General features: G+C 40.7%; 1 long non-coding RNA gene across 2 annotated transcripts; it reads left to right on the top strand.

Moving 5' to 3' along the window:
* Nucleotides 1–58,575: 58,575 nt before the first annotated feature.
* Nucleotides 58,576–135,601, top strand: LOC138741942 (uncharacterized). 2 transcript variants are annotated; one of them, XR_011343909.1, is made up of 4 exons: nucleotides 58,576–58,663; nucleotides 64,645–64,715; nucleotides 90,529–90,590; nucleotides 135,408–135,601. It is a non-coding gene; the product is annotated as an uncharacterized lncRNA (long non-coding RNA). The 2 variants fall into 2 exon arrangements; XR_011343908.1 differs by lacking the exon at nucleotides 135,408–135,601 and having other exon boundaries at nucleotides 90,529–90,636.
* The last annotated feature ends 8,578 nt before the right edge of the window (nucleotides 135,602–144,179 follow it).

Below are 144,179 nucleotides of genomic sequence, written 5' to 3'. Positions count from 1 at the left end.
AAATTTTAAAACAAAGATAGGAGAAGGACTATTGTAAGGTAAAACATCATGAGATGGGAATGTGTAAGGAGTTACCCTGTGCAGGGCTGTAACAAGAAGGGGAGGTGTCCTTGTACTCCTGTTAGGTAAAACATCATGAGATGGGAATGTGCAGGGCTGTAACAAGATGTGAATGCATCCTTGTACTTACAAGATAAGAGAGACATTGATGGATTGAGAGGCAGGAAGCTAGCAGGGAAAGGATAGCAACAGTTTTAGTCATTGGACAAGTAATGATATGATGATGTTCTAAGCACATATCCAAGGGTATAAAAAATCACCAATTTGCTGATAACGGCAGAATGCATTCTCCGACTAACATGTTTAGTCGCAAGTGTTACAATCCGGTAATAAAGAACAAAGAACCCTGATTTCGACTCAGTCTGGTGTTTGTCTCACTCATTCATGAACAAAGCAGACCTAACACTATGCATTCCAGCACTTCAAACCCAAGCTCTAACGGCATGCCTGACAATAAGATTATCAATTGATTTATTTAAAAAGAAGGGAAGTGAAGATCTAAGTGCTGGATTGGAAATTCTTTTTTTGCTGAATTCAATTCCATTGCTACCCTTGCTGCACTGTCCAGTCGATTATGAAAATGTAACAAAAACATAAAGTTTTATATGTTGACCGCCCTGTAATAAAATCCAAGGTTTAATATCCATTCTTTATTATAAGATTGTGGGATTGAGACATCCCCTTTTAGTTAAAATAAAAAATGCCTGGGAACAGAATTTAAACTTTATATCCTCAGACGAAGTTTGGGATATAATTTTTAAGATGGTTAATTCTACATCCTTGTGTTCCCATCATTGCTTATTACAATTTAAAGTTGGTCAAGGTCAATGATCTTGTATCTATTCAGATGTAAATCCTTAAATGTAAGAGAAGAGGCTGCTTTAATTCATATGTTCTGGACAAGTCATCAGAAGCTCAGTGGATGACATGCCATGTTCAAGTAGTGAATCTCGGTAACTCAACAGAGCCACTGTCTTGTGCTTTCTTGAACAACTGTTTAAATCTGTGAACTCCTTTCTCTGCTTTACCATTTGACTGGGGATGCAAAAGGCTTGAAGTCACATGTCAAAAATCATACTCTTCCACAAAGTTCAGGAATTCTCTACAACTGTAGCATAGTCCATTGTCACTGTAGACAATTTGAGGAATTCCACATCTTGCCAAGATTGATTTCATATGTTTGATCATTCAGGTAGCAAACAGTACCATCTCAGGATAGTTTGATCGATAGTCAATAACCAACAGGTCATTCTTTCCACCCAGGTGGAAAAGATCAGTCCCAACTTTCTGCCATGGCTTCTATGGTAATTCATTTATGATCATAGGTTCCTTTGGCTGCTTTGCTTGATGTTTCAGACAGGTCTCACAGCTTGAGACAATTCTGTCAATGTCAACATTTATCCCTGGCCAATAAACCACATTTTCCACCCTCCTCTTGCATTTTTCCATTCCAAGATGTCCCTCATTCTAACTTTTCAGCATCTCTTGTTGCAGTGATTGAATAATGATATTTCTGCTCTGAGTAGAATCCCATTGACAACACTCAGCTCTGCTCTAATGTAGCATCTAATTTACCTCTAGGCCATCCTTCATTCAGATTCTTGATAACTTGTAGAACTATGTCCTTTTATGTTTCAGCTGCCTTCTGCTTGGATTTCATGTCAGATACGGGAAGAGATTCAGTGATCAGGTTCGCAAGAAGATTCACATCTGACTCTGTGGAACTCTCACTGTGTGCTTCACTCTGCGCTGTTGCCTTGGACTATATATCAGCTAGCACAATAAGTTGCCCTGGTGTGTACACCAATTCAAAGTCTTAATGTTCTAGCTTCATCATTATTCTTTGAATTCACAGCGACATCTCACTGAGATTTTTATTGATTAAGGCTTGTAGCCTGTTCTGCCACAAATGTTCGTAGACCATACAAAGAGCTGTGGAATTTCTCAAGTCCATAGACCAGACATAGGCACTCTTTCTTGATCTGTGCAAATCAACATTCAAATTTGATCATCATCCTTGATGCTTCTGAAGCTGGCCTCCAAGCTTCTCCCACAGTCTAAAGTAGTATGGCACCTATAACATCTTTTGAAGCATATTTACATATTTCTGTCCTTCTGGATGGGCCAAAGAACATCAAAAGCACTGGTTCTGCAGTTAGAATGGTCTTCAGTTATCCCCATTCTTCCTCTTGGTTGTCCGTCCACTTGAATTCACACTTGTCCTGTCACAACTTTCTCAGGTACATTGTTTTGGAAGACAGGTTTAGTATTATTTACCAATGAAATTGATCATTCCCAAAACTCTTATATGCCCTTTCTGCCAGTGGGTTTAGGCATCTCTAGAACTGCTTTCACCTTCCTCTTGTCTGGCTCCACACCTGCCTCTGACAGTTTATCTTCCAGAAAGGTGATTTTCGTCACACCAAATTAACATTTTGCTCTGTTTAAACACCTCTTCTGGATGTGTTGTAGGACTTTGATGAGCTCATTGTGTTGCTCCTGTGTGCATCCCCTTTGGTTCATGCCCTCCATGGTCAGACATATGCCTTTTTATGATGAGCTCCATTGTGCTGTGCAACATTTCAGGAATTGAAGAAATTCCAAAAGCCATTCTTAAATGGGGCTTCTGGCAATTAAAACTGCATGAAGATAGCACAAAATGCTGTACATTTAATTCACCATTTAGCCGATACTCCTTCCAATGTACATGAAAATCAACGGTGGACTCAGCAACTGGCACACCAGTTATCATTGCTTCCAGTCTGACAAACAACTCTTCACCACATCTTACTGCTGAGCCATTGTGTATCATTAAATACACAGCAATTACCTTTTTTGTGTTATACTTTGTAATGTATTCTCCAAATCAACCACAGCCAACTCATCTTTCATTCCTTTCTTTAGCTTCAGAACCTAAGTTTCAGTTTGAACTATAACACTTTCAAATTACTTTATGGTTGCACTTTCCCAAAAGCTCTATACCAACAAGAATAGAAATCAACCTTTTACATTACAAAAAAAAATACTCAAATTAACCTTTCTTTTAGTTGACTCTCCAATAAATCGATTGAGTGAACTATCCATATATTTATTTTCTTTCACAAATTTAATGGTTAAAGCCATACATCAGTACTACATTTCTCTGTTACATGTACCTCCGATTTCTTGATTCATAATTGGTCCAATATTACCAATATTCTTTGCTGGCCTATAAATAATTCCTATCAATGTTTTCTGCCATTTGCTCTTTATTCGCTTGACACAAAATCATTTCTCATCATTTTCCTTGTTCTCTGGAATATTTAGTTCCCAGCATTTGTTACAGGCGCCATTGAAATTTTAGCAAAAGAAGCACTGCTGCTGGTGTCGACGTGTAGAGAGTGAGGAGAGGAGACACAGTGCGCCTAGGGTTCTACCACCCAGTCCAACTCCTGATGGCTCTGTACACACTTTAAATGACCTGTTAAAGGAGCCAACAGCATTTTAAAATCCTGTGACCACAGCGTCTGAGTCCAAGACGGCAGACTTGTTTAGCAGTGGCCATGAGGGGATGCAAACTTTAGAGAAGCAGAGGACTGGTGCAGGGGACTAGAAGACTGGGAGACAACCTCCCGCTTGAGAAGAAGAAACAGGGGAGATGACCCCACATGACAATGACCACAATGGCTGACCAGTGAGGGTTCTGTGGCTGAAGACCACATTGGCTTTCGGCAACTCAAAGTGATTAACTCACATTTTCAGAGTTTTGGAGCTGGAGCTCAGGTTGCCGATGATTTGGACTGAAGTCTGTATGATTAGAGGCTGCGAGAGCGTGGGAGGCAAAGTCATTGATATTCAGTGACCTCGGGGGCATGCTCTTTTGCTTCTATTTCTCCTTGTTTCTCTTTCTCTGGCTGTAAGGAGCTCTGGGCAATTTTTGGCTGACAACGAATCTTTGCCTTATGATAGACTAAAGGAAATTTTGTGTAATGTTACATTTTCTGTTTTATTGCATGACAATAAAACAATCTTGAATCATGAAACATGAATTATTGAGAGTGTTTCCAGGAGTCAAACTGAAAATCAAAGAGATTTGAACAAAGGGTAAGCAGTAATTAAAAATGGAAGTGAGTGGAATTTCAATAGTGCAGACAGGTCCTTTGTGGTTCCAGAGTAGTTTATTATTAGGGTAGTGAATGGAGATCTACTCACTCCACAGCACCTGAAATTTTATGCAGCTAAATGATTCATTTAATAGATAAAATTAGATGGGGTAAGTCTGGAGATATAGATGAAGACGATAGGTATGCAGTGGTATGGAATCAAGAATAATTGATTTGGTCACCCATGCATCAGTCATCAATGAACTGATTTTGCTGTGAAAATGAGCCGTGAAAAAGTTGCAGATAAATGCAGATCAGAAACAACAAAAAAAAACAGAATTTACTCAAAACTTCTCCGCAGCTCAGGAAACATTTGTAGGAAGAGAAATAGAGTTGATATTTCAGGTCAAAATTCCTTTGTTTAAACCATTGTCACATTCATTGCCAGTGACTAAGAATCCCCAAAAATGCAATTTTGTTTATTTTTTCCATATAGTCCACACTTCAGAATGAACATAGAATTTAATTTCACTCCAGGGAAACAATGTCCTACTAATTCTTCACGACATACACTTTAATCATTCATTGCAGGATCATAATGAGAGAAAAGACTCAAAATAGGTTCTTGTCCCTGTTAAATAAAAATTTACCAAGACACAACGGTATCTTCAAAAAAACATAATTGTTATTAATAACTTAATAACATAACATTTCTTACTTAACTCTAATCTTAACTCGTGTGTGTGTGTGTGTGTGTGTGTGTGTGTGTGTGTGTGTGTTTAAGGCAGGTCCCAAGTCATTACATTTCAGGCACAATTCTGAAATGTCAATTCTTAAAGTTCAGTCTTAGAAATCTTTTGTGTTGAAATTCAGATTCTTTAAACTGTTGTTCAGATGCTCTCAAAATTCATGAATTCTTGTAGAGTTGCATTCAGAGAAACATTTCTTCATACAAATGACCTTTATTTACAATTCCTCTCTCTTGCATGGAGGTTACAGAACTTGTGATTTCCACTATGATTTCACAAGCTCAGGCAAGGGTTAAATGAAGTGATCATTACATGGTAGATCTGCCCTCTCTTGACAAAGAGTCAGTTGAAGTGGCCCTTTTCTTCAAAGCCACTGATTCTGGGTTTCTTCCTTGTCAAAGGAAGGTTATTGCACTTCTGACTTCAGATGAAAACTGGTTCACAATATTAAAGGTGCCTTCTCACATGACATGACATATCACATGACATCACTGCTAGCTCTTAACTTTCATGTTCTTCGGAAAGATAAGTCAACGAACAAACGGTCTTCTGTTTACACAGGTGCTTCTCCTTAGCAAACATTAATTGTCTTAAGTTTTCAATGGAGAACAATCATATGACTTTAATTACTGTTCACAGCTTTAAACTGAAGAACAATAAATTTCTTCATCTCGCTCTTGAAGGAGCTTTAGTGTCTGCTTTAAAATTATGTAATGTTCTCTGTGTGTGTTTTCCCCAGTTTCCAAGCACACAAAGTCCCTTTACTATTAAAAGACATATTTTCACCTAAAGATTATCATAACATAATTCTGTAGCATAGCTGAAATAGTAACAATTTTTTTTCTATTTCCTGGCTATCCTGCCAAATGTTCCCAGCATTTTTTTTCCCCAGTAGTGTAACCACTCTATTACTCCTGATGACAGGGAGGAGTATTTTAAGGGTAAGAACTTGGCATGCCCCACTGTACGCTTAGTCAGTGAAGGCCAGAAAATTTGGGGCCTCAGGTCCCATCCACCTGACATCAGCTGTGTACATCCCCTGTAAAACTAACCTCATCCTTGTTTAAGTTGAACTCTTTTGTTTAGGCATTGCAAGGGTACCACCTTCATAATTAATTGTCAGTTGCAGAAGGAACCTAACAGTTTTGAACAAAGTTGCCTGCTAAGAAAATGAGCTTCATAAACATCAGCTGCCAGAAAGATCCATGGTTTTGGATTTGTTCGTTAAATCAGCCCTTTAATTGGAGGTCAATTGTTAAGTGATGACATCTGACATCTCTGGTATTTAACTGCTTAAATGCAACATCCTGTGGTCAATTCAGTCTCTTTCTATTTATTATGTTCATGAAACAAGCAAATTAAACTCATATGTGTCATGAATCATTAACGGGGCTCTGTATCCTGCAGTGAAATTAAATTCAACTATCATTTTGAATTGTAGATTACAATAAAAAATACCATCTTGGTGAAACTCTGCAAAAAAATAAACAGATTTACTTAACTTGTTCTTTAAGTTCCTGAAAAGATCTCTTTGAACTAGATTTATATTCTACAATGGCAAATTTTCATGTAACTGACAAAAATTTCCAAGAATAATGGGCAATTTTGTTAAATGCGCAAACACTGCATTTTATTTCAAGTGTTTGGCAAAATAAGTGTTTTTATGTTTTTATAGAAGGACACTGCAATTGTCAGCTGATAAACAGCAATATTTTCTTGGTACATTCGTTCCTTCATGTGACAATGAGTAGAGCCAAAGAGCAGCATGGTCAGCAAAGCAGTTCATGCGACACTGTAACACCGCCAGTGACTCGGTTCTAATCCCCCGTTACCTGTAGGGAGTTTGTAGATTCTCCCCATATCTGCATGGGTTTTTTCCAGGTGCTCCAGTTTATTCCACCATTCAAAGCATACCGGGGTGTAGGTCAATTTGGTGTAATTGGGTGGCACAGGGTCTTGCTGAATGTCTAAAATATAAATTTATAAAAATAATTCATTTCATATATTTTTGCTGTATTTTTATTTTATTGCTGTTTAGCTTTATCACATGCAATGAAAAAACATAGTTATTTAAAAGTGTAAGGAGATGATTCAGTACAGATACTCCCCATATTATGACCTATGCAACTTACGTCCATCCGCACATTTGACGGTATGGTTCTTCCAAGTCCATTCAATCTGGTATCTAAAAGGAGCATGTGGAAGCAAGAGAGATCACAGGGACCTGTGGTCCAGTTCCACATCCTCAGAAATTTTGATGATGAATAGTTGAGTCACTTTTATATGTCAAGGAAAACTTTTGACTTTGTGCTGGAACTCACTGAGCCTTACACCTGAGGCACAAGACAACAAAGTGTCAACAGCCTCTGGAATCACAACTTAGTTTGGCCATCGCTTTGTGGTGGCATGCGAATATCGAATCATCAGTTGTATTTTTGGTGTTGGTATCGCCACAGTGTGTGTATTGGTGCAACCAGGGTACTGGAGCATTGAGGAGGGCCCTTTCTAAACGTTTTGTCAACCTGCCTAGTGGTGTACGTCTTCAGGAGACAATTGACAGATTCACAGAACGGGAATATTGTTGTGAGGGAGGAAACAGGTTTGAAGAGTCTCAAAGGCAAGGACTCTGGACAGGCAATTTTGGAAGCAAAGCATTCTATTTACTGAAGGAAAAACATGGGAGAATGATAACAGATGCAGAACACACACACACACACACACACACACACACACACACACACACACACACACACACACACACACACACACACGCACATGCACATGCACACATGCACACATATGCATGCACGCACACATACACTCATGCACACACAGATGCACACATGAATGCACTCACACACATGTGCACGCACACACATGCACACATACGCATGCATGCACGATTGCATGCACACACACACATGCACACATGCAGATGAACACATGCACACACATGAATACACTCATGCACACATACATGCACACACACACACACATGCACACGCACATGCACACACACACATGCGCTCTCTCATTTTAAGATGAAGGTCCACTTTTAAGGAAACGATGTATTACAAATGACATTGCACCCACTCAGTGTCCCAGGCTTGCTAAATGCAAGTTCAGTCAGTCAAATGCAATGCAGGCAAATTTCTGGTACTTGAAACTGAGGTGAGAAATGATCTTTTCTAATAATGAATGGAGTAGTTAACCAGAGGACTTTAACCATCATTCAAGTAGCAAGTTATTGACTATGTTTTTATGCTTGAAAAGACAACGCAAGTAGATTCAGTAGTAATGTTAAAAGAAAATGAGGTGAGTATTTCAAGGGGCAACAAGCTATCAATAGGGTGATAAACTTCCTCTGTAAATCAAAATAAAATTTCAGCCATGAATAAATATTTTAACAAATACTTTCACAAATATCTTAAATCTAATTTAGTGCTGGGTTCATTTTCAGATTACTTAAAATTTTGTTTGATTTTTAAACATAAACATTCTTTACAGTATTTTCTTTACTGCTTTCTCTCCAAGGAATTAACACCTTCCTGCCGTCTGTCTATCCCATGTCAATTCCTTCCATTGTTTGTTCCTGCTCTTAACTCACTGAGCTCACGTCCTTGCTCCCAGACTCCATTCTTTCCCCTCTTGTCTCATCGCTTCCCACCTATATTTGTGATGCCTCATATGCTCTCCATCTTTTACAGAAGGTCTGATACCCCTGATCCCATCGCTTTATTTTTTTTATCATGGATGGGGAGACTCTAGACACATCTATTCCCCGTTGTGAAGACCTCGGAACATTTTGTTTTTCTTCTGGAACACAGATCAATTTGTTTTCTTTATCCAACCCTCCCCTCCATTGGGCGGAATGTGTTCTCACCCTCAACAATTTCTCCTTTGTGCGTTCTCCCTTTATGTCCACCCCTCCACAGATGCTATCGAACTCACTGAAACTCTCCAGCACCCTACGTTGGCTCAAGATTCTCGCGTCAGCAATTTCTTTGTTTAACCCAGGTCAAATTTCTGTGGATTTCATCAGAATTGAAGCAATTTACCATCATGAAAAGATACAGTAGGGAAACAGACCCTTTGGCCCATCGAGACTGTGCTGACTGTTAAACACCCACTTTTATGATAATCCTAACCTAATCCATTTTGTTTTCCCCACATTCTCATAAACTCCCCCCACACTTTTAAATATTCTACAATTCATCCACATGCTCGGGACAATTTAAAGTTCCCAATTAACATTTTTGGGGGTTCAGGTGACCCCCCCACCCCAGTTATAATTTTGTAAGGCAACTGGGAACTCAGCCTTTGGTTATCTCACCACTCATCACATGAGTCATGGTGTTTATTAAGGAAGCAAAGAATTACTCATTAAGTGGTGTAATTTAAAATGACCTTCTAAAATAACATGCAAGCATGTTAAAGAGCTGTTTACTTCTATCATCTAATCCAATCATTTGCCTGAATCATCTTGCAATCATGTTTATTTAGAAGTATGGGTCCAAGACTAATTAATTTCAAGCCGTATTCCATGTGGAGATGTGACAGTGATTTATAATGAAGAGTGTTCTGTCCAATTGTCATTTCTACCTCAGTGTTACAGCCCAATGATATTAATGTCTGTTCCTTTCAGATCAGAAACATAATTTTATAATCCTAACACACACACTGTTACCATCCCCAATTAAATAGCTGGGGAAATATTCCCTGTTTTTGACAATGCTTTCCGCCATCCTGGAACTGACCCCTCAAGGATTTCAAGCAATAACAGAGAAACATTGAAAAGATCCAGTGGTCCATCGAGTTTATCAACTGGATGAAGCCTGGCCCACTTGCAGCTGTGGAATGTCTTTGGAAGATGTGAAAAGATTAAAGAGTTAAGCTAAAGGAAAGCAAAAAAGTGAAAAAATCCTCCAACTACAATTTTGATACGAAAAGAATTCTGATTAACATTGATATTGATTAATATTACAGGCCACTTATCTCTTGTGCAATCTAAATTCCTCCCACACAAAAGCAGGTACGACTCTTACTTGAAAAAATCAATGCTCAAAGTTCAGATTTATTGTCAGAGAACATACATAACATCACATACGACCCTGAGATTCTTTTTTTCCCTGCGGGTCAGGCAGAATTTCTACTTATTGCTAGTGGGGAAAAAACTACACTCAAGAAAAGATACAGTTACAAAAGAGAGAAGTGTAAACAAGCTATTTAATAAATAATGTGCAAAGTCAGAAATTAGTCTCTGATTGAGTCTGTTATTTATTGCATGATTTCCTCAACTTGTAGGCAAATTTTCAATGGACTCACCAGGCCACTGCTTCCATTGTGAGAGCTGATGCCACACTAGGATGACATTCTGGGGCCTCATGTAGCAAGCTTCAGCCTTGTGACTGCATCCGTGTAAGTTGTACAGTCCCTAATGATAGGGAATCCTTTAGGCCCATGGCGGGAGAGGAGCACCGATCTCTTGAGCTCATCCGTTGAGTAAACTATTTGTGTGGCCAACAGGTACATTTGGAAGCACTCCAACCAATACTCGAACTCTTCTGGAGCCTCTGGGGACAGGGGGTCGATTAGGAGCATCATGGGCTTCATCAGGGCCTCCATCCTTTACCTTACTGAAGAACATTGTAGCGTGAATGAGAGCACTTAAGATCAGAGAGAGTACAACACGCTTTTATTCAGTAAGAATAGCACACATGGTCTTTGGACTGAACTGCGGTTTTGGTGGGGATCCAGGGTTTATATCAGGATATGTGGCGGTGAGTCGGGGTAAGAGCCAGTCCTTAGAACATCACACCAGTGGTGAATTCACTGTTTACTATACAGAGCTGTTCTGCCAAGCAGTAGGAAGATAGAAGTGTAGATGGAAGTCTAGTAGTGTGAGAGTCAGAGGAAGTTGGCGAGAGGCCTGTTCCAACTGGCTAGGAATTGCAGTTCAGTTGCCATGTGAGTGGAAGAGTGGTGGTAATGTGAGATGGGTGCTGTTTGTTCAAAAAAATAGTTGCTCATAACCTGGGAGTTTAATTTTTATGTATTTTTTTACATTTTGAAGATACAGCACGGTAACAGGCTCTTCTGTCCCTCGAGGCCGCACTGCCCAAATACAACCATGTGACCAATTACAGTAGCCTAGTGGAAGGAAAGCAGAGCACTCAGAGGAAACGAATGTAGACAGCGCTGGTCTCCAACACGGATCAATAGCATTGAGCTAACTGCTGCACTATTCATGCCGTAAGGTTGAACAAGAAGATATGTAGGTGCTGTGGTCTAGAGCAATATATAAAAATGCTGGCAAAACTCAAAAGGTCCTGTAACATCCTTGGAGAATAAAATGTGATAAAAGTCCTTGAATGATGTCATTTTGTTATAACATTATTTTACTGCGATATGAATTTGGTTTTGTTTAACGTTACTTCATTTAAAGTGGCACTTTCCAAGAATGTATCAACAACTTTAAGTGAGGACCTGCTATATGAGGAATAAGGGCTCAGGGCCAAAAGATCATCTGCCTTTTAGTTTTACTAGATGCTGTATGACCTGCTGAGCTTCTCAAGTACTCCAGTACATAAGGGATTGAATTCAATGGTTGTCAAGAGCTGCGTGGAATGACCCATTCTGGTCATTCTGACTATTTAGATTCTCACGTAAAAGAGAACTCTGATATTTCAACAGAACCATATGATTCACGGGGCGACTCAAGAAACTTCCTCCTTTCCTGCAAATCCACTTTGCACCATATGGTGGCGGTCTGCTTGCAAAGCCATGGATCTAAATTTCCGAGATTTCTGACCCACTCAGTAGGAAAGAGACGGGTTTGAGTGCCACTTGTTCAAAATTTGCTTAGTGATGCTTTGGGTGGGTGTATGGACATTTCAGATTTAGGCTGGCAAAGTAGGAAATTAGTTAGAATGATGTGCACTTTTTATAGATCGATGAAAGATGTTGAATTAAGCAAAGAAAAATGAAATGCTCTCCAGTTAGATTGATAACGTGACCCAAATTAAATGATCATTCTTTATTTTTCAATATTTTTATTAACATTGAAATTTCACATCCAAAAATACAGAGTACATATGTTAGAATTCAAAAACATCCATCACACTTAAATCATATTATGTCATCCAAGGTACCCCACATTTTAATGAAACAGATTATACTGTATTGATATATTATTTTATAATAAATGAAGGAAAATCTAAGAAAGAAGCTATTTGGCCAAAAAAAAGGATGAGGAAGACAGAATTCTAGTTAACATTCCTACCTTCATAACAATTCAAGTGTTTGAAAATTTACTTTCAAATTGGAAATTGAGCATCTAATCTTCTCTAAACTTAAACATGACATGACGTCATGTAGCCATTGATCATTCTTTAAATAAAGTAAGGAACAGATGGTATAAATGCAAGTGGGCTTTATAAACAGACATTAAAACCTTCAAGCATGAGGATTGCATTATTTTTTAAACCAGGGAATTTGATTGATGTATAGAACAAACAGTCAACATTCAAGGTTCTTTTATTGTCATGTAATAATTTTTAAAATATATAATATACATGATATATATCAAATTTTGCCTGGCATAAAGGTAACCAAAGAGTCACCAATAGCGTTGCCCAGCAAAGAGCGTCCCTTCATAAAAAAATGAATGTCCTTGGATTTACCTCCAGGATCTGCAGCCTCATAGACTCCTGTTCAATTGATTGGAATCCAAGCTCCAGATCCAAGCTTCTGGTATGATTAGGAAGCTTTCTTCGCCTGATGCCCTTCCAGAGCCCTCTTGCCTCAGTACACTCTCAAATCCCAGTCCCATTACCTCGTTCCCATGAGTCATTCAGTTCACTTAAAAAACAAATAGCCTTTTCATCGAGTTGATTGTATTGATGACAGATATTGAAATTGCCTCCTTGTATATGTGTTAAATTCTGTGAACGTTTTCCATATGTTGCAGAATCATTTGCTGTTGCTTTATATCCAAAGCAAAGTTTTAAAAAAACATGATATTGGTTAATATTTTTTTATTCTCCCCCTTTGAGGATCCAGGGAGAAGCACTGTTCTTGAGTCAAATTGTAAGTGATTGGCAATAGATGGGGGGAGAGTTGATTTTGTTTCCTCCAAAACAGGCAAGGAGGAAGGTGTCAAATGGAAAAGGTGAAATGTTACTCTTGTGGTTGTAGAGTCACTTGCATTAGGTGCTGTCAGAGTTATTGGGAAGAGAATGAATGTGTGGGTGGCAGGGAGGGGTACCAATGAGAAGCAGATCAAGCAATCGGGGTGAGATGTGGGGAGAGGATGTAAGTAGATGAGAGACTGTGGTTGGAAGAGGGAGATGACTAATTCTTTTTTCTTTCTTCTTTCTTTGGCTTGGCTTCACGGACAAAGATTTATGGAGGGGTATGTCCACGTCTGCTGAAGGCTCGTTGGTGACTGACAAGTCCGATGCAGGATAGGCAGGCACGGTTGCAGCGGTTGCAAGGGAAAATTGGTGGGTTGGGGTTGGGTGTTGGGTTTTTCCTCCTTTGTCTTTTGTCAGTGAGGTGGGCTCTGTGGTCTTCTTCAAAGGAGGTTGCTGCCCGCCGAACTGTGAGGAGCCAAGATGCACGGTTGGAGGCGATATCAGCCCACTGGTGGTGGTCAATGTGGCAGGCACCAAGAGATTTCTTTAAGCAGTCCTTGTACCTCTTCTTTGGTGCACCTCTGTCTTGGTGGCCAGTGGAGAGCTCACCATAGAACACGATCTTGGGAAGGCAATGGTCCTCCATTCTGGAGACGTGACCTACCCAGCACAGTTGGGTCTTCAGCAGCATGGATTCGATGCTTGCGGACTCTGCCAGCTCGAGTACTTCGATGTTGGGGATGAAGTCATTCAATGAATGTTGAGGATGGAGTGGAGACAGCACTGATGGAAGCATTCTAGGAGCCATAGGTGATGCCGGTAGAGGACCCATGATTCGGAGCCAAACAGGAGCGTGGGTATGACAATGGCTCTGTACACGCTGATCTTTGTGTGGTTCTTCAGGTGGTTGTTTTTTCAGACTCTTTTGTGTAGTCTTCTAAAGGCGCTATTTGCCTTGGCGAGTCTGTTGTCTATCTCTTTGTCGATCCTTGCATCAGATGAAATGGTGCAGCCGAGGTAGGTAAACTGGTTGACCGTTTTGAGTTCTGTGTGCCCGATGGAGACTAATTAGCGTGGAGTTAAATGGCAGGTTGACAATGTCAAGATGGTTGGAAGGAGGAGGATAATTGTGGAAAGAGGACAATCAGCTGAAGAGGATGTGACTGGTGTTGGGAGGATGTCGAGGAATGCTTGACCAGGAAAGAGAGTGAATGACAGAGGAGAACTGGAAACCTAATCATCAGGAAAAGCTCTCCCACATTTCGTGTCAGTCTGATGACTTTTTTTTTGAATATTTTATTTACAATTTTAAAACTACAATGCATAAGAAAATACATGTGGTATATAAACTTAAGTCCATCTTCCCTCCCCACCACCACCACCCCCCCCCCCTCCAAAGTACCTCTAAAGAAAGAAAGAGATTATCAAATAGGTGTATTAATTCATTTCAACTGCCGAGTGTGATGACTCTATAGACAACATGCAGGGCCAGCATTACCATTAGGCCAACTAGGCACCCGCCTAGGGCGCAGATCTCAGTGGGGCGGTGTCAGGGTTGTCATCTGTCCGATGCCACCTCAGGTCAGATATTAATTGGTCCATTTGGGGTGTAGAGGCAGAATGGGCAAGAGAGAGAGTTAAATGAGGCATCCCAGGTCTGTAGGCTGGGCGCAGCCATGTTTCTTCTTACGCTCATGTGTGAGTGGCAGCTGGTGCATCCATGATGGATTGGGGTACCATGACCAGCCACCGCATGTGTGGTTACTGGGGCAGGGTGGTGCATGCATGATGGCCCGCAGACAGGGGATCATTTAGCACAGGTCCATAGTTCGAACATGCTTCAGTTAGGCTGTCAACGTCAAATGGAGTAGTGTGAAGGAGGGCGAGTGAATAGTCATTTCTTTCAGTTCTTCATTTATACTGAATGAATACATGTATTGAATGGCCTATTTTCTGTGCTGTAGTATTCTATGGTTCTAGGGAGTTGTTTTCTAGGGACTCAGATTGTGGGAGATAAATACAATGGCTTATTAAAATAAATGACCTTCCTTGGCTCAGTAACTCAAACGAAAAGCATATAAAGCAAAGCAAGAGGGGTATTTTCTGAAATACTTTGGTACACAGGAAGCAAATCAAGAACAGAATATAATTGTACTCTTGTTGAAACCATCACTGGGGGAACTTAATATGCTGTTCTACCTACAAATGATGTAGACTTTAAGGCAGAAGTTTCACAAACTGGTGATATTTCTGGAAAACACACGGATGAAAAAGCAGATGTCAAGAAAATTGAGAGTACTGTCAAAACTGCAAAAGAAGATGGTACTGTGCATGACTTGAATTACAATGACCCTGTCAACTTGCCCTGCTATTGCAGTGATCACTTGAGACAACATGGACCACAACAGGTTGGATCACATGATTTTCCCAAAGGCTTAAACAACAGATTTCCTCCTATATACTACAAGAGGCCAGCAAATGGCAAAGAAGTGTGCCATCAATGGTTGATATATTCTCCCTCAAAAGATGAGGTGTTTTGTTTTTTCTGTAAGTTGTTCAGCAAAAAAAAAACTACGTCATCCCCTACAAGAAACAGGTTCAAAAGATTGGAAGAACATTGGAGAATTCTTTCTTCACATGAGAGGAATACTGACCATTTAGAAAACTATCAGACCTGGCATGAACTTGAATTGCACTTATCTAAAGGACCAACAATTGCTGCTATTAACCAGTAGAAAATTAGGCAAGGATTGGGAAGCATCTCAACAGGTTCTTCCGGGTCTCACCTGCCCAGTATATGGCAAACAGTGCCTATTAAGGATCAGCCTGTACAACCACTCCAGGATGCACATATCAAATGCCACAACCTGACTGACAGGTACCATCATTATCCTACGGGATAGACAGCCAGAAGAAGAAAGACGAAGAGGCAAAAAGAACAATAATGGTGACAAATCTTGCAAGGCTTGATGGTTTTGGTTGGAGATCTTGGCATGCAAAACTGGTACAAATGAAAAGTTGTACAGTGCTAGCAATGGAAAGTTTTTAAATTTGAACAATATCTGGCCCTTTTTGATCCCATCGTGGATGAACATTTGTGCAGGGTCAAGAAACAATGGTTCACTACTTAGGAAAAGATACCCAAAATTAGTTTATACAGCTTCTAGCAGGTATTATAAAGCAGCAAATTTTAACACATGCAAACTCAGCCAAATACTATCCAATTATTCTGGACTGCACACCTGATGTTAGTCATATTGAACAAATGACATTGATTGTAGGTTTTGTTGATATAATCAAATCATTATATAATGAGATATCTGACCACTAAAGGAGACTGCAGTTGCCTTAATGTCTGAAACTCTTCTTGGACAGCTTGAGCAAATGGGATTACCAATTGAGGATCTGCGCGGTCAAGGCTATAATAGGAGTCACATGAAAGGCAAAGAAAATGTACAAAATTATAAGAAGGAAATCAATAAGGTAGAGAGAATGCAGAGAAGATTTACTAAAATGCTGCCTGGATTTCAGAATTTAGATTACAAAGAAGGATTGAGTAGGTTAGGTCTTTATTCATTGGAGTGAAGAAGGTTGAGGGGGGATTAGAGGTATTTAAAATTATTAGGAGGGATCGACAGAGTAGATGTGAATAGGCTCTTTCCCTTGAGGGTAGGGGAGATTCAAACAAGAGGTTACGAGTTGAGAGTTAGGAGGCAAAGTTTAGAAGTAACTTCTACACTCAGAGAGTACGAGTGGAATTATCTTATGGAAGAAGTGGTTGCAGCAAAGTTAATCTTGTCCTTTAAGGAAAAGTTCAGTAGGTATGTGAATGAGAGAGGATTGGAGGGTTATGGGCAAAGCCCAGGTAGGTGGGATTAGAGGAGATCACTTCGATCGGTACGGACTAGAGAGGCCAAGATGGCCTGTTTCTGTACTGGAATTGTTATATGGTTGAAAGAGAGTCCAGGACATAAACCCATGTGCCTTTTTTTGGGTCCTGCAATGCAAAAAGATGCTACTCGGTGCTGTCTGGAAGCAATTAGTTTCTTCAGTTTGGTTCAACAGATCTATAATTATTTCTCTGCATTGACTCAGAATTGGCAAATTCTAACTAGCCATATATCAGCCAGGCATAACTGTTGAGCCATTGAGTGAAGCAATATGAGAGAGTTGTATCGATGCTTTGAGACTACTGAGATACCATCTTGTTAATATATATGATGCTTGAATTGAGATTTTTCATGACACGAGCCGAAAAAGTTCACCTGGAACTACTTTCCAAATTGAAGCTAAGGCCCTTGTGGATGCAATTTGTAAGTTCAAGTTTGTGTTATCCCTTTATTACATGGTATATTGTCCCGCATCGGACTTGTCAGCCACAAACGAGCCTGCAGCTGACGTGGACTTTTTACCCCCTCCATAAATCTTCGTCCGCGAAGCCAAGCCAAAGAAGAAGACATGGTATAACATCCTTTTTGAAGTCAATCTTACAAGTCAACTACTGCAAAATAAGGAAGCTGATTTAAATTCAGCTGCTAAAACAATTGCAAGTGGAAAACCAAGCTTCAGATTCATAATTATGATCTTCAGAATGTCTTGGGGGGGTGTAGGCCAATTGGGTGTAATTGGGTGGCATGGGTTCATGGGCTGTTACCATGTTGTATGCCTAAATTTTAAAATAAATCAGTTTATCTGTCTTGGCATTTTGTGGTGATGTAATTTATACTACTGTACTTGATGTATTTTACATATATATAACCATATAACCATATAACCACTTACAGCACAGAACAGGCCAGTTTGGCCCTACTAGTCCATGCCGTAGCAAATCCCCACCCTCCTAGTCCCTCTGACCAGCACCCGGTCCATACCCCTCTAGTCCCCTCCTATCCATGTAACGATCCAGTCTTTCCTTAAATGTAACCAATGATCCCGCCTCGACCACGTCTGCCGGAAGCTCATTCCACATCCCCACCACCCTCTGCGTCAAGAAATTTCCCCTCATGTTCCCCTTATAATTTTCCCCCTTCAATCTTAAACCATGTCCTCTAGTTTGAATCTCCCCCACTCTTAATTGAAAAAGCCTATCCACGTTTACTCTGTCTGTCCCTTTTAAAATCTCCATCAAGTCCCCTCTCAAATCTTCTAGGCTCCAGAGAAAAAAGCTCCAGTCTGCACAACCTTTCCCTGTAACTCAGATCCTGAAATCCTGTCAACATTCTCGTGAATATATGTTTGGCTAGAGCAAGAATTTAGTACTTGACAATAAATTGCGATCATTATCATTTTGAAAAATGCATCTCACAAAAGGCTAGAGCGTTTACAGCAGGGAACTATCGGGTTAATCTATTTTTTTTTCATTTTGTCTCATCACTTCTTATGACAGCATTGTTCTGTCTGCACAAATATCTGCTAAAAACAACACTCACAGTTCAGTAAATTTCTCACCGTATATTTTTTGTGTGCAAGCTGTTTTATTTTCTGGCACCATACAACCGTGAGACAGAATTGTTAACGGTATGATCCGTGTATTTATTAAGTCGATCATGTCACCAGGGCTGGTGCCAGACTATTTTGCGCCCTAGGCAAGGCCAATTTCTTGCCCCAAAAATTGCCAGCTTCGATTTTCAACAATTGATGTTTTGTAGAAAAATTGAAAAGCACAAAACTGCTAAATTTATTTTAAATTACAAGAGTAAGTAATACATCAATCTTTGATTATCTTTCTCAAAAAGAAAATATTTTGGCACGCAAATCATTTTGAGCTAAAAGGTACTTGGTAGAATGCAGACCTTCACCAAGGGCAACACAACATTAAAACCTTTTGCTTCACACACCTTTAGATTTATGTACCTTTTAAGGTTACTTGGTGTAACCAACCCCTCCTCATAGGACAATATTATAGAGGTCTGTGCAGTTGCAGAGGCTGGAGGAACACGGGAGATGAATCCATGGACTTTCTCTTCAATTTCTCTTACTGTAAGGGCAATACTAATGGCAACGCTTTGTCTGCCTTACGTCAGGCAAAAGAAAATTTTGTGTAGTATTACATTTTCTGTATTATACATGACCATAAAGGAATCTTGAATGGATTAATGATAAATAAACAGTTACATTTAGGATAAGAAATAAAAATGAAATTTCAGTGGTGTGGACTCAGTGGTTCTCAACCTTTTTTGCCATCCACTCACATTCCACATTAAGTAATCCCTATGCCATCGGTGCTCTGGGATTAGTAAGGGATTGCTTAAGGTGATATGTGAGTGGGAAGGTTGAGAATCACTGCTCTCGACCCGGTTGTTACTGAAATATTTTACTTGAGAAAAATTGAAATTGGTGCATTTCCTTTGGAGTTCTGAAACCCTGCACATAACGAGTCAACAAGGTACGATCAAAACAGTGGTTTTCAAACTTTTTCTTTCCACCCACATCCCACCTTAAGCAATCCCTTACTAATCACAGAGCACCAATGGCATAGGGATTACTTAAAGCGGGATGTGAGTGGAAAGAAAATGGTTGAGAACCACTGTAGACAAATCTTTTTGTGGTTCCAGAGTAGTTTGTATATGATTGGGGTTAAAGTAGAATGGGGAGGTTCAAAAGTCTGATGGCCATTGGATGAAAAATCTGTTCTGGAGAAGGCAATTCTGTGTCATATTACTTATTCTGTTCTTTCATATGGCAATATAGGAATCTTGAATCCTGAAATGCTGGGCATCGCACTACTGCACCTTCTGTGTACAAGTTGCAGTGCAGAGAGATTCTGATCAGGATGATGGGGATCCTTTATTTCACATGGATGTTTTCTCACTTTGTAGCAGTGGAACAACAGGCTTGATTGATACAAAGTTAGGTTCAATTTTTTTATGCCCGTATCAGCTGGGTGGATGCACATTACAAGTCTAAATGATGCAATTGTGCTTTCAGATTGTTTCAATGGCCCAGCTGAATTATGGGCTGAATGTGTGGGATGAAAATTCACTTTTTTCATTGCAAGTGATATGGAAAAAAATCCAATCCAAAGGTTTAACTGACAAGTTGATAAACCTTTGTTTGTCCTGACCAAACCAGGTGACAGGGTGAAAAATTAAAGAACTGATTAAACTCTTTGAAACAGCAAGTGTATCAGCCCCAGGGAAGTGCACTGTTAACAGACAGACTCAGCACAAAATGAAACTCTTGTCTCTTGTGTCTCCAGGTATATGTTCCAACAAGCATGCTTCCAGATGTACCTGGTAGCAATTGTGAATGAATATACAGAACTATTGATAAGTTCATTGGCAGGGTTGGTTGGGTTAATTGGAATCTGTAAATTGTCCCCAGTGTGTGTCGGTAATTTGGCATAATCTTGGGGTGGGGGAGTTGGTTACAACATGGGGAACATAAAAGGGATTAGGGTAGAATGCAGTTAGTCAAGGGCTTGTTTCTATGTGGTACATCACAGACTCCATGTAAGAGGTCAAAGCTGGAGACCGGTGGGAGGGTAGAAGAGAAAAAAAGCCAAGAAATGATAGGGAAGAAGGTAGCATTTTGCTAGGAAAGGGAAGGGAATGAGGAATTGGGGGCAAGGAGACAGATGGATAAGAGAGAGACTTGGGGAAGGGGTAAACTGGAAACAGTACCATTCAGCGACAATACAGACTGATTAGAGAATGTGCTGATGGAATATATGGTGTGGTTCGTCCAGTTCGCAGGTAGCCTCAGTTTGGCAGAATAAATGTTGCTACAGTATGTTTCAAATGATCTGAAAATTAGTTAACCGAAAAGCTCACTTATCTGAAATTGTTTTCGGTGACGAAATGATGTCCCAAGCTGAATTTATTTTTCACCGAATGTGCTCATATCAGGCCTGATGTTCTGTTGGCAGCAGTTTGATGACAACAGTGCTCAGAATCAGCTGGGAAAAGAGACACTGAATGGCTGGATGTCAGGTCAGAGAAGGATCGGCAGTGGCGGTGGGGAGGTATCGGGAATCAGCGTCGGGGATCAGTGATAGCAGTGGGGAAGTGTCGGCAATTGGCGGCGGGCGTTTGGAGATGTCGGGGATCAGTGGCAGTGGTGGGGAGGTGTCGGAGATGGGCGATAGCGGTGGGGAGGTATCAGGAATCAGCGAAGCGGTGGGGAGGTGTCGGGAATCAGCGGCGATGGTGGGGAGGTGTCAGGGATCTGCATTTATTTTATAAGCAGAGATTACATTTTTTTTGTAAGAATTAAACATTAATTAATGCTTGAAAAGCCTTCTGTTGTTTTTTTTTGTTGTTTAACCACTGATACAAGTATCCTTGCTGATACCTACTGGGTTGATTAAAGCCATTATTCAGTTATTCGAAAAATCTAGTTAACCGAAAAACATCTGGTCCCAAACTTTTTGGATAACTGGAAACGTACAGTATTTACTGATTATCTTTCACAACAAACTGAGCTGCATTATTCACAATGAACAGGAAACTAATGAGAGGTTTAAATTGCAAATGCAAAAATAATAAACAGAAGATGCTTCAAATGCTCTGGTAGTCTTCAACCTCCGTACTTTACTTTTCCAATCTTTTTATTATTATTATAATTTATAAACACATACAGTTCAAAGAGATATGAAAAATACATAGTAAATAACGAATTAATACAGAGATATTAAACAATAATATTGCAGAATAAAAATATATCATAAAAAAAATTAGATCAGTTTAGAGTATGAACTATCTCTAAAAAAAATGATAAAATTCATAAAAATATATAAAAAAGAGAGAAAAAAAAACCCCAAAAAGGAAGAAAAAACAAATCTGAATTAAAAACTTTAAAAAAAATACCTACCGATATAGCTAAACCATGCCGATCACTCCGATCTCATCTAACAGCCCAATTATCATACATAATCATAAAAAGAAAACAAAGCCAGATCAACTCACCACAAATGAAAATATTGAATAAATGGTCGCCAGGTTAACTCAAACTTAGAAGGGGATTCATAGACAGAGTTTCAAATTTTCTCTAAATTTAAACATAGTATAGTTTGGGTAAACCATTGGAAAACAGTGGGAGGATTAACCTCTTTCCAATTCAATAGTATAGATCTTCTAGCCATTAGTGTAAGAAAAGCAATCATACGATCCGCAGGAAGAGATAAATAAGTCAAATCTCGTCAACATCCGTAGAAAGAGAGTCAAAGTTAACATTCCCAGAGTTAGTTCAGATTTCTAGATTCTGACAGTTTTTTGGTGAACATTTAATGCTGGTATTAAGTTTAGTTGCAGCATTACGGTTTTATTGAAGAGGTTTTATGTATTAAGTTTACATACACATGAAAGGGGAAAGAGACGATGAAATCCTCGAGGGAAAAGACTTCTTTAAGAGATGCTGCAATTGCCTTGTATCCACATCCATCTGGTGACTGGATGAAGGCCAGGGATGAAAAGTTGCTGGACTCTGAGTTTAGTTCAATATTCCCAGAAACAGAACAGTGTAATGATAGTCAGATTGAAAACTTGTATATTCCGTGGTGGACAGAATATGCTGGCAATGGCCAGCTGGACAACCAATGTCCAGACGGGGAAATTTCAGATCAACAAAGTGGTTAGCGTGACGATCGTAGAACGGTGGTGACCCAGGTTCAAATCTGGTGCTGACCCAAAGAAGTTTGTACATTCTCCCCGTGACATGCCTGGGTTTTCCCCTAGGTGCTCCAGTTTACCCCCACCCTACAAAACATGGGAATAATTGGACAGGATGGGTCTCAATTGCCAGAATCAGCTTCTATCAGGTTATAAATAAAATTGAAATTTAACATGAATAGTTTCTCTTAACACATCTATCTTATTCTCATATTCTTACAAAAATAGAGGCAATTTGGCCCACTGAGTCAACAATGGGTGTCAGAGCATTCCCATGGATGGCACCACCCACTTGCTCATCAACACTCCTTTGATTTTCCTACTACGTGCCCACAATGGGGCAATTTACTTCAGTTAATTAACCTGTAAACCCACCTTGATGTCTCTATTATATTCAGTTCTGTTTGCTTTGTGTCTGAAATTTCATTCCTATTGATGGCTTGATTTGAATATTGAATTTCTGATTAACTTCATTTTATTGACTGACTGCATTTTATTGATATCAGTAACTTGGTTTATTCTCATACTGGTTTGGTAGTTATCATCCTTTTATTGATGAGTGTCACAGGGAGATTCCATTGATGGGTGAATTTTCTTTTTAATTATAGTGTAATTAAAGGGAAAATAATTACTGTAGCATTAGCCTGTATGTGCAGTTAATTAAGCAATTAAAAATTAATGAGTGGGACACATATGTAATTGTCATGTGTACTCCAGGCAACTTCAAATTCATTCTTCAAGGAATGTTACATCAGATGAACCATTTGGTTTTAACCCCTGGGTTGATTAAGAGCGAGGCTTGTAAGATTTGAGAGAGAGTTGGATTTGCTATGTAAATTACATCGTCTATACTTTGACATCACAGAGTTGAATTCGCAACAGACATACAGAACACTGTTTTCTGCAATTCTCCCTCCATTCCACTCACCATCCTGAGTTAGAAATATATTACCATTCCTTCGCCGCTGGGTCCAAATTCTGGGACTCACTGCTCAGCAGTTCTGTGGGAGAGCCTTTATCAGAAATACTGCAGCAGTTCAAAAAGGCATCTCCGCACCAACTTCCCAGAGGTAATGATGGATGGGCATGGGGTCGTGGAGTTATACAGCACAGAAACAGGTCATGTTCCCCACCAAGTCCACAACAACCATCAGGTACCCATTTACACTAACTTGTTCTTCAAGTATGGGCTCACCAATGCGTTTTTACAGCTTTAACATGACATTCTAACTCCTGCTCTCAATACTGTGGTTGAGGGAAGCCAAGCATTCTTCACTAGCCTGTGCACCTGTGTCTTTGAACAGCATTTTTAAAGTGTCTTCCTGGTATCAAATAGAGGACTACAGCTACACAACTCCCAAATCTCTGACCTGTATTTAACATCCCTTTGTCAGGTATCTCTCTCTCCAATTTCCATCATTAATTCATCCTTCACACTGTTTCACCATCAATAGCTTAACACCATTGCAATCTTTGTTTCACTTTGTTAGATATATTATTCACTTTGTCCATTCCTCCTCCAGCCTCTCTGCAGTTTAAAACTAACTTTTGACCTTCTAATGAAGGGTCTATGACCTGAAATGTTAACTCATTCCACAGATAAAGCCTGACCTGCTAAGTATATCCAGAATTTTCTGTTGTTTTATCACTAACCTTCGGTTCACCACAGGGAAGGCCATAACAATTCCATAAACTGTTAAAAGCAAAATTCTGATATTTCCAAAAGCATTTGGAGTCAGAGGAAGTTTGTAAAATTGCTTCATTTTTTAGATTTGCCAGCTTTTAATCTCTTGGGGTCAATGTGTCTGTTCCTCTTTGGATCCTATTGGGTTTACAGGAAAGTTGTGAGCTGTCACATTGCCAAGCCACAGTACATCATTTGGCTCACTTTGAAGTCCCAGCCCAGTATTATTTCTGGCTCTAAATATTATAAGCTTATAAATAAATGGCACGAGAAGCAGCAGGTGGGCATCCCTAATCAGACCAACTGACAGATTCTAAATACATTTATATTTATATTGCTGATGAGACATGGTGTTAAATTGTACTTTCAGATTATCCAGGGCAATTTTATGGGAGTTGGGATTTGTTTCCAATTTCCATATCTGAATAAATTATGCAAATTTATGGTTGAACAATCATGTGTTTTGAAGCTTAATTTTTTTTTTCTGAGGCAAGCAATGTGAAGATTGTCTTGTTCAAACCTGCTCTTTGAGTGAAAGACAGAGAGCTTTTCAACATGTCTGAGGCATTTCTCCAAACTGCTAACTTTATTAAATATTTGCTTAAATACTCCTGAATCGTAGGCAACTTTGCTCACGAGAACATGGGAAAGAGAAACAGAAATAGGTAATTTGGGCCTTTGAGTCAGCCCAATCGCCATATGGGCTTTATTCCTTCAATAGCCTATAATCTGCTGAGATCATTTTTCAATGAAGACTGATCTACTGTTCTTAGAGTAGATTTTCCAAGTCAAACACAATCTTCTGGGGGAATTTAATGGCTCAAGCAGCATCAGGGGAGTAAAAAAATGGTTTGCATTTCAAGCCAATACCTTTAATCGAGATGGGCAAGTTTTGACAAAGGGTCTTGGCTCGAAATGTCAACCATTCTTCCAGCAGATTGTGTTTGGCTTCAGATTCCAGCAAATGCTGTCTCCTGTGTGCCAGCAAAGATTCACCAGTCTCTAAGTGAAGAAAGTGGCCTTGTATCAATCCAAAATGGCCTATGTCTGTTACCCCAGTCCCCATAGCTCAGGGAAGCATGCCTCCCCTTTATATGTATTCTGTCAAAGTTTACACATGTTGCTAAGATCACCTCTCTTTCTTTCAAACTTTTAAGAATGAAGGCCACACTGAAACCATGCTTCATTATTGACTGATCCACATTCCTATGGACCACTCTGGTGGAATATTACTACAGTCATACTGTAGCAAGAGTATCATTTTCTTTTAGATGACTCCTTTGTCTAAGTCTTCACGTGCATCCAGACTCGAAAAGTGTCAGTGTCCCTGCCTCTGCATCCTCCTTTCATTTTTTTTTTCAATTCATCTGTCCCTTTTCTTCTTTGAAATGGTATCTCAAGTGAAAACGAACATTTATAATTGGTCATTCTCAGGATCAGTACTAGTTTTAATAAATAGTTTGGTGAAGCCGAGTACCTTAAGGAATGGTTGGGTAGATGTCTTCTGCCTCCTTCAGCTCAAAAAGTGCAAGTACACATTTTGTTAGGTGAAAGAATTACTTCTGATCTACAATACTAATACAGAAACTCGGAGCTTGCCGAATAATTGGACCACCAAGGGAATATCACTAACCAATGAGTGGCCTAGAATAGATTAATTCAATGTCATCAATACAGGAAGGGAATAGCAGCAGGTATGGAGTTGGATTAAACGAGTGTTAAGAGAAATATAATCTCTCTGAACAATTCAGCAATCATGGTAATTTGAGCTGGAGCTTTGAGGGGTCATCGAGTTACATGTCATTGAAAGGGTATTTATGTTATTAATTAGAGCATTTAGAATTTCACTCGCTGAATGGCTATTTAATTGGTAAGTCCTGCAACAATGTGAAAATAATTGAAGACAAGGTTAAGGGTGAAAAGCTCTTTTTGCAAAGCTAATATCCAATTGCAAAAATTATCCATCAACTTGTGGAAATTAAGAACTTGTGGTTCTCTCCTCCTTACCTCGGGTGAGAGCATGTTTCCAGCAAGAATAACATGCTGTATTTTTTTCACAGATTTTTCCCAGTTAATTAAGGTCTTTTGTTGTTAACACATTGAGATGTGGACATAAAACAGCTATTTAGGTAGCTACTTAGAGTGCATGCAGATCAACAATGTTCAGTACTGATGTTTCACTGTCTCCTTGATCAGTTGATTGCATATGATCAAAAGACCGAATGAATCACTGTATCAGGACCCCACTGTGCAGCCGAAGGAAGGATAGGCCCCACGATGTTGTTCTGAGATAATGATGTGGTTGCGAGCAGAGAGCTCCTCATACGCTACACACTCCGAGGCTGAGATATCCGTCTCCATGAGGATGATGGAATGTTAAATCAGGGAAGAGAATCAACTCAGACTAAATGCAAGATATCCAAGTAAAAACAAAAATGAAAGTTGGCCTGCACATCATCCACATTTTGGGAATAATATATAGTATATTCATGCTTTTTTTAATTGTGCCCTTTATCTTTTTTTCTTTTCTACCCATGAAATTTTCTGTTTGAAGATTAAAATGACAGACTTTAAAATGTATATAAGAAATTCAAATCCACTTTGACATTGATTTGTTTTCTTCTGCTCCCATGAAAGATTTCAAATCTGCTCTTTTGACACTTGAAGCATGATCTCTGGGCTGAAACCTCAGTACGATAAACAGAAAGTGGGTTTGGTTTCTATTGGCAGAGTGCGTTACTTTTCCAGCCTGCAAATTACCCCCATTTCTATATACAGGACATGATGCTACACATTTAAGCTTGTTGAGGCTGAATTTAGTCCCATTCAACCATTAAAAACCAGGCAGCGAAAACTTTCAGTGCTTAAGGTGGTCCAAGCTGGTGATCCTCACCCAGAGTTTCGCTTAGTCCTTTCTAACAACTGTGTGTCACTGGGGTACAGTCCAATGTTAACCAGAGATGGGGGGTGATGGAAAGAAAATCAGCTTCCAGCTAAATGACCAACCAATTAAGATGATCAAGAAAAGACATCATTTTTTTTCTTAACTATAACGATAGAGTCAGAAGAAACAATAATGCTTCTCAGGACATTACAAATATATTGACTCTCTCTTGCTATAAAACAGCAACACTGGATCCTGCTGTCATTACGTGTACAAAGATCCTGTGATTATCTACTGCTCTCCACCCTAAAATTTGATTTCTTTGGAAATGGGTGATTGGGAAGACGTATTGTTCTGAGCTAAAGCCTAAACTCTGGATCAGATGATTTTTGATGGGTGATAAAAATGTGCAAGAATCTGTATGTAATAAATAGAGAGAAAGGTGCTGGAAGCTGTATAAATATACTTGCGGTTATTAAATTCTCGAGTCCAAATAGATCAAGCAGAACAGAAGTGCGATTTATTCAGCAAAAGGTTAACAGCACTTCTGCAACAGTGTTAATTGTACTACAGTAGTATCTACTGGCACTCCAAGGTTTAGCAGAAAGTCTACAATGTCCTTGTGTCCGGCTGATTAATTAATTCGTTAATTTCAAAAAACAAAAACAAAAATGCTGGAAGAACTCAGCCAGTCAGGCAACATCTGTGGAAAGAAAAACCAGTGAATGTTTCAGTCAAAGACCCTTACTCAGAACTGAGGAAGAATGAATGCAAGTTAGTCTAATAAGGGGAAAAACTTTGGGCAGAGAGATGGATACCAGCAATAGGGAAATGTGAAATGATGAACAACATGCACAGTTAGAGGTAAAGAAAATGTCTGCAGATCTGGCATCTAGTGCAGTACACAAAAGTGCGGGAGAAACTCGGAAACTCATGTAGCATCCATAGGAACTCAGAAGCAGTCAACGTGCAAAATGCAGTCTTCAGGAATGGACAGTTACGATTACTGGGGTCTCCCTCCCACGCATCCTCCTCCATCTAGGTCACTGAGGACCTCTGCACACAGCATCTTCCAGCTACAGGAGTATCAGAGCCAGAACCACCAGACTAAGAAATAGTTTCTTCCCATGAGCAGTGAGACTCATGGACTCCTCACACAATCCCTCCGAGAATCTACTATTATTTAACAATATTTATTCATTTTTATATACGTACTGCATACAAATATGAGTACTATGTCTGTGTTAGTGTTTGCATTCTTTTACACTGAGGACTGAAGAAACACTGTTTCATCCAGTTGTTATTTATGATTGTATGATAATAATACCCTTGAATTTGAAATTGATCCTTTGTGTAATATTAAAAAGAAACACAGAACATTTTTATTTCTTAAAAAGAAACACAGAACATAGAACAGTGGAGAACAGGAACAGGCCCTTTGGCCCATGATGTCTGTACTGAATGCAATGCCAAATTAAACTAAATCTCTTTGGCCTGATCATGATCCATACCTCTCTATTCCCTTCGTACTCATGTGTCTATCCAAATCCTGTTAAAAGCTGATATCGTACCTGCTTCCATCACTGACACTGACGGACTGTTCCGGACACACACCACACTGTATAAGTAAAAATCTTGTCTCATACATGGCTCTTAAACTTTTCCCCTCTCCCCTTCATTGCATGTCCTCTAGTATCTGACATTTTTTATCTTGGGGAAAGGATTCTGACATTGACTCGATCAATATCTCTTATCATTCTTCAATCAAGTCTCCCCTGAGTGCCCAAGGCTGTAGAAGCAACAACCATCTTACCCATGCAGCATCCAGTCTAAAGAGTGATATAATCTACACTGATGGATATAAAACAATTTAGAAAGCAAAATATAGGCATCATTTCTCCTTAGCATTGTTTGATTGGTAAAGTTCAAATGGTTTCAGATTCAAAGGTTAAGGATTTGTCTGAGGCCCTTGTTAAATCTAGAACAATGATTCCTGTTTTACCACAGACAGGGGAAAGTTGCACAAAAATTGATGACCGTGCTGGTAAAAATAACTTGCGTGAGCAAGAGTCAAACTGAACTGCCGCCGAGTTCATAAAGAATCTTCATTATAACTTGCCAATGTGTTTCCACACCTCTTGCTGAAAGATTGTTGCTGCAAGAACAACTATGAAGGACTTGACATTAAATCCCTAAGACTTCAGTTCTGTGATTCAATATTGGCTATAAATGAGGAATAAGGTATAATCTTATCATGAAAAGATTCGCTCATTGGTATTTCCATAATATTGAAGAACCAATGCTTATTCACTCCAGGTGAAGGTAACTGATAAACCTTGGTATGAGTTTATGAATAAATGCTCTCAATCTCAGCCAGATACAACTGAATAGAGCAGAAGCTCTTTTGTGTTGACACTGTAACAGAACATCGTGACTGAACCATCTCCTGCATTTGCATCGTTAAATGCATCTCCCCTTGTCGTCGAAGTCAAAACCCCATTGAAACTGGGGCCATAATTCAGCCAGGGTGAAGCAGGCACATTCTAAATTGAAGTGACATCAATATGAGACTGTTTATAAATACACACTTGAACAATTTTACTTCTCTCGAGGTGTGAATTGGAAAATCAATAGCCTCTGGTGCAAATCAACATGCACCCGGTGTTAGCCATCTAATCCTCTAAACCTATGTTGAATTATAATTTACAGGAGGTCTGTTTTTGGCATTGTCACAGTAATATAAATGAAGGCATGACTGAGGTGGTTACACTGAGGAGTCTTGGAAACAAAACAAGCAATTCCTTCAATAGGTGGATGGGCTGCTGCTTTGTTACTGTAATGGATGTGCTGTTATCAAACAAGTTTTCCATGCACATCTCCCAAAATCGTTTTGCAAATGTGTCAATATTAGAGACAAAATGTATATAATATCCATCCAATCAAAATTTTGAAGCTATAATTTATGGATTATATATTACACCAAGAGGGAAAGATCATGCTTTTACCTAATTCAGATAAATGTGTGATAATTTTCCAAAGTGTTTCATGACCAATAAATTATTTGGAAATGTAATTGTTAATGCAGTGGAGAAAACTCTGCAGTTAATAAGTGTGGCTCTCATAGATGAGAAAATATATCAAAAGGAACTGCATATATGGCTAACCATGCATGTGATGTAATAAATAAAGACTTCTTATGGACATTATTAGCATTGCAATGTCCTCTGCATTAAAATAAATAAAGATATACATCTTTCAATTGTTTCCTGATGAGTTGTAGCCCTGGAAGCCTTTCCATGAGATATTTTAATGTGCATGTGTGACGTGCTTAAAATTTCACTTCCACAGTGCAACCAAGGATTATTAACATTTACCTGTGCAATTATTAAAAAGTTCCTTGGACACAGAACACAGATATCTACAGCACAGTACAGGCCCTTCAGCCCACAATAGTGTGCTGATCTAATAACCTACTCGAATAATTGCCCAAAATTACCCAACTGCATAACTCTCCATTTTATCTCAGTTGCATGCACCTGTCTAATAACATCTTTTAATATCTTAAAAAGTGTGGTACCTTCTTCCACCACACTCTGTGTGGAAAAACGTACCCCTGAAATCCCCCTGTACTTACTCCAAAGCACTCATGTTTGCTAATTCAGCCCTGGAAAACAAAAGTCTTTGGCTCTCCACATGATTAAAGCTTCTCATCATCTTATACAACTCTATCAGGTCATTCCCCACCTTCCATCACTCCAAGGAGAAAAGACGAAGTTCCCTCAACCCTCATAATAAGGTATTTATTTAACTGTTTGATGACCAGGCACTCTTGTTGCATACAATTACAAGGAGATATCTTGAAGCAAGGAACTCTTAAACCTGGCCTCTTTCTATCATTTCTCCACAGAGCCAAAAAGTTCATGGCTGTCACTGTTAGATACCGCTAGAGATTGAATCTCTATAATTTGATGGATTATAGATGTTCCATTTGTAGTTATATGTTTCAAGAAGGCTTTGTCTAAAAATTATCATTCTTATAATTCACATGAAAATTATTTGGTACTCTTGGCCCTCCATCAAGATTCTAGTCAAGTCAAATTTATTGTCAACTGATTGTACAAGTACAACCCAACGAAACAGCATTCTCCGGACCTCGATGCAAAACATGCAGATATACAACCAGACATAACACATATACAGACAACAATACATTTGTAGGTCGAGTAAATAATGTTTTCGTGAATATGAGAGCCTCGGATGGCTAGTATGTCGTTCAGCATTTGTACTGCCCATGGGAAGAAGTTGTTTCTTAGACTGGTGGAGCTGAATCTGATACTCCTGCATCTCTTTCCTGATGGGAGGAGGTGAAAGATGCTGCATGCAGGGTGGAAGGTTTCCTGAATGATTTTATGAGCCTTCTTCAGACAACGATTCTGTTAGGTCATGTCAATGGGTGAGAGGGAGATTCCAATAATCCCACTCTTATGGTCCTGTGGATTAACCTCTAATCTTTTCCTTGTGATCATGGGTACGGTCTTTGTTCATCATGGGAATATCTGATTCAAGCAATTATTGGCTATTAAGCCAGGCTTACATGGCCAGCTCAAAGTCAATCCACTCTTTAACTCCTTTCCAGGTGGGAGATCTTAAACTTTCTTCTTGCAGAGTGTAATGAACCTCTGGAACTCTCTTCTCTGGAGTGTTATGGAAACAGAATCACTGGGAATTTACAAAAAGAAAATAGATTCATTTTTTAAATATCTTGGAATTGAGGGCTGTGGGGAACTGGCCCAGAAGAGATCCTGGGGCATGTTAACCACAAGGATATTGAATAACAAGGCAGGCGTTTGGGACTGAATGATCTACTCCTTTTCCTGTTTTTTTTTCTATTTCAATGTTCCTTCATTTGTTCTGGTCTTTTCTTCCCTGTGTTTTAAAGAAGGGTGTTTTGCAATGGAGACAGTTGTCTTGAGTCATCAGGTTGTCTTGAGGAATTATGGGTTTGTGGTGTAAGGAGAGATTTGACTGTGTCTATATTCTTCAAAATTTAGAAGGATAAGGGAGGGGGGAGTGAGGATGGGGGGTCTGCCGGAGCTCATTGAAATGTATAAGCATTTTATGTGCCTCAACCAAGTAAACATAGTTATGACTGTTCCCTTGAGCAGGTGTGTCTTGAGCTAAGGGTCAAAATCCCAAAATAAGAGGCTAGACATTCAGAGGATGAGAAGCTTTCTTACCCAGAGAACGAAATACCTGTGGGATTCTCTAACCAAGCATACTGTAGACTCACAGTCAAGACTGAGGCTGATCAAATCAAATCATATAGAGTTATTTCAAAAATTCAGCCATGCTACTGAATGCCAGAACAAAAATGAGGAGCCAAATTGATACTTGGATACTGAAAAATTAATATCACTATTGAACCAAAATCTTAACATGTGGTAATATTATCCATTACTACCAGTGTAGTGATACTACATCAAACACAGGATCTTTTAAAATAAATGTATTCTTATTCGGATTTGGATATCAAACATTAGGATTGTGCTTCATATTTGCAGGTGTTCCTTGAAGAATCTCCCCAAACTAGAAAGGAATGGCCTGCAGCTCAACCTTAATCCAAACAAAGATCTTCAACAAGTTCTTACCCTAGCCTCAGCTGTAGCAAAAAAAATGTATAGTGTCCACCTGGAAATCAGACGAGAGCCTGAGAGTACAGCAATGGTACATAGAAATGAATAAATGTATTCCATTGGAGAAAATAACATATAATTTAAAAAATAAAGTCACATTATTCGAACAAATTTGGGAGCCGTACATGGAACACAACAGAGAGGGCCTATCACGGACCTCCACCCCCTAAAATGATAGAATGAGAAGAAGATGAAATGAACTGACTCAGTGTGTAAACGTAGATGATGCAATTTTCTTGATTATTTTCATTGTTTAATGGGTTTATTGTATTGTATATGTTGAACGTTGAGTGGGTGGGGAGGGGGATGGGAAGGAGGGAGGGGGGAAAAGGGGAGAAAGTGACACTGTGTATATTCAAGAGGGAAATGTTTGTGTGTATTTTGGTTAATATGGTTCATAGTGTGAAAAATTTTTTAAAAAATTAAAAAAACAAGTTCTTACCCCTTAGCACAGACACCATTGTAATGAATTTTCCCATAGTACACCACAACATCTACGTGAGTGTAGGCTTGCGGTAATTCTCTTTCCATCTTCGTCTAAGATGACCCAGGGGAAGATAACCCATCTGGCAGTGTGGGATATTTTGGTGGCTAGGTGCATGTGTTCAGGTAAACACTTTGTCCTCCAAATTAAATAAATGGAGTAACACTATTTCAAAGAAAGAAGTACAGTATCTTCATCCCTGATTCTGATTCCTAACATGTATTGCATTTAGACCAGAGGATAGAAATGAGGTTCTCATATTTATCCATGGAATTCAGCTGGAAAGCCTGTGTGTATGTGCGAAGTAGTTGAGTGAAGTGGTGGTCAGAGAGCCAAGTGCTCATTGCACAGATTTACGGTAATTCTACTCAAAAAGCAACACTGTGTTACTCTTACTTGTGCTGTTTTAATGTCCTCCTCAACATGAATACACTCACTTTGAATGTCTGTCATTCCTCTGGCCTCTTTAAAGAAGATGCAATTGCATCTTGGTAACGTGATGTTTTGTGCACTCTCTGGGTTGTGAATGAAAATAGTTCTTGTTGTGATACATTTCAGAAGCTGATGACAAGAAGAAAGAAACAAGTTTCATTCAGTTAGTCTCAATTAGGTTTGTTCCGGGTTTTGAGAGTGACAGACAATGATTTAACTTTTAAGTTATCTGACTTATAATAGTTGAAATCTACTATATTTTAGACTGTGTGTTAAAGATAATAAAATGCAAATATATTGTATCTGTTGAAAGAATCTGATTTTTAAAAAAATAATATTGGTGGGTAAGTGAAAAACACACTGCTGGAGAGATTCACCAGGTCAAGGAGTGTCCATTATGTAGCAAAGGCAGAGATACATATCTGACGTTTTGGGTTGAGTCCTTCATCAAACAATGAGAAAATGCCAGTGAGCATCAGAATAAAAGTGTTGGGGGGGGGGGGGGAAGGAGGGAAGGGCAGGAGATGATAGGTGGAGAAAATAGGGAGGGAACATCAGTACTGTGGGGGAGGAGGATGGGTAAAGTTCCTTAACATATAAAGGGAATCTGAGACAAACTTGACCTTATTCTTTTGGGCAGGTTGTGTTTAAATTGGAGTTTTTGTATGAGATGTTAGAAACATTGATGGGAATGACCCAGAGTAAGTAAACTAACGGAAATCATGAGAGACTACTTTGCACCTTCCTTTATTTTGGGGTTCTATAGCTTACAATGGCTGAAATTGGCTTCTAACATGTTGAAAGTAAACAGCATGCAATGTTTTCTTTTGAGGAAAATCTATTGTCCAGCTTATTACCATTCTGTAACCTCAGCTTTCATTTTGGACAGAGTAACAGGCATACTTTTGATGACCATCCATTTGATTCCACTTGGCCAAATAACCTTGAACTTATGAAATAGGAAAATATGAAATGGAACCAAGAGTAAACTATTCAGCTCTTCAAGTCTGCCTTGTTACAAGATTGCAGGTGAAATTTTACATTGTGCCACTTGCATTTCAAGATCAAATTTAAGTTCTTGGAAGTCAATATTTGAACAATCTTTCCTGGACCCAACATGCCAATGGCATTGTGAGGAAAGCAAATATGCGCTTCTACTTCTTCAGGAGATTGTGGAGGTTTGGTATAAATTCAGAAACCCTGGCAAATTTCTGTATATGTGTAGTGGAAAGTGTGCTGACTGCCTATATCACAGTCTGGTATGGAAACACCAACACCCACAAGCATAAAGCCCTCCAAAAGGTAGTGGACACAGCTCAGGACATCACAGTCAGAACCCTCCCCACCATTAGGAGCATCTAGAGGGAATGCTGCAATTTGAGAGCAGCAGCCATCATCAATGATCTACACCACACAGGACAGTACTCATTCTGTTCTCACTGCTGCTATCAGGAAAGAGCATAGAGGTGCCACAGGACTCGCACCACCAGGTTCAGGAACAGCTGCTACCTCTCCACCCATCAGACTCCTCAACGACAAACTTAATCAGGGTCCCGTTTAAGGACTCTTACTTTTGCACTTTGGCTTTTTTTCCTCAGTATTGCACAGTTATTTACGTTACAGTTATTTGTTGAACATTGTGTACAGTTTTCTTTTACACTACCACTAAGTGGTAATTCTGCCTGGTCCACAGGAAAAAACAATCTCAGGGTTTTCTGTGATATAATTTATGTACTCTTAACAATAAATCTGAAATCAGCCATGAACATCAGTATCAGAAGTGAACATAAACCAAATAAAAACATCTCACCAAAGATGGAGCTGATTCTGGAAGATTATTGCTCTAAGAGAATGAATTAACAAATTAAAATATAACTAGTTTTACTTCCCAATAAAGATGATAGATTTGAGACACATTATTTGGCAGATGTCACAATCTAGAGCAGTAACCTCCAGCTTCACGGATGCTGCCTGACGCAAGGGGCTCTTCCCGTAGTTTGTTTTATTTTTTCAAAATTACAAACTCTGTGATGGCTTAAAATTGCAGGTCCATTCATACCAAAGTCTGAAATTGCAAGAGTCCTTGCACATTCTCTACTGGCAATAACCAGTAAGCTACAGCTTAATATTAATTAAAATTGCTTACAATGTTTGATATTTTATATTTTATATTATTTTAACTAAAACTAATAGGCCATTTAAGTGCAATTTTGAATGTTGCATGTTTTATTTTATCCATTAATGTGTGTTATCTCAATGACCAATGTTGTATTTAATTATTTAATATTATTCATTTAAGTAAAACTGGACAATGAAGATTTTGCTTCCTAAACACTTTTGAGTGTAATTTATAGATTTGGGCTGCTCATGATCACCTGAAAATGTTCGTATCACATACCATATTATTAGATATAACCTATTTTTGTGATTTCCTGTTATATTTTAAGTTGTCTTCAAGCGCACAAAGCCATGAAGTTCAACATGTCATTGAAAACTGATTTTCTTCATTTGCCCTTGGACTTCTTCCCCGCAGATCTTGGTGCAGTCAGACACAAAAGGTTTCACCAGGACATTCTTTTCTTCTTTGGCTTGGCTTCGCGGACGAAGATTTATGGAGGGGGTAAAAAGTCCACGTCAGCTGCAGGCTCGTTTGTGGCTGACCAGTCCGATGCGGGACAGGCAGACACGATTGCAGCGGTTGCAAGGGAAAATTGGTTGGTTGGGGTTGGGTGTTGGGTTTTTCCTCCTTTGCCTTTTGTCAGTGAGGTGGGCTCTGCGGTCTTCTTCAAAGGAGGCTGCTGCCCGCCAAACTGTGAGGCGCCAAGATGCACGGTTTGAGGCGTTATCAGCCCACTGGCGGTGGTCAATGTGGCAGGCACCAAGAGATTTCTTTAGGCAGTCCTTGTACCTTTTCTTTGGTGCACCTCTGTCACGGTGGCCAGTGGAGAGCTCGCCATATAATACGATCTTGGGAAGGCGATGGTCCTCCATTCTGGAGATGTGACCCATCCAGCGCAGCTGGATCTTCAGCAGCGTGGACTCGATGCTGTCGACCTCTGCCATCTCGAGTACCTCGACGTTAGGGGTGTGAGCGCTCCAATGGATGTTGAGGATGGAGCGGAGACAACGCTGGTGGAAGCGTTCTAGGAGCCGTAGGTGGTGCCGGTAGAGGACCCATGATTCGGAGCCGAACAGGAGTGTGGGTATGACAACGGCTCTGTATACGCTTATCTTTGTGAGGTTTTTCAGTTGGTTGTTTTTCCAGACTCTTTTGTGTAGTCTTCCAAAGGCGCTATTTGCCTTGGCGAGTCTGTTGTCTATCTCATTGTCGATCCTTGCATCTGATGAAATGGTGCAGCCGAGATAGGTAAACTGGTTGACCGTTTTGAGTTTTGTGTGCCCGATGGAGATGTGGGGGGGCTGGTAGTCATGGTGGGGAGCTGGCTGATGGAGGACCTCAGTTTTCTTCAGGCTGACTTCCAGGCCAAACATTTTGGCAGTTTCCGCAAAGCAGGACGTCAAGCGCTGAAGAGCTGGCTCTGAATGGGCAACTAAAGCGGCATCATCTGCAAAGAGTAGTTCACGGACAAGTTTCTCTTGTGTCTTGGTGTGAGCTTGCAGGCGCCTCAGATTGAAGAGACTGCCATCCGTGCGGTACCAGATGTAAACAGCGTCTTCATTGTTGGGGTCTTTCATGGCTTGGTTCAGCATCATGCTGAAGAAGATTGAAAAGAGGGTTGGTGCGAGAACACAGCCTTGCTTCACGCCATTGTTAATGGAGAAGGGTTCAGAGAGCTCATTGCTGTATCTGACCCGACCTTGTTGGTTTTCGTGCAGTTGGATAATCATGTTGAGGAACTTTGGGGGACATCCGATGCGCTCTAGTATTTGCCAAAGCCCTTTCCTGCTCACGGTGTCGAAGGCTTTGGTGAGGTCAACAAAGGCGATGTAGAGTCCTTTGTTTTGTTCTCTGCACTTTTCTTGGAGCTGTCTGAGGGCAAAGACCATGTCAGTGGTTCCTCTGTTTGCGCGAAAGCCGCACTGTGATTCTGGGAGAATATTCTCAGCGACACTAGGTATTATTCTATTTAGTAGAATCCTAGCGAAGATTTTGCCTGCAATGGAGAGCAACGTGATTCCCCTGTAGTTTGAGCAGTCTGATTTCTCGCCTTTGTTTTTGTACAGGGTGATGATGGTGGCATCACGAAGATCCTGAGGCAGTTTACCTTGGTCCCAACAAAGCTTGAAAAACTCATGCAGTTTGGCATGCAGAGTTTTGCCGCCAGCCTTCCAGACTTCTGGGGGGATTCCATCCATACCTGCTGCTTTGCCACTTTTCAGTTGTTCGATTGCCTTGTATGTCTCATCCAGGGTGGGAACCTCATCCAGCTCTAGCCTTAGGGGCTGTTGAGGGAGCTGGAGCAGGGCGGAATCTTGGACTGAGCGGTTGGTACTGAAAAGAGATTGGAAGTGTTCTGACCATCGGTTGAGGATGGAGATCTTGTCGCTGAGGAGGACTTTGCCGTCTGAGCTGCGCAGCGGGCTTTGGACTTGGGGTGAGGGGCCGTACACAGCCTTTAGAGCCTCGTAGAAACCCCTGAAGTCGCCAATGTCCGCGCTGAGCTGTGTTCGTTTGGCGAGGCTAGTCCACCACTCATTTTGGATCTCCCGGAGTTTGCGCTGAAGATGGCTGCATGCGCGACGGAAGGCTTGTTTCTTCTCTGGACAGGACGGCTTTGTAAGGTGAGCCTGGTGGGCAGCTCGCTTCTTTGCCAGCAGCTCCTGGATTTCCTGGCTGTTTTCGTCAAACCAGTCCTTGTTTTTCCTGGAGGAGAAGCCCAGTACCTCTTCAGTGGATTGCAGTATGGTAGCCTTCAACTGATCCCAGAGGGTTTCAGGGGACGGGTCCGTGAGGCGGGTTGCAACGTCGAGCTTTGCTTTGAGGTTTGCCTGGAAGTTTCCTCTCGCTTCGTCTGACTGCAGTTTTCCAACATTGAACCTCTTTCTGGGGGCTTTATTGTTCCTGGGCTTTGGCTTGAAGTGAAGGTTGAGCTTGCAGCGAACCAGCCGGTGGTCAGTGTGGCATTCCGCGCTAGGCATGACCCTGGTGTGGAGCACATCTTGTTTGTCACTTTCTCGCACCAGGATGTAGTCCAGGAGGTGCCAGTGTTTGGATCGGGGATGCATCCAGGTAGTCTTCAGGCTGTCCCTCTGCTGAAAAAGGGTGTTTGTAATGACAAGCCGCTGTTCTGCGCAGAGCTCCAACAGGAGGCGCCCATTGTCGTTGCACTTGCCGACGCCATGCTTGCCCAGGATTCCTGGCCAGGTTTCTGAGTCTTTGCCGACACGAGCGTTGAAGTCGCCCAGGATGACAACCTTGTCGGCTGTAGGGGTACGTTGGATGAGGTTGCGCAGGTCGGTGTAGAACTTGTTCTTTTCTGCTGGTTCCGCCTGGAGGGTTGGAGCATAGACACTGATGAGGGTGATGTGACGCTTGTTTTGAAGTGGGAGTCGCATGGACATGATTCGGTCCGAGAGGCCTGTCGGAAGGTTTTCGAGTTTGGAGGCAATGAAGCTCTTGACCATGAAGCCTACACCAGATAGGCGTCGTTCATCCGAAGGCTTGCCAGACCAGTAGAGTGTGTAGCCCGCGCCGCGTTCTTGGAGGCTGCCTACATCTGCCAGGCGGACTTCACTGAGAGCGGCTATGTCGATGTCAAGTCTGAGGAGTTCATGTGCAATGAGGGCAGACCGACGTTCAGGTCGGTGGCTGTCAGTCTTGTCTAGCATGGTTCTGATGTTCCAGCATGCTAGCTTGAGTTTGTGAGCATCTTTTGAGGGGGAGGACGTGGAGGGGGAGGACGTGGAGGGGGAGGACGTGGAGGGGGAGGACGTGGAGGGGGAGGACGTGGAGGGGGAGGACGTGGAGGGGGAGGACGTGGAGGGGGAGGACGTGGAGGGGGAGGACGTGGAGGGGGAGGACGTGGAGGGGGAGGACGTGGAGGGGGAGGACGTGGAGGGGGAGGACGTGGAGGGGGAGGACGTGGAGGGGGAGGACGTGGAGGGGGAGGACGTGGACCTGTCCTCGGGCCTGCGCAAAGGAGCTTTTAGGTGGAGTGCAGTGCGCGCAGTACTGGCCCCACCCTTTACACCCATGGTTCGTGTGCCGTGGCCAAGCAAGCTGGGACGTGGCAGCGAGGTCCTTGGGTCGTAGGTTTTATATCGGAGTGGCCTTCTCCTATGCAGGTTTCTTACCCGGGCTGGAGGGGCCTGCCTCCCCTCCTAGGTCGGTCCATACTGCCCGGACCGGGACCGGGGCCGCTGCTGCTCTCCCTGTGCCTGGACTGGGGCCGCCGCCTCCCACTCCCTGTCCGGACCGGGGCCTCCGCCTGCCTCACTCGACCGAGGCCGGGGCCGCCGTCTCCCCCTTGCTCCTGCCCGTATCGGGGCCGCCGCCGTTTACCCTTCGCCCGGACCGGGGCCGGGGCCGCTGCTGCTCTCCCTGTGCCTGGACTGGGGCCGCCGCCTCCCACTCCCTGTCCGGACCGGGGCCTCCGCCTGCCTCACTCGACCGAGGCCGGGGCCGCCGTCTCCCCCTTGCTCCTGCCCGTATCGGGGCCGCCGCCGTCTACCCTTCGCCCGGACCGGGGCCGGGGCCGCTGCTGCTCTCCCTGTGCCCGGACTGGGGCCGCCGTCTCCCCCTTGCTCCTGCCCGTATCGGGGCCGCCGCCGTCTACCCTTCGCCCGGACCGGGGCCGGGGCCGCCAGGACATAAACACCAGGAAAAAGTAGTGTCAGTGCTACTGGAATCCATCAGTGCTGGCCGACCATTGTCGGACACTGACATGAGAGGCATCAGAAGCTGAGTAGAAATGAAAATCAACAGCAAAAAATGTTTTGGTCAGCTGAACTAATGCAATGTGCCAGCTTCATTATGCGATTAATCAATTTAATTTAATGTTTCTCCAACTTCCTACAAGATACAGCAAATCTGAAATTAAATCTGTGTTCATCTTGAAGTTGTCTAACATCATCCACAATTATTTTTTCAGGAGCCAAACCTTTTGGAAAAAAAAATATTGTCCTGTGTATTTCCTGCATTATAGTTTAAGTGGACCCAACTGCGCTGGGTGGGTCACGTCTCCAGAATGGAGGACCATTGCCTTCCCAAGATCGTGTTATATGGTGAGCTCTCCACTGGCCACCAAGACAGAGGTGCACCAAAGAAGAGGTACAAGGACTGCTTAAAGAAATCTCTTGGTGCCTGCCACATTGACCACCGCCAGTGGGCTGATATCGCCTCTAACCATGCATTTAGCCACCTCACAGTTCGGCGGGCAGCAATCTCCTTTGAAGAAGACCGCAGAGCCCACCTCACTGACAAAAGACAAAGGAGGAAAAACCCAACACCCAACCCCAACCAACCAATTTTCCTTTGCAACCGCTGCAAATGTGCCTTCCTGTACTGCAACGGACTTGTCAGTCACCAACGAGCCTGCAGCAGACGTGGACAGACCCCTCCATAAATTTTCATCCATGAAACCAAGCCAAAGAAGTTTAAGTGGCAAATAAGGGAAAGGTAGGAGATGGACTTGGGGAAAAGGATTCAAGAACAATATTGGTCAAAATTCTGTTCGAATAATATGACATTATTTATTAATGTCAGATATAGATTGGTACAATACAATTTTATGCATTAATTATTCCTTACACTGCAAAAATTACACAGTTTAAAATCTGATATTCTGGACTCGTGTTTTAGCTGTGGTAAGGAGGTTGGAACATTTATACATTCAACCTGTCTATGCGTGAAAGTAAGATCCTTTTGGTATGACTTGGCAGAAATTTTGACAAAAATTATAGGTGGATTTTCCATTGGAACCAGAACTATATTTATTCAAAAATCTTAAATTATCAAAATATCTCCTACAGTTCGTGAGGATTGAACTCGCAGTAGCCAGGTTGTGTATCACTGTTACATGGAAGACCAACTCTCCCTCCTACTTATTACTGACTGGAATATAGAAATACAAAGATTTGCCCCCCTCAAAAATATAACATAAATCTAGAAAGAAATATGATGTCTTTGTTAAAATATGTCAACCTTATTTGAATCATACTGGATATCGAGTACAACTTCAATTATCCAAAATCAGATTCTCCGGAATCCTCATTTATCCAAATTTATTTTTTACATTTCGTATAACTGAGGATATCCAAAACAAATCAAAAATCCTCATTTATCTGAAACATTTTCGGAGCCAAACTGACCTCACAGGTTGAAAATAAAATTAACTCGACATGAAATTAGAATGACAATTGTCCTCGTTTCAGGAAACTCCCTCCCCTCTCTCATTCCATTTCTTCTTTGTCTTCCCCTATTGACTTTTCTCTCCAACTCTCCCTCTCACATTGTTGCTATTCTCTCCCAGCCGCAAGCAGTCGGACGAATTCCTTGTCCCGGCATCATCGAGGAGAGTGGTCTCCCGGGCAGGAGCAGGACTTTGGGCTCAGTGGCAATCCCTCCACACCCCTCCCTCCCCTCCTTCCTCAGCACACTGGACACCGACTCTGAACCTTCCCCTCAGCTTACTACCGAACACCTGACTCCCCAGTATGTGTATGCGGTAGGCCTAGGGTAGGATTCAGAGTCTGGACTCCGGCATTGGGATTTCCGGTGTGTGGGGAGATGGGAGCTCACCGACTCATCAGTGAATATTCCACCAGCCAGCGGGGATCAGCGGCAGCAGTGGGTTTATATCAGGGATCAGCAGGTGAAGGTTGGGATGTCTCGGTGAGTGGCAGCCAGCATTTTTTTTTGGTGATAATTAATGCTTAAAGAGCCTTGTTGTTTGCTGTTGTTTAAACACTGTTACAAGTGATTTGCTGTTGCTACTGGGCTGTTTTTAAAAAATGACCAGTTCTCCGAAAAAAAAAGTTTATCTGACATAGGCCCAGTCCCGACTATTTTGGATATTCGGAAATGTTCTGTAATTAAATTCCCTGAAAAGGTTTAAATAATATAGTTAGGTTAATTGCATTGAATTCTTCAATATCAAGATATGGACTCATTAATTAAGGGTTGATCAAACACCCCTATTTTGGACTTGATTTTTTAATGTTAGCAGTTGGGGTGGGGGGGGGGGGTGAGATTTGGGCAATCTTAAGAGAAGCTATAATTTTAAAATACTATTCATATGATGTATTTAATAATGTTCTATGTGAATCTGCGTTGCACCATTTCATCGGATGCAAGGATCGACAACGAGATAGACAACAGACTCGCCAAGCAAATAGTGCCTTTGGAAGACTACACAAAAGAGTCTGGAAAAACAAGCAACTGAAAAACCTCACAAAGATTAGCGTATTCAGAGCCGTTGTCATACCCACACTCCTGTTCGGCTCCGAATCATGGGTCCTCTATCGGATTACCTACAGCTCCTAGGACGCTTCCACCAGTGTTGTCTCCACTCCATCCTCAACATTCATTGGAACGACTTCATCTCCATCATCGAAGTACTCGAGATGGCAGAGGCCGACAGCATCGAATCCATGCTGCTGAAGATCCAACTGCGCTGGGTAGGTCACGTCTCCAGAATGGAGGACCATCTCCTTCCCAAGATCGTGTTCTATGGCGAGCTCTCCACTGGCCACTGAGACAGAGGTGCACCAAAGAAGAGGTACAAGGACTGCCTAAAGAAATCTCTTGGTGCCTGCCCCATTGACCACCGCCAGTGGGCTGATATCGCCTCCAACCGTGCATCTTGGTACCTCACAGTTCAGCGGGCAGCAACCTCCTTTGAAGAAGACCGCCGAGCCCACCTCACTGACAAAAGACAAAGGAGGAAAAACCCAACACCCAACCCCAACCAACCAATTTTCCCCTGCAGCCGCTGCAACCGTGTCTGCCTGTCCCGCATCGGACTTGTCAGCCACAAACGAGCCTGCAGCTGATGTGGACATTACCCCTCCATAAATCTTCGTCCTCGAAGCCAAGCCAAAGAAAAAAGAAAATATGAATCTTTATGTTATTTACCCTGGACAATTTTATGTCCAGACCAGAGTCAGGACTACTGCTGTGAAGGGTTGAAACAGCGCTGGGAAAACTGACAACTTTCAGAAGCACGAGAGTCACATGCTCGAAGCTGGTGGACTCGCTGAGAACGTCGCCGCTGTAGTTAACCTCGCATCATCACTCAGGTGAGCTGAAGGCATGCGCTGGGAAGTTGAAGAGCCCACCAGGCTGAGTTTTGAACTGGCTGATCGGTTAGTCAGTTGGTCGGAGGGCCATCAGTCAGATGGCCGGTCTGTGTGTGGGTGCTCACCCAGCAACTTCAGCAAATAAAAGGCAGAGCTGCTTCATTCACGGGTGCTAGCACTGCCGTTCATAACTCTCTGTCAGTGTACTCACCCAATAGTTTCAGGGGGAGAAAGAAGACTACTTTGTCTGTGGGTGCCAGCACTGTTGTCCTGTCAGCAATTTGTGCCACCCTGATACCCCAGTCCACTTCCAAGAGGAGGATTTTGTGTGAGAGAATCACTTGACAACCAAAGTGTTGAGAGGGGAATACTTGTGTGACAGATGGTCACTTGTTAACCCTAAAGTCGGCCTTGGAGGTGTGAACCTCGTGTAATGGCTAGGAGGCCACTAGATGAAAATTCTCATGTGAAGAAATCAAAGGTGGTTGTTGCAACATTCGAAACTCAAGAAAGTTGTAAATCTACAGTGATTATGTCCATCTGTCTCCATGTCCAACTAAAGACCAGCATGCAACCAAACTAAGAATCCCAAGCCTAGATTTATTAATACCTTTAATAGATGTATTGGAACAAGCGACAGAGGATAACCTTTGTTGCAGAGATGAAAACTGCACTCATGTCACGTGAATCAAGATTTTTTTTTCCTCAGGCAATTATTACTGTTATTCTTAAGAAGGATAGAGATCCTTTGAAAAACTGGATCTTATAGACACATTTCATTGTTAAATGTTGATTAAAAAATTGTAACAAAATTTCTAGCAAATGGATTGGCAAAATAATTGCCAGCTTTGATTCATTTGAACCAAGGTGAGTTTATTAAAAGTCGTTATTCTGCAGATAACTGTAAAATTTTTATCAGGAGGAATCCAACCTGCCAATGGTCATATCATTAGATGCTGAAAAGGCATTCAATAGAGTAGAATGGAGTATTTTTATTTAAAGTATTGGAAAAAATTAAGTTTGGACCAATAATTATTGGTTGGATTAAGGCTTTATATAAAAATCCTATTGCCAGAGATGTGACAAATGAGCAGACATTTTTGCCATTTACGTTGAAAAGATCTACTAGACAAGGCTGCCCTTTGTCACCAGCTCTATTTGCATTAGAACCTTTGGCTCAATTGATAAGGCAAGATAATAATATTAAGTTTTTAAAGTGAAATCTGATGAATTTAACATTAATTTATTTTCAGATGATGTTTTGATATACTCAACAGAACCTCAGAATTCTTGCATGGTTAAATGATAGGTGGGAGCAGAATGAAGAAATATCTCGTTATAAAATTACTTCTTGTCAAAATATTGTTAAATTTAAATGGTCAGACTAAAATAAATATTTAGGTACTAAAGTGATGGCAATTTTAATCATTTTATTGAATTAAATTATTTATCTTTTAAAAAATTGATGGAAAGCTTTACCAATAACATTAATAGGCAGAGCAAATTGTATTAAGATGAATATTTTTCCTTGAATACAATATCTTTTACAATTTCCTCATTTTTTTTTAAAGATTTGAATTCTATTGGAAGGAAGTTTTTATGGAAAGATAAAATGCTATGGCTACCTTTACAAAAATTAACTTGGAAATATGAATTAGGAGGTTTACACCTTCCAAATTTTCAAAATTATTATAAAGCAGCACAATTAACATTTATTAATAGAATATTTGATTTGGAAAAATCAATAGTATGGGCAAATATTGAATTATCTCAGATTGGTGAGAAGATGGATCAATTTATTTATAAATGGAATTCAAAGTTATTAAGTAATTTCAATTTGTCTATTTTGATACATTTAATGAAATTATAAAATATGAAAAATGAAGCAATTAGATACACAATAGAAACGTTCAAGTTGGACACCAGAATATACCAGAATGAACTTTTTCCTTTTACGCTTAATAATCAGTTTTTGAAATTATGGGGCCAAAAGTGAATTAAATCTGTACAAGATTGTTATGAAGTGGTTTATTTTATTTTGTTTTCAAAGAATGAAAGAAAAATATGAAATACCATCAAATACTCTTTTATGTTATTCTCAAGTTAGAGCTTTATTATTGGATAATTTTGGATATACCAAGACAATCTCAATTTGTAATTTTACTTACAGAATGTGGGAAGAAAAGTTTTTTTTTATCTGAAATGTACTCGTTATTACAGAATTAAATCCCTAAATTAGATTTACAAAAATCTAGATTAAAATGGGAAAGAAACTGAGGGATTATAATTAATCAGGATGATTGGAGAAATTTATGTAAAGATAGTAAGTATGACTAAAATTGTTTATGTGAGAAATAGATTAGTTAATAACAATTATATTTCACTCCAGAAAAAATAAAGAGATATAATTTAATTTCTTAAGATTTATATTTCACATGTCAAAAGGAAATAAGTTCTTTTTTACATTCTACTTGGTTATGTGATTATGGTATTTTTGGATGCGACTTAAATAACTTTTTTTAAGGGGGTGGTGCCAAAGGATTGGAGGATATGAATTGAGGATTGGAGGATGGCGCATGTGGTTCATCTGTTTAAGAAAGGGTCCAAATGCAAACCTGGGAATTATAGGCCTGTAAGTCTGACGTCTGTGGTGGGCAAGTTGATGGAAAGTGTTCTGAGGGATGCTATTTATAAATTTTTGGAGGTACAGGGATTGATAGGGAGAATTCAGCATGGTTTTGTCAGGGGTAGATCATGCTTGACAAACCTGATTGCGTTCTTCGAGGGGGTTACAAAAAAGGTTGATGAAGGGAAAGCTGTGGATGTTGTCTATTTGGACTTTAGTAAATCTTTTGACAAAGTTCCCCACAGGAGGTTAGGTAAAAAGGTGGAGGCATTAGGTATAAATAAAGAGGTAGTGAAATGGATTCAGCGGTGGTTGGATGGGAGGTGTCAGAGAGTAGTGGTAGAAAATTGTTTGTCCAATTGGAGGCCGATGACTAGTGGAGTTCCTCAGGGTTCGGTCCTGGGTCCACTATTATTTGTTATAAATATTAACGATCTGGATGTAGGGGTAGAGAATTGGATAAGCAAGTTTGCGGATGACACAAAGATTGGTGGTGTTGTGGACAGTGAGGTAGATTACCGTAGATTAAAAGGTGATTTAGGAAGGCTGGAGGTGTGGGCTGAGAAATGGCTGATGGAATTTAATACAGATAAATGTGAGGTGCTACATTTTGGAAAGGCAAATTTAAATAGGTCATATACTTTGAATGGTAGACAATTGAGGAGTGCAGAGCAACAAAGGGATTTAGGAGTTATGGTAAATAGTACCCTCAAGGCTGATACTCAGGTAGATGGTGTGATGAAGAAGGCATTTGGAATGTTGGCCTTCATAAATCGGAGTATTGAATTCAAGTGTAGGGAGGTTATGATGAAATTGTACAAGGCATTGGTGAGGCCAAATTTGGAGTACTGTGTACAATTTTGGTCACCAAATTATAGGAATTGATATAAACAAAATAGAGAGAGTGCAGAGAAGGTACACAAGAATGTTGACAGGATTTCAGGGTCTGAGTTACAGGGAAAGGTTGTGCAGACTGGGGCTTTTTTCTCTGGAGCGTAGAAGATTGAGAGGGGACTTGATAGAGGTGTTTAAGATTTTAAAAGGGACAGACAGAGTAAATGTGGATAGGCTTTTTTCAATTAAGAAAGTGGGAGATTCAAACTAGAGGACATGGTTTAAGATTGAATGGGGAAAATTATAAGGGGAGCATGAGGGGAAATTTCTTTACGCAGAGGGTGGTGGGGATGTGGAATGAGCTTCCGGCAGACGTGGTCGAGGCGGGATCATTGGTTACATTTAAGGAAAGACTGGATCGTTACATGGATAGGAGGGGACTAGAGGGGTATGGACTGGGTGCTGGTCAGTGAGACTAGGAGGGTGGGGATTTGCTACGGCATGGACTAGTAGGGCCGAACTGGCCTGTTCTGTGCTATAAGTGATTATATGGTTATAAGGTTAAGGTATTTTTAAAGTTAAATTTCCATTGGATCAATCACTATTTTTGTTAGGTAATATTAAAAAGTTGAGATTAACTAGATTTCAAATTGCATTTTTGAGATTGGCATTGGCTGTAGCCAGAAAATGTTTAATGATTACCTGTAAAAATGAGACTGATTTGAGTTTACATATGGAATTGAGATCTTGTATTCCATTGGAAAAAAATAACATATAATTTACGTGATAATTATTTTTTTAATCAGAAAATTTGGAGCCCTTATTTGGACTATATGGGTTTAACATTTTGAATTCTCCATCCATGCTGTAGTGGTGTTACTCTAATCTAATGTAATTAATTATGTTATTGTGATTTATGTCTCCTTTCTTTTGTTTTCTTTTCTCTTGGGTTTAGGTTAGTTGGTTAGGAGGGATTTGGGGGCAAGGTATAGGGGGATAGGCTGGGGGAAGTGTTGGTATGGGAGGAGGGTAGGTAGGAGGGGGGTAGTGTGTTTTTATATCTTTGGCTTGGCTTCGCGGACGAAGATTTATGGAGGGGGTAAAAAAGTCCACGTCAGCTGCAGGCTCGTTTGTGGCTGACCAGTCCGATGCGGGACAGGCAGACACGATTGCAGCGGTTGCAAGGGAAAATTGGTTGGTTGGGGTTGGGTGTTGGGTTTTTCCTCCTTTGCCTTTTGTCAGTGAGGTGGGCTCTGCGGTCTTCTTCAAAGGAGGCTGCTGCCCGCCAAACTGTGAGGCGCCAAGATGCACGGTTTGAGGCGTTATCAGCCCACTGGCGGTGGTCAATGTGGCAGGCACCAAGAGATTTCTTTAGGCAGTCCTTGTACCTTTTCTTTGGTGCACCTCTGTCACGGTGGCCAGTGGAGAGCTCGCCATATAATACGATCTTGGGAAGGCGATGGTCCTCCATTATGGAGACGTGACCCATCCAGCGCAGCTGGATCTTCAGCAGCGTGGACTCGATGCTGTCGACCTCTGCCATCTCGAGTACCTCGACGTTAGGGGTGTGAGCGCTCCAATGGATGTTGAGGATGGAGCGGAGACAACGCTGGTGGAAGCGTTCTAGGAGCCGTAGGTGGTGCCGGTAGAGGACCCATGATTCGGAGCCGAACAGGAGTGTGGGTATGACAACGGCTCTGTATACGCTTATCTTTGTGAGGTTTTTCAGTTGGTTGTTTTTCCAGACTCTTTTGTGTAGTCTTCCAAAGGCGCTATTTGCCTTGGCGAGTCTGTTGTCTATCTCATTGTCGATCCTTGCATCTGATGATGGCACAGGGAGAGCAGCGGCGGCCCCGGCCCCGGTCCGGGCGAAGGGTAGACGGCGGCGGCCCCGATACGGGCAGGAGCAAGGGGGAGGCGGCGGCCCCAGTCCGGGCACAGGGAGAGCAGCGGCGGCCCCGGCCCCGGTCCGGGCGAAGGGTAGACGGCGGCGGCCCCGATACGGGCAGGAGCAAGGGGGAGGCGGCGGCCCCAGTCCGGGCACAGGGAGAGCAGCGGCGGCCCCGGCCCCGGTCCGGGCGAAGGGTAGACGGCGGCGGCCCCGATACGGGCAGGAGCAAGGGGGAGGCGGCGGCCCCGGCCCCGGTCCGGGCGAAGGGTAGACGGCGGCGGCCCCGATACGGGCAGGAGCAAGGGGGAGGCGGCGGCCCCAGTCCGGGCACAGGGAGAGCAGCGGCGGCCCCGGCCCCGGTCCGGGCGAAGGGTAGACGGCGGCGGCCCCGATACGGGCAGGAGCAAGGGGGAGGCGGCGGCCCCAGTCCGGGCACAGGGAGAGCAGCGGCGGCCCCGGCCCCGGTCCGGGCGAAGGGTAGACGGCGGCGGCCCCGATACGGGCAGGAGCAAGGGGGAGGCGGCGGCCCCGGCCTCGGTCGAGTGAGGCAGACGGAGGCCCCGGTCCGGGCAGTATGGACCGACCTAGGAGGGGAGGCAGGCCCCTCCAGCCCGGGTAAGAAACCTGCATAGGAGAAGGCCACTCCGATATAAAACCTACGACCCAAGGACCTCGCTGCCACGTCCCAGCTTGCTTGGCCACGGCACACGTTTTTATATAATATATATAGATATATACACCATATATTTTTCATTAACTATATGTATTATTTGTTTTCTAATTGTATGCATCATGGTTTTAATACTTCAAATAAAATATTCAACAAAAAAAATCCCAAGCCTGGAGAACCAGACTTTGTGACTGACAGACTTGATGTGACTGATGGACTTGACATGACTGAGGGACTTGACGTGACTGATGGACTTGATGTGACTGACTTGTGGTTTTTGTTTTGGGAGTTTTCTTTTGGGGAATTCTGAGCTTGGACTTTTTTTTTCCACAACACTTTATTAATATCCATTGTTAATGCAGAGTTGCCATAAAGAATTATGTTTGGGTGTTAAGTTTATTGAGGTAATTCTATTATTGTTAATTTGTTAATAAATTTTGTGTTAAACTTAACCCATCTGTTTAGGCATCGCTCAATAGCTGCTGGTGAGGCACAACACTTGGAAAAATTAAAATAAAATATTCAAGAAAAAGATAATGGAAATGGACTGCAGTGTTTCAATTTAAGCCGAGACAATTACTACATTGCCAATCACCTTGGCTTCCTCCCACACAACTGGCATGAAATCAATGTTCTGCCAGTCTATATTCAACATTATCTGCATAGCATACTTCTCTGCTATTCTCTTCAGAGTGTATTATTTTATTTCAGAATATGTTTTCTATTATAACTAATAAAACTGAGCTGCTGGGTTAGCAGCAGTCTGTTTAGATTCAGGTCAGCTCTTATTGATTTGACTAATTCTCTTGAGTGGCATGCAAGGCTGAATCTTCCATAGTTTGGCTTGGAGCTCCAGCTGCAGTGAGACCTTATACTGATGTTTTTAATCTGGACCATGTCTGCAAGTTGACTGTTCTGCAGAGTTTGTTAGTAGATGATTCACATCCACTTTTTTGGAATTCTGTAAGCAATGAACTTGAGTATCGATGGAAACAAATATTGAAACAACACCAAATTTGACACCATAGTGTTTTATTCAAGGTGAAAAGCATTGCGAGGTATTAACTTAGAAACACAAGTCTAAATTCTTAGAGAAAGTTGTTTAACCAAATTTCTATGTTTCCTTCTTGATCTGCATCTAAAATCAAAACACAAGGCTATGAACTTCTCAAGGTCATCCTCCTAGAAACCTTGCCCCCACATTCTTGCAGGCTGTTACTGCTGAGAAATGTCGTAAGTGGCACATTTGTCGCCCACCAATGCAAGGCAGAAATTAATAGCTTCACAGAAAAGCTGTCAACCTTGCATTATTGATGTGTGACTTTTGTTTTCACACCTTATGTTGTGTGGGGCAGCCATTTATAGAGGATGCTCGTGCCCCGCCAGCATCTACTGTCTATGCTTTACTCTGGTTTTACATGACCGAATGTACTTATATAATGGTCGCGTTTTGAGGACCAGTTTTTCTGGTAAAATTTGTGGGGGGGTGGTGGGGGGGGGGTTTGACTACTGCACTGATACTATTTTGACTGCAGTAAATAACCATTTTGTTCAAGGTGTTGAAAGCTCAGATGGCCTGGAACGGGTGGTAAGTCTGCATTAATGGGGTGTCGGAAGCTCTGATGGGTGGGACTGGGTGGTAAGTCCATGTTAGGGGCATTAGGAGTTCAGATGAGTGGGCATCCAGGGTCTAAGAAAGAGTCCGTGGCCAGGGCATTTGGACGAGGATCTGCATTTAGGGGGGTCAGGTGCTCTGGTGGGCAGAGGGAGGGGACTGGGCAAGAGACAGCAGTCAGAAGTTTGGATCGGTAGGCGACTGGGGAAAGGGTCCACAGTCCGGGCTTTGGGAGCTCTGTTGGGTGGGCAGCCAAGGCAAGGGTTCACTGTCAGGGCTTCAGGAGCTCAGATGGATGGGTGGCTGGGGAAAGGGTCGACAGTCAGGGCATTGGAAGCTCTGGTGGGTGGGCAGATGAGGCAAGGGCTCACGGTCAGGGCTTCAGGAGGTCAGATGAGTAGGCGGTCAGGATCTGCTTTCAGGGCATCGGATGCTCGATTGATTCATGTGACATGAGTGCAGTTTTCATCTCTGCAACAAAGGTTATTAAGCGTTGCAGTTTGAGGTTATCATGACATGGTCATACCTACCAGCAAAATACCAAACTGATAGGGTGGTAAATGTGTTCAGTGTAACCTCAGACTAGACCCCAATAACTGACTCTTTACATGAGTATAAGATTCACACCTAACCAACTATCTCATTAAAAAACTCTAGTTGAAAATCAATTTATTCATCCAAATCAATATCTGAAGTTCCAAAGTTGAATTTTTAACTGGAAAAAGAACTTCCAAAGTTGAATTTTAAATTGGGACAAAGATAGCATCTTGAAAAGATTGCATTTCTGCTTTGTGACATGCTGTTTACTTTATTTCCCTCAGAGTTAAACACAATGTGTCCTGTAGTGAAGAAAACATTCATCATGAAAAGATTTTCTATTTTACAGCATTGATAGCTCTCTCTGAATGATCTCGGATCATGATCTGTCGAACTTTATTTATTATATCATTTGTCAGATTTAATCTGCCTAATGAATCAAAAATTGAACATGCAACTGTCTATTATTTCTTCCACTTAAATACCTGTAAATCGTGAACAAAACAAGTACAATTATAGCTGCCTCTGTATGAACAGATATAATCTCTGTAAAACAACAGGGATTCAACAGATGTTCAGGTGAAACTTATTTTCCTTCGAATACGATAATTGCCTCTCTCTGGCTCAAGCTGTCTTCACATTTTCTGGCTTTGTTCTTTCATGTATTTTCTCTTCCTCTTTGAATTGTTGGCTCGAGTGGGACTCCTGCATCATGTAACAGCTTGAAGAAATGGAATCATAATGAGGTCTCCAAGGGATGGTTCTTTCACCTCTGCACAGTCTTTCACTTATTCATATTTCCAGTATTCACTTTCCCTTCAATACAGTTCACCCCAATAGAACAATGCAACATGTACCATTAAATATTGGAGCAGAAGTCACCTTGTATTGAAGCAGATGAGCCAATAAGCAGAGCACTGGACTTATTAAGTACCAACATAATCATGAGTGCTGATGAGCTAATGTAGCTTTAAACTCTTTAATGGCCAATAAGTTTTGGGTCAACTTCAATTAAAGATTCTTGCTAAAGAGGTAACCTTGAAGAATAAGACAATTCAATGTGATGTTGGATTGGCAGTAAAATTCCTAAAGTCTGGAATTGGGTCCGTCTAGATTTTGGAATTTTCCAGATTCTCAGGCAGTTCTTCTAAAATTCAGATTTAAGGAAGAATAAAGAAGAGATGAACAGGTGAAGTTTAATAGCTTAGTTGTTTGGAAATACAGAGCATGCTTCATATGATAGTACGGGATACTATCACCCATGTATATATTTGTATACATTTACATATAGTGGGCTGATATCGCCTCAAACCGTGCATCTTGGCGCCTCACAGTTTGGCGGGCAGCAACCTCCTTTGAAGAAGACCGCAGAGCCCACCTCACTGACAAAAGGCAAAGGAGGAAAAACCCAACACCCAACCCCAACCAACCAATTTTCCCCTGCAGCCGGTGCAACCGTGTCTGCCTGTCCCGCATCGGACTTGTCAGCCACAAACGAGCCTGCAGCTGACGTGGACTTTTACCCCCTCCATAAATCTTTGTCCGCGAAGCCAAGCCAAAGAAAGACATATAGTGGTAGTGATTGGCTGAGAGCCATAGCCACACCTACTGGCAGGTCATAAAGGGCTGCACCTAACCAGACCCAGGTCAGTCTGGACTGATTGACCTCAATGTACTCTGCTCCAGCCTTTTGTTAATAAAAGCCTAGGTTTGAGTCAACGTCTTTGAGTCATTCGACGCGGTACACTTTATTTATCAAAGTGAGCAGTTTGTAAAGAAAAACAAAGTCAACACTTGACAAAAATGTGGACATAATATTTTTTCACTACAAAAAAAAAGCATCTACTGCTTGAAATCATGTTTCAAACTGAGCATTGTAAAATAAAAATACAGTATAGAAATTAATTTATATATTTTCTTTGTGATAAGATTACCTGTATTAAGCCTGGCTGCTTGTTGCCGCTGTGTATCATGCAAAAGCCTGCTAAATTAAAAAGTTTGAACGTCCAGATTCTCAGGTGGTCCAGATTTCTGGCGCTCAAATTTTTGGATTTTTACTGTACTGGTCATCAAAGTTGCAGTCACATTTTTATAAGTGCCATGTTTGCCTTCAAATCCAGCTCAGATGCCTACTGCAGATGTTCATGAGTTTCAAGACAGACAGGTGAGGTTGAAATTGCTTCATATCTTCTGAAAAGTCCTGACTGCTTAAATATTTGTTTACAGGGTGTAGAGCTCGTCGAAAGAACCAAAGACTTGTTGATCCAAACCAAGGCTTTTATTAGCAAAAGACCAGAGCTCTTCACAGGTGGCCGACCAGTCCGGAATGATCCGACCTGGCTAGGGACACAACCCTTTAAGGCCCAGACAATAGGTGTGGCTTAGCTCTCAGCCAATCGCCGTAAGCACAGTCTAGATACTGTAACTATATACACTATATACATTGGTGATAGACCTGTACTATCACACAGGGTGATACAATGCATGAATGGGTCAGCCTTAAGAAATATTTTTCAGGGGACAAAGGGATATGATTTTGTCCTAACCAGTCAGGCTGGAAACCTGTAGGATAAAACAACTAGTGTTGTGCCTAAGATAACTGACAATTTCGTTATTCAAAGGAAGGATGATCGACATTTGGATTCAATTTTTTCTGATGGATGGGCTTGGCGGAAATTGCCCTGATAATTTATGCAATTTCTTTTGAGTAGCATTTTGAGGATAATATAGTGTATGGAATCATTAATACAATGCATGTCAAGATGTTAGTTGTGAAATCTTTGGTAATTTAACTCAAATTTTGACTTTGTTTTGATGCTTTTGAGGTCCAAATTCAAATCAAAATGTAATTTATGAAATTAGAGTCAACCCACACTAATATGCTAAGAATTATATGAATAATATTGTAACAGAACTCAGAACTCCATAAAATGACATGTGCCTTATCAATTAAACGTATTTATATTCACTCACTCCTGCATATTACATGTTTCCAAGTATTGGGCACCTGAGACAGCAATAAATCACCCTAGATAGATACATAAAAAAATGAGGGCTTGTTTTCTGTTTAATGTGTTTATGTGTGTAAAAGCCCCAGGAGTCAGGAATTATTTTCCAATCAATTTCCACAGTATGACAAGAAAACAGGTGTTCCACAACAGCTTTGAGGAGGAAGATTTTCAAAGAGTTAAATATCGCTTATGAAGCTGACTGTCATTTATCCATTATTGTGATACATGCTTTATTTGGTTAATTTTCTGTTGTAGGCATTTATCATTTATCTGTAGCATTCCTTGTGTTTCTTTCACCTCCGCATGTTATAGAATCCTTTTACGGCTTCAGTTCTGATAGCTTTCTGAAACTGTAAGGTAACAGATCTGCAGAGTGAGCTCTGATATTTGGGAATATGTGGCATTCAGGTGTGGAGTCTATTGGGTCAATTTCTGTTCTCACTTTTGACTTGCACTTTCCATCCTCTTTTTTTCTTTTAGCAGAAGGATAAACATGAAGTGGGAGTTCACTAGATGGCACCTATATTCAGTCAGGACATACTGGGCAAGAAATTCTTTTGCGCCCAAATGATTTTTGCAATAGCAGATCATTGATCATTCATGTTCTACCATTGGAAGTTTCATGGTCACTGGAGATCCCAGGTGTGTGGGCATCATTGCAAGTACACTTTCCATTTTCTTATCAAATAAGGACCCCCTGCCATGAAGGCTAGTCCATAAAGATCAAGGAGAATGTGGTGGTATTTGGGCAATGATCAGGGTGATGGCAGTGATCAAGTAAGTATCAAGTTGGATGGAAGTGGAAATAGGGCTTCCATTAGTATGCCTTGGCTGATCACCTCAATAGATTGGACACTCGACCAGGAGGTTAAGAATGAGATCTGGCTTTTGAAGGTTTGAGAATGGGATCAATGAGATGAAGATCAAGATGATGGCAGAAGAGTGGGCAGAGAATCAAAATTACCCGACTTGCTTTAATGGGGTTCTGATCCAGCAATCTCATGCCCAGGACAAATTTCCCCAATTTTATCTGCCATGCTTTTGAAGTATACATGGGAAATTATGTCAACCCCTGCACAAATCATGAACACAAGGTGCATCACTCTACATTAAATTTTAGTTGCAATGAAAAAAATAACTGAAAAATGGCCATTCCTGTCCTTTATTCCTCAAAATATCAGTTTCCAATTGCAAAGTACTGACAAAGCAAGAGTTATGTAATTTAATTTCTAGGCCTGTGTAGACACTCCATGATCCATTATTGCATGCTTTCACATTCTTCTGAAAAGCTCTTCCAATGTACCTGTGAATTATTCCTGCTGCCTCTTCCCAATGTTCCAAACAATTTACCTTGCCTTATTCCAAATAATCATATCTTTTTGCAATGGGGAAGACTTACTAATTAAATGAGCATATCCTTCTAGTCAATAGGGCAAACCTAATATAGTTTATTGCCATTCTGTTTCTTGATTGCTACAGTAATGATCCTTAACAGGGCCCTGTGGCATCTGGTGTTCCTGGGCACTCTCCCCTCTAAGATAAGCAGGCTCAGGACTGGTCAGTATTTAGAGGAGAGACTGCCTGGGAGCACCAGGTGCTGTAAGTTTCTGTGAGGGGTGCTGGACAAAGTGACGACTCTCTGTCTGCCTTACAGTAGATAAAAGTTAAAAAGAATTTCATCTATGTCACATTCTAAATGTAGTATTATGTGACAATAATGGAACATTTACCTTTACCAACAGTAAATATTTCCTAAAAATATTCACTTCATTATTATGACTGCAAGTCCATATGAAGTTAGGTTGTATCAGTTCATAGTGATTTTGACTTTGCATCAAAAGACATAGAATCCAACCTGAAATGAAGGATTTGAATACAAAATCTATTCTTGACCTTACTGTGTCTCTTGGGATTGTATGATGTGACATTGTTTAGATGAGATATTGCCATGGTAAAATAATAACTGGCACATTCTTAGTTTATTCTTGTCATTGTTCCTCTTCTATAACCAACTTTATGGGTAATCTTGTAATGTATCTTAAAAACATCTTTCCATCTTAATTACAATTTTTATAATTAATCTGGAAGAAGGGACCAAAGGGATGATGGCTAAATTTGCTGAGGATAAATGGATCATTGGGAAAGTAAATTAGAAAGAAAATATGAAGGTAAGATAAAGATTTCAATGAGTTTAAAAATGGGCAGGTCAGTGAAATTGGAAAAATTTTTTAAAAACTTATCATCTAAATGGGAAGTGGCTGTAGACCACTGAAATGCAGTGAGATCTAAATCTAGATGATTTGCAAAAGGTTTGTATGAAGGGAGAGAAGATCATTAGGGAAATTAACAGACTATTCGGTGATTGAATGCAAAGGGAAGGAAGTCTGCTTCATTTTACATCTTTCTTTCACCGAAGTATCATGAAGCAAATTCTGAGAGTAACCTTTATTTTACTACTGATCCACTTTTTAAGGGAGGAATAACCATATAACCACTTACAGCACAGAAAAGGCCAGTTCGGCCTTACTAGTCCATGCCGTAACAAATCCCCACCCTCCTAGTCCCACTGACCAGCACCCGGTCCATACCCCTCTAGTCCCCTCCTATCCATGTAACGATCCAGTCTTTCCTTAAATGTAACCAATGATCCCGCCTCGACCACGTCTGTCGGAAGCTCATTCCACATCCCCACCACCCTTTGCATCAAGAAATTTCCCCTCATGTTCCCCTTATAATTTTCCCCCTTCAATCTTAAACCATGCCCTCTAGTCTGAATCTCCCCCACTCCTAATTGAAAAAACCTATCCACGTTTACTCTGTCTGTCCCTTTTAAAATGATAATGAGTTTATTGTCCTATATATTGTACAAGATACGTAATCAACACGTATTGAGTTACAGCTGCTGAAAGCAGAAAAAAATACAAATTCAATCATGTACATTAAATTAAAATGAGAAAATATATTCGAAAGTTTGATGCATAATAAATATTCGCTGTTACCATGGTGCAAGATTTTTTTTTAAAAGGTGCAGACAGTCTTTTTAGAGATGCTGGGACAGTCCCTGATTAGTATAACATGGGGAGGTTCAAGAGATTGATAGCCATTGGAAAGAAACTGTTCTTGAACCGAGAAGTGCTGGTCTTCAAGCTTCTCTACCTCTGCCCGGAAATAGCAGTGAAAAGATGCTGCGACCCGGGTGACATTGGCTATTACCTTGGGAAGTCAGAGTCTGTGATGGACTTGACTATGTTTGCTACCTTCAGAGCCCCTCTGCATTGCTAGGCATTCAAATTACCAAAACAGGATGTGATGTAACCAACATACTTTCCATGAAAATTGTGATGCACGCTCACAGAAATATGACCTCATAAATTAAATAATGCAGAGTATAATTTGTGCTACTGAGTATGCAAAACTCTCTTTGACATTGTGCTTTAGTTTTACAATGGACTCTAAATGCATGTCAAGGTAATTATGAAATAAACTAAATTTCTTGTTGATCCAGCAGGATAAGGATTAATTATGGTTTTATGATCAAATAACTATGTAAATCACATTGTAAATCAATTGGAAACAAACATTATCTACATACCTAAATAGTAAAAGCTGTTAACATTGGGGATATATTGAGAAGATAACCGATACCAAAAATCTTAAGAAATCTCAATTTGCAGGGATACTTATCTTCAAAAAAATAAGATTTGGGGGAAAAAATCATTCAAAAGTGTTCTTAAAGAGGACAAATAAAAAGTAAAGCAAAAACTACAGATACTAAAACTCTGAGATGAGAACAGAAAATGCTGGAAACACTCAGCTGGTCAGTCAGCATCTGTGGAAGAGAAACAGAATTAATGTTTCAGGTTGAAGATCCATCAGCAAGTCACTCTGAAACATTAACACTATTCCTCCTTCTACAGATACTGCCTTATATGTTGATGAATTTTGCAATATTTTCTGTTTAAATTATAGACTAATTATTACTGATCCAACACCTTGTCAAAATGTCGGTTTGACTTTATTTGCAGATAGGCATTCATTATGCATTCTCCCAGCACTTTCTAGTCCCTCTTTGAACTGCTGTTAATATTAGGGCCACTAGTCTGAAAGCTTTGCATTATTTTCACAGATTTAATTAACGGTTGTATTTCATCCTAACTCACTATATTTGCTTGGCAGGGGGACACACATCCCACTCCAAACGTACATCACGGATACCAATTCTTCTGTCTGCTCACCCTCCCTTTTAAGAATGTTATGGATTTGATCTGAGATGTGCTTATCCCGGGCATCCAGGAGGCAACATACCATCCAGGAGTCTTGACCTTGGTCACAAATCTCTTGTCAGTCCCTTAGTCTAATGAGTCCCCTATCACAATGGCTCATCTTTTCTCCCTGCTTCCCTTCTTGGCCAGATTCACCACCAGAACACGGCTGTTGGGATTCCTTCTGGTACATCATTCCCCCAAACAGTATTCAAAACAGTATACATTACTGAGGGGGATGGCTATAAGGGGGACCTGCCCTCTCAGGAGACACCCTTTACCTTTTCTGCTGGTCACCTTGTCTTCACCTTTGACAAGACTACCTCACTAAAGCTCTTACCTATGATGCCCTCAGCATCCCAAATGATCCACTGTATTTCCAGGTGAAACTCTGGATCCTTGATCTAGTCAGTCAGCTGCATGCACTTCCCACAGGTATCATCATCGGGGACGTTGGAACATTCCCTGATTTCCTGCATCATACAGGAGGAGAACTGGACTGCCCTGATTGCATCTCATCTGCACCAACGACTGATATGAAAACCAATGGCAAACCTTACTGTATCTTACCTATTGCATCTCTCCAGCCTCTGTCAAGCCTTCTCGAACCAAAATCTCAGAACTGAAACTCAATTGCTTAACAGCTCTGGCAATGCTCATTTCAAGATCTCCTCTCCAATGATCCCATATACATCCCACTTAAATCCAATAAAACAATTTCCAAGATTCTATTGGTCAACATTACATCGTCTTTAAAGGGTTAGCCAGAAGACAATACATCAAATCAACTGTGTGCACAAATTAAAGGTAATGAGAGGGGAATTGTAGTCCTGGGATAAAACACAGGATTCTCTTGACACCATGGCTAAGTGAAAAAAATACATACATGCTGGAGAAACTCGCAGGTCGAACAGGTAAAGATACATCACCAACGTTTCAGGCTTGACCCCTTCATCAAGGGGACATGAGAAATGTCCCAAGAAAAGGGTAGAGGGGGTGGTGAGGGTAGGAGATGATAGGTGGAGGGTGGGGAGAGGACAGCAGGAAGTGGGAGGAGTCTAGGCTAGGTGGACAGAGAAAGAAGGTAGGAATTGCAGTCCTATTCTGTTAAAATCTATGTGTCGGAACAGAGGAACAGAAGAGTTATTGAGAGCTTTCAAACAACATTATTGCAGAGCATGGTCGTAAATGTCTCACCAGGGATATTTAGCATTATTCTCAAGATTGATAACATTACTTTTCAGCACTTTTACATTTTTTTCCCCTTTAAATCAAATGCCCTGGGACATTGTTAAAGTTTTGGAATATAACATGTGGCTCAAATTTATAATGTGTAAAGTTATTTTATTTTTAAAAGGGTTGCTCCGTTTTTGGCAATATATTACTGCTCTGGGAGAAAGACATCTCTGGGGATCTTGCTATAACCATTAGATATCAGTAGATGCCATATTTATATGAAATTTATGGGTTAGTCCTGCTCATCCTTTAAAATGGTTATGGCATGATAGTTTACTTCTTGGCTTGTTGAGTTACACCAAAGTGAGCTGAAATGCTTTATAACACCAAGGCAGATTCAGAATTGCAGTTGATTAATTGTTAATCAAATAATGGTTAACAATAGCCCATCACTAGGCTGGATGTTGACACCATCCATTCTCGTAGACAGATTAATAAAAATGGAGGAACTCAGCAAAATCGAAAGGAGGTTAAGGAGGTAAAAATAAGTCACTGACATTTCAGGCTTGAGCCCTTCTTCAAGGTAAGGGGAAAAAGCTGTCAGTGCCTGAATAAAAGAAATGGCAGAAATGGAGAAACACAGACCAACAGACAAAAGGTGAAAATTGAATATGGAGAAGAGGCCAGCAGAAAGGAAAGGTGAGAATGGATAAGGGGGAACAGGTCTTTATTCATTGGAGTGCGGTAGGTTGAGGAGGGATTTGATAGAGGTATATAAAATTATGAGGGGGATAGATAGAGTAGATGGGAATAGGCTCTTCCCCTTGAGGGTAGAAAAATTGGAATGAGGGGTCATAAATTAAGGGTGAGGGGGTAAAGGTTTAGAAGGAACATGAGAGGGGGCTTTTTCACTCAGAGAGTGGTGGCTGAGTGGAAAAACCTTCCAGAAGAAGTGGTGGCAGCAGTGAAAATCATGTTGTTTCAGAGAAGGAATGGGTGCATGGATGTGAGGGGGTTGGAGTGTTATGGGTTGGGATCAGGTAGGTGGAACTGATGGAGTTCACTGAAATTGGTGCAGACTAGAGGGGCCGAGATGGCCTGTTTCCATACTGTAATTGTTATATGGTTATATATAGGTGGCTCTGTGAATGCAGAGCTGAGGTAGAGGGACAAGGGAAGAGAAACAGAGGCAGAGAAAATGAGATATGGGGGGGTGGGATGTTGTTGGCTAACAAAACTGGAGAGTTCAATGCTAATAGGTTGGAGGGTGCCCAGATAAAGTTTGGAATGTTGTTCCTCCAATTTGCAGGTGGTCTCAGTCTGGCAGTGCATGAGACCATGACCAGACATGTTGAGAGGTAAATGGGGTGGGGAATTGAAGTGGGATGGGCACTGGGAGATCTCCATTACTGTGGCATAGAGAACCGAGGTGCTCAACAAAGCAATTCCCCCAATATGCTTCCAGTCTTCCTAATGTAGAGGAAACCACATCAGGACCAGTAGTAGATAGATGATACCTGCAGATTTACAAGTGAAGTGAAGAGGAAGATGTGTCAGGTGGTGGGATCATATAGCAGGTGCTGGAAATGTTCGATAAGCAGACTGATGGGGTGATAGGTGAGGGCAAGGGAAATCCTGTCCTTGTTACATGTGCAAATGGAGGGGGCAGGGCGGATGTATGGGTAATGGAGGATATACAGGTGAGGGCTAAATTGATGTCGTTAGAGGGGAAGCCAAGTTAATTGAAGAAGGAGGACATTGTTGATGATCTGGCATGGAAGACTTAATCCTCGGAGCAGAGATGGAGGAATTGAGATAAAGGAATGGAATCTTTACAGGGACAGGGTGTGAAGAGGTGAGGTAGAGAGAGCCGTGGGAGTTTGTGGGTTTTGTAGAAGTCTGTCGAGATTTTGTCTCCTGAGATAGAGATAGAGAGAGCAAGAAAAGTGAGAGTGTTACGAGAGATGGACCATGTGAATATAATGTCAGGGTGGAAGTTGGCAGTAAAATTATAAAGTCAATAAGCTTATCATGAGAGCATCAGGCTATATCAAAGTAGTCATCGTTTTAGTGGAGAAAGAGTTGAGGGGCCTTGCCTGTATAGGCTCATAGCGTGGATTGTTCCACGTAGCCAACAAAAGGGCAGACATAGCTTCTTCCCGTGCAGGTACCTATGGCTATCCCTTTGACTTGGAGAAAGTAGATTGAGTCAAAGAAGAAATTATTGATGACCTGGACAAGTTCTGCCAGCCATAGGAGGGTGGTGGGGATGGAGTCTGTTGACAAGAAAGAAATGAAAGACTTTGAGGCCTACGATATGGGGGTGTATAGTAATTGGATATCCTTGGTAAAGATGAACTGGTGATGGAATTGGAAGATGTTGAAGTGATGGAAGTCATGTGAAGTATCACATGTGAAGTATGCCCAGGCATTTAAAGAATGGCTAACATTTTAATTAGAAACCACTGAAAGAATCTAAATATCCAAACCATATAGGTGGCCAACATCAAGACCCACAATAACTTTACATGTACATTTTACTATTTTTTTAAATAAATCTCTTTCCCTCACCCATTTCTCCTTTTATTTTTAATCTTTATTTCCTGTTATCTTTTTTCTGTCCTCCTTGCTCTCTCTTCTTCCCTTTTGCCCCTCTCCTCCCCACTCTCTTCCCCAACCCACCTCAGTCTTTCTTTCACTCCTTCTTCCCCCCCCGCCTCATCCCCGCCACTAATACTTTATTTGACTTTCTGCTAATTAAGAGCTTCATCCTAACTCATGCTTTTGTGCTCCACGTGGGGGACACCAAGATCACATGTCTTTATTCTCTCTCTCTTTAAATAATTTATATTTTTCCTACTTTTGATAGCCTCACGTACCTGTATACCTTGATTTCAACTTTAACTATCGCCCTTTACACCATTTAATCTGTCCTGTCTTCTATCTTATCACCCTTTCACCTTTATTCTTCACTCTTCTTTCCCTTTCTCTAATTAAAACATTTTCTATTTCTAACATTTTCCACATGGCTCAAAACCCTTCAACCTGAAATGCTGACTGCATTTCTATCTTAGGCGATGCCTGATCTGGTAGTTCCATCAAATTCTTTTGATTTTAGAATTTGATAAGTGCAACAAAACAAAATGAGTTGAAAGATGAATGTGGATTTTTTTTTTTGCCTGGACAATAGAGGCACTTGGAGGGATTTATTTTTTCTCATCTGGGACAACATCTGTTTTGATATTATATCCTCCGGGGTCCAGCATCTGTGATCTCTTTTGTCTTTTGTTTTATATTAGTTTTTATTTATCCCTTGTATGCCTTGCAGACTTCCAATGAGTGTCAACCTCTTGAATTCAAACATCTTAAATAACATGGGCTTTAATCAAATCTGCCCGACATTCATCCATGCATGTGTTGGCTGTCATTTTGAAATAGAAATATCTTCTAGACGAGCCCATAAAACAAGTGGTTTAGATTTAGATTTTACACCTCACTGCATCTGTATCTGTTTTCTGATAGAAGTACCAGGTAAATCTACAGCGTCCTCTATAATGTTTGGGACAAATACACTTTCTTTCACTATTTACCCCTCTGCACCACAGATCTAAATTTGTAACCAAACAATTTACATGTAATCAAAATGCACATTCTAGATTTTATTCAAGATTATTTGGATACATTTTAGTTTAACCATGTGGTAATTAAAGAACTTTTTATACATTGTCCCCTAATTTCCAGGCACTCTGATGTTTTTGAACATTTGGCTTCACAGGTGTTTGTCAGTACTCAGGTATGAACTTATTCTGTTCACGAAGTCTTCTTCAGACAGTAGTCATCCACACCCACCTCCTGAACGGTGTTTCATCATTATGAGTGAATTCTTCCATCATCACCAGTGGAAATCCCTTTGTGATTACATTCCTTCTTCTTAACGATGTTCCAAACTGTAGATGTTGGTATTCCTAAGGTTCGGGCGATGTTTCTTACTGTTTTATTCTTGTTTTTCAGCCTCGTAATAGCTTATTTGACATTCGTTGGCACAACTCTGGTCTTTGTTGAAAAAATGGCAGCCTGCAAAGGTAATCAAAAGCTTAGAAATGAGCCTAGCTCTCTTATACCTGTTCCAATGTAACAATTAACAGACCCGAGTATTCACAAACCCCTGTGAAGCCAAATGTTCCCAACATCGCATTGCCCTAAAATGCTGTCATTCCTGCATGGTCAAACCAAAATGTATACAAATAACCTTGAATAGAATCAGGAACAGGCACTTTCTTTGCATGTGAATTGTTCAATTACAAATTTAAAACTATTGTAGCACAGGGACAAATAAAGGAAAAGATGTCTTCGTCCCGAAAATTATGGAGGGCACTGAAATTCCTGATAAACTGGAAAGTCTGCAAATGCTGCCATTGTGGTGTGATACATAAAAGTGCTGTAGAAACTCATCTTGTCAAGCAGCACTCATAGGAAGCCAAGGTAGATAACCAATGGTTCATGTCTGAGCCCTTCGACAATGTATGCCTTCATTAAATCTAATGCCATTTGCAAGATCCAAAAGGCAAATTTCATGACAAATCCAGAGAGGTAAATTTGAAATTGCCGCAAGCTGCACAAAAATGTATAAACTCAGGAGAAGAATAGCTTTACCCTCACGACTTCAAGACTGACAGCACCTGTTGCTTTTCCTGTTCGAATATTTTGCATCTAAACTTGAATATCAGTTGAATTCTATCCAAAAGATCCATCTGCAATAGTGAAATATCACTTATTTTTCCTTGCATTCACTGCAACTATGAATTTTTCTTTATCTATCTTTCGATATTTATTCTCTCACTGTGGCAAGACAAATAGAATATAAGAGCAGGGTTGTGATGTTGAAGTTCTATAAAGGCACTGGTGAGCCCTTACTTGGAGTATCGTGATCAGCTTTATGTTTCTCATTTCAGAAAGGATGTGCTGACCTTGTAGAGGGTTCAAAGGAGTTTCACTAGGATGGATCCAGGAATGAAAGGATTATCATATGAGGGGCATTTGACAGCACTTGGCCTGTATCAATTAGAATTTAGGAGAAAGAGGAGGGATCTCATTGAAACATTTCAAATGTTGAAAGGCATGGACATGGTAGATGAAGAAAGGTTGTTTCCTATGGTGGGAAAGTCTAGGACAAGAGGACAGGACAAGAGGGTGTCCGCTTAGAACAGAGATGCATAGGAATTTCTTCAGCCAAAAGGTGGTAAATCTGTGGAACTTGTTGCCACAGGTGATTGTGGAGGCCTTTTTATTAGCTGTATTTAAGTTAGAGATTGATATGCTCTTGTTTAGTCAGGAAATCAAAAGTTATGTGGAGAAGGCCAGGCAGTGGAGCAGTGGGGCATGTTTCAGGTCATGATTGAATGGCAGGGCAGACTAGGTGGGCTGAATAGCCTAATTCTGCTCCTCTGACATGGTTTTGATTTAAATCAGTGGTTCCCAACCTTTTTATTTCCACTCACATCCCACTTTAAGTTATCCCTATGCCATCGGTGCTCTGTGATTAGTAAGGGATTGCTTAAGGTGGGATGTGAGTGGGAAGGGAAGGTTGAGTATCCCTGAATCACTGCTCTAGACCCAAATGATATTGAAATATTTTGCTTGAGAAAAATGTTCATTTCCCATTTCCTTTGGAGTTATTAAACCATACTCATAACAAGTCAATGAGGTACGATTAAAACGCTGGTTTTCAAACTTTTTCTTTCCACCAACATTTTCTTTGGCTTGGCTTCGCGGACGAAGATTTATGGAGGGGGTAAAAAGTCCACGTCAGCTGCAGGCTCGTTTGTGGCTGACAAGTCCGATGCGGGACAGGCAGACACGATTGCAGCGGTTGCAAGGGAAAATTGGTTGGTTGGGGTTGGGTGTTGGGTTTTTCCTCCTTTGCCTTTTGTCAGTGAGGTGGGCTCTGCGGTCTTCTTCAAAGGAGGTTGCTGCCCGCCAAACTGTGAGGCGCCAAGATGCACGGCTTGAGGCGTTATCAGCCCACTGGCGGTGGTCAATGTGGCAGGCACCAAGAGATTTCTTTAGGCAGTCCTTGTACCTTTTCTTTGGTGCACCTCTGTCACGGTGGCCAGTGGAGAGCTCGCCATATAATACGATCTTGGGAAGGCGATGGTCCTCCATTCTGGAGACGTGACCCATCCAGCGCAGCTGGATCTTCATAAGCGTGGACTCGATGCTGTCGACCTCTGCCATCTCGAGTACTTCGACGTTAGGGGTATAAGCGCTCCAATGGATGTTGAGGATGGAGCGGAGACAACGCTGGTGGAAGCGTTCTAGGAGCCGTAGGTGGTGCCGGTAGAGGACCCATGATTCGGAGCCGAACAGGAGTGTCCACCAACATACCACCTTAAGCACATCCCTCACTAATCATAGAGCACCGATAGCATAGGGAATGCCTAGAGTTGTATGCGAGTGGAAAGAAAAAGGTTGAGACCCACTGATTTAAATTTTACTTTTTTAGTTGGTGTATCTCATACCTGTTTGGCTGCATGAAAGTCATGAGTTTGATTCTGTTGTGCATGATGTTTCTGAAAATAAACTTACATAGAATTTAATAATTGAGTAAATAAAACTACTTCCAAATCTTGAGCTGATTCTGAGATTCATTCCCCTCACAAACAGAATTAGTTCCTTTCCATTTAGTGATGAAAATTAACTTTGTTCCACCATTGCCTTGTTGCGATACTCTCAATCAGAAATTAAATATTATCTTTGGGATGATTCAATCCTTCTTCACTTCACTGTCAGGAAAACAAAAATTATTTCCTTGAGCTCCTGTCAGTCCAAACGAGACTTTGCCTCTTTGTCCATCAACTCTCTAATGCTTCTTGGGCTAAATGCAAGGGTGTCCGAACCATGGTTTGTCAGTCTGATTGCTTTAATCATAACTCTTTGTTGACTTCAGGAAAGGAAATCCAGAGGATAACAATCCAATGATCACTGAGGGATCAGAAGTGGAGTGTGTGAGCACATTTAAGTTCTCGGGAGTCACTATCTCGGAGGATCTTTCCTGGACCCAACACGCCAATGGCATCGAGAAGAAAGCACGTACTTCCATAGGATTTTGTGGAGGTTTGGTATGTCAGCAGAAACCCTGGCAAATTTCTACAGAGGTGTGGTGGAATGCTGACTGGCTGCATCATGGTTTGGAATGAGGACACCAATACCCCTGAGCATAAAGCCCTCCAAAAGGTAGTGGACACAGCCCAGGACATCACAGACAAAACCCTCTCCACTATTAAGAACATCTACAGGGAACGTTGCCATCGGAGAGAAGCAGCAATCATCAAAGACCCACACGACCCAGCACACGCTCTGTACTTGCTGCTGCCATCAGGAAAGAGGTAGAGGTGCCATAAGACTCGCACCACCAGGTTCAGGAACAGCTGCTCCCTCTCCACCATCGGACTCCTCAATGACAAACTCAATCAGGGATTCATTTAAGGACTTTATTGATTTTCTTTTTTATTCTCTCTGTTCTGCAGTCAGTTAGTTTACATACATTATCTGTTTACAGTTCCTTATTTGTTTACATGTATATGCTGTGTATAGTTTTTATTTGCACTACCAATTAGTGGTAATTCTGCCGCACCCACAGGGAAAAGAATCTCAAGGCTGTATGTGATGTCATGTATTTACTCTGACAATAAATCTGAAATCTGAATGATTGCGAGTCTCTAAGCCTGTCCACCATAGCCAACACAATCACAAGGAGCTCCTTCGTGGTCCATGGATACAAATTTGTTCCTGCATTTAACCAGAACAGCTGACACTGCTTCACTCCCCAATTATGCATGATAGACATTTATAATGGCCGCTCTTTGCAGAAAGCCATAAACATTATGAAGGACTCCACACACCCCTCCCACAATCTATTCTCCCTCCTGCCTCTAGGAAGAGGTATCGAAGTGTTTGGGCCCTCACAACAAGATTGCGAAGCATTTTTGTTCCCCCAAACCATGAGGCTTCTGAACTCCGGGGACACAGGGCTAACATAATGTAACATGGTATTTATAAGTGATATGTTCTTTATAAAAAAGTTTCTGATATAATTTAGCCTTGTCAATAACCAGCTCCACAGTCCAGAGAAACGCTATCTCGTTTTCACTGCAATGGTTATGATATGAACGACAAATAAATGCAACTTGACTTGACGACTTGAAATCCACTGCCACAAATTTTACCCAAATCATTGCATAAGGTGCTTGCAGCAACAATGATTCAAGCCGACTCGCAGACCCTATAATTAAATTAAATGCTCCCCTTTTCATGTACGAAAGTCAAAGTAATTGCAAACTGTGCTGGAACATTTAGATAAAATTGTACCAATGTGTGAGCCATTACAATTCACATTGCATAATTAATGTTTAATATGGTTCAGTTGACCCAGAAAGTTTAACAATCATGTGACAGTTATAACAGTAGAGGGATAATCTTAAAACTAAGTGGATCATCTTTAACTACTTAACACGCAATTTCAAGAGATTAATTCTGGGTAATGCAATCTTCAAAGAAATTCACTGTTAACTTCCTTTCTGATGGAGAATATCACATACATTTACCTACAATTAAACAATAATACAGGCTCTATTCCTAAATTTGATATTCTACTCATAAGGTACTATAATTCTGTAATACTTATAGATAATGAATGACTGTGACTGTGAGGATGTTTTCTGATTGACAGAACTGAAATTTCCAGTCAATTTCAGAGTCCATGAAATGCTCTAAATTTCAATTTCATTGATACCCAAATGATCTGTTCTCTGTCGGTCTTGTATGATTGAACACAGTTCATTAATAAACTGTATATTCAGGGTCACTTATTCAGTATTCGCTACCATTCTGTGTTCAGTCACTAACAGTTCTTTGGAGGAATGCAAAGCTTCGTGCTGGTCCCCCCCCTCCCCCCTACCCCAGTGTTGTTTGCAACACTTACCCTGGCTCCCACTGCCTGCCAGATACACAGCAATTTGTTAGTACGTGGAAATCCATGGAATCACCCCCAGATACCCACCTTCCTCAGAAGCTGGGGCACATCCTCTACTCAGTGAAGCATCAGATGTTTCATATATCAAAAGGACCACAGTGATTCAAGACGATGGCTCATAATGGAGGGCAATTCGAGATAGACAATGAATCCTGGGAATATTCTCATCTTGAAAAGTTAAGAAGAATAATATACTCCGTCTCTTTCTCCACAATTCACTGTGAAATCTCCAGGCTTTTATATAATAGGTTGGAGTTAGAAATTAAATGAGTTAGTTATTGATTTTTCTTCCTTTTTCTTTTTTTTAACCGATAACATGGCCCATACGTATCTTGTTTATCATTGTTTACTATCTGTTATCTTAATTTACTGTTACTTGAACATTAAATCATATGTATCTATATATCTAATATAATTTCTTTCCAAAACCAATACAAAGATTGAAAAAGGAAGAAATGTGGTTTAACAAATTAGAACCATAGAACTTTACAGTACAGAAAACAGGCCCTTCTATTCTTTGCCGAATTCTTATTCTGCCCAGTCCCACTAACCTGCAGCTATTCCATATTCCTCCATGCCCCGCCCATCTAAATTTTTCCAGCATGTTAAAAGTGAGTCCACCTTCATTATTTCAGCTGGCATTTCTGAGATATATCTAACAGTCTTAAAAATCTGGAGTATTGCAATTTTTTTTTGGTTCAGAGTTCTCTGTCCTTAGAATGCACAGATAATCCAACATTTCATCATCTTTCTGTTTACCTCAACAGTTCTCAGGATGAATTAGGTCAAGAAAAATTTCACATAAATTTGGAATACTAATCTGAAATTCTTCCAATTAATGTTATATCTTCAATGGTAGCTTTAGCTCAGAGGTTGCTCCTATGATATAGAGCCAAGTGCTTGAACCATTAACATATGGAAAGCTATGGCCCACATGCTGGGAAATGGGATTGGTGGAGGTGCATGTTAGATAGTTGGTTGGTTGGTGATATAGAGAGCTTGTTTCTGTGCTGTTTGACTTAATCATTGAGAAGTATCTGATAATAATTTTACCTCTGATGCCTTTCTGATAGATTAAACCTCTGTAATCTTTAAAACAGGGACCAATAAATGGGCAAATCATTTTATGTCAGGGAATGTAAGCATATGATTTCCTAAAGCCAATTCTACCAAGTGATCTGGGGTAGTTGGTCTAATTGGAAACTGTTCAGCACCTGAAATATTTACGCATGGATCTTACTTTACCTGCTTACCTGGGGCAGGCGCCAGGGACTGATTGATGTGACCCTCGGCTCCTGGGAGTCAGGAAGCTAGGTTATACTAAAGACAGGCCCCATCAGTAGGACACACAACACCTTTCATTGTGACAATAGGTTGGGGTGCTTCCAACCTGAGCCCATGTTTCCAACTAACCTACAAACTCTGTATGTTTTTGGAGAATGGGAGAAACCGGAGCACCAAGAAGAAACCCACACAATCATGGGGAAAATGTGCAAACTCTTTACAAGCAATGCCGGATTCAAATCTGGGTCACTAGAGCTGTTATAGCATGGTGCTTAACCACTACACTAACCGTGGCTCCCTTTCTATTGCTGTTTCTTGCTGTTAGCAACTAACAAAACAAAAAATCAGGCATCCCCATTCGAATGCAATGCACAAATGTGCCCAAGGAACTTATCAGGTCACACAGCAACCATAGGAATTTTTAAAATAACCTATATTTTGGGCCTGGGACCTTCCTCAGGTATCTCCATTGCTGACTGTGTGGAGTTTGCACATTGTACCTGTCGAGTGAGTGGAAAAGCAGGGGAGTGTGGAGGGAAAATAAACAGCGGTTGAGTAGGGTGCATGTGAATAATAATCGGCATGGGCTAAAGGGCCAGCGGAATGGTTCCAGGTCTCTGACCCTGTGCATTCAATACAGCAGGATTGGATCACAGAGGGGATCGGATAGACAGTGGTGCACTAAATCATTGCTGCTACCTTATACCTCCACCTTCCACGTGGAATTTTCATGTTCCCCCATGTCCTCTGGCTTCGTACTTGTCCCAAAGATGGGCTGGTTGGGAGGTTCATTGGCTCTTGCAAACTACCTGTAGGGCTGCTGAGTGGAGTTAATGTGTTTGAGAGAAAGAATGGGTTATAGGCATCTAAGTGGAGGGAAGGGGATTGCACTGACAGCTAACATAGATGGATTGAATGGCCTATGACAATAAATGGATTCCACAGCATGAGAGCGAGAAATCCGGCATCATGGCTCATTCAGGAGTGTACTTGCCGAAGAGTAGTTGAACTCCAGTGACCCCCTTTGGAACAACAGCTCTTACTATTCCATCCTCTAACGTGCACCACATCTGACCAAATACTAAAGACACCTTTGTGAGGGTGTTTGCATGTGATTCAACGAAGTTCGGTGTCAGAATGTCACAAGAGGTGCCTGTTGGTACTGTTCAGATGCCAGCCAACTTTGTGTGCTGTTTCAAAAATAAAATACCTTTGAAAACCTATTGGCTATTTCCTGAGAGAGAACTTGAAAAGTAATGAAACAAAATTAATCAAACAAAACTCAATTGATCTGGAGTCAATCAAAATTTGAGCTCTCTTGAGCTGTGAACAAAACTGTTTAAACCAACCAATGAGATTTCTAAATTGTTCAAACGTCAGATTTATTGTCAGAGTACATACATGACATTACACACAATTCTGAGATTATTTTTCTTGCAGTGAGGCAGAACTAATACTTATTGGTAGACAAAAAGAGTATTCAAAAATATAGGTATATATGTAAACAAATTGACTGTGCAATTCAGAGAGAAAAAAATCAAGGAAGCGCAAAGGTAAGAGTCTTTATATGAGTCCTTGATTGAGCCTGATGGTGGAGTGGACCCAGCTATTTCTGAACCTGGTGCTGAGTCTTCTGGCACCGAAACCCCTTTCCTGATCACAGCAGCGAGAACAGAGCGTGTGATGGGTGGTGTGATCCCCGATAATTGCTGCTGCTCTCCTACGGCAGCATTCCCTGCAAATGTTCTCAATGGTGGGGAGGGTTTTGCCTGTGATATCATGGGCTGTGTCTACTATCTTTTGCAGGGCTTTCTGCTCGAGAGTATTAGTGCCTTCATACCAGACTGTGATGCAGGCGGTCAACATACTTTCCAACACACATTTGTAGCTTGGAGTTTGGTTTCAGGCGAACTTCTTGCAATCTTTCCCTCAGCATATCCCACCTGGATCCTAAAGGGTCAAATTTTCAGCTGAGAATGAACCCACAGTACTGCTTGAGCTCTGGAAATGTGGGAACGAGGTGAGCAATGGCAATTTGAGCCTTGCATATGGGCATGGCATTCAATTGAAACAAAATGCAAAATTGAGCAATGTGCATTGACTGTAATCACCATTCATTGATCATGGGCATTCACAATAGATCTGAATCTGTGTTCAGTCGTGCAGATGGCAAAGCTTTTCAATCCTCATATCGGTCTGTGAATCTGCAAAAGTCACAGCACAGAATTCAGGGAGTGCCAACAATGCAGTCACGCTGCTGTTCAAAATTGTCCATGTGCAGTGACTTTCAAATTGCTGGCATCTTTCATCTGATGTTTTCCAAAGCCTCCTTAGCAGAAAAATAACATTATGCAGGAAGGTGGAATGAATGGAGGGGGGGGGGGGATGTGGGGGGAAGTGGGCGTGCAAAGTGGTGAAGAGTAATTGTAATTACAGCTGGTTTGGAAAGAGACATTAGTTTGGACAAATGCCTGAATTCTATACAATGCAAGATGTGATGCCCTTTTACCCCTGAAAGAGTGTATAATATATTGTTAAAGGAAGCTTGTCATTTTACAGCTTTAAGTAAATATAAGCCTACAAATTCCTTCATGCAAACTCATTCATCAAATGCTGGTAATTAAAGGCACACAAGCCATCTGTTTACCAGTCCAATTCTCTGTACTGCAGAGCCTCATTCAAATGCAAACTCAATGGCTCAGGAGAGCATAAAAATGCATACAGTATAAAGTGATGCTGGAGAAACACATAAAACGCTGGAAGAACTCAGATGGTGAAGCAGTATTCATGGAATAGACAATCAACGCTTTGAACATCATAAGGACTGGGAAGAAAAAGGGTAGAAGTCAGAATAAAAACCCAGGGGGAGAAGGACGAGCTGAAAGGTGATAGACGAATGCAAGAGGGGGGGGGGGTAAAGAACGTCCACTGTCTATTGCCTTCTGCAGATGCAGCCAGACCCCCAAAGTCTTTCAGCATTTTGAGCATTGTTCAAGCCTTCCAGCATCTCCAGTCCCTCTTATTTGCCCCAAAAGTGATGTGCATAGGTCAGACAGCCTTGATTCATCTAAAGCTGCTGTAGAGTGATTTTTTTTTGTGTTCATTCAACTCAAACAAGTGGATCATGCAATTTGAAACCCTGGTGGCTCCGCAATCACGTAGATCTCCCAGTGGCCACCCGCTTCAATTCCCCGCCCTATTCCCTTGGTGACATGTCTGTCCACGGTCTCATGTGCAACCAGACAGAAACCACCTGAAAATTGAAGGTTACAACACCTCATCTTCTGTCTGGTGACCCTCCAACCAAATGGCATTCACATTGACTTCGCCGGTTTCCATTGGAAACCATCCCCCCCCCCCCCAATTATCTTCACCTCTCTCCTTTCCTCTAGCTCTGTATCTCTCCTTCTCCTTCTCTCTCTCTCTCTCTTCCCTTTCCCTCTTTTTCCTTTCGCAGAGCCAAAATTAATTCTCACCTTTCTTCTTATCACAACCTTTTGTCAGTTGGTTTGTCCTCCTAACCCTCCCATTCTTACCCCTTTCTTTCCCTAGCCTTTAATTCAGATGCCTGTTTTTTTTTTTGCTTATCCTTGAGGATAAAATGGCGATAATATATCTTTATTATATTAAGATTGAGATAGTACGGATTCTATCACCAATGTGTATATGTATAGATTGTGGTATAGGACAGTAGTGATTGGCTGAGAGCGTAGCCACACCTACTGGCAGGTCTTAAAGGGTTGCTCCTGGCCAGACCCAGATCATCTAAAGCTGATTCATTCTGAAAATGATCATTCTGGACTACATGTGATATGCTCCAGTCTTCTAGTTAATAAAAGCCTTGATTTGGATCAACAAGCCTTTGATTCTTTCGACATGCACTACAATTTTATTAACTAGAAAATTTTCAAGGGATGGAGCGTATGCTGCGACCGGAACGCCTCAACATCAACCTGCAGTCGGCTACAGCTTCAAATTACTTTAAGCACTGGGTGAGGTGTTTCAAAGCTTACCTACAACTCTCTGACCCTGCCGTGGAGGAGGACAGCCATTGACTACTAGTATTGATGTCTATGGTGTCCGCGAGAGTCTACGAGAGCATCCAGGACACAGCTACTTATGCTGCAGCCATGAAGGTGTTGAAAGGACTCTATGAGCGACCGGTAAACAGGGTCTATGCCTGGTACAAACTAGCGACCAGGAGGCAACTGCCCGGTGAGTTCTGTAGAGCTTATAGCCAAGCACTAAGGGCACTGGGCAGAGCTTGTGCCTGCTCAGACAGAACTGCTGCTGAGACCACCGACAATCACATTTGGGATGCTTACATGGCCGGGGTCCGATCGAATGAGGTGAGGCAGTGCCTGCTAGAGAACGGGGGAGAAAACCTAAACGACGAGATCCGGATCACAGAGTCAATGGTGGATGCGGTCTTAAGTATGGACGCTTACTCTCAGAGCTGGAGCCCACGCTATGAAGTGAGTAGGATGCCCTCCCTCAACACTACTACCCCACAGCCCACCGATGGCCTGTCAGCCACTGCTACACTGCCTGATGCGATCCCGAAGTGCTACTTCTGAGGGAGGGACAAGCACAGCAGGTCCCAGTGTCCGGCTAGGAAAGCCAGGTGCCAGAAGTGCCTTAAAAATGGCCATTTTGCTGTAGTCTGTCACTCCAAAATGGCCACTGTCAAACACAGCACCTCATGTGAGGCCCAACCATCACCCTCCCATTCAAACATCTCTTCTTCAGAGCTCTCATCCAATGAGAGCGTGGGCTCCACCACGCAGCAGCGCCTAACGTCACGGGTCAGGCACCGAGCACGGAAGATATAGCCCACCCTCGCCACGATGACGTTGGCCTGCTTGGACCTCCCACATGGAGCAATGACCACCCAGGCCCAAGTCCCGACTTCAACGACCGCTGCCGCCGCCATCGCCGCTACCGACGTTGCTGACCAGGTATCCACCACTGCGGCTGCCGTTACCGATGCTGCCGCCACCACCGACGCTGCCGACCTGGTACCCACCGCCACTACCGCCAATGACTGACCGGCTGACCACCCCACCACCACCAACTGCAGGCAGCAGCCCCAGCTCCCCGATGCTGACAGCTCTAGCTCGACTGCTTCTGTGATGTCACCATGCACATGTAGTGCACTTCAGGCCCAACACTGCGTGATGTCATCACGTAAAATTCCACTCTTCCCAGCACAGGTCTCTGCATTTGTGACCCTGGACCAGGACTTATCCCATCCCCTTACAAAAGCAATGGAACTGATTAAAGTGCATGGACTCCATACCAATTGCTTATTTGACTCGGGGTCGACCGAGAGTTTTATCCGTCCAGACCTGGCCCACCGTTGTGGACTGGCTATTCTCCCCACTGACCAGAGGATTTGATTGGCGACCAGATCGCACTCAACTGGGGTAAAGGGGTAATGCGTGTTGACCCTGAAAGTCCAGGGCATCACATTTACCAATTTTAAACTGTTAGTCCTTCCCCAACTGTGAGCACCCATATTGCTGGGACTGGATTTTCAGTGCCAGTTCCGAACTGTTTCCCTGCACTATGGGGGACCCCACGTCCCACTCTCTGTCTGTAACAACTCCACCTCGGAGGCCTCCTGCCAGTGACAGCCCACACCACCAACCCCTGTGCTCCGGCGCCACACTTGTAGCCTCTCCACTCTCTGGGTCGCTCCTCCAGCACTCTTCGTAAACCTCACCCCTGGCTGGATGCCAGTGGCCACCAAAAGCCGGCAGTATAGTTACAAAGACAGGAAATTCATCACAAGCGAGGTGCGCAGACTGCTGGAGGAGGGCATTATCGAACCCAGCTCAAGTCCCTGGAGGGTCCAGGTGGTGGTGGTTAATATTGGGGAGAAGTCGTGGATGGTGGTTGACTACAGCCAGACAGTCAACCACTTCACGCTTCTGGATGCATACCCCCTCCCACGGATCATAGATGTGGTGAATCAGATCACCAAATACTGTGTGTTCTCCACCATTGACTTACGTTCGGCCTATCACCAGCTCTCGATCCACCAAGAAGACCGACTTTTCACAGCCTTCGAAGTGAAGGGGTGGCTGTATCAATTCCTTAGGGTACCATTTAGGGTCACGAATGGTGTCACGGTTTTCCAGCGGGAAATGGACCGGATGGTTGACCAGAACGGGCTAACAGGTACTTTCCCATATCTGGACAACGTCACCATCTGCGGCCATGACACACAGGACCATGATGCCATCCTCTAGAAATTTTTTCAGACTGCGATTCTGCTGAACTTAACCTACAATTTCGACAAGTGTCTCTTCTGGACCACTCGGCTCGCAATTCTAGGTTGTGTGGTGGAGAATGGGGTGGAAATGCCAGACCTTGACCGCATGCATCCCCTCATGGACTCGCCCACCCCCACACCCAGAAGGCACTCAGATGCTGCCTGGGCTTTTTCTCCTACTATTGCCAGTGGGTTCCACACTATGCTGACAAGGCACGGCCACTCATCAAGGCCACCTCCATTCCCCTGTCAACTGAAACCAAAGTGGCCTTCGACTGCATCAAATCAGACATCGCCGCTGCAACACTGCATGCCATCGACGAGTCCATTCCATTCCAAGTAGAGAGCGATGCATCCAATTTTGCACTGGCGGCCACTTTGAACCAGGCCAGCCAGCCGGTAGCCTTCTTCTCCAGGACCCTCCAGGGCTCCTCTGTCGAGAGGAGTCCAGGCCATAGTTGAAGCAGTACATTGTTGGAGACACTACCTCACTAGCAGGCACTTTACACTGCTGACCGACCAACGCGCGGTCTCGTTCATGTTTAGCAATACGCAGCGAGGTAAGATCAAGAAAGACAAGATCGCTAGGTGGAGAATCGAACTCTCCACCTTCAATTATGACATACTGTACCGACCTGGTAAACTTAACAACCCACCAGATGTCTCTCCAGGGGGACTTGCACCAACATACAACTGGACAGGTTGCTGAGACTCCACGAGGAGCTCTAGGTTCGCGCACTTTGTTAAGGCATGCAACCTGCCCTGCATGGTCGAGGAGATTTGCTCCATGACCCGAGCATGCCTGGTGTGCACTGAGTGCAAGCACCACTTCTTCCATCCAGAGAACACCCACATCATCAAAGACACTCAGCCCTTTGAACGTCTAAGCATGGACTTCCAGTGGTCTCTAACATCGACCAACTGTAACACCTAGATTTTTACAATGATCGACGAGTACATTCGCTGTGCCCTGCTCAGACATGATCGCCTCTTCAGTCATAGAGGCCCTGCACAGCATCTTCGCCATCTTCGGGTACCCCAGTTACATCCACCGTGACCGGGGGTCCTCGTTTATGAGCACTGAGCAGCGGCGGTATCTTCTGGAGCGTGGTATTGCTTCGAGCAGGACCACCAGCTATAACCCACGCAGTAATGGGCAGGTCAAAAGAGAGAATGCCACCATCTGGAAAGCGGTTATGCTTGCCCTCCAGTCCAAAGGCCTCCCAACCGCTCACTGGCAGGACCTGTTCACTAGCGGCCTACACTCCATCCGCTCCCTCCTTTGCACGGTGACTAATGCCACCCCCATGAAAGGATGTTCTCTTTCCCAAGGAAATCCCAATCGGGAATAACCATGCCGGCGTGGCTCATGGTTCCTGGGCCTGTCCTCATTTGATGCCACGTCCGATACTCAAAGAACAACCCTTTGGTTGACCGAGTGATGCTGCTTCATGTGAACCCACATTATGCATACGTTGAGTACCTGGACGGGCGGGAGGACACAGTCTCGGTAAGTGACCTAGCCCAAGCCGGATCAGACAGTGCGCCTAACCCAACCTCCTCCAGCTCCTTTTCCCCTAGGTTACATGCTCGAACAGAGGGATCAGCACTACCCCACCAACTCAGGCCAGCCTGTCGACAACACCATCGGGGAATTGATGGGAGTCACGTGATGGAGTAGTGGCCGGACGGTGAACTCCAGCCCTCTCCAGAAAAGTCGGGAAAAACAAGAGAAAATACAAAGGCACAGAAATACAAGTTAAAGAAAAGTGAGTATAAAGGTGGAAAGAAGATGGAGACAAAAGGAGAAAAATCAAAATCAACGGAAAGAAGAGAGGAAGAGAAGACAACGGAGGAAAAAGGTGAAGGCCTTACCTGTCCGAAGAGGCCCGCTGTGGAGAGAGGGCCCCACTACCTCAGGTCGGTAGAAAAAGAACTACAACAATGGCTCACAGAGCCGAGTAAAAGTGCGCAACCGCGCATGCGCGAGGAGTCGCGCATGCGCGATGCGCATGCAAAAAAACACACCAACGGGAGGGGGGACCAGCTGGGGAGTCGATCTCCACAGCCGGCAACGACAGCTGCAGAACACCTGCAGCAAGAAGAGACCACAGAAGACAATGGAAACAAGAAAGAAGAGGAGGAAAGGGCAGCAAAGAAACAACAGATGGTCAACCCAGAGGAAGAAGAAGAGGAAGAATACAGTGAAATAGATAAAGGGAAAGGCAAGGTAAAGGATATACTTGCTCTTGTTAGAGGATACATGGAGTCATTTAAAGAATGGCAAACACAGGAATTCAATGATTTAAGAAGAAGAATAAACAACACAGAAAAGAAAATAAATAAAATGGATATGACCTTAACAGAAATGGGGAAAAAAATGGACAAGATGGAAGAACGGGCAATAGCAGCAGAAATGGAGGTAGAAGACTTAAAAAAGAAATTGGAGGAATCTAATAAAAAAACTAAAGAGACACAAGAATTACTAGCCCAAAAAATAGATATAATGGAAAATTATAACAGAAGAAATAACATAAAGATAGTGGGCCTTAAGGAAGATGAAGAAGGCAAGAATATGAGGGAGTTTATAAAAGAATGGATCCCTAAGGCCCTAGGATGTCCAGAACTACAGCAAGAAATGGAAATAGAAAGGGCACATAGAGCATTGGCCCCTAAACCACAACCACAACAAAAACCAAGATCTATTGTAGTAAAATTCCTAAGATATACTACAAGAGAAAAGGTACTGGAGAAGACAATGGAAAAAGTAAGAGAGGGCAACAAACCACTGGAGTATAAAGGGCAAAAAATCTTCATTTATCCAGATATAAGCTTTGAACTCCTAAAGAAGAGAAAAGAGTTCAATACAGCAAAAGCGATTTTATGGAAGAAAGGATATAAATTTACACTGAAGCATCCTGCGGTATTGAAAATATTTATTCCAGGACAACAAAACAGACTATTCTCGGATCCAGAAGAAGCACGAAAATTTGCAGAACAATTATAAAAATAGACTGAGGGATGAAGACGGGTAATGAGAGCAAAAATTATCACGATTGATATGTATGTGGGTAAAGACAAAAATAGACTGAGGGATGAAGAAGGGTAAGGAGGGTAAAAATGACCACGATTGATATGTATGCGGGTAAAGAGGTATAAGAGTGAATAGAGACAATGGGCATATGTGAAAGTATCTGTAATTAGAGGAAAACATAGAGAGTATAGGCAAGAATTAATAAGAGAAGGTAATGGAATAGAGAGAATAAGGAGGGAATTAAAAGAGTGACCTTTGTGACATATAAAAAGCGAAATCTTTTCTGGGGGGGCTGGGTGGGGGAAAAGAGCGGTCACTGCAAAATCAGTTGACGCTTGCGAGTGGATTCGCAAATCCAAATGGAGAGGGGAGATGTGGTTGTCCGACAAGGGATAAAGGGCAACTCAGGAGGGGAAGGGGAGATTGGGGATAAAGAAGATAGAAATAGGAGAATAAGGAAAATGTTGGATGTTGTAGGAATGTTGTCTGGTAAAGAGTTGAAAATAAGAAAACAGAAATGGAAAAGGAGGAAAGGTAATGATGGAAAAACGGAAAGAGAAGATAAACAAAATATAAAATGGCTACGCTGAACTATATGACTCTAAATATTAATGGAATACATAACCAAATTAAAAGGAAGAAACTACTAAATTTACTGAAAAAGGAAAAAATAGATATAGCATTTGTCCAAGAAACACACTTAACTGAATTGGAGCACAAGAAATTAAAGAGAGATTGGGTAGGACATGTAACAGCAGCATCGTATAATTCAAAAGCAAGAGGAGTGGCTATATTAATTAGCAAAAATGTGCCATTTAAAATAGAAGAGGAAATAATAGATCCAGCAGGGAGATATGTTATGATAAAATGTCAGATATATTCAGAGCTTTGGAATCTACTTAATATATATTCACCTAACGAAGAAGATCAAAAGTTTATGCAAGATATCTTTTTGAAGGTAGCTAATACGCAAGGGAACATACTAATAGGAGGGGATTTCAATCTGAATTTGGATCCAAATATGGATAAAACGGGGAAAAAAATTAACAGGAAGAACAAAGTAACCAAATTTATAATTAAATCAATGCAAGAAATGAAACTTGTGGACATATGGAGGAAACAAAACCCAAAAGAAAAGGAATACTCATACTACTCGACTAGACATAAAACATACTCAAGGATAGACCTATTCCTGTTATCAGCCCACATTCAAGGGAGAGTTAGGAAAACGGAATATAAAGCTAGACTATTATCGGACCACTCACCCCTGTTATTGGCAATAGAGCTAGAGGACATCCCTCCAAGAATGTATAGATGGAGATTAAACCCCATGCTACTTAAAAGACAGGATTTTAGAGAATTTATTGAAAAACAATTAAAAATGTACTTTGAAGTAAATACGGAATCAGTGGAAGATAAGTTTATACTATGGGACGCAATGAAAGCATTCATTAGAGGGCAAATAATAAGTTATGCAACCAAGATGAAGAAGGACTATAATCAGGAAACAGAGCAGTTGGAAAGGGAAATAATAAACATAGAAAAAAAATTAGCAATAAAGGAAGATACAACCAAAAGAAGAGAATTGGCGGATAAAAAAATAAAATATGAAACATTACAAACATATAAGGTGGAGAAGAATATAATGAAGACAAAACAGAAATATTATGAACTAGGTGAAAAAACACACAAAATCTTAGCATGGCAGCTTAAGACAGAGCAAACTAAGAAAATGGTATTGGCAACAAGGAAAAAAGACAAACAAATTACATATAATCCAAAAGAAATTAAGGAAAACTTCAGAGAATTCTATGAACAATTATACCGAACCGAAAACGAAGGGAAAGAAGGGAAAATAGATGAATTTTTGACTAAAATTGAACTACCAAAACTACAAATAGAGGAACAAAATAAATTAACAGAACCATTTGGAACAGTAGAAATACAAGAGATAATAAAAAAATTACCAAATAATAAGACACCAGGAGAGGATGGACTCCCAATAGAATTCTACAAAACATTTAAAGACCTAATAATACCGCCCCTCCTGGATGTAATCAACCAGATTGATGAGACACAAAACTTACCAGATTCATGTAAAACAGCAATAATTACAGTGATACTAAAACAAGGGAAAGATCCACTCTCACCAGCGTCATATAGACCAATATCTCTGCTAAACACAGATTATAAGATAATAGCTAAACTATTAGCGAACAGATTAGCAGAACAGGTACCGAAAATGGTAAATTTAGACCAAACTGGATTTATCAAAAAAAGACGCACAACAGACAATATTTGTAAATTTATTAACTTAATTCATGCAGTAGAAGGAAATAAAGCACCGGCAGTAGCAGTTGCTTTAGACGCAGAGAAGGCCTTCGACAGAGTAGAATGGAATTACTTGTTCAAAGTATTGCAAAAATTCAGTTTACCGGAGAAGTATATTAATTGGATTAAAGCATTATATAAGGGACCGTTAGCGAAAGTGACAGTAAATGGACATGTATCAAAGCAATTTAACTTAAGCAGGTCAACGCGGCAGGGATGCCCACTATCACCATTATTGTTTGCGCTAGCTATAGAACCACTAGCAGAATCGATAAGAAGAGATAATAATATAAAAGGAATAAAAATAAAAGACAGGGAATATAAAATCAGTCTGTTTGCGGATGATGTGATAGTGTACTTAACAGAACCAGAACTATCAATAAAAGAACTATATAAGAAATTGAAGGAATATGGAGAAGTGTCGGGATACAAGATAAACGTAAATAAAAGTGAAGCAATGCCTATGAATATCGCGGATTTCTCAAAATTTAAGGAGGAATCCCCATTCAGATGGCAAACGCAGGCAATAAGATACCTAGGTGTGCAAATAAACAAAAATCTAGGCCAATTATATAAACTCAATTACAATCCACTAATGAAAAAATTACAGGACGATTTAGAGCATTGGAAAGAGCTACCACTAACACTGATAGGAAGGATAAACTGTATTAAAATGAACATTTTTCCAAGGATACTATACTTATTTCAGGCATTGCCAATACAACTGACAGAAAAATTCTTCAAAGAGTTAAAGAAAACAATAAGGAGATTTTTATGGAGAGGGGGGAAACCGAGGATAGCACTAGATAAATTAACAGAATGGTATAAACAAGGAGGCTTACAATTGCCAAACTTCAAAAATTATTATAGAGCCGCACAATTAAGGTACCTATCAGATTTTTATCAAACAAGGGAAAAACCAAACTGGACGAGACTAGAATTAGATAAAATAGGGGAAAAGATACCTGAACACATATTATATAAATGGGACGAAAAATTGGTACAACATAGAACTTCTCCAGTATTACACCATCTCCTCAATATATGGAAGAAGATTCATGTAGAAAGAAATAAAATAAATTACCAAATACCAAAACTAATATTGACGCAAAATAAGCTACTCCCCTTTACAATAGACAACCTCGCCTTTAGAAAATGGGAAAAAAAAGGGATTAAAAGAATAGAAAATTGTTTTTCAGGAAGTAGATTCTTATCCTTTGAACAAATGAGAGATAAGTACAATATAACTGGAGATACAGCGCTGGCATATTACCAACTGAGATCCTACTTGAAAGATAAATTAGGAAGCAACTTGAGTTTACCAGAGGGAAGTAACCTTGAATATGTGATTACAGATACAATGTTAATCAAAAGATTTATAAAAAATATGTATATTAAACTGCAAGAAAAGGAGAATGAGGAAACAAATGGTAAAACTAAACAAAAATGGGAACAAGATTTAAATATAAAGATAAAAAAGGAAACATGGGAGAAGTTATGCTCTGGAACGATGAGAAATACAATAAATACGAGGCTGCGTATGATACAATATAATTGGTTACACAGACTATACATTACACCGCAAAAGTTAAATAAATGGGACCCAACAGTATCTGATAGATGTTTTCGATGTAAAAAAGAAAGGGGAACAACAATTCATGCAATCTGGACATGTGAGAGAGTAGAAAAATTTTGGGATGATCTCAATCAGATATTAAATAAAATAACAGAAAACAATATACCAAAGAATCCAGAGATCTTTCTCCTAAGTAACATAAAAAATAAAGAATTTGGAATTGACTTGGAAGATGCACAAAAAAGATTTGTCAAGATAGCCCTAGCCGTAGCAAAAAAATGTATTATGTCAACCTGGAAATTGGAAGATAATTTGAAAATACAACAATGGTATATAGAAATGAATAAATGTATTCCATTAGAAAAAATAACATATAGTTTAAGAAATAATATTGAAATATTCGAACAAGTATGGGAGCCTTACATTAAATACAATAGCGAAAACCTACCGGGAACAAACATTACCTAAGTTGATGGAAGGAGAAGAAAAGAAAAGAATGGACTCAGTAGAATTTCTGGTGTATTTTTGTTGAATGACAACATTGTCTAACTGAATTAATGCAACCTAGATTGTATACCTAAAATGGATGAGAGGGGGGGGGTGGGGGGGTGGCTTGGGAGGAGGGAGGGGGGAGGGAGAAAAAGTCACTGTAAATGTGTGGAAAAGAAAGAGTGTATATCATGGCTATTGTGATTTATGGTGTGAAAAATAAAAAATTTAAAAAAAATTAAAAAAAATTAAAAAAAAACACCATCGGGGAATTGAGCAAAGCAGTGGCCGCACCCAATGAGCCCGCCAGTGACACGACTCCAGCGACCCCAATCCCAGCACCATGGCAGTCGCGCCGAATGGTCAGGCCCCCCGACTGTTACAGCCCCTAACCTCCCACCAGTTCCCCCCCTTTTCTTTTTTGCAGCCCTCCATTCACCCCAGGGTCAGTTCTCAAAGAAGGGGTGAATGTGATAGTACGGATTCTATCACCAACGTGTATATGTATATATTGTGGTATAGGATGGTTGTGATTGGCTGAGAGCATAGCCATGCGTACTGGCAGGTCTTAAATAAAGGGTTGCTCCTAGACAGACCCAGATCATTCTGGACTGGTCGACCTACATGTGATACGCTTCCATCTTCTAGTTAATAAAAGCCTTGGTTTGGATCAACAAGCCTTTGATTCTTTCGACATGCACTATGAAGATATTATATAATATTATATTATATCTGTGACACTGGGGTTCCTGCAACCAGCTGTGAGACCGTCTAGGTTTCTGCCACATTACTGTGTTTTGACATGCAATTTGAAGTTATTTTTGTCAGCCTTCATGTCAATCTTGCACACCATGTGGTACATCATCATCCTAAACCTGTTAAAGCAGTGATGCTCAATGGTTGGAAGCATTAGGACATGAACCATATTGAGAAATGGAGAGATGGACACAGGCATGGACATCCTGTTTCTCTGATGTTAACTTGTGAGCCACGCCAACAGCAGCAAAGTGATGTCATTCCCCTCAGCTGTGGCTAGAAACCTGGCCTGCTATCAGAATGGAGGTGAAACTACCTATGTCTTCTCTAACTGACTTCTCAATTAAGATCAGTGTCTTTAACTGATTCCATTTTCTTTTGTAGCAACCTGCTTTCACCTTCATAGTCCATATGAAGCCAGCATGGCAGCAGTAACGTCAGGCATGCATTGCCTAGTAATTGGTATAACATTGCATAATTTTCATGTGGAGAATATGGGATTATGGTATGCCAAGCTGCATTATTCTTTCTGTACATTCAGTAATCAATTGTCCACCACAATTCAAGGGTGCATCATTAATCCAAGAAGTGCAGTGGTTTTCTCAATCCCTGCGGAAATATTTGGAAGTAAAAAAGGAAATCACCTATAATTGATCGTTGAAATGCATGTGATTCCCTTTTTAATTAATGTCACTTAAAGAGTCAGCTAATCCAAGTTGAGGTCTGTGTGTCCTGCATTTTTTTTGATTAAATGAAGATCTGAAACCTTCAAGCAGAAAAAAAGATGCTGGTGTTCCAAAGACTCAGGGAAAAACATTTGTAGAACTACTTGAGAATGTAGGCAAGCATGGAAATTATGGCCAGAATCCTTCCTCTTGATCGCCAAACTGGTAGATAATGTACTGACAGCAAATTAAAATCAACAAAAGTTCTGCAGATGGTGGCACAGACCAGGTCTGCTGTGGCTTTTCTCAGCTACAGTTGCTGCGAATGAAACATAAATGCTGGAGCTGTACTCACTGTTCAGTTCAATGAAGTTGGACATCAGACTGTAGTGAGTCGTGCGACGGAGGTGAGAGCGCCAAACCAGAGCCGATTTGCGGATTTGTGAAGGACTTGATTGCTGAAGAAAATAGAGCTCTGGATGTGGCCTAGCGGAGAGGCCAAGCCGCTTGTTTCTTGTTTCTTGGTGGTCTGGTGGTCATCAGACTTCTTTGGGTCATCGCTGGGGTTCCTGGTATCGAAGGACGAAGACCGAAGGTGGAGCACCAGAGCTGGTGAGGCGTCCTGGCCATGCCGGGATTGAAGGACTCAGAGACACTCTACCCTGAGCTTGTGGCAACTATAGAAGTCTGGAGGTTGCTTTGTTCTGGGCCTCGTGGTGTTCAGGAAGCTCCGTGAACTGTGGCTGTGCGGTGTATACTCTCCCCAATGCCAGTGGACTTTATAACATCTGATCTATGGAGAACCTGACTTGGGGTGGCAGAACACGTAATCTGCAGCGGCCTCGGAGATAAAGGGGAAGCGTTCATCTCCATCTGAAAGGAGGGCATTTTAACATTTTGCTGTAACCTGACTTACTGTATCTAAACTCTAGTAACTAATTGTGTAGTCCTCTATCGTTAGGCAGCTTTTGTCACTGTAACCTGAGATTTTTTGAATGTTTCATTGCTAGTTTTACTAGACAATGACAATAAAATGAATTGTCATTACCGTGCTGGCATTTTGAAGTAACATTTTACAAAATGCTGGAAACATGCAGTGGGCCAAGCAGCATTGTTGGATAGGGAAAGGGTCAATGTATGTTTCAATCAGACTAGGAAAGTGTTGGTCATAGCGAAGGTGGGAGGAGCTGGAGAGAGGAATGGGTGGAACCAAATGAATGTCTCTGATAGGCTGAGACAGGCATGACCTCACATGACATTAAATGTACAGATGAAGTCATATCGAGCATGTTTCTGCATAAAAAGGTGTAACAAATAGTTAAACTATGGGATATATCCAGCACCAGGGACAATGTAAAATTAGAAAAATAAGGGAAAAGCTGAATCAAAATAAGGGCAGATAAGATGGTTACTTCTCTTCTCTTGGGCTAATGTAAAGTAGGAGAATTCAGTGAACAAATGGACTGACAAAGGGACCAACCAAAAGATGAAACTTTAGCTTGGTTACTCTTCCCACGGATGTGGAAGACCCGCTGAATATTTCCCACATTTTCTGTTTTTCATGATTCAAGATTCTTTTATTGTCATGTAATAAACAAGAATGCAATAGGATACAAAATTGAATTTGGTCTACTGTGAGGAAGGAAAAGGTTTGCCATCAGCAGAAATTGCCTGGCACTCCTTACAGAGAAAGAAAAGAAAAAGAGAGTCCCTTCAGAGTCAGCGAGTGTCTGTGGATTCGCTTCCAGTTCTCCCGCAGCCTCTGCAGTCGCACAAACTCCAGTTCAGTTCAAGCCATCAGAAGCCTGAGCTCCAGATCCAAGCTTTCGTCAGGAACAGGAAGCCTTCAGTGCTCGAGGCCCTTTGGAGGCCCTTCTTGCCCTCAGCACCATTTCCGGCAGCCCGAGGCACAGTGTTAGCCATTTGACTGAGTTTCCAGCCTCCCGCAGCCCTTGTGGGTCCCTCACCCCCAATTAGCCCACAGCATGTCACCTGTGAGTGTCCTTTAGTCGCATAGCCCCTCACTGGTCCACCACCATGTCACCATCCTGTTGGGGGAGGGGGGTAAGAGTTCTCCCAATTTTCTGGTGCCCTGTGACAGTCTGGTGCTCCCCAGAGTCTGCAACCCATTAAGACCACTGATAATGCTGCTAGACCAACTGGGTTCCTCCAGCTAACTGTGCTTTGCTTCTGACTGTGCTTTGCTCCAGATTCCAGCGTGAGTGGTACGGTTGCCGTAGTGATAAGTGTAACGCCTTTACAGCACCAGTGATCGGGACCAGACCAGGGACTTTGTAGGGAGTTTGTACGTTCTCCCCCTGCCTGCATGGACCTTTTCCAGGGGCTCCAGTTTCTTTCCACCAGGGGGTGTAAATTGGTCAGCATGGACTCATGGGTCGAAATGGCCTGTTACCATGATGTATGCCTAAATTTTAATAATTGCTCTCTCTCCTGTGAAGTCAGTCCATTTCCCTTGCACTGAGGACTACTTAAGATTGCCATGTCCAAATGCTCAATCAGTGTGATCTAAATTGCTGAGCAGTTGAGTAGCAAATCATTATTAGATAAAGATGCTTAAGAAATGAATTACAGAAGTTGCACTGAGTACCATTGTAAATAAATACTTAAAGAGTCTGATAATGAATTGCTTCACTGAGCAGAGACTAACTTGTTTGAAGAGTTCCAGATTAACTTTTAGGAAGTTATAGTTAACATTTTAAGTAACCAGACCATTAATTCTAACATAACCTGAATGACTAATAATGCGTAGACCTTCCATGACCTTATCTTTCTGAATTCAGTAGTAGAATCATAAAATTGCATTGTTCAAGAAATCGATGAATGTGCAGGTTAGGATGAACAGTAGAGGTCATCTGCTCCCTTGGGCCTGCTCCGTATTTAATAAGACCAAGGCTGAGCTGATCGTAACCTCAGATTCACATTCCTATCCGTGTGCTGTTTCATCCCTTGCTTATTATCTATCCTCTAGTCTCGTCTTCAAAATACCGTAGTTAAAGTCTCTGTGTTAACTACTCCTTTGAGGAAAAAAATCCAAAGATTTCCTTCTGTGAATTTCCCATTTAAAAGGACGACATCTCATTTTTTAAGGAGTGCCCCCCTCGTTAAAAATTCTCCACATCAAACCTGCCAAGAACCGAAAAAACAACTGTACCTCCTTATTCCTGGAATTACTCCATTAAATTTCTTCTATAACCTTGTCAATTAATTTTATCCATCTTAAGTTAGGGTGTCCAAATCTGGACACAGTTCTCCCAGGGAAGCCAATCAAGTGTTTCAAGTCATTTGAGATACTCTACCTTATAACCATATAACAATTACAGTACGGAAACAGGCCATATCGGCCCTTCTAGTCCACACCGATTTAATAGAACTCCACTAGTCCCACCTACCTGCTCCCTGCTTATAACCCTCCAATCCCCTCACATTCATGTACTCATGCAACCTCCTCTTAAATGACAAAATTGACCCTGCTGCAACCACCTCTTCCGGAAGGTCATTCCACTCAGCCACCACTCTCTGAGTGAAGAAGCTTCCTCTCATGTTACTTCTAAAGTTTTGCCCCCTAACCCTCAAGTTATGACCCCTCGTTCCAATCTCTCCTACCCTCAAGGGGAAGAGCCTATTCACATCTACTCTATCTACTCCCTTCATAATTTTATATATCTCTATCAAATTCCTCCTCAACCTTCTACACTCCATTGAATAAAGACCCAGTCTACTCAATCTTTCTCCATATTCTTGATACTACAATCCAGGAAAAATTTTAATAAATCTTCTCTGCACCCTCTTTACCTTATTGATATCCTTCCTATAATTTGGAGACCAGAACTGCACTTTTTAACAAATTATTCTATAATGCAGGTTTTTGAAATCTGTTGACAAACTAGAACATGGAAGAATTCCATGCTTTCACAAAGAGAATGGGCAAACTCCATATCTGAGGTTAGTGGAAACAAACTGCACCATTCTCCAACCCCTTTAGTTACCTCTGGAGAGGAAAATAATTGTTACCATTTCCATTTACTCCACACCTGAAATTTCACTGGATGCTTCTGGTTACAAGCAACTCATTTGTGAGAAAGCTTTTGCCATGCTTTCATTGTCTGAGGAAGGTGAATGAGAACATTTTCAGGATATTTCCCAATTGTTGACCCAATTTATTCCCCCTTACTTTCTGGCTCTCCCAAACTACTGCATGATTCCAGGATGGGTGTGGATGGGTGGAGTGAAAGCTGCTCTGGGACGATACAGGGCAGATGAGGTGGGAAGTGTCTGCTCATGAGAGACCAGCAATTCAGATGTCAGTAACTAATGTTGTAAATAAGCAACAGTTGATTTTGTATTTCTTATTTCTTGCCCATCAAATGGTTAATAGTCTAATTTGTCTGAAAAGTTCTCTTGGATGAAAATGTCTTCTGTGCTTTTTAACAGATGAACTCCACCTTGAATGAAATGGATCCAGGAAATGTTGGAAATAATTGCTCAATCGCATGGTCAGATTTTAAACTAAACCTCCATTATATGTGATTTTTCCATCAATTTCATAGCATTCTTTAACAATCTACAATTTGCAAATCTAACAATGCTGCATCAATAATTTAAGATCAAAAGATCAGACCATCTATTGATCAAAGTTGTCAATGAAAGTTTTAAACTTGTTTAATTACCTTTAACTGCTCAACAGTGCCTTCCATAAACTAAAAATGCAGCAAAAGTGTCCACACCCAATGAGAACATTTAATTGAGGACCTATTTTAATGTAAAAAATGTAGTAGATAATGTGCAGACAACACGTCTTAGTGCTGCTCAGGTGGGTTTAAACTAGATTTGCTGGGGGAGGGGATCCAGAGTGCCAGAGCAGATGCAGGAGTGGAGGAGGGACAAGATGACATGAAAATTGCATGCACCATTAAAAGTCAATGGGTTGTACATGATGGAAATTTTCCAATGTGCATTTCTGGATGGGTTGGAGAGTGTTGCATTTAGGAATGGCAGAAAAGCTTAGAGTGGGATTGGCACGTGGCTTTAGAGCAGGGAGCATGAAAGGGGGAGGAGTGGGATTGCTTGTCAGGGAAAATATCACAGTTGTGCTTAGGCAGGACAGACCAGAGGGCTCATCTACTGAAGCTATAAGGGTGGAGCTGAGGAATGGGAAATGTATGACCACATTCATGACCAATAGCCAACAAGAATTGGAAGAGCAAATCTGTAGAGAGATAGTAGATAGCTGCAAGAAGTATAAGGTTGTGATAGTATGAGATTTTAATTTTCCACATATTGAATGGAACTCCTATACAGTTAACACTTGGAGTTTCTCAAATATGTTTAGGAAAGTTTTCTAAATCAATATGTATAGGTTCCAATTAGAGAGAGTGCAATACTGGACCTTCTATTAAGGAACGAGACAGAACAGGGAACAGAAGTATGTTTTGGGCAACATTTTGAGTCCAGTGATCATAATGCCAAGTTAATGATGGAGAAGGATGGGTCTGGGCCTTGGGTTGAGATTCTAAATTGAAGAGAGGCCATTTTTGAGGAAATGAGAAAGGATCTAGAATGCGTGAATTAGGATAGTTGTTTTCAGGCAAGGATGTGTGAAGTAAATGGAGGACCTTCAAAGATGAAATGTTGAGAGTATGGGGTGTAATATTACAAAGTTATTCTTAATTGTTCTTCTTCCTCCAATCAGCTTCGAGCTTCCGCCTTGTGCCTTTCTTTTAAACTGTAACTGTACAATTAAGTTGAGTAAAGCTTGGAAAGCAGCCACCAAGCTTTTCATTCTCACAACAATTTACTCAACTTAATTGTCAAGCATGGAGATGACGTGGAGGCCCAAGTACTTAGACATCTACCCCAGCTCACGGACAGCTGCCAAGAAGTGGCAACACTGGTGTATGATTTTCATGAACTACATCGACAACTATGGGGACAAGATACCGAATAGGTACAGAACACTATTAGGCTGTGTGTGTATAGGAGTTGGGATTTTATGTTAACGTTGTATAAGATATCAGAGAGGCCATATTTTGAATATTGTGTCCAATTTTGGTTCACCTAACTACAGGAACAATATTAATAAGATAGAAAGAGTGCAGAGAAGATTTACTAGGATGTGGCATGGACTTCAGGAAATGATTTATAAGGAAATATTAAACAGGTTAGGACTTTATTCCCTGTAGCATAGAAGGATGAAGGGAGATTTGAGGGCAGTAGCAATCATCAAAGACCTATACCACCCTGCACACGCTCAAGAGGTCGAGGTGCCACAAGACTCGAACTACCAGATTCAGGAACAGCTGGTACTGCTTTATTGATTTTCTTTGATCTCTCTGTATTCCACAGTCAGTTTGTTCATATCTGTTTACAGTTCTTTTATTTGTTTACATGTTTGTGCTATGAATAGATTATTTTTTGCACTACAAATTCATGGTAATTCTACAATGCCTGCAGAAAAAAGGAATCTTAGTATGTGATGTCAGTTATGTACTCTGACAATAAATCTGAAATCTGATAGAGGTACCTAAAATTATGAGCGGTTACACAGAGTAAATGTAGGTAAGGTTTTTCCACTAAGGGTTGGTTAGATACAAACCAGGGTTAAGAGTGAAAGGAGAAAAGTTTAGGAAGAACATGAGGGAGAACTTTGTCACCCAGAGTGGAATGAGCTGCCAGCTGAGGTGGTGAATTTGGACAAGTACATGGATGGCAGGGGAGGAGAGATATGGAGGGATATTACTGGCTGCAGGTCAGTGAGACTAGGCAAAAAAAAAAATGGTTTGGCACAGACTAGAAGGGCAAAAGGGGCCCGTTTCTGTGCTGTAACGTTCCATGGTTCTATCTGGAGGTTTGTGTTTCCAAATGATAGAAGCATTTACTTCATACATTGTTAAGACAAATATTGAGTGAAGTATGTAAAGTATGAACAGAAACATCATTCGCAGCTCAAGCTTGTATCGTATTGTTGGAGTTCCAGATGCTGAATTTTCCAAGTGGATGGACAAATAAATCAAGCCAGAGACGTAATGAGCTTCAATGTACCTTTTACTGTAATTTCCATTCACAATTCTTCATTCAAATTCTTCAACACAGGCATTGAATATTATGCCTATGGAGCACAAATGTTTATCTAGGTTAACTTCAATCAAACCTAGACATCAATAGCATGGTAATCAACTATAGGAGCAAATCAGTCACATATTAATCCTTTGGACCCCGGCCTTTTTTAACCTTTCAGAATATATATTCCAGAATGGGTCCATAGGTAAACTGCAATATGAACACCATACTGGTGTTTATACCCAGCTAGTGGTTGGGTATAAAACCATTCCCGGAAATCCGGGACACCAAATATATGTGCTTATTGATAGCTCTTGAAAACCGGATCATGGAGTATGGGTGCTAGTTTGTAGTCCCTGAAAACTGGGGCAAGGAGTCCAAAGGGTTAACTACACTGCATGCAGCGTTATGTGGGACAAACAAAGATAATCAACTCAGGCTTGATCTTTTGCATAAAATTTTAATTATTGGAACAGCATCTGTTAAAGGTTTCTGATACTTTTATAAAAACATCCTTGGACTGGTCTGTCTTTGAGCAAAGTGTCCCAGTTTTATTTCTTTCCATTTAAGTAACCACCAGAAAGTGCACAGCGAAGGTCGTGTTTTCACGGCTTCATCATCTCAAACCTTGACAATCAAAGCAGTCAATGGTCCGTACACTGGTCTCAGTCCTTGCAAGCGATTGCAAAGTCTGCTTTGCCACATTTGTTTCTGGAGACCCACAATCAAAATATTTAAAGTCTGGTGGTTTGGTTTGGCCAACTGACTGCAATTTCAGAATTACCAACCTAACTGTTCAAAGGTGTCAATGCGTACAAAAAACCGTTCAGCATTCCAATTGAGAAATGATATTTTGACTGTTAAGATTATATTTACAAAATCAATTACAGTATTTCCTGAGGATTGATTAGATATCACTTGGTGATCCTTTGGGTATAAATTGATCTTGTGTCTGAGCATATAATGTGCAATGGTCAATTAGTGATGCATTTTATTTTCCTTTCATGTTAATTTATTCCCACTTCATACTAACGTGGCCCATATTTCAATCTCCTGGATGTGCAGTTCATTCCTTTCAGTAGTTCATCACTGCTTTCATGGACCCTGAGTTTGGAAAAGGAAATATTAGATCCCGGTCTTGCTACTGAAATTTAATCAGAGATCCATTCGAAATCTGATCATTTCTCTCGTCAGGTAGCTTCCTCAAATACAGTGTCTGGATTAAAGCACAAAGATGGGTCTCTGACGCCCTTTGATCCCAGCCCAGTCATCTCTAGATAATTATCTCAGTGTGAGTTGTACCGAAGCAAAGGAGGGGACAAATTCAAATTTGGAAAAGACTAAGAATGACAAATACCTATTCTCGCTGGTTTATCAGATTGCCCATAATTGTGACTCATGGAAATTTATCCAATGCTTTCATTCCTATTTGAATGGATGAAATACCTTTTCTTTTGAAGAAAATTAAGTGAGCATGTCAACAGGCCTTTCCAACCCATAAACCCATCCCCCCCAAATACACCTACAAACCCTGTACATTTTTGAAGGGTGGGAGGAAACTGGAGCACCTGGAGGAAACCCAGGCAAGACACAGAGAGAACATACCAACTCCTTACAGCAAGCACCAGATCCAAACCCGAGTCATTAGCACTGGAATGGTGTTGCACTCACCGCTACGCTGACTGTATTGCCCAAAAGTTAGTGATGAGTTTGCCTTAAAACTACAATCCTGTACAAGTAGTCATGGTTATTTTTGACTCCTACAGTATAATTAAGCCTGAAATTATTCCCATCAAATATAACTGCTGCCACCAAACCACTTATGCATTTATCACAGTTGCTTGCATGCACAAAAGAAAATTCTGTATCGACGCAAAGTCATTTATTCTGGTTCCATTTCTAGCAAAATCTCATGCAATTATCTCAAAATCTTGTCTGACTTGTCTGCCGTAAATCTACAGTAACTTTAACCTCTTCAACACTGGATGGGAAATCGATAATGGAATTAAGTCCAATTTTGAAAAAAAAATCAAAAAAATTGTGAGTTTGTATTGAATTCTAAGATAAGCAATTAAGCTGTTGATAAAAGCAGAATAAAAACCTCCAAATGCTGGAAAGCTGAAATAAAAATGAAAAATGCTGGAAACACTCACAAGTCAAAATCAATAGAAAGTCAGATCTTTCTTCATCTCTGTCTTCCCATCTCTTTCTCTCTCTCTCTCTCTCCCATCCCTCCCTCTCCATCCCACCTTTCCTCTTCCCTCTCTCCCCATCTGTCTCTTTCTCTCCCCATCCATCCCTCTCTCCCCATCCATTCCTCTCTCCCCCCATCCCTTTCTCTCTCTCTCCCATCCCTCCCTCTCCATCCCACATTTCCTCTTCCCTCTCTCCCCATCTGTCTCTCTCTCTCTCCCCATCCATCCCTTTTTCCCTACCCGTCTCTCTCTCCCATCCTTCTCTCTCTCTCTCTCTTTCTCTCTCTCACTGTTACAATTCTTACAATGTCCACACATTAAGTAATTCTACCTTTTCTTTCTGACAGACTAAACTCTTTCATTTTCAATCTTTTTACTGATTTTTAAGAAAAAATATATCAGATGCATAGGTACATATGATATGAAGTTCAAACAGAAGTAAATTAAAATTGCAACAGTAAACAAGATTTATATGATCCATGTTATTGATAAAAAGAGGAAAATGAAAAAAAAAATCTACATCTCACCTAATTTCTAACCCCAACCTATTTATATGGGTGATTACTACCAACTCCAGGCATCAACTGCTAATTTCAATACTATTGTTTGAAATAGAAAAAAGGAGATTTTTTTTTAATGAAAAGCAAATATTATTGATTTATAAATTCTGAAAAACATTGTGAAAAAAGAACCCCAGAGAGAAAAAAATATTTGCTTTAGTAGCTGAGAAACTAATTTTCTCTAGAGAGAGGGATGCCATCAAATCGGATAACCATTGTGTATGTGTGGGAGGGACAACATCTTTCCACCACAGCAGAATGAGCCGTCTCACAATCAGGGAAGAAAAAAAGCAACTACATGGGATTGAGATGGAGACAAAATTAAATCCATTGGTCCACTCACTCCAAAAATAGCAATAAAAGGGCTTGGAGACAGACTGATATCAAGGACTAACAATAGTGTAGTAAATCCCTCTTTCCAGTAGTTACAGAGGGAGAGGCGTTGCCAGAACATATGATATAAAGTAACTTCCTGAATTGTATACTTAACACAACTAGAGGATACATTGGGGTAAAATTTAACTAATTGAACTTTGGAATAGTGGGCCCTATGGACTACATTAAATTGTAAGGAATGTCTAGCACAGATAAAGGACGATTGTACATCCTTCAAAATAGACTCCCATGTAAATACTTAAACATACAGTCTCTCCTAATGTGCTGCTTCCTGTGTATCCACTCAACTGAATTAACAAATGTCATTGGTCCACACTTCCTTGGTGGTATTATGGACAGTAAAGAAGGTTATCAAAGCTTCCAGTGGGATATTGGACAGTTAGAAGAGTGGGCTGAAAGATGGCAGATGGTGTTTAATGCTGAGATATGGGAGATGCTACATTTTGGTAGGACTAATAAGCAAAGGTCATATTCTGCCCCACCAGACTAGTTTCTTCCTACCTTGACTCTATCATTTCTCCCCTTGTTCAATCCCTCCCTGCCTACTTATGCAACACATTACCTGCCCTCCATCTCCTTACTGACTTCAGATTCCCCAAACCAGACTTTCCTCATCTTCACCATAGATGTTCAATCCCTTTATACCTCTATCCCCCACACAGAAGGTCTGAAAGCACTTCACTTCTTCCTGGACCAAAGAACTGATCAGTCACCCTCTACCATCACCCTCCTCCACCTGGCAGAACATCCTCGCTCTAAATAACTTCTTCAACTTATTCCACTTCCTCCAAATCAAAGGAGTAGCCATAGGTACCCACATGGGTCCCAGCTAGGCCTGCCAGTTTATGAGCTTTGTGGAGTAATCCATGCTGCAAGCCTACATAGGGAAGACCCCTAAAATCTTCTTCTAGTATATAGATGACTACATTGGGGCTGCCTCATGTGGCCACGATGAACTTGTCAACTTCATCCACTTCATGGACAAGTTCCATCCTGATCTCAAACTCACCTGATCTATCTCTGACAACACTCTCCCCTTCCTGGATCTCTCTTTCTCTTTCTCAGGAGACAAGCTAGCCACCGACAGATACTACAAATGCTCCAACTCCCACAACTACCTGAATTACGCCTCCTCAGACAATGTCCCCTGCAAGGATTTAATCGCTTCCATCAATTTCTCCACCTCCACAACATCTGTTCCCAAGATGAGGTCTTGCAGTCCAGATTTCCAAAATGTCTGCCTTCTCTCCATAAATGTGGCTCCCCCTCCATCACCATCAACTTAGCCCTCACTCACACCTCCTCCATCTCTTACTCATCTACTCTAGCCCCTTATAACCATATAACAGTTTACAGCACAGAAACAGGCCATATCAGCCCTTCGAGTCCATGCCGGTTCACTTGAATAACTCCACTAGTTGCCCCCTTCCACTCTTTGCCCATAACCCTCCAACCCCCTCATATCCATGTACACATTCAACCTTCTCTTAAATGACAGAAAGGACCCTGCAAATATCATTCCATTCTGCCACCACTCTCTGAGTGAAGAAGCATCCTCTAACATTTCTCCTAAAATTTTGCCCCCTTACCCTTAACTTATGCCCTCTTGTTCCAACCTCCTCTGCCCTCAGGGGAAAGAGTCTACTCATGTCTAGTCTATCTATTCTCTTCATAATTTTACTACCTCTATCAAATCCCCTCTCAACCGTCTACGTTCCAATGAATAAAGTTCCAGTCTCCTTAATCTTTCTCTGTGCTCTAGATGTTGTAAGCCAAGCAACATCCTTGTAAATCTTCTCTGAACCCTCTCCAACTTATCTATATCCTTCCTATAATTTGGAAACCAGAACTGAGCACAATACTCCAAACCTGGCCTTACCAATGCCTTAAATAGTTGCAGCATCACTTCCCAGCTACAATACTTTATGCTATGATTTATGAAGGCCAGCGTACCATATGCCTCTTAACCACCCTGTCTACATGGGAATCCACCTTCAATGAACTCTGTACCATAACTCCAAGATCCCTCTGTTCCCCTGCATTCTTCAATGCCTTCCCCTTATTTGCATATGTCTTATTTTGGCTATTTTTTTTCTGAAATGCAGCTCCTCGCACTTGTCTACATTAAATTCTATCTGCCATCTTTCAGCCCACTTTTCCAAACAAACCAAATCCTTCTGTAATCCATGTAAACCTTCCTCACTATTCACCACTCCCCCCTATTTTCGTATCAACAGCATATTTGCTTACCCTGTTAACCACCCCCTCATCCAAATCATTATTATAAATAATAAACAACAGGGAACCCAGCACCGATCCCTGAGACATCCTGCTCATCACAGGCTTCCATCCTAACAGACAGTTGTCCATCATGACTCTCTGCTGTCTATCTTCCAGCCACCTCTAAACCAATCTCACTATCTCCCTATTAATCCCTAGTGAGAGAACTTTCTGTACTAACCTTACATGGGGAACCGTATCAAAAGCCTTACTAAAATCCAAATAGATCACATCAACCACCCTATCATCATCCACTTTTCTTGTCACCTCTTCAAAAAACTCAACAAGATTCCTCAAACATGACTTTCCCTTCACAAACCCATGATGGATGCCCCTGATCAATCCCTGCCTATCCAGATATTTGTACATACTATCTCTAAGATAGTTTGTTTGTTGCAACAAACATAGAATCCCCCTTATTCTCACCTACCACCCCACCAGCCTCAGCATGCAACACATCATCTGCCAGAATTTCCGGCATTTTTTAATACAGGATCCCATCACCTGACATATTTTTCCATCTCCTCCCCTTTTGATTTTCCACAGGGACTGTACCCTCCATGATTCCTCATCTCTCCCAACCCATGTCAATCCTGGCACCTTTCCATATGCCTTAGGAGGTGCAACACGTGCACCCACACCTCTTCCCTCATCTCAGACCAGAGCCCCAAACAGGCCTTTCAAATGAAGCAAAACTTCACTTGTACATCCAGAGGACTTATTTACTGCATCTGGTGTTCCCTTTATGGCATTCTCTACATGGAGAGAAAGGTCACAGACTAGGATATCACTTTGGCCCCACCTCTGCTCTGTTTGCAACCACAGCGACCTCCCAGTGGCCATACATTTCAATTCCAAATCACACTCCCACACTTACATGTCTGTTCATGCCCTTATGCTCTATCCCACCCCGACCACCCGTAGATTGGAGGAACAGCAGCTTATTTTCCATCTGGATACTCTCCAGTCAGATGGCATGAACATCGACTTTATTACCTCCCATTAAGCCTGCTCGCCTTTTCTTTCCCTTCCCCTTTTCCTGATGTTCCTGTTCCTCCACCCACCTAGTCATCCCTTCTCCCCCTCATTGCTGATGTCCCCTCTCTCTTTTCTCCACCTATCATCTCCTGCCTTTGCCAACCTCCCCCCATACCTAAACACTTTTGTTCGGACGCCTGCTGGCATTTTCTCATACTCTGACGAAGGGCTCAAGTCCGAAATGTCGGTTCTGTATCTTCACCTTCGCTGCACAACGGACGGACGCTGTTTGACCTGCTGAGTCTCTCCAGCATTGAGTGTTTTTTACTTCGACCACGGTGTCTACAGAATTTTGCAATTTATTTCTTTTTATAAATTTATTTAAATATATATATATATGTGCACACACACACACACACACACACACACACACACACACACACACACACACACACACACACACACACATATATATATACATGCACACGCATACTGTATATATATCATTACAAAGTTCTGTGTTGTGCATTGGCCTATATGTTGTATGGGTTTATGTTAAAAAGTGACATTTTGCCTTAGAGAGCCAAGGTGAAGGTGGACGGCTGAGAGAATGCGAGATGGATTGAGCATGTGCAGAAAATGATTTAAAATTTTCTGGCCTTACCATATAACCATATAACCATTTACAGAGCGGAAACAGGCCATGTCGGCCTTTTGAGTCCACACCGGTTTGAAGCAAAGTGGATTCTTATTGGGTGGTGCTGTGAAGTGGAAGGAGGCCCAGAGCATGAGTCATGGTCTGGAGGATTGTTTAGAATGTTGGGATTTCAAAAAGGATGAACATTCCAAAGGCAGCCAGAAGGATCCGGACCAAGCCAATGGTTCCTCTCTCTGCAAGCAACACAAGACATCTTCGAATTTTATGCTCTCTCTCTCTCTCTCTTTCTCTCTAAAAGATCTCTTGTCTTCAGTTTACCAAACAAAATGAATTTTGTTTATGATCTTTGCTTAGATTGAGATCGAAGTTTTGTGTTTTGTGTTTGCTTTGTGTTTAAGTTTTTCTGTGGGCTGGTTGGAAATATAACTTAAACTTTAATTACATATGTAATATTTAGGCTGGGGAATTTATTAGTTTTACACTGTTATAGAAATTTGCATAGTAACCAATGGGCATTGTTATAAGACAGGGGATTTTGAATTAAAGTTTGAAGTTGAGTTTTTTGTTAATAATTGTTCATCTTTAGCCCTGTGTGATCTGCCTTCTTTGTGGTTGCTGGTTTCATCTTGTAACATAATTTGGGGAATCATCCAGGATCAAACCAATTTGGAAGCTTTAGGGGCCATTGACTTGTGCTTAGTTATCAGTCGTCTGAGTTTGACTCAACCTCCAGCTTGAAATTAAAAATAAACGGTGAGTGTATAACTCACCAGCAGAAAACCCAGCAACTATGAATATTGACCAGTTCATAGCGAACCCTTCAGTGGTTAATTTAAAAATGGCTAAAAAGTCAGGACTGATGGTTATAGTTGGCAAGTTAAAACTTCTTACAGTAAGAACTGGGATAAAAAAAAAAGGAAATTGCCCGAAAGATTGTTAAGCACTATGTAGGAATGGGTGTATTTGAAGAAGCTGCATTAGAACAGTTTCCAAAGGAGAAAACTTCAGAGGAAGTAAAGTTGGCTTTGAGAAAACTAGAGTTAGAGGAAAAAAGAGAGGCAGAAAGGAAAGCCGAACGGGAAACAGTAAGGCAGGCAGAAATGGAGGAGAGAGAGAAAGAATGGAAGCATGAGCTAGAACTAGCTAAATTAAAGCTGAACATAACACAAGGAGAGGGAGAAGCCCAAAACCCACATGCTGGTCAGGAGGAGAGGTTTCTGGTAAGTAGAGGTTAGTTCCTCCATTTAAGGAAACTGAAATAGACCAGTATTTTCAGTATTTTGAGAAAGTAGTTGTAAATTTAAAATGGCCACCAGAGCAGTGTCACTCCTGCTCTTAAAGGGAAAGCCCAACAGGTGGACTCATGTCTCACTGTACAACAAGCAGCTGATTACAAATTTGTAAAGCAGGCTATACTCCGATCTTATGAACTAGTCCCAGAGGCTTGTAGACAAAAGTTCAGGAGATTAAAAAAAGCAGCAACCCAATCTTACCTGGATTTTGCTTATTTTGATCAGTGGTGTGCTGCAATGAAAGTAGAAAATAACTTTGATTTATTGAGGGAAATCAATCTGATTGAGGAGATTATAAATTGTGTTCCTGATGATATTCAAATGTACTTGGCAGAGAAAAATATAAAAACTTGGCAGGAATTGGCTAAATTCGCAGAGGAATATGCTTTAACCCAGGACAAAGGAATAATGCTGAAAATCCAAGTAGAGTAGAAAGAAAATCTAGAAGTGAGGTTAAAGGAAGAGAGGAAGAGAAATGGGTGAAGGAACAAATTTTGAGTGTTATTTGCCACACTATTGTAAGAAGCCAGGGCACATAATAGCAACTTGTTCTGTACTGAAAAGGAAGAAAGAGAAGGGGGTGGTGCCAACTGCCTGTGTTCAGAATGAGAAAGTTAGGGATATTTTTATACCATTCATGACTGAAGGTTTCATTTCGGTTAAAGAAGGGTCCAATCAAGTGCCAATTGAAATCCTGCGGGATACTGGAGCAACCCAATCACTTGTATTAAGCAACGTTTTGAATTTTGGTGAGGAGACCGATACTGGAGATGTGAAGTTAATTAAAGGCATTGGTGGTGAAGCAGAGCCTATACCTTTGCATAGAATAGTGATGAAATCAGACTCCGTTATTGTACGATAGGGATAAGATCAAGTCTGCCGGTGGATGGAGTTTCTCTTTTATTAGGGAATGATTTAGCATAGGGTAAAACTCACAAGTAAGCCATTGGTTTTAGAGTCTAAAAAGGATTTGGAAATCTACCCTGTGTGTGCCATTACTAGAGCCATGTCAAGAAAAAAGGTAGAGGTAGAGAAATTCTGTGATGATCCTGTAGTGGAGGCAAGCATTGAGGACAAACCTAAGGATCCAGCTTTTCTGTTGTCAAGAGAAGTATTAATACTAGACAAAAGCATGATCCTGATCTTGTTGGGATAAAAGATAAGATTCTGTCTAACCAGGAAATTGAAACTGTGCCAGTAGTTACTTTGTTCAAGATGGAATATTAGTGAGAAAGTGGAGACCACAAGTGATACCTAGCAATGAAAACTGCGTGGTAGTAAGGCAAGTTGTAATTCCCAAAACTTATAGGAATGAAATATTAAAGTTGACTCATAGTACACCTTTAGGAGGTCAACTTGGAGTGAAGAAGACGGTAGAAAAGATAAGGAAACAGTTTTATTGGCCGAAATTAAGAAAGGATGTTGTGAACTTTTGTAGAACCTGTCACACTTGTCAACTGGTAGACAAGCCTAATCAAGGATCACCAGTGGCATCTTTACAATCCATCCCTGCTTTCGGGGAGCCCTTCTCAAACGTGATAGTGGATTGTGTTTGCCCATTGCCAAAAATAAAAGCAGGAAATGAATATTTGTTAACACTCATGTGCATGGCTTCAAGGTTTCCAGAGGCTATTCCCCTAAGAAACATTAAAGCAAATAAATTGTGAAGGCTATGCTAAGATTTTTCACACTGTTTGGCCTACCAAGGGAAATTCAATCAGACCAAGGGAGTAATTTGATGTCTGGAATATTTCAACAGGTGGTATATGAATTGGGAGCCCATCAAATTGTGTCGTCTGCCTATCATCCTGAAAGTCAAGGTGTCTTGGAAAGGTTCCACTTAACTGAAAAATATGATGAAGGCTTATTGCATGGAAAATAATAAGGATTGGGATGAAGGAATCCATTTGTTATTGTTTGCTGTTAGAGGCAACTCAGGAGACTCTTGGCTTTAGTCCATTTGAGTTGGTGTTTGGTCATGAAGTCAGGGGTCCATTACTATTGTTGAAGGAACAGTGGATACATAATGATATACAATCAAATCTGTTGGATTATGTTTTCAAATTTAAAAACAGATTACATCAGGCTTACAAGATGGCAAGGAAAAATTTAAAAACTGCTCAAGAAAAAATGAAAATACGATATGATCAAAAAGCAAAAATTAGGGACATTAAAACTGGTGACAAAGTATTGGTTTTGTTTCCAATGCATTCAAACCCTTTGAGAGCTCAGTTCTAAGGACCATATAAGGTGAAATCAAAAATTAACCAGGTCACCTATGTCATTGAGATGCCTGATCATCGAAAAGAGACACAGGTCTGTCACATGAACATGGTTAAACCTTACTTTGAGAAAATGACTGAGGAAGAGACTAGGATTCCAACCAAGGTGCTAGTTATAGAGGAAAGTAAGATAATAGAGAAGATAAGTTTCGTGGAAGGTCGTGGAGCACAGAAAGTAATAAGCCCCAGGCTGGAAAATTCCATAGTTTTGCAAAACTTAGAAACCAAGTTAATGCATTTGACTCAATTGGAAAGGAAAGAAATGAAGACATTACTTATGAAATTTAAGGATAAATTTCCAGATGTTCCAAGAAGAACTACTATGACTTGTCATGATGTGGAGGTCGGTAATGCTAAGCCTATTAAGCAACAACCTTACCGAGTATATCAGGAAAAGAGCAGATTGTTGGATCAAGAGATTGATTATATGCTCAAAAATGACATCATCTGAAAATCAAGTTCAAATTGGAGTTCACCTTGTGTTCTGGTGCCTAAGCCAGATGGCTCAATTAGGTTTTGTACAGATTATTGAAAGGTAAACATGGTGACAATGACTGATGCGTTCCCTATTCCCAGAATAGATGATTGTATTGATAAGGTGGAGAAGGCTAAGTTTCCTACAAAGATTGATCTCTTAAAAGGATACTGGTGTCTTCCTTTGACAGAGAAGGGCAGGGAGATTTCTGCATTTGTTACACCTTCAGGATTGTATGAGTATAATGTTATGCCTTTTGGGATGAAAAATTCACCTGGCACATTTCAGAGAACGATTAATGCAGTAATTCAGGGTTTAGAGCACACAGGGGCCTATATCAATGATTTAGTGATTAGTACAGTTACATGGGAAGAACACATGCTTGAATTAGAGCAGTTATTTCAGAGACTGGTGGAAGCACACCTCACAGTGAATTTGCACAAGAGTGAGTTTGGACATGCCACTGTAAATTATCTGGGTTATATGGTAGGACATTAACAGGTGGCACTGATTGGAGTGAAAGTATTGACTATCACTGTGTTCCCTATCCCCAGTAATAAGAAAGCTCTTTGAAGATTTCTAGGTTTGATTGGCTACTATCATAGATTTTGTAAAAACTTTGCAGAAATTGCACTCCCATTAACAAAACTACTTGGAAAGAAAGAAAATTTTATCTGGTCAGATAAAGCTTTTCTGAAGTTAAAGGCAATTTTATGCCACCAGCCTGTACTTTTGTCCCCTAACTTTGAAAAGCCATACTTTTTAGTCGAGGATGCAAGTGACAAAGCAGTTGGTGCTTTACTGTTACAGAAGAAGGATGGTGATGGAGTAGAACATCCTATTTCGTACTTCTCAAAAAAGATTAATGACCATCAACAAAATTATTCAACTATTGGGAAGGAGTTATTAGTGCTTGTTTTAGCATTGCAACATTTTGATGTGTATATTTGTACTGCTCAAAAAATGTTAATAATATATACTGATCATAATCCATTAGTTTTTCTGTCTAAAATGAAAAATAAAAACAGACAGTGATTGAATTGGAGCTTACTATTACAAGAGTATGATTTAATTATTACACACATAAAGGGGGCAGATAATGTAATAGCAGATTGTATGTCAAGATGTTAATCTGGGTAGATATGAATCTAATCACATACTTATTGTAAAAAAAATGGAGTGTTTATTTAATTTAATTTATGTAATACTTCCATTAATTGTTAAAAATGTGTTCTTGTGGACCATTTTTTTTAGCAGGGGAGGTGTTACAGATTTCTGTGTTGTGGCCTATGTGTTGTGTGGTTTTATGTTAAAAAGTGACAATTTGCCTCTGAGAGCCAAGGTGAAGGTGGACTGCTGAGAGAGTGGGAGACGAACTGAGCATATGCAGAAAATGAAAAAAAATTCTGGACTTGGATGATAAACCACCACTGGGTAGTGCTGTGGAGTGGAAGAAGGCCCAGAGCATGAGTCATGGTCTGGAGGACAGTTTAGAATGTTGGGATTTCTAAAAGGATGAACATTCTGAAGGCAGCCAGAAGGATCCAGACCAAGTTAATGGTTCCTCTCTCTCTGCAAGCAACACAAGACAACTTCAAATTTTGTGCTCTCTCTCTCTCTCTCTCTCTCTCTCTCTCTCTCTCTCTCTCTCTCTCTCTCTCGCTCTCTCTCTCGCTCTCTCTCTCTCTCTCTCTCTCTCTCTCTCTCAAAGATCTTTTGGCTTCAGTTTACCAAACAAACTGAATTTTGTTTATGATCTTTGCTTGGTTGAGATCGAAGTTTTGTGAGTCTTGTGTGTTTTGTGTTTGTTTTGTGTCTAAATTTTTCTGTGGGCCAGTTGGAAATATAACTTAGACTTTAATTACATATGTTATATTTAGGCTGGGGAATTTATTAATTTTACACAGTTATAGAATTTGCATAGTAACCAGTGGGCATTGTTATAAAAGGGGGGATTTTGAACCAGCAACCACAAAGAAGGCAGACCACACAGGGGTAAAGATGAACAATTACTTTATTAACAAAAAATTCACCTTCAAACTTTAATACTTTAATTCAAAATCCCCCCTTTTATAACAATGCCCACTGGTTACTATGCAAATTTTTACAATGTATATATTTATATATTTTATATATATATAAATTTATATGTACTCACACACACACATGTATGCACGTGTGTGCATATTGTAAGGTAAAACATCATGAGATGGGAATGTGTAGGGAGTTACCCTGTACAGGGCAGTAACAAGAAGGGGAGGTGTCCTTGTACTCCTGTTAGGTAAAACATCATGAGATGGGACCGGAGAAGGAGTCACCCAGTACTAAGGAGTAACAGAATGCATCCTTGTACTTACAAGATAAGAGAGACATTGATGGATTGAGAGGCAGGAAGCTAGCAGGGAAAGGATAGCAACAGTTTAAGAGAGACATTGATGGATTGAGAGGCAGGAAGCTAGCAGGGAAAGGATAGCAACAGTTTTAGTCATTGGACAAGTAATGATATGATGATGTTCTAAGCATGTATCCAAGGGTATAAAAAATCACCATTTTGCTGATAACGGCAGAATGCATTCTCCGACTAACTTGGTTGGTCGCAAGTGTTACAATCCGGTAATAAAGAACAAAGAACCCTGATTTCGACTCAGCCTGGTGTTTGTCTCACTCATTCATGAACAAAGCAGACCTAACAATATGTGTGTGTGTGTATATATAGTAAGTCTGTAAGTGTGTGAATGTGTGCATATATATGTGTGTGTATATTTATATATATATCGTATATGTGTATATGTACATGTGTATGTGTGTATATAATGTGTGTGTGTGTGTGTGTGTGTGGTGTGTGTGTGTGTGTGGTGTGTGTGTGTGTGTGTGTGTGAGAATGTGTGTGTGTGTGTGAGTGTGTGTGTGTGTGTGTGGTGTGTGTGTGGTGTGTGTGTGTGTGAGTGTGTGTGTGTGTGTGTGTGGTGTGTGTGTGTGGTGTGTGTGTGTGTGTGTGTGGTGTGTGTGTGTGGTGTGTGTGTGTGAGTGTGTGTGTGTGGTGTGGTGTGTGTGTGTGTGTGAGTGTGTGTGTGTGTGTGTGTGTGTGGTGTGTGTGTGTGTGTGTGTGTGTGAGAATGTGTGTGTGTGTGTGAGTGTGTGTGTGTGTGTGTGGTGTGTGTGTGGTGTGTGTGTGTGTGAGTGTGTGTGTGTGTGTGTGTGGTGTGTGTGTGTGGTGTGTGTGTGTGGTGTGTGTGTGTGTGTGTGTGGTGTGTGTGTGGTGTGTGTGTGTGAGTGTGTGTGTGTGGTGTGGTGTGTGTGTGTGTGTGTGAGTGTGTGTGTGTGTGTGTGTGTGTGTGTGTGTGTGTGTGTGTGTGTGTGTGTGAACACCCACACCAAACGTGTATATATAATGAACGGAGCTTTATTACTGTTCAGATAAAGGAACCAACAGTCGTGAATGAGGCTGTCACTATAATTCTTCATTGTCATCCTAAATGCACATATTTGACAGTTTGATTTCATGGTAGATAGAAGCTTTTTTTTGCTCGTATTAATACCACAATACTTCCCACCATAAGGTGCTGTTTAATTGGGGGAAGATAAAAATAGAAACATCATAATGTCTATAATTTGTCTGAAAACGTTGCTTAATTCTGTCAATCATGCTTTATGTGATCATTACATATCCCTAAATATTGAACTGCTGTGCATAATTGCAGCAAAAATGTATCACCATTGTTACAGATAACCTTTCTACTGGCTTTTCTCAAAGTTGGAAGTATGATTATAATTGACAGCAGGAAAATAAAATCTGGTACAAATGCATGGAAGCTTAGAAACTCTGATGTAATGGAGGAACAGCTACAGGCAATTTGTTTTACAACCTGAGTGACAGGATACATTCACAGGGGAAAGAGTGAGGAATGAAACTCAGGCTCCTCACCCTATTCAAAATATGTCTCCAATTTCCCAAGAAACTCTATCTGCTACATTTATATTGGCCCCCAGAGATGATGGAAGAATGCTTAAGGAAACAAGGGATGACAAAGTTGTTCACTGTGTTAATAAAAGGACACCTGCCCACAGCTAAAATTGGTTAACTCTGCTGTACTACAATGTCATTTGGTGGTGCCTCAGACTCCTGCCATTTATTTCCTGACAGGAAGATAGAACCTGGTTGTCAAACTAAAGTCCTCAGGTTTATTGTAAGTGGCAACAATTCATACAATTTGTACCTCAGTTGGTGGCTTGATGAAATGTGCTATCAGTTCAAGCATGAAATTTCAACACTCTTTATGATTTACTGGGTAAACATGCCATGAGAAAGAAAGGAAATAGTATTTTACAGATAGATCAGGGAGGAAACCCAAAGAATTTTAATAAAAGGAAAGTTACCATATTGAAAGCCTTTTAAAGGTTGTTTAAAAGGTGGTTTTTGGGATGTATGTAAAAAGAGTAACAGGTTAAGTGAACATAGCAGAGTTATTGGGATGCCAGAGAGGCTGGCATTTGTAAAAGATGCATTCAAGTGAGTCTCAAGTTAATGATTAATGATTAAGTGGAAGCAGGAAATGCTAAAAATTGTTAGCCCATCAAGCCACCTGTGGAGAGAGAAAAGTTGCTCATGTTTCAGAACTGAGAAATGGCCATCGTTAATTTTTTGTCTTGTTACGTCTCATCAGCAGAAATTGAAAGACGCATACACAGATTTATAACAAAATTTATTAACAATTGTCAATAATATAATTATCTGAATAGACTCAAACATAAGCCTTTATGGCAACTATACACTAACAATGGATATTTCTAGTGTGCTTGTGGAAAAATAGACCATTACATTTGAGGCCCAAATGTCCCAATATAAACCCCCAAAAGAAAACCCCAAGTCAGTTTCGTCAAGTAAGTCAGTCAAAAGAACTGTCCACAGAATCTGGTCTCTAGGCTTTAATGTCTTAGTTCAGTTGTGCACAGGTCTTTGAGTTGAATGTGGATAGAGATGAGTGTCGTTGAGCAGACATGACCTTGGCAGGTGAATGCAGGAGACTTTCCTTAGTTTCTCATGTGGTAACGACCACGTTCAGTATTCTCACAAGGGAATTTCTCGCAGTGACCTCCAAGTCACTAGCACAAAGTCCACATCTCTGAAGCCCTCTTTGGGGTTGCACCAGGTGACCCTCTGTCACATGATGTCTTCTCCATACCAAGTGACATATATCACACAATGTCCCCTTCTCGAAACAGGACTGGAGAAGCACAGGTCGGGCACACACTCTGGGAACCAGAGTGTAAAATCTGCTGTCAGAACAGCAAAACTTGCAGCCACAAACCAAGCAGCTCAGCCTCCTGTCTTTTAGCTGGCTGCCGGGTGAATGCACTGACAGTTTGACCCTCAGCACGCTGGACGTTTTAACTGCCGCAGCGTGTGTCTTTGGTGCTCCTGATTAGAGGAGAGGGGTAGGAAGCAGTGGGCGAACTCTCAGCCAGCCCACCGTCTGCAGCTCACGGCTCTCACGCTCCACACAGCTGTTCATTCTCCCAGCTCGCTGCACCGGTGCTCCGCACTGCACACGCTCCTTTCTCCCACTGCATGGTCAGTCACTGTCCCTGGCCAGAAATAAAAATGTCCATGGTCCTTCTACCTGCTGATGATGTTTGACTTGCTATTTCATGAATATTCAAGATTTTCTGAATCTGGAACATCTTACCTTTTGGATGATACTGCAATGGTTCCAGATCAATTCTTGATGGTTAAAAAGAAAAATAAATTGAGGTGAACAACTAACATTATATTTTATTTCTTAAGAATGAAAAACAAAGCTGATTGGACAGACGAGAGTGTGGGTGCCAAAAGATGATTGAACCAAAGGGAGGAATTGTTTTAAGAATGTGATAGTTGGATTCAGAATCATGGCTTCTCCGCTGAGCAACCAAATTCATTACAAAAAAATTAGTGAATGAATTCTAAGTTGGTGGTAAAAAAGATATTGATGAAAGATATTAAAACTATTATTAGAATTGAAAGAGACTGGTGGAATAAGGTGATTCTGGGAAATGTGTACAGCCAATATAAAAAGGAAAGCAGAAAAATGTAGGAAAATATGTTGAAATGGGAGGATTTATGATGCAAAAATGAGTTCAGGAAGATTATTGGAAAGTGTTTCTTTAGGAAAACTTTAAATATTTGCAGGAGAGATTGAAGGAAGCCATATAGGTCAGAAAATGAATATAGAACCTTTATGAATATCGATAGATAGAAAGAAAAATAAGAGAGAGAAAGAAAGAGAAAGAAGGAGAGAAAGAGAGAGAGAAAGAGAGAAAGAAAGAAAGAAAGAAAGCGTTTAAAACAAAAAGATATTAAAAAGCAAAATACTACATTTGTTGGATTTCTGGAAATCCTTTAACTGTTTGGACAGCAGCCCTGGAGAGAGAAACTGAGTTAATTATGTGCCCAGTGAGGTTTCTGAGGTTCCTATGTAAGGTAATTATCCTGAAATATTACTTGAGTTCTCTCTACAGAAATGTTTTCTAATATGAGACATATTTCTGGGTGAGCTTGTTAACAAGGTAGAAGGGAGCAGCAAGAGATGTAGGAGGCGGCAAGTGGAGACTGAAGATGTTGGGGAAGCAGAGGGTGGAACAATATTCAGAGGATTAGGGAAGCTTGAGGAGACAATGAGTGGCACGGCAATGGAGCAGAGAAGGAGCTCAAGTTGGTAGTGAAGGGCAGTAAGAGACAAATGAGGATGTAGTAAAGGAGAAGTGAAGAGGCAACAAGAGGGAAGTGAGTAGCAGCAAAGTGGGGGGTGAGAAGCAGCAAAGAGTGAAGGAGCAGTGAAGGGGGAAGTGAGAAAGTAGCAAGAGCTCTAATAGTTGTGCTTTAAAACATTTGTGTAAGTTAGGTTAAGTTTTTTTTTAAATGTTGTTCATGAGTGGCCCAAGAAGTAGTTTGCCTTGAATTAAATTGAAATGCTGTCACGTGTTCTGAGATACAGTAAAAGGCTTCTTTTTGTGATTGTAAACCTGCTATTGTCAATTCTTGGCCATTGGCTCTCAAGCAACTCCAGCAGGGAATACTTTTTTCCTGTCAGCTCATTAGTGAGGTTTTGGAATGGGAAGTCACACTAGAAACTTGATGTGTTCACCTGTCATTTCAGTAAAAATTCTGGACAGCTACTGTCTTGACAGAAACATAATTGAAAGAGAAATTATGTTTTTTCTTTCTTTTTGCAGATTGTCCAGGTAGCTATTCCTTGGGAAGTCTTAATTTTCTTAGCCTTCAGCTGGATGAATATCTGTCTCCACATAATCAACAACAACTTTTTGTTTTCCCTATCTTAACATCTTCAGGATTTCTTGAAGCTCTTCAATGAGAATTTTTTTGTTGCAGTGAATTTACATTGGACTCTGGTTTTATCTTTCTCACAAACATTACCTCAAATGTCAAATGGTGTGAAGATCAGTCCCTTAAATCTACAGCAGTTGTTGTAATCCCTTCACAAAGGTGAACTGACTCATAATGTTAGATGTTTCATAAAAGCATTAGATTGTTGCCTCCAGTAATAAACATGATTAGGATTCCCAATTAATGACATGGATAAAAATTAGATTTAGTTTAAGACTGCATCTGGAAGTTGGCGTCTCAGTCATGTAACATTCCCATGGGTCTCCGGATTGAGAGTTCAACCCATAACTGAGACACAGAAGCGCACACACACACACACACACACACACACACACACACACACACACACACACACACACACACACACACACACACACACACACACACACACACACACACACACACACACACACACACACACACACACACACACACACACGAGAACCAATGTTATTTTGCTGGCTTTTAGTTTGAGTTTAGTTCAGTTTATTGTCAATGTATTGAGATATAGTCAAAACCTTATTTTTACCAGCTATCCAGGCATTGAGAAAGGGACAACCCACTGGTGACATTAAGGATTAAAATTCACAGATTTCCACATGGGAGAAGCAAACAGCAACTTCCTGCCGTTCCAGTGGGTGGATGGGGTTCTGGCACCAAAATCACTCCGTGCCATCAGTCATGCTTCCAGTAATGATGACCTCTCTAATGGCAGTAACTGTCCCGGATCCAGTACTCACCTGAGTCACCACTGGATTCCCGCTGGTCATCCCAACATCTGCTGATCCACTCCTCTCCTCTCAATGACCAGTGACTCTCCTACTGCTGATGTAAACTCGGAGTTATATAATCATGGAGTCTTACAGCACGGAGCAGGCTCTTCAACCCAACTTGTCCACACTGACCAAGCTCTTATTCTGGACAAGTCCTACTTGCCTGCATTTGGTCCATATCCTTGTAAACCCGTCCTATCCATATGCTGTATCTTTCCAAATGTTCTTGAATGTTGTAATTGTGCAGGTTTCTACAGTTTCCTCTGGCAGCTTGTACAAGAAAGGGAATACCCTCCACTGTAGCCATGACTGCCACCCAATGAGAGTTTAAATCCAACCCTAGGGGATAGATGCTTAACAGGAGGTAGGTGCTCTGAACGGTGCAGGGAGCCTGATTCCCAATTGCCAATTCTGACAGTCTAATGTACGTCACTTCTGATATGAGGTAAATTCAGGTCACATGCTTGAATCCTGAGAATAAGAAGATAGTAAAGGTTTGTGGTGCTTGACACAGGTTGTTCTCAGCTACTGGAGACAGTTCTGTCTGCCTTTTTGCCAGTGAAGCAGAACTGCAAATGTAGTCATGGTGAGAAATATTTAGGCATAAAAAGCAATCTGATAGTAGCCAGAATTATCTCATGGGAGAAATTAATCTGTATATATTGGGGCAACAGGTTAGTCAATGCAATATTGAGGAAGAGTTCATAGAATATTTCCATGATAGCTTTCTTGATCAGCATGTTACCGCACCTACAAGGGAACCTGTCATCTGAGTTCGGGTTCTGTGCAATAAGACAGGTAAAATAAATGAGCATAATTGGGGATCCTCTCAGAAAAGGTGATCTCAGTATGAGTGAATTTCTCACACAAATGGAGGGTGAGGTAATATGAGCTAAAACTAGAGTATGCTTAAACAAGGGATGAAGGAGGATTTTGCTAATGTAGACTAGGAACACACGCTATATGCTGGGACAGTGGAGGAACAGTGGAAGCCTTTCAAAGAGATTTTCAACAGAGCTCAACAAAAATATAAAAATGCACAGAATTGCTGGAGGAACATAGCCAGTCTCGCATCATCCATAGGAGGTAACACTGCCAATGTTTTCAGCCTGAGGCCTTCTTCAAGGTATAAAGGTATAAGCAAAGAACAGGAAGGAATCAGAACAAAAACTGAAGAATGATGGAGGGAGGAATCCAGGCCAACGAAAGGAGTTAATTGCATATGATAAGAGGAAAGGTGTAGGGGGGTGGTGTTTAACAGAATATTCATGCCATCTGGGTGGAAGGTCCCGAAACAGAAGATGAGGTATTGTTTCTCCAATTTGAGTATGTTCTTAGGCTGGCAGTGCATGAGACTATGGCCAGATATGTCTGCAATAGAATGGGATGGAGAATTGAAATGGGTAGGCCTGGGACATCCACGCTATTACATCGGATAGAGCCAAGGTGCTCAACAAAGTGATCTCCCAATCTGTGCCCAGTCTCTCTAATGTAGGGGAAACTACAATGAGAGCTCATCAACTTCTCCAGTTTCCATTAAACACCCCCCTTTTTCTTCCCCCTTTTCCCATTGTCTCCTTTCATAGAACCAAAATCAATTCTCACCTTGTCATATCCAATTAAAACCTTTTGTTGGTCTGAACTCCTTCACCTGGCATTCTTCAGTTTTTATTCTGACTCCTTCCTGGTCTTTGCTTACACCTTGAAGAAGAGCTGAGGCCTGAAATGTCAGTAATATCTCTTTACTTCCTATGGATGATGTGAGCCGGGCTGAGTTCCTCCAGCATTTCTGTGTGTTTTGCTATACCACAGCATCTTCAGACTTTCAAGTTTCACTCAACAAAATGATATTCCAGTTAAAAACAAGAACAGCAAAGATGAGAAGGGAGAAATACAGTTGGGTAAAGCAAAAATAGCAGAAGCCCTGAAACACTATCTTGTGTTGATCTTCACAGTGGAATACAGATCTAACCTCTTTGACACATTTACTGGAGTTCCTTGACGATTGAATGAGTGCAGTGGATAGAGGGGATCAGGAGAATGTTGCATATTTGGATTTCCAGAAAGCATTCAATAAAGTGTAGCATAAAACCTAGTCCATAAGATAAGGATGTATGAAGTTGGGGGTAAGGTATTGTAATGGAATAATTTAATAAAATATATGTTTATAAAGGGGGAAATAAGAATAAGTTTAGGTCATTTTTCACGAACAGACATCACATTACAGAAACAAAAACAGGAATTGAAACAAAAAGGAGAGAGAGAGAGAAAGAAAAGCTGCTGCAGTCAGTGAACAGCTGCAAAGTGAAAGCCTGCTAAAGACACCATTTCAAGACAGGTTTTGAGTTTCGAGTTCAGCCTATTTGAAATCTCTTTAATGGCTGATTGCTGTGTTTCCCCTGAAATAGGGGAACTCTGTGGTAACCTGGAATAAGGCATGTTTCTTCGGAAAGACTCTTCAGTTCCTGCTTGAAGGAAATCACTTTGCACATCCAACAAAGAAAATCTTTCTGCACCCACCAAAAACCTTCCTGACTGGTAACAACTTAAGGCAGAAGAGCCTGTTGAACGTAATGACTGTTCAATTCTGTGCACAGTACTGCAAACTGCCTGATACCAGTGAATTTGGACAAGTGAACAGCAAAAAAAGAACCATGTTGAACACACACACACACACACACACACACACACACACACACACACACACACACACACACACACACACACACACACACACACACACACACACACACACACACACTCAGAATTAGCAGGGGGTTAAGTAACTTAATCATGATAAGTTAAATATTTATCTTATTATTCTGTATTAAGAAAATAAAAGCAATTTTGTTTAAGTAGCCATTGTCTTGGTGAATTTCTGTTACTGCTGGTTTTGGAGTCCTTAGGGCTTGTAGCAGTATAGCATGGAGGATAGATTAAGATTTTGTATTCAGTGGCCTGGTTTTCAGGGACTACCAACAAACGTTTAAACTCCATGTCCCTGGTTTCTGGGGCTGACTTTATACCCATTAATACTCAGCTGGCTCGTATTAATGTTTATATTGTAATTTACCCATGGACCCAATTTGGTGTATATATTATAAAAGGTTAAAAAAAAGACCAGAGTACAAAAGTTTAACCAACAGAAGGCAGAGACTTGGGATAAATAGCTGTTACTCTGAATGGCGATCTACAGGGGCTGAGTCGGAAGAGGCGACCAAGTGCAGTGCATCGAAGTCTGCTGGTGACACAAAATTAAGAGGAATTGCAAATCGTGTGGAGCATGCAATTTCTGCAGAGAGCCTGCAGAAGATATGGATAGGTTGAGTGGGCAAGGCTCTGGCAAATAGAGAATGATGTTTTCAAATGTGAGGTCATCCACTTTGGAAGGAAAAATAGATCATTTAAATGATGACAGATTGCAGCATGCTGTTCTGTAGAAAGTCTTGGGAGTGCTTGTGCATGTATCACTGAAGGTTGGTTTGCAGGTCCAACAGGTAATTCAGAAGGCAAATGGAATTTTGGCCTTCATTGCTGCAGGGATAACATTTAAGAGCTGGGACAATCTGGTACAAGCTACTGGTGAGGATGCATATGGAATATTGCAAGCAGTTCTGCTCTCCTTATTTGAGGAAAGATAAATTGGCTTTGAAGACGGTTCACTAAGTTGATTCCAGAAAACAGAGGGTTACCTTTTGAGGAGATACTGAGTGGCCTGGGATTATATTCACTAGAATTCAAAAGAATATGAGTATATTTTAAGAAACATTAAATTCCAGAAGGGATAGATAGATTGTTTAATGAATAAATATTGTTTGCAAGATCAATATGGTAAAAGATCAAAATTCCGGATGCCAGAAATCTGGACCACTTGAGAATCCAGACTTTTCAAATACTCTCATTTTTTTTTTAAATTTAGCGGGTTTTTGTGTGTGTGTGTGTGTGTGTGTGTGTGTGTGTGTGTGCATGCATAAGTGCCACAAATGCACCGCGCCAACAAGTAACCATGAACGTATGTTGCTATAAAAAGGATTAATTTGTACAATATAAAATAAATTCTGCTTTCATTTGTATACTGTATTTTTCTTTAACAATGTTCATTCGTAAACATAATTTCAAGCATTACAAGCTCTTTATGTAGTGAAAATTGTTTCAATTTTTGTTAATTGTTGACTTTATTTTTATTTATTTTGATAAATGAGGCATGCTGTATTTGCTCATTATCAAAATTTACCTGTTCATTATTCCTCCTTAAGGTTGAATTTTAAACGTACTGCCTGAGAATCCAGAAGATCCAAAAACCCGGATTAACCCAATCCCCGAGCAGTCTGCATTTTAGGACTTCTACTGTATAAATTGGAATGAAAGATTAGGGTCTAAGCATATCCTTCTGCTCATTTGAAATTTAAATAATATCAAGCTTGCCTACGTCCAAGGCCAGAGCTCTCAAATTCAAAGAGGCTGAAACTTGGTCCAGAATTGGGTTTAGATAATGTGCCAGACTTATTGGCAAAATTATGCAAAAATAATCAGGTCTTCCTGGATCAAGAGCTCTCCATGATATCCTTGAAGGAAACAGACATTTGATCCAACTTGTAAAAAGGCTGCAAAGCTGAAAGCAAAAGTCATGTTATCTTGATTGATAGGCAAGAACAGCTCAACAAGCAGTTTAAGCATTGCAAAGACCTCATTATCTGTGGTGCACCGTTTCTACCTTTCCTAAGCTTCCAGCGCTGCAGAAGCCGAACCAAACAATTTGCAAAGATTGAGAGCAACAACATTGTCAAAGAAACTGCAGCAGGAAAACGCCCAATGGCAACCAAGCACCTCCAGGGCTTTTGAAGAGAGTGGAGGAATCTAGTGAGTGACAGCCAAACGCTTCCCTCTGCCTCTGGGAAGAAAATCAAACATCCGATGATGCATGGGTAATTATAGTGGACAAAAATACAGGGGGAAGGGATGACTGCAGGAGTATTTCAGCAAGCGGTTCAACAAAGTCCTTGCGATGGTCTAAAGAGTGAAACCCCCCCATTCTGAAAATTAGGCAAAGTAACTCTGTGAATATTGCATGAAAACAGTCTTGAACAACACAAATTTTCATTTGTAGCGTTCACCAACCTACAAAATGCTTTTGATACCTGTAGCATTAATGGCATCCATCAGATGCTACAGAAAATTGATTGTCCATTTGCACTCCTCCTTGTTTAAATAACTGATTGTCCATTTGCGCTCCTCCTTGTTTAAATAACTGATTGTCCATTTGCACTCCTCCTTGTTTAAATAACTGATTGTCCATTTGCACTCCTCCTTGTTTAAATAACTGCTTGTGGAAAGGAGGCTGCCATCCAGTATGCGATGAAATATCTACTGACTTTGGCAATGGTATGAAGCATGACTACATCTTTATTCCTAAAGGATATGGAATTCTTTCCATATTCTTGTCAAAACATTATTTTGGACAATTAGGCTCAAGCCAGAAACGTTGGCTATCCATCTTTATCATTGCTCTATAAAGGACATTGTTTGACCTACTGAGTTTCTCCAGCAATGTGTTTTTACTTCAAGAAGAAATATATGCACACAAAAGATGAAAAAAGGGAAAGAAGAAAGAAATGTAAACAAACTGACTGAGTGAATAAAAAAAGTATAAATATTCAGTAATAAATAATGTGCATGATATGAGTGTTTAAATGTGTCTTTATTTAATCTGTTGTTTAGGAGTCTGATGGCTGATGGATAACAACTGTTCCTGAATCTGATGGTATGAGTCTTGTAACACTTTTGCCTCTTTCTTGGTGGCAGCTGCGAGAACTGAACATTGCTCATGTCGACCCTTGATAATTGCTGCTGCTCTCTGATGCCAGTGTTTCCTGTAGATCAGGGGTGTCAAACTCAAATTCACGGAGGGCCAAAATTAAAAACTTGGACTAAGCCGAGGGCTGAACTAAATATTGAAAATTTTCAACAACATCTGCATGTTTTCTCTTCTTTCAACATATGTAATGTTAAACTTTAGGATATAACTTTAGGAGGATAATGTTACAGGTCAGGAGTAAGTAGCTCAAGTTCACCCTTTGCTTGACCTGAGGGAAACCTATTTGGTCCCTGTGGAGATGCAGTCAGCATTCACAGGCTATATCCATTTTGGCCTGCATCAGGACTCAGCATTTCCTGCTCATTCCTCAGGCTCTAGGCCTCTATTCACCCTCGACCCACCATCCCTTTACCTGATCAGTCCTCTACCCAACCTCTCTACTCACCCCTCACTCCACTCGCTCTGCCTCTACCCACCCCATCCTATACACACCCCTCTACTGCCTCTCCCCTCAACCTGTTCCTCCCTCTACCTGTCTCTCACCCTCTAATCACCCCTCCCCTACTCGCCCTGCCCCTCCCCTTTTACCTCTTCCCTATCCACCACTCCTTCTACTCATCCCTCCCTCTAACTGCCCCTCGCACCACCATAACTTCCCCTGCCAATTACTCCTCACCTACACCCTCTGCCCACCCCTGCTTACCCACCCACTCAAGCCTTTGCGGACAGCCACCATCTCTCTCTTCACGTGCAGGGCCGAACCAGCCGTCCCTGGGGTCCGCGCGGGTGCAAGCGCTGAAGGCCGTGGCGACCGGGAGAAGTACGCTCGCACTGTGGGAGGGCCGTCCGGTGCCAGTCGCGCGGGGCTCACGCTGCCCGGGGGCCGTGCGCAGCCTGCCATGCTCGTCGCGCCGACAGGAAATCACAGGCGCTCGCCCATCCGCCGCACCGCTCAACAGGTGGGAGAAGTGACTGGTTGTGCGGGGAGCCTTCCAACTGGCTTGCCGGCTGATGACATCGACAGACTTCTCGTGTTACAATTTCTCGTGTTACAATGGGGAAGGATGTGCAATGAAGGGGGAGGATGGTGGGGGTGACATTACCAAAAAACAGCATCGGCTCTCGCTGCAGGGCGGGCCACCTCTAATACATTTTTGAAATGATCTTGCGGGCCAAATATAATTATATTTGGCCCGCGGGCCAGAGTTTGACATGTGTGCTGTAGATGTTCTTGATAGTGGGGAGAGTTTTTCCTGTGATATAATGGGCTGTGTCCATGACCTTTTACAGGCCTTTCTGCTTAAATATATTGGTTGTGACACTTTCCACACGCATCTGTAGAAATTTGCCAAGGTTTCTGATGACATACTGAACCTCCGCAAACTCCTGAGGAAGTAGGGGCACTGACGCAGTTTCCTCATGATAACGTTAGTATGTTGGGCCAAGAAAAGTTCCTCTGAGATAGAGACTCATAGGAATTTAGAATTGTTCAGCCTCTCCACCTCTGATCATTAGATCCATTCTCAGTTTATTCTCAATGGGAACTACCAGTCAGCTTCCCTCTCACTGAGTTATTTTGGGTGGCAGCATATCAAGTCAACCATCCTGAGTGCTAAGGTAAATTGGTAAGGAGATGCTGTTACTTCCATTTAATTCAGGGTTGGAATCGAAAGTGTATGTTTTTGTCGGGTGAATTACAGGTTACAATAAAACAGCTCTGAAGTGCCAGAAGTGATAAAGACGATGTAGTCACACAATCATCATGGCTTTTATTAGCAGAAACTAAGGGTACAATAATGAAAGATAATGGGTGCATATACAGTTATACCCAAGGGGAGTGTCTTTAATGGTAGAGATAATACACGGCCAATGTCAACTAAGCAAGTTGAGGCAAGAGGGAGACTGACAGCTCAGCAGAGATTCACCACAAGCTCATTACCACGTGATTTAGAAGAGTGTGTGGGAATTTATCCAAAATGCTTAAACAAGCAAGAGCAACCCAAAATAGGTAATATTAAGAAGTAAATCACAAAGTTCTGCAGGCACTGTGGGTGAAGTAAAAACACAAAATGGTGGAGAAGCTCAGTAGGTCAAAGAGAGTCCTTTATGGAGCAAAGGCAAAGATACAGAACCGACATTTTGGGCTTGACCCCCCTCAATAAGGCATGAGAAAATTAGAAAATAAAAAATTTGGATCATTTTCCACGGTTGGGATATTTCTAATAAATGAAGTCAAGCTTCAAGTAAAACTAGGCCATTCATGACTTAAATTATGAAGAACCTCCTGACACACAAGACATGGAAATTGAGAACAATTTCACTCAGAAGACTCTATATGGGAGATAAATTGAATCTTTCAAGACCAAAATCATTTCACTTTTGTTCCAGGGACATAGATTTAATTGGAAAAATGATGTTAAGGCACAGATCAGTCACTCACTAATAATTAAAGAACTGTAAACAAGTCTGCAGATGCTGGGATCTAATGCAATGCACAAAGGTGATGGGGAAACTGGGCGGGTCAGTCAGCATCCATGGAAAGCAGTAGGAAGTCAATTTTGTGCATAGGCCCTTCTTCAGGTGTGTGGATACTCATATAAGAAGGGGGTGGGTGGTTTGGTGAAGAAGAGGGAACAGCACAGACAAGAAGGTGGATCCACTCAATGTTTGAATAATGTTAAGCTGGAAACAATTTTCATATTTAGTCATTGGGATTAGAGTGAAGTACTGTACTTAGTGAATTGATTATGTTTCCTATTCAACTTCGCCACCGGTACAGAAAAGTAAAGACACTTTGCTGACATTTTCCAGCTAAAATATATGTTTTCACAATCAGAAATTTCACACTGATTGCTCATGAGGGCAACAAAATATTGGATTTACTTTTCAAATAAGCTAATGAAATCTCCTTCAGTGAGTAAAATACATGGGAATGGAGAGGTGGAGGGAGGGGAAGAGGGGTTGTGTCAGAGCCCCACAGTCATTATCTTTCATACACACATCATCTTTCTTTCCCACTCTCAAAATAATGCAACAGCAAGTCTGCAATTCCAACTCACATTAATGAAAGAAATCTGACCGCATCTGTAAATATTCTTCCTGTGGTTTTCTTTCACCGGGAGGTTGTAGCTGAAATGCTCTTGTGTTCTTAAGGGCTCTGATCTACAGAGCCGGCAGACAGTGCGCTTGCCATCTCATTCTTTCAGGCCCTTAGTTATGCTGAGTCAATAGACAAAACTCATTGTGGTTTCATTTTAACTTTACTTGAAGATCCTCCATCATGATCCCGTGCTGTTCTTTGGATATAGAGTGGTCCCATTCAATTTATCCTGTCTCTGGACAGCTCAAAATTTGACTGGTGGGAAGACTTTTTTTATTCTCATCTAAACATGAGTCAGCCAAATGATACCACACACTTGTTTTATTTTAGGTCATTCTGAGTCAATTCCTCTATCTCTATTACAGTGGGGCAGGAGAATTAAACAGTATATTGAGTTCTATATCTCGGCAGAATTAATTCTGCAGAGTAACCTTTATGATGGCATTCTGTTTGGGTACCAAATGTTGAATTAGTCATTTTGGGAACGAGGATGGCGCAGCTGTGCCATCTGGTGGCTGTTACATTTGGAATTTTCATCGGTGGACAAGGACTGATAGTTGACATTCAGAGTGAAAAGTTACCCTGACGTGATCTGATGGAGCATTGTAATTCTAAATGTGATCATCAGTACTTCTTGTTCCATCTGAGTATAAATCTTTTTGAAGGTTGATGCAAGGGGAATGGCTTTTTCCTAGCTACTGACCATAATGTAGCTTTTAACTGCCCACATTAAACTAACAGTAGTATGTGAGGGGTGTGGCAGTGCACAAGAAGATTATAACTTCGAAGACCTATGCACTTCCTATCGTTTCTTTCCCCACCTCTATGGTTCATCCTTCTTCGTCAGCTGATGCACCAGTTGGTGTCAGTATTATTGCAAGATCTACTATAAACATCAAAATATTAGAGCAAGTCTGAGAAAGATTGAAGTTTGGCTTCATTCTTGGCTTTTCCAGCTTTGATAATGACCTCAACCTTTGTTCGAAACACCTACAACCATTTACAATTAAAACCACATCTTCACGAAGCCACCAAACCTTCCTGGACTGGAAAGTCCTTTGAATCCACAGAAATGATCATCCTCCCTGGCATTTGTGTGGAACCCATCATCCTGGTTACAGAGGGAATGTGGAACATTTTTTTCCCTTATCCCTCCAGGTCTCAAGTGCTTCGGGAATATGGGAAACTAATATTCCTAATTAGTTTCTAATAAACTAATATGACTAGTTATAAACCTTAAGATATTAATGAGGTTTTTTAACAATTTTATTCTAAGTTATATCAAACAGAATCTCAAGGAGATGTTAATAAAATAGAAGAATTTTTAGCACAAATAAGGGTTCCAAGGTTAGATTTGGAAGAACAGGTAGAACCGAATGCTCCCTTTACTCAGGAGGAGGTGAGGGAAGCATTGCATTCATTGCAAAGCAATAAATCTCCAGGAGAAGATGGTTTTCCTCCTGAATTTTATAACGAGTTTCAAGATTTGTTAATTCCTCTATTATGGAGATGTTCGAAACATATTCTCCCAGAATCATTCTCAACAGCCATTATTAATGTGATACCAAAATAAGACAGGGACCCATTAAAACTGTCATCATATAGACCTATTTCATTATTAATTTCAGATTTCAAGATTATTGCCAAAGCCTTGGCAAACAGACTTTCAAATGTTTTGCCAAAATTGATAAAATGGACAAAACAGGCTTTGTGAAAAAGAGACAGTTTGCTGATAATGTAAGCAGGTTGCTTAGTATAATTCATTTGGCACAAAAGAGAGGAGATCTGAGTGTTGCTGTGGCATTAGATTCTGAAAAAAACATTTGATAGACTGGAGTGGGATTTTTTAATTTAAAGGACTTGGAAGATTTGGTCTAGGTCAATTTTTCACAAATTGGTTTAAGGGATTATACAATGAGCCTTAAGCCAAAGTAGTGACTAATGGACAAATCTCTACACTGTTCCAGTTGACTAGATCTAGTAGACAAGGATGTCCGCTGTCTCCAGCTCGAGTAGGCAAGTATGTCAGCTGTCTCCAGCTCGAGTAGGCAAGTATGTCAGCTGTCTCCAGCTCGAGTAGGCAAGTATGTCAGCTGTCTCCAGCTCTATTCATTTTAGCTATAGAACCACTTGCAGAAACAATCTGTCAAGACCCAGACATTAAGGGATTAAGAGTCAATCAGGAGGATACAAGATCATTTTATTTGCTGATGATGTATTGATATATTTGAAAGCACCAACAACTTTGTTTTAGAAAATGTACTCAAAACTGCATGATTATGGGAAAGTTTCAGGTTTTAAAATAAATTAGGATAAGAGTGAAATTGTGCCTCTTTTAGAAGTAGACTATACTCAATGTCAAAGCGATACTCCATTTCTTTCTTTGGCTTGACTTCGAGGACGAAGATTTATGGAGGGGGTAAAATGTCCACGTCAGCTGCAGGCTCGAATGTGGCTGACAAGTCCGATGCGGGACAGGCAGACACGGTTGCAGTGGTTGCAGGGGAAAATTGGTGGGTTGGGGTTGGGTTTTCGGTTTTTCCTTCTTTGTCTTTTGTCAGTGAGGTGGGCTCTGCAGTCTTCTTCAAAGGAGGTTGCTGCCTGCCGAACGTGAGCCCACTGGCCAGTAAATGGCATAAAATACTTAGGAATACGTACAGATAATAATAAACGTTTTATACAAATTGAATTATTTACCTTTACTTAAAAAGGTTGAAGCAGAACTGAACAGATGGATGGCCTTACATTAGTGGGAAGAGTCAATTCTATTGAAATTAATATATTTCCAACAGTACAATATCTCTTTCAAACACTGCCCACACCATTATCTCAGAGATTCTTTCAGGAGTTAATAAATATGTCAGAAAATGTTGTTGGAATAGTTAGATGTTGATGGTCCCCATAGAAAAACTAAATGAAAACATGAATTGGGAGGTTTACAACACACTCATTTTAAAAATAACTATCCAGTGACTCAGATGAGATTTCTTACTTTCTTTTTTGAGAAGGAGGTAAACCTGCCTGGGTGAAAATAGAATTGGATAAAATAGGAGAGGGAATGGCAGAGGATTTTAAATATAAATGGGATGTGGAATAAGTAATTGGTGAGAAAGAAATCCCTTTGCTAAAACATTTAATCAATACTTGCTATAAAATAAATAGAGATATTGGAACAAGAGGGGGGGGGCTTATCTCCCAAAACCCCTCTGACTCTACAATGAGTAACCAAATTTTTGAATTTAGTCTCATAAAGGGATCAGATATATCGAAGATTGTTATGACTGGGGGAAACTGATGTCATTTGATCAATTTTTAAAAAGTATGAAATTCTTAATAATGCAATCTTTTGCTATTTTCAAATAAGAGCATATCTCAGGGACAAACTGGGCCCAACAATGTTTTTACCAAACTGTAGTGATGCGGAGACTCTGATTCGAAAGGGAAACACACAAAAAAATTACTTTAGCAATGTATCTCTTACTTCAAATGGGAACCCCCAAACTTGGTGGGGGGGGGGGGGGTGTTCACAAGACGAGGCAGAGATGGGAATCAGACTTAAATGTAAGATTTGGTGAGCAAAACTAGTCTGAATTATGTCAGGATACTATGAACAACATGATAAATGTAAGATTAGTAAATAATGTTTTGCATCAATTATATCACACACCATAGAAACTAAATAAATTAAAATCAGACCTATCAGACCGATATTTTAGATGTGGTGTGGAGGTAGTGATCTTTCTATATCCAACTTGGGTATGTTCTAAAGTGAGTCCTTTTTGGGTCGATTCAGGAAATTTCTGAGAGTAGATTGCAGGATTTCAATTTCCACAAAACCCAGAATTATTTTTACTGGGGGAAGATTATAGGGATAAGACCTAAAATAAAACTATCCAAACATCAAACAGAATTTGTTAAAACTGCATTGGCAGTGGCCAGAAAATATATAGCAGTTACTAGGAATGGCCATTGGAATGCAGAAATGCATAGTCGTATTCCCCTTGAGAAAATTACCTATAACTTAAGAAATAAGTACAACATATTTTAACAAGTTTGGCATCCATATTTACAAATCTCAGGTCTAAATCTTTAATTGTGTTCTTCCTAGCCCTCGAGACCTGCGTTGATCTTCTCCAAAGAAATTTAAATAGAATATGAACTTACGATCTGTGGAGTGTGGAGCACTTTTCAGCAATCCTTTCCACTTTTTTCTTTTCTATTTCTTTATCTTTTTCTTGCTTTTCTTTTTCTATATATACATCTTTTTCTTTGGGGTCTTTTCTTGGGTGGGGATTGAGGGGATTGGGGTATAACCATCATGGAGTGAATACTGGATTTACTTTTGTACTTGTAATCTTTAACTTTGTAAGGTCAAAAAAAAAATTAAAAATATATTATTCCACTCTTCACATACTTCAGACAAACAGCGGTAGATCAACTTGGTGAGTGTCTTAATGCACATGTGGGTATGTGGGATTTGTCACATTTGATGCCAACATGTGTATATTTGAATATCTCTGCATATTGCTATAAATGTTAACCTTGATAAAGTCATAGAGCTATACAACATGGAAGCAGGCCCTTCTTCCCAACTTGTTCATTCTGGCCATTGCCTCTCTGAACTAGTGCTATTTGCCTGCTTTTGGCCAATATCCCTCTAAACCTTCCCTATCTCAGATAGATAGTGTAGCCATGTCTGTGGAAAAAGTGACTAAGCGTACCACTTGATATGGTTAGACTATAAGATGGCTCATAGCCCTCAAATACAGAATTGACTAGAAGTTTAGTATTCTGACAAGCCATTCGAGAAGCAGGCTTCTGTTAATTATAAAAGGGCAGAGGGAATGTACCTACATCCCCTGAAGTTACAATAGCAGGGGCTGTAAGAAGGACAGCGGCTGCAGAGGGTGTATCTGATGCAATATTTGATAGCCAGTTCTTCAGCTTCAAATCATTCAGCTACTGTGTACTGAAGTAGCAGCTCAAACTGCTGTGATGTAGCCCTGGATTCTAGGTCAGATTCAATCATGGTGAATGGGAAAATAGGAGTGAGGTTATTGGCCTTGTACTGGTATTAGTTCTTGGTGTAGCAGTTAACGCAATGCCGCTACAGCACCAGCAATTGGAACCGGGAGGTTCAAATCCCATGCTGTCTGTGAGGAATTTGTACGTTCTCCTCATGTCTGCATGGGATTTTCCTGGTTTCTCCCACCATTCAAAATGTACCGGGGGTTGTAAGTTAATTGGGTGGCAAAAGCTTGTGGGGCAAAAGGACCTGTTACCGTGCTGTATGTCTAAATTTATTTTTTTTTAATGAATTTAATTTAAATTCCTTCCCCCCCCCCCCACCCATCTCCATCTTCATCCTTCCATTTCAACTACCTCTGCTTCTCAGCTTCTTGCCTGATAGATAATAGTGCAGCTGTATCCTGCAAGGCTTTTCTGATGTAAAGGTAGTGGAATAATCTATTTGGCTGAATATTGTTCTGCCCTTTCATATTTCTCATGGCAGCATGCCTCTCGCATCACGTCAATATTCCTGCCTTTCCAGTTCTTTCGCCTTTCCACCTCCCTCCTCCTCAGTGCTGCTGTCCCCTCCTTCCCTTCTCTACCTATCATCTCCTGCCCTGCCACCCCCATCCCCCAAGAATAAATAAGGTGGATATCTGTCTTTTAGGAAATTGCAAGATCTTGCTACGATGCCATGATCAGTCTGGAAGGAACCAATCAAATAAAATGCCAGATTGATGCCCTCCCTCTCATCCCTGCTGTGAGGTTATGGTTCTGGATGCAGTATATCGCAGATTTCCTTGGTGAAGTGTCTCGAGCACAAGAAGAAAAGCAAAATAAAACCTGCAGATACTGTAAATCTGAAAACAGCCCTGGAGATACACAGCAGCTCAGGTAGTACTTGTGAAGGGAGAAACCAGATTAATATTTCAAGCTGACAGCCTTTCATCAACCTGATGGCCATTAAACTGGTTTTATTTTACTCTGTGAACTTGCCTGCTCAAGACTCCAGCATCTTTGAAGTTTCTCCTCTGAAGTAGCTGATGTTTTTTTAAATCATCTTTCTGCACCTTCATACTGCTGCGCATTGTGTGCAGATTTAAGGGAGAATTCTGTTGGGCTGCGGTGTTCCAAAATAACAGCAGACACACGGGAGGCTGCGGATGCCGAAACTAAACTCACTCAGCGAGGTGAACGGCACAAATGGGAGAGAAAAAATGGTCGATTTTTCAACCCATGTTTGCCAATTATTGATAAAACGCTTTGGATCAAAACATTGACAATTTATTTTCTTCCAAAATAATAGCATTATTCTTCCTGCTCCAGCTTACATCCACGAATGCAAGATACACCTTCACTCAGCCTTCTGCCATTATGGTGTGTGAAGTCTTCAAATGAGTTGTGCAAGCCAAAGTAGTGGAACCCAGAGGAGCCTCACATCATCTTTGTGTTTGACTATGCTCCTATTTAGTTTACAGTCAAAAGCAGTCATACCACTGAATCTGAGGAAATCAGTTGCATTTTAATTTCTCCAAATTTAGGATTTGGAGAAACCATTGATCAAATCAGTGATGAGTTTTGTATTCTATGAAGAGCATGTCTTATAAGTAAACGGAATCATATTTGGAAGGATATTAGATGATTGAAAAGAATTATGTTTTGACACACTTCAGATCAGTGGTCAATTTAACATGTCTTCTGAGAATCAAATGGATTTCAGCAAATGTGTGAATAAAATTGAATAATGCTGCAAAGCAATTCTTGATGATTACTTGAAGACACAAAGAGGAATTAAAATGTTCATGAGTCACTCAAAGATAACGGCAGCCACCTGACTGCAGATTTACAGGTCACTCAAAGTGACAGACAGCCACCTGACTGCAGGTTTATGGGTCAAAGATCAAAGTTCAGATTTATTGTCAGAGGACATCACATACAACCCTGAGATTCTTTTTTGCGGCAGTCTAGACAAAATTTCAACTTATCGGCAGTGCAAAAAAACTGTACTCAAGGAAAAATACATATGCAAATCAGAAAAATGTAAACAAAGAAATAAATGTAAGCAAACTGTGCAATAGAGAGAAAAAAATAATCAGTAATAATTAAGTTTCTCTGATTGACTTTGTTTAGCAGTCTGACGGTGAAGAGGTAGCAACTGTTCCTGAACCTGGTGGAACAAGTGTTGTGATATCTATACCTATTTCCTGATGGTAGGAGTGAGAACAGAGCATAACCTGGATGTTGTGGATCTTTGATGATGGCAGCGCTCCATGCAGATTTTCTCGATAATAGGGGGAGTTTTACCTGTGATGTCCTGGGCTGTATCCACTACATTCCACTCTGAGGTATTGGTGACCACCCCCATTCCAAACTTTGATGTAGCTGGACAGCACACTTTCCATGACATATCTGTAGATGTTTGTGAATGTTTTTGATGTTGCCTGGACTTCAGGGACTGAGTCACAGGGAAAGGTTAAACAGGCTAGAACTTTATTCCCTGGAATGGACAAGAATGAGGGGAGATTTGATAGAGGTATTTAAAATTAAAAGTGGTATAGACAGAGTAAATATAGGTCGGCTTTTTCCACCGAGGATAGGTGAGATACAAACCAGAGGACATGGGTTAAGGATGAAATGGGAAAAGTTTAGGGGGGACATTAGGGGCAACCTCTTCATACAGAGAGTGGTGGGAGTGCCTGCTCAATTTTAACATTTAAGAAGAATTTGGACAGTTATAAGGATGGGAGGGGTATGGAGGGCTAGGGTCTGGGAGCAGATCAGTGGGACTATATATAAAAATGGATTGACACAGACTTGAAGGGCTGAAGATCCAGTTTCTGTGCTGTAATATTCTATGGCTCGATGGTTTCATGTCATGTCAGCAAATCCTAAGGAAGTAGATGCACTGACATGCTTTCTTTGCAATTAACTTGGTGTGTTGGGTCCCTGAAAGATCCTCTGTGATGGTGACTCCCAGGACTTTAAATTTGCTCACCCTCTCCACTTCTGAGATACCCCATTGATCACCAGATCATACATCTCTGGTTTTCTCTTCCTGAAGTCTACAATCAGCTCCTGGTTCTGGTGACATTAAGTGTGAGGTTGTTGTTAGTGCACCATTCAGCCAAGTTTTCATTCTCCCTCTTGTGTGGTGACTCATCGCCTGTCCTTTATTTATTTATTTATGCACCACTGTGGTGTCATTAGCAAATTTGTATTTTTTAAATACCTTATTTTATAAATTTTAAAACCATAATAATCGTTACAGTACATACACTTCTAAATTACATCCCACCACTCCCCAACCAACCCTCCCACCTGACCATCTCCCATCCCTCTCACCCCTAAAGGAAAAGAAAGAAAATTTGGAGAATGCCAAAAAAACAAAAACATTTAGACAATAAAATCTATCGCAGGTTACCAAGAAGTGAGGTCTTCAGAGAGCCAATCATATGTGCAAACATATAACATATAACAATTTCAGCATGGAAACAGGCCATTAGGCCCTTCTAGTCCGCACCGAACCAAACACCCCTTTCTAGTCCCACCTCCCTGCACAATGCCCATAACCCTCCATCTTCTTCTCATCCATATATCTGTCCAACCTTTTCTTAAATAATACAATTGACTCCGCCGCCACTATTTCTCCCGGAAGATCATTCCACACAGCTACCACTCTCTGAGTAAAGAAGTTCCCCCTCATGTTACCTCTAAACCTCTGCCCCTTAATTCTTAACTCATGTCCTCTTGTTTTAATCTTTCCTCCTCTTAACGGAAATAGTCTATCCACATCCATTCTGTCTATCCCTTTCATAATCTTAAATACTTCTATCAAATCCCCTCTCAACCTTCTACGCTCCAAAGAATAAAGACCCAATCTGTCCAATCTCTCCCCATACTCCAGATGCTTAAACCCAGGCAACATTCTGGTAAACCTTCTCTGCACTCTCTCCACTCTGTTTATATCCTTCCTATAATTAGGCGACCAGAACTGCACACAGAACTCCAAATTAGGCCGCACCAACGTCTTATACAATCTCAACATCACCTCCCAACTCCTATATTCCATGCAATGATTGATAAAGGCCAGCATACTAAAAGCCTTCTTCACCACCCTATTCACGTGAGTTTCTACCTTCAGGGAACGATGTACCGTTACTCCTAAATCTTTCTGCTCTTCTGTATTCCTCAATGCTCTCCCATTTACCACATATGTCCTATTCTGATTCTTCTTACCAAAATGAAGCACCTCACACTTATCAGCATTAAATTCCATCTGCCATTTTTCAGCCCACTTTTCTAAGCAGCCCAAATCCCTCTGCAATCCTTGAAAACCTTCTTCATTATCCACTATTCCACCTATCTTAGTATCGTCTGCATATTTACTAATCCAATTCACCACCCCATCATCTAGATCATTAATGTACATAACGAACAACAATGGGCCCAATACAGATCCTTGAGGCACACCACTGGTCACCGGCCTCCAACCTGACAGACAATTATCCACTACCACTCTCTGGCCTCTCCCATTCAGCCAATGTTCAATCCATTTGACTATCTTAAAATTTATACCTAAAGACTGCACCTTCCTAACTAACCTTCCATGTGGTACCTTATCGAAGGCCTTACTGAAGTCTATATAGACAACATCCACTGTGCTACCCTCATCCACATTCCTAGTCACCTCTTCAAAAAATTCAATCAGATTGGTCAAACATGACCTTCCTCCCACAAATCCATGTTGAGTGCTCCTGATACCAACATTTTGTAATGTGGCTTCTATAGTTTCCAAACATCATGATATTTATCTCATGGATTATAAGTAATTTTCTCTAATGGTATACAACTACGAAGTTCTGCGTGCCATCTTTTCATGCCTAAATCTATTCTGACTTCCATGATATTGCTATACATTTCCTAGAAACTGCTAAAGCAATTAGCACAAATTCAATTTGATAAATATTTAATTTTAATTTTGGACATATAGCCTTAATATTACTCAATAAAAATAACATCAGACCCAATGGGAATTTGATCCCTGTAATTCATTCCAAAATTTATCTACCCATAACCAAAATTGTCTAACTTTAAGACATTGCCAAGTTGAATTTAAAAATAATCCAATCTCAGATCTACACCTAAAACATAGATCTGACATGGCAAGATTTAATCTATGTAATTTTTGTGAAGTCAAATATAATTGATGTAAAAAATTATTTGAACTAACCTATATCTTACATTTATCAGTTTAGTCATATTATTCTTACATAACTCCATCCAGTCCTTTTCGCTTATTTGTGTATTTAAATATATTTCCCACCTTAATCATGATGTATGCACCCAATTTTTGACAAAGGATTTTTATATAAAGCTTGAACCCAATTTATAAATGTAGAACCAATGCCAAGCTTCTCCAGTACTTTAAACCAAAAAATCCATTCTAATCTATCAAAAGCTTTTATCTGCATCCAAAGTCACTGCTACATTATGATCCCTTTTTTAATTAAATTAATTAATCTTGCAATATTGTCTGCAGAATACTGTTTTATAATAAATCTTGTTTTATCCATATGAATTAAAACAGGCAAACATTTAGATAATATATTTGTTAACAATTTTAATTTTATAATAATTTTATATTAATTTTATAATCTACATTCAATAAAGATATTGTACAATATGATGCAGATTTTAACAAGTATTTATCTTTCTTTAGTATAACTGTGATTATGGCTGTTGAAAAAGAATCTGGTAAAGAATGGGATTCCATCACCTTCTTTAACACCTCCATAAATGGAAGTATTATAAAATCCTTAAATTTCTTTAAAAACTCAGATGGAAAACCATCTTCTCCTGGAGATTTACTATTCAGAAATGAACTAAGCAATTCATTAATTTCTTTTATTGTAAAAGGAGCATCTAAATATTTCTGATCTTGAAAAATTTATCTTGGATAAAAAATTATCAATATTAACTTCATCTCCAGTAAATTCTGATCTATATAAATCAGAGTAAAAAGAACTTTAAATTCATCACTCATTTCTCTTGGATTGTGAGCAATCATTGAATTGTTCCTCACTGCAATAATTATTCTAGAAGATTTCTCATTTTTTAACTGCCAAGCTAAAACTTTATGAGCTCTTTCTCCTAGTTCATAATATCTTTGCTTAGTTGTATCAATCAATTTTTCAGTCCTATACATCTGAATGGCATCAAAATGAAACTTTTTTCTTAATTAATTCCTTTCTTTTCTCATCTGAAGGTTTTTTCTGCAGTACCTTTTCCAAATCTTGTATTTCCCTTTTTAACTGATCAACTTCATTCATATAAACTTTCATACTTTTTGATGTGAAACTGATACGTCCTCTCAAATATGTCTTTAATGCAAGCCAAAGGAAAAAAAAATGATTGGGAACAGAATTAGAGTTCAATTCTAAAAATCCTGAATATGCTTTCTTATAAAATGGCAAAAATCTGACCTTTTTGACAATGTTGAATTCAGTCATCATCTATAAACCATTTGTTCCTTTTCCAAAAATAAAGATGTCATAAAAAGTCATGAATGATCTAGCCACATTCATAATGTTTCCCTGAGATTAAAAAAATAAATCTATCCTAGAATAAGAATTAAATCTATGAGGATAAAAAGAATAGTCCCTTTCTTTAGGATTTAATCTCTGCCAAATATCTATTAAATTCAATTTTTTCATAATATTCAAAATTGCCTTGGCTGCATTAGCTTGAGTGACTGATTTGGTTGTTTTATCCAAAACTGGATCCAAACAGCAATTAAAATCCCCCTTACCAATATTTTGTGTCTCAGCTAAATGCATACATTTATCCATAATAAATCCTTCCTCATCCATGTTTGGTGCATAAATGTTCATCAAAGTTTAATCTTCAGAATAAATTTGACTATTTACGAATAAAATCAAAAATTAATAATCAAGGATCAATAATCACTTTATGAATTTTAATAGGTAACTTTTTAAAATAAAGTTTCCAACCCCTTGCTTTAGAGTTAGTAGAAGCTTTTACCTATCAACCATCTTTTCCATTTTTGATGTTCTTACTCAGATTTATAAATGGTGTTGTCGCTGTACTGAGTCACACAGTCATAAGTGTACAGCGAATAGATCAGGGGGCTAAGAATGCAGCCCTGTGGTGCTCCAGTTCTGATGGAGATTGTGGACAAGTGACAGACAGCCACCTGACTGGAGGTTAAAGTTTTGTATTATAGTCTTCTATTACATGTGTGCAATATCTATAGCTGCAGAATGTATTCATAGCTTTAACTTTACCTGCATTTGAACTCAACTAACAGGCATGCATGGATACACAGGGGGCTAAATTAAGTAGAAATGGAACAGAACTGGTATCGTGATATGCAATTAACCTCTGCCTGTTTGACCTGTAGAGTAGGCACGGAAACTTCACGTCTTAACCTCATTCCCATGACTCTCTGAGCAGAGACCTTGATTTCAATTTCTGCTCTGGATCCCTTTGTCAATTATACATAAAGGAGAGAGATGCTCTTCCCACAGTGGGGAATAGGCAATCTTCCAGACAGGAGGTTATAATGTAGGAGGAAATTGTTATAAATTTGAATAAGGATACAGGCTGAAAAACATCAAGGACCACATAGTCAATTAAAATCTTTTCAACTCCCATTTCTCAACAACTGCACCATCAATTTCACAGCATACTCAATCCCAGCTGTATCATATATCAACCTGTGTTAATGGTTAGAAGGTTAATTGACTACTCAATATGATCTCTGTTGTAGGTGAGTAGGGGAAGTTGATGAATACATGAGAGTGTAGATTGATAGGATTGTTATGTGAGCTATCATGGGTAAATAGCATCTTTGTATATCATGAGTGAACGGGAAATCTTAGATTTCCTGCTTGACCTTGGCTTTAGGAGGCTTGTAGACTTCCTTTGGTTCCATTGAGGTGTAGTGACATTTCCATTTGAGGAACACTGTGTATTTGTGGAGATTTTTCTTAGATCTCTCAGACCATTCTCATTATAAATTCCTGGTAAAGAAATCCAAAAATCACTTCATCAGTGCCATTTATGATGGACTTCAGGCACTCCATCTGCAACAGACACTCTGTACTGTCAGATGGCCCAGGTTCAACCTGTTTGGTCTGTGAGGCATTGTCTAAGGAAAGCTTTCTTTGCAATGTCCTTGAGAACTTTGGCATTAATTTTCTTGCTGTGTTTATTTTGATGTGAGTGTCTTGGGGCCAGTTTGACAGAGATAACAAAACAGGTTAGACAGTGAGTTTCCTGCCATAATGAGCACCTGACATTGGACAGATGTTGCAGCCATTCTTGCTTTCCCTAATTTTAAGTTGTGCTCAAATCCCATTGCAATTAATGAAGGAAAATTACAGATGTCACGCAGGTTACGGACAGTCCTAATTTTCCTTCATTGAAAGTAAAACACATCAGTCACAAAAACATGATTACATCATCCAGATTAAAGGCACTGGGTTCCAAAACACCCTTTGTGGCAAGATATCGCTGCCTATAAGGGTTGTAGCTGAAATAAATGTTAACAATTTGATGGTAAGATTTTGACTGTGATTCTTCAGGTGAATTTTGGGAATGGTTATAAAATATGCATTCATCCAACAATGGCTGTTCCTGCACAGGGATCTGTTAGCAATGCCCAGCTTCACATATATAATCTCCTACATATGGCAGGAACAATTTAGACGGAGTTTAGCAAGTTTTAACAGGATGATCATTTTGCATTTATGTAAAACTATAACCATCCAAGAATGTTTCTCAAAATAACCAGACACAGAAATTTACTCTCAATTTAAAGGCACATAAGAATGGTTTTTAAAAAAAACCCAAGGAGATAAAAGTGGTGGGAGACTGAATATTTTATCAGAACCTGGTTACAGGAGACATGTCTGCTGGAGAAACTAAATGACTCGAGTACCATCAGTAGTTGCAAAGGAATGGTTGGCATTTTTATCTGGAGAATGCAAGATTGGGAATGCAAAGAAGAGAAACTAGAGCTTTTATTCTTACAGGTCCTTTATGCTACACCCAAGGAGACCTGACAATTCCTGATTTTGGCACAGGGGTGAAAGCAGTGGAGAAAATGTCATGGATCTCGCCAGCATTGTTACGGTGAGTGGGACAAAGGCTCTGTTCTCCAAAAGGGAAAAGCAACCCTTTCGGCAAATTTCCCACATTATGCACATAAACAATACTGAAGCAAGAATCCTTAAAAGTGTCAAAAACTGAAAAGAGATTTATTAGCATTTATTTTCTGGTTAAATGGCGATATATTCCATGCAAAGTCAGTTGGAATGCAAACAATAAAATTGCTTCATTTGGTTTGCATGATGAATGGAGATGTTTTATTGCCTTGGATACAAAATATACACCTGTGAATTTATAATTTCATGATTGTCCAAACAGATTGTAGGAGAATAATGATGATGATCACTGAATGGAAATACCAACATTGCTCTGCATTGTGTGACCATTGATGTTTATTCTGTATCAACAGTAATATTGTTCTATTAAACAGTGATGTGCATTTTAGGTAATGAGACATATTTTGATGCAGGTGCCTTTGTACACATTCAATGGAAATGTCACGTCCCTTCAAAGCCTGACTCCTGTGTAGGTGAGGCAGTGCACTTGGGGATTGGTCACCTTTACACCAAATTGGACAGCATGGATAAGATGGGCAGAAAGACCTGCTCCATGGGGTTTGGCTCTATGACCCTATATTGTGTCAAATATGTTATAATCCTCCATCTGTCTTGTTCTGGTCCCTGAATACAGCAACTAGGTAGTAGAGGTTCTTTGATTGAAGCAGATTTGAACAGAAATTTTTGGATGCAAAAATACTCCTTAATGTTATATTCTCAAAGCAACAGTTGAACGTTGGTCATCTGCAACAATGGAAGTGAAGACCTCCCTCTTCTTATCCATGTAGGTAATAACTGGCAGGTAACTACTCCTCATGTTCATTGAGATACTGGGTGTTCCTGTTCCACCAGCCTTCAATTCTCTTCAATGTCACTTATTTCTGTTATACTTGTGAATCCAGTTGCTTACTCGATTGCCTGCAATGTTGATCATAACTTCGAGGGATCGACTGAAAACCCCTTACATGAACTATTCACTGACGCTCCCGACTAAAATGTTAAGGGACACTGAAAAAGGCCACATGTATCCACCTCCAACACTGTTACCAACTGCTTCTGAAGCATTAATTTTACAATGAAATGATCACACACATGTATTGATTATAAAGTGGGATGCTCTGTTGTAATCTGAAACACTGCAATCACTGAGCTGCAAGTGAGCTCTCTTCACTGTAAAATTATCAAAGCTAATGGCCAGGATCTGAAAAATATTTTTCACAGCCATGGTACATTTGTTGATGGAAGCAAAACAAAGCATTTAAATCAGTTTTGGACTCTCAGAAGTTTCATATGTTATAATGGATGGCAAAAGAATTGAGTTTCCATTGAATCCATGTCCATTATATTTCTTGCTTATTCCTGTTTATATTTATTCTAACACAAAATTAAACTCTTTGGTTGTGTATTTTATTTTGGTCATGAACACAAAATAGGTTCTGTTGTAACAACCATAACCATCCTCTTGGTTCCAAATATTCAACGTAGCTGAATGTCAGAAGTACAACAGGCAGTTGATGCCATAGTTTACGTTTGACATTACACCACGACAGTCCAGTGATTTGAATGGAATGCAACATGTAGACATCAAGATTCACTATCCCCAATAGTTTACAAAAAAACAGCCTTTTTTCAAGTTTCTCTTGTCTCTAACCACCCGCGCCCAGTGATACCTATCCTCTGGCATGTTGTTAAAGGAAGGAGGTAGAAGTTATCGCGATGGTACAGAGGAGATTTACCAGGATGTTTTCTGGATTGAAGAATGTGTCTTATGGGGGAAAGTTAATGAAGCTACGACTTTTCTCTTCAGAGTGAAGAGGGATAAGAGGGGGCTTAATAGAATTCTACAAGAGTATGAGAAACATAGATAGAACATTTTTTTTCTGGGGAGAGAGTAGAAAACACCAGTAGTGGGGGGCTCGGAGTGCATTCCCAGGTGATGGTGATGGCTGGTACAATAGTGATGTTTAAAAGACTCTTAGAGAGGCCCGTGGATGGAGGGTAATGGGTGTGATGTGGGAAAGGTTTTGGATGCTGACTAGGTTTATATGGGTCAGCACATCATCATGGGCTGAATGGTCTGTACTGTGCTGTAATGTTCTTTGTTCTATGTGACAACGGTAGATCCATTTCCAAGCAAATCTAATCCCAAGTATTTGCAACGAAAATGGACCCTGCCGCTGAAGCCCTGCTTTCTTTATTTTTCTCTTAGCTTGTGATAATTTGGCAGTCTTCACATTGTCACGTTTGTTTCATTGATGAAGATAGGTCAGCACAATGGCACATTCATTATTTCATGGCATGAAGTAACTATCCAGCTCTCCCTTGGAACATTAACCTTCTCTTACCTTCTCCATTGTTTTGGCAAAACTAAGTTGAATCATTTTGCACGAGGTAAGAATTTTCAAACTCAGGATTAATTTCATTGTTTGTAAAGGGAAAGAAAGGTGGAAAATCCCCTTGGGAGACGCACAGAAAATACTTTCATTATGCTTTTAAGGCAGATTTGTGGAGGAAACAATTTTTCATGGTTTTAATTACATTTGGTTTTAAAATGTCTCATTTATTCTGCACTACAATTAAATGAGCTTAATTTCATTGTGTTTAATTCATTCACACTATAGAAATCCAATTATTTTCAAAACATAAGCAAAGTTGTGAACCAATCAAACCTTCTGGCTGTAAACTACAATTTAATTTCCTAAAAGACATATAGAAATTTCTAAACAGAAATTCAAGGCTAAAGATTTGCTTTCCTAAAATTAAAGTCTATTTTTTCTAATCCTTTATGCTCATGAAATCATAATTTTATTGAAAGAAAGGCAAAATGAATGGGTTGAACTCATTCTGTTTATTCATGTTTGTCATTCACTCTGAACTCCAAGGACAGTCTAGAAGATTGTGACTGTATTGCCCTGGGAGCAGTGACTGAAAAAAACTTTGCCCACTTAATGTATCTTTTTCTGAAAATTGGATGTTCGCAGATATCCCAAAGGAAGGTTAGCCTTAGGCTCACTTTTAACTCTTCCCAAATCTCGGCCAATAAATGCTATTGCATGAGGATTAGGGAAGGTTAGATCTTTGCCTTTTCAACTTAGGAAAAGCTCAGTGCATGGAAAAACTCAATAAGGCTATCAAAAAATGAAAGTTAATGGGAATTCATTTAATTGTAATGCAAAGATAGAAAGAGTGCAGAGAAGATTGACCAAGATGTCTGGACTTCAGGAACTGAGTTACAGGGAAAGATTAAACTGGTTAGGACTTTATTTCCCTGGAGTGTAGAAAAATGAGGGGAAATTTGATTGAGGTATACAAAATTATGAAGGGTATAGACAGAAAATCCAAGTAGGCTTTTTCCACTGACATTAGAGGGAATTTCTTCACACAGAAAGTAGCGGGGTGTGGATCAAGCTTCCAACTGAAGTTAATGCAGGCTCAATTTTCACATTTAAGAAGAATTTGGGCAGGTACATGGTTAGGAGGGGTATGAAGGGCTATGGAGTGGGTGCAGGTCAATGGGACTAGGCAGAAAAACAGTTTGGCACAGACTAGAAAGGCCAAAGGGGCCTGTTTCTGTGCTGTAATATAATGAACTGTGAAATTATTAACACAATTCATCAAGAATTAGGAATGAGATTTTTAATTTTTAATTTTAATTCAGACATACAACAGAGTAACAGACCTTTTTCGTGCACAAACCCACACCTCCCAAATACCCTAAACAACCTCCAACCCCTGGACATTTTAAAGGATGGGACAAAACTGGAGCCCCTGTAGGAAACCCTCATAGTGATAGGGTGAATGTACAAACACATACAACCCTGAGATTCCTTCTTCTTGTGGGCAGTGAGAATGTTGAACAACCAAAGGAACTGCTCACATGAACCATCCAAGACCCTCATTTCACTAACCAAAATCTATCTATTTATTTATTTATTTATTTGTATATATGAATATTTGTCCAACATATGTGTTGCTTGTATGTGTGTTATGTCTAGTTGCGCGTCTATGTGTTTTGCACCAGCCACCTGAGAACGACTGTTGCATCAGGTTGTATTGTGCAATCAGATGACAATAAATTTGATTTTACTTGACAATAATGGGGCAGATATGTTTATTTTTGTCTGGTTGTTGTACAAGGCGTGAAATGCATTCGCCACCCCTTTTTAAACTAAAAGAAACATTTGTCCAGGAAGAATTGGATTAGAATGGGCTTCTGGGAAAGGTAGTGGAGGCAGGGTCAATTTTTTCATTTAAGAAAGAGTTGGATTAGTATATGGATGGGAGGGGGATGGAGGGATATGGGCAGAGTGCTGGTAAGTGGGATTAGAGCAGGGTACTTTGATCAGTGTGGACTAGAAGGGCCAAATTGGCCTGTTTCTGTGCTTTAATTGTTATATGATTATATGAAATAAAAACCTTTTATTCTGCGGGAGATTCATCAAGTATTTACAACTCTTCCAAGGGAGAGCTGAATTTTGAATTAGCGTTCCACTAAACCCACAGTGGGTTTAGAATAAGGTGATTACTTATAATATCAGTAAAATATTGTTAGAAATAACAAAAAAAAACACCGTAGATGTAGGTTAACTGAGTGTAAATTGGGTGGCATGGATTTGTGGGCCAAAATGCTGTATGTCCAAATTTATAATTGAAGGGAGAAAGCAATGTTTACTGATACACAGGTTTTGGTATTTGCAAAACGTTCTGATGCCCAGGATGTATTTGGACACATATTTGATGTGGAAATTTATAGAAGCTGTCATTGTGTGGTTATTGTCCCCAATACAAGAAGCCTGCCTTCAACAAAGATATGTCCAAAAACTAAATGGAGGCAGGAAAATGTAAGAAGAAACTTGTAAATATCATGAATCTTGTATTTTATAGTAGAGGTGAATGTTGGGACTGACACTCCAAAGTTCTATTAATGGATTAAACTATTTGGTAGTATGTTAGAAATTCACTCCTACTGTTGCAATGTTCCCATTGGAGTGTAACTCAGGGGAAAATAATCTCAGGGTGTATATGATGTATGCACTCTGACAATAAATCTGAAATCTGAATTTTGGCAACCGCTTTTGTAGAATTTGGCTGTGCAGTTTTCATATATTAAGATTTACTCCAAAACCCATCTCCTTTACCTGTTGTCATTCCCACAACTTTGTCCAATCTTAGTTTGGCGAAACAGTGATACACCACTGCTTAGTGTTACTTGTTTACTGGTACTGTGTATATGTTTGGTTCCTATGTATGACAGGCCCACCTTCCCTCGGTGAGTCCACCCCCTAGAATCCCCCTAATAAAGCCAAGTCCCTCCCTCAGTACGAGTCCTGGGATGGGGCCAGAACAGGAGCATGGTCCAAGTCTTATGGTATTAAAAGCCTGTCGCCCTGCAACTCCAGTCTTTTGGTATTATTGATAGTGGATCAAGGAAGGTGATGCTGAGGTAAAATAATACCCATAATCTTACTCAATGGAGGAGTAAGGCGTGTGCTTCTATGTTTATCCTTTTAGCCTGACAGCTTTCACAGGTCAGCAGCACAAATGATCCCAACACTCTTTGTGGGGAACTGCATTTGGTGCCCAAAGTATAAGTATTTACCCTTCAACCAATATCAATAAAACATGGTGTGCTTAATTAACACAGAACTATTTGTTGCACCGTGCTGTGTAACATTGCTATTTTATAGCAGTAAATACACATTGCAAGTAGTTAATTGGCTGTGCAATATTTGGAGACATAGTATGGTTCAAAGAAAGTTTTACAATTAGGTCTTTCTTTCTTGCAAAGAGCAGCTGTTTTGCAGGACAACTTTAGTACAGTGACAGCAATGGATTTAAGGAGCCAATTGGTTCTGCCAAGTACAAAACAAAATGCCTTTGTAGTAATGAGTGAATTTATAAATACTGCTGTAGCTGGCAGGCTCTCTTTAATAACTATTATTTTTAATCATTTCAGCAGAAATGACCCGAGCTTTTGTAGCTTCAAGAACAGAACCATTATTCTTTTGAAGTTGTTCACTAAGAATGATTGGCCTTTGAAAACTTGGTTTCTACTCAGATAATGAAACTATTTTCTTTGATGTTTTCTTTTTAATTAAATGTATTTGAAGTTAAAAAAAAATAATTCACAGGTTCTACTAAAGAGCTTTGTAAATGAGGAACAAGTTGGGGAGTGTGGAAGTGTTTAAATTCTTCACTTGCCTGTGACTCCACAAAAGATGTTGGACCTGACATAGTTGAGGTCCTTGAGAGTGGAGAAGCCAGACCCACGACTGTCAATAACGCGTGACATATTTGCAGTGGACATTGAGGCACAATGTGAAATGGACATCACTGAGGCCCTGCTGCTACAGCACAGATTTGAGGGCAACATTATTGTTCTGCAATGTCAGTCTAATTAACCTGTCTCTGAAGATTCTCTCTACACCATCTGGCCAAATTCAGCTGGTGGTTCTTGCAGGCGTAGTTGGCCAAATGTTCCCTTCCTTGACCTTGGGGAATGTTGCATTTCAAAGTGACACTCTCTCTGTACATGTGCTTGGTTCCTGAATGAATGTTTGTAAAATTCTTCTCTTCAGTAGAGGCTACCAGACAAAAACTCATGCACCTGCTATTTAAGTGATCAGTGCAAGCTATGATCGGAGACCTGAACTGAAGGATTATTAACATGATCCTTAAATCAATGTACCTTATGCTCCACCTAATTTCCATAGATTTCTTGGTTCCAATGTGTGTGGTAGAGGAGTTCAGCTCCTCATTTCTGAGTATTAGCTCAAAACACTTACTGTCAATCCCATGACACCAAATTAATATAACAGTAGGATTTGGTCAGGCCAAATTATAAGTTGTTACTAAGGACCTTACAAAGAAAAATACTGCAGACACATCAAAGCTGTATGCCCATTCTTCAAGTAATTTACAGTCCTGTGGTACCAGTCGCACTTTGAGTCCCAACATCTGCTGAGACAAATCTAGAAGCCTATTTCCACACCCCTCATCATTCATTATGGTTCAGATTTTTGTATCCATTGCAAATTTGGAAATAATGCCCCGTAGACTCAAGTGCAATTCACAAGCAAAAACAATAGCCTAAGAACTAGCCTTCAAAGATTCCATTGTGCACTTCCCTCAAGGATGTGAATCTACCTTGCATCAAGACACTGGAGAGACTGCACATGCTGGAATTCAGAGCAAAGAACAACCTGCTGGAGCAACTCAGTGGATTGATACTGCTTGAGCCACTGAGCTGCTCCAGCAGATAGTATTTTGTCAGCATGTCATCCGTGTGAGCTTGCAGGACATAACATGGCTGCCAGAGAGGAGAGGGAGAGTGCTCACATGTTAACAGTGAAGATATTAAAAGTGTTCAACTGTCGAATAGATACCAGGAAAGAAGAAGAGTGTGGTGCGGACTTTCAGAGAATCGGTGCTGCTTGGCTTTCTGAGTTTCTCCAGGCGATTGTTTTTTTTGGTTTCAATTTCTTATTTACTTGGCCAATGTTCGATTCATGTGGCTGCAGCCGTGTTCCTTCCGCAGGCAACATACCCATCACGTAGCACCTTGGCCAATGCCCTTTGTAAACCCATTTGTACGATATCAATTGCAAGATAGTTATTCATGATTTGCCTTTAAAAATTCCATGCTTGTTTCTTTTACCTAAACTGTAGCTAAAGCATTTCCAACTCCATTGTTCAATTAGTTTAGCTCACCGAGCTTTGATATGGCTCAGAATGAGAGGATTCCTGGAAAATTGGGGTTTTTTTTCAGGTCAAATCCTGAGATAAATGACATTGATGTATCAGTGGCAGGAATAACTCCAGACCCTGCCTTGCCGAAGGTTGTTAATGGAAAGCTGCAGTAGTATTTCACCCAATGAATGAGCAACATCTCTGCCAGAGTTAGCACATTCTGTGAACTTGTTTGAGCAATCTGCGGCAAATCTGAAGCTGCCTACTTTGGTCTCTCATTATCAGTAGACTGCCCCTTTAACAGTAGACTGTTCCTTTAAATAAATGATGAAAGCAATCTTGTAATTTAACATGTTGCTCCTTCTCCTTCAGATCTCCAATTTATGTAATTAAGGGCAGAAGTGCACGTTGTGCGAAAAGTGATGTTACTTGTTGCACGCCTGAGACCTCATATGAATGGTATCTGATCTAATTTCCCCACAGGTGGCATTTCACGCAGAAAGATGTGCCTCAATGATTTACTTGGGATTAAATTGAATTTGGCACTAACCAATCCATTATCTAGCCTCTGGATTCTTAATGCTGAAAATCTTCCCAAGGCGCTCGACTAAAGTGTAATCAGACAAAAATTTATAACCATCTAAAGAAGAATTATATTGGTTAGTAAATCCTTTCCTCCCTGAGATCCATGCTAAATTTTTCCAGTTGGCATCTTTGGTAATCCTGTCTGATTCTTCTTTCCACAGAAAAGAAACTGGTGGACTTGGGTCTCCTATGTGGCTATAAATTGGTCAATTCTGCATCATTCAAGGATCAAAAAGATCCTGCTCCTTGTTCTGCTTGATTCCCCTTCACAATGCTCTCACACGGAGCACCTTCTAGGGGCTATTGATCAGAATATTTGTGTTCTTTAATTTGACGGTTAGGCTTGCAAAACCACAATTTATGCAG

The sequence above is a fragment of the Narcine bancroftii genome, chromosome 8 (genome assembly GCF_036971445.1).
Source record: "Narcine bancroftii isolate sNarBan1 chromosome 8, sNarBan1.hap1, whole genome shotgun sequence".
Lineage (NCBI taxonomy): Eukaryota > Metazoa > Chordata > Chondrichthyes > Torpediniformes > Narcinidae > Narcine > Narcine bancroftii.
The sequence above is the reverse complement of the archived record's forward strand: the minus strand, read 5'-3'. Positions and strand labels throughout refer to the sequence as shown.